Here is a 144,179-nt window from a genome sequence, read left to right as displayed (position 1 = left end):
CGGAGAAGAATTGCAAGTATAGACAGGAGAACACAGGCAGTGTAGTTGGTCGCGCCCTGTGCATAACGCCAGGAAAGATTTCGAGACTGACGAACGTAGGAGAGAGTAAGCGTCATATAGAGACCAGTGCTTTCAATCTTTGTTTTCCTATTCACCCTCGGTTTCATGATAACACGGTTAATGCTTTGGAGTATCAAACTCCTCGCTTGACAACGTAGCGGAAATTACGAGGCACGTGTTTACTACGTTCAGAAATGTCTTGTGCGGTGGCGAATAGACGGAAGAAATTCCAAGAGAGTGCATTGTTGGGCGAATTGGTCAGTAGTGTTGAATAAAGGGTACTGCGTACATACTCGCAAGGCCGAGAAGGTGTTTTACTCCTGCACTGTGGCGCAAGCCCGGATGATGCTGAAAAAAAAAAAGGCTTCGAGGAAAAGCTGTTACCAGGCGTTGCGTGAAATTGCAAATGCCTTTTTTATAAGAAAATAAGGAATGACTGCGTCAGTGACCAACTAATCAACATGCATGAAAAAGAAGGCAGGTTTCTCGACTGTGCCTGGTCACTTATATGGCGGTTTGAAGCCAGAAAATGTTTTTGAGCCAAAACCGGGGCGAGCCTGTTCTTGTGCGCCTTTCTCGTCTTTGTTTATATCTGTGCAGTACTCTTTCACTCCCTCGCAAGTAGCGCCTTCAAATGGAACGCAGCAGTGTTCTTCAGATATTTGTAGGAGCGATTGACCCAAGGGAGGAAATTCATATTAGATTCAGTTTCAACTATTTCAGCGCACCTAGCGACTGGAGGAGAACTGATGCTAAAAGTGAACGATTTTAAGCATCAGGAAACGCTATAAGGTTGTGGTGGAGACCGAATGGTCTCAGGAATCTGGATATGAAGGTGCTCTTTTTTTTCTCCAGGGGTGGTCCGAATCGTTCGCGGGGATGAAGATTTTTTTTATGCTGGATACCGTTGTCGTGGCGAACGATACGACTCACCAGTTCGCTGCCTTCTGGCCGCTGTGAGAGGAGGTTGCGCTGACGTCTGGATTTGCAGAACAGTGCTCAATATGGAAGTTTCGTACACATGACTGAACTTCGTTGGAAGCTGCTATGAACGCAGCCTTACAACTCTGTCTGCCACGCGAAAAACCACCAGATCTCTCTGGAAATATTTTAACCATCTTTCATCGTTTCTGCGATGTTTAAAACTGTGGTTGGTGCTTTATAGGTCTTAACTCACAAGTTCTTCGCTTTTCAATTAAACATGGCTAAGAGCATCAGTGACTCACGACTCCGGCAAAGCACGAGTGAAATTGCCGCTTTGGTAGCCACCAATCTTCTTTTTTTCCTTTAGATGTGGTGCAGTGAAATATTGAATACGATACCCCCCCGTTCAGCCGCCATCCGGGACATCTACTGTATTGTTAGAGCAATAAAATAAGGCAAAAAGATCACGGAAGAACGTTTCACCCCCTGAGGACAAAAATGATGAAGGAAAGTCACCTTCAGCCGATGTACAAAAAATGCAATGTGCAGACCTTTGTCGAAGACATCGATTTCCACTCTCCTGTAAGGGGCCACGCAATTTATGGGAATCCCTCTTGCACTACGATCTCGTCTCGGCATCTGACATCCGGACAGTCATGTTTCTTTTTCTTTGAAATTCACTCTCTTAATGCAACCCCATCTTTTCATGACCTGCTCAACGACTTCTGAAGGACTAAATCCTGTCCCGTGTATATTAATTTAATCCTGCCCAGCTTCAGCAGCTGCAGCGCTATCGCAACGATCACCCAAATCTCTTTCGCACACCTCATTCTGTGTTGCCGCCTGCGACGCAAGTTATTCTTTGGAACGCACCGTGTTACCCAAATCGGCCATCCGTTACCTGCTGCCCACTTTAAATGTCCTGCGCGAGGCATTTCCTTTTCAGGGACTTATATGGCAACTGAAGCGGTCTTAGAATTCCATGAGTTTAAGGTTGCCGAATGTGCAAAATGTGCACGTCAAGCCTGCAAAATTGTTTTGCATTAGCATTTGAAATGGTGGCGTAACCACCGAATAAAGTCGTCATCGGTGTTCAGGCTTCTCTAAAGTGCGCAGCGACGGGCAGAGGCCCCGATAATGGCCTCACGTATGACGGCACTACGTTTCCAGCGAAGAAAGGGTTATTTCATGGAAGACAACCGACGTTATCGAAGGTAAAGCTCACAATGCGTTGTTTGCCGCCATCTGAAGACGCACAGCTGCATGCAAGCGTAAGCAGCGGACATCTGAGGTTTCGGAGATAATGACGTCACTGCCAAGTTACCTCGCACTTCTCCAACGTAGTGAGGAGAAGCCTGAATATCGTCGCGGTTTTAATCGACGATTATGTCTACATTTTAAATGCTAGTGCAAAAATACTTTGCATGGTTTATCTAGAAGCTTGATAGATTCAAATTCTTGAATAACCTCGAATTCTGAAAAAACCGTTTCAGCTTCCCTTTAAGTAGCATATCGTTACTTCGCGTTGCTTCTCTTACTCACTCTGCTCTTCACCGGTGACCAAATGTGACCCTAACATTGTGCTTCTATACTTCTGAACACTACTGTCTATTTTATTTAAAACCTTTCTTCAAGCTCTGAGTACCCACCAAAATAGGGGGAGTACTGGCAGGATGCAATCTTACACTTTCTTTCTCAGGGCTACCTGCAATCAACTGTTCAGCATCCGAAATTACTTGCCAAAGTGATTCCAACCTATTTTCATTCATCTCTCTATTCTCGTCTTTGGTTCTGTATCTTTAGTCAGCACGTTCTCCAGATGTAGCTCAAATAAAATGAAAGTCATGTCGCATTTCATTCTTCGTCACTTACAAAAAACTCTCCGTAAGTGCGAGCCCGCTCTAAGATGACGGTAAGCACAAGCGACCCGATTCATATGCATTTCCATTGTTCACAAAGCAGTTTCAGGCGTTAACAAGCACTCGTGGCAGTGGAACCAACACGCATTGGGGCATATTTGAACCGATAAGGGCCTTGCATTTTTCTCAGTGCTTCACAAGTTTTAATTTTGTGCGGGTTAGACATTTCTAACACAGCTAAACTTTCTAAATGGAGACATAAAATATAACTCTCCGAGGCCAAAACTATGCATGTTATAAACGTTCGAACTAGATCAATGGCACAGTAACTCTTCGGGTCTCGGGAAGATGGATGATCAGACTATAGTGTACACTCGTACAGTTAAGTCCGGTTGCTTTAATCGCTTGCTAAACGATTAGTTAGTTGCACAAAATGATCGTCGTCATTCATGAAATATTCTTGGAACAAAGAATTGCCCCAGAAGGATCCGAACATTTTCTTAGAGACCAATTTCCTTGGATCAATTCTTGTAGGCCTTAAAAGTTGGAATGTAGAAACTGCCTGAAGAAAAGGCACTTCATTTACTAAACTCGAAGTATCTACTCTCCTCCAGTGAGTCAAGCTCCTGTCAGATGTATAGTACCTTCAGAAGAATGGCCTGAGGGGCGAGTTGGTGCATGATGAAATGAACGGCGGCGCAACAAGGACCCTAACAAGAGAGGTGACACCACATGCGCACACTACCAACTGTTTATGCCACCTTTCCATGCATTACCACTTTCAAGGTCCACGTTGTACGATTGCCTGAGAGCCGCTGTCCTAACCCATGACGGAGTCAGACACAGTCGCTTTTCCATAAACGATTTTGATATGACGCATTCACATCCAGTTTCTCGAGCCCCACCCCGCGAGTAGGCCGTTCATTTCTGCTTCCCCAGGAGGGCCACGGTCCAAAACTTCAATCGAAAGAATGCCCGTTAATTCCGATTTTACTATACCCTAAAAATTGTCCAAATTAATGGAATGTCTTTTTTAAGAAAAGTGAAGTTCGCGGTGCTGTACTTTGTTTTGCCGCATCTGGTTCGCGTTAGTGGAATGCCCATTACGTTCTTTCTCTTAGGCCCTCCGCACAACCACAGAGAGGGGGGGGGGGGGGGGGGAGTCAACCCAGAGGGATAAGGGGGGCGCCGGATAGCGGAGGATTACGGGAAAGGCCAAACTCCCCTCAGGGACGGATTCATTAGGTCACATCCTGTGTGCACGTACTTGCGGCGAGGCGGACCCGCGTCACAGTGCGTGGCTTTTGTCCCATGTCTGCAGCGGCGTGCGTTGACAGCTTGAAGCCCGGTCAAGAGGATATTGCCACGCTAGCTCCAGGCATGAGGAGCGACGATGCGAAACAGATGGGTTGAAGTGACTTTCCTTGAACTGAGGTCAACCGGACGTTGGGAAAGTAAGTATTCGCGAAGCTCGCAGCAGGAAAGCATAATTATCCGAAATCGTGATGGTAGAAAGTGTACATATGTGTACGGTGTCGCGATGTGTTACCTTCTTTCCCCAATCATTTATTGGTTGTGTTATCCTCTCCGAATTATTGATTGGTGATGTTTTCCTTTCCCCAATACTCTATTGGGTGGATGTTTGTGCAGTTAGGTGATTGGTTATTCTCCCCGCCGAGGGCAGGGACATAGGGCTTAAAACAAACTGTTTCGGTAGGACCGAGGGCTGGTTTCGTCCCGTAGAACTACGAGCCAGTCAAATGTAAATATGTTTTCTCCTTGCTTGTATCTTCCTTTGTGCTTTTAATTGTTATAAAAAGTTAACCTCTCGAGAAGTGTCCTTTAGCAATGGGATTGAGCAATTCAAATCTGCAAGACGTCAAGCACCCTACAACAATTACTCTGCGTTTTCAACGAATAACCTCTCCAGTTAGGATCTCAACTGGCGCAGACGACAGGATTTGCTACGTCTTTCTGCTCGAGGTATCTGACCGAGGGGCGGAAGATCAAGTCGGTGGAGAAGCTGCAGAGCGGTCCGTCCTAAAGGAGGAAAGTGAGTCAGCGTCATAGATTGACTTTGGAATCTTCGGAGACTGCTGGTCAAGGTCAAAGGGGCATAGGAGGCTCTAGTCAGCGAGGAGCTGAAAGAGCCAGGCTAACGACGTGTCGTAGAGGTGCCAAGTCCGTGAGCTGCGGAAGGAACCAAGCGTTCGCGTTGAGGTTCAAGACAAGAACCAGGCGACCAGCGAGTCAAACGAGGCAGACGTCAGCAAGCTGCTGAATGAACCGGGCTGTCACATCGCGAATGTTCAAGCTGGAAGGCGACATCATCAGGGAGGTTCAAGTCAACGATTTTCCGTGAGATCCGGGGCTCAACTCATCCGCGTGGAGGAGCCCGCTGTCGTCACTGAGGGCGACGAGATACCATGGCAGAGGAAAGCAACCAGCGAGGTAGGAGACCTTTCTGCTTTCGCCGAATTCACCATGTCGGTGTAGTGTTTTCGTACTAGAAGTGATAGTACGGAAAATGGAGATGGCTGCCGTACGGTGCAATCGGGAGCGCATTATGCGACGCGTGGAGGTTGAGCAGAAGGCAGAGCAGCGGCTTGAAATTGAAAAGTTGAATCTCGCAATTGAGCGAGAAAAGATAAAGCTTGCGCAGATAAATGAAAATTACAGCAGGGACCGAAAGTTGCTAGCGAGATCAAATTTGCTGCAGTTCAATGTTTTGATTGCATGAAATTTGGGCATTTAATGATTGACTGTCCGAAATCGATGCAAGAACACATGTTCCCGTGGTGAGAATGACTTGTGTGCCAATGGCTATAGGGGTGAAAGCTGCAGCGGTTAGGCAGCAGGGCTTAACCGTGTGTGCCGTGCCAGGAGAGGTGGCTGAGGGCATAGGGGCGTTAGTCACGCCTGTGAAGCAATGCTTGTCAGAGCAAGCTGAGATAGAGCAGACCCAGGAGGCACATGAGTGTATTGTTTGTGAACAAGAGGTGAGCACTGTACAAGATCAGGTTGGCGCTAACTCTGAGGCAGTAGTAACGCTCGACGAAGAGCAAGAGCAGGCACCAATAGCGGGAACGCCCTTTGCAGGCGAAGGTAAGCTGGCTGCCGAAGATGAATATGTTAGCCAGCCGGAGCTGATACTCGGCGCAGTGGCAGCAGATGTAGCCGAAGGTGTAAGCAAGTTGATAACACCTGGAAAACTCTCACTGTTCGAGCAGGCAGAAAGAGAGCGGCTACAGGAAGAAACAGAGAGGGCTGATTGTGAAGAGCATTTCAAAATTTCCCACGAAACTGTCTAGACAAACCTGAGGCAGATCCGGAAGCTGCAAAAGTTTTTCCAGCAGATTGTCAGCTAACACAGATTGCTGCAATGTGTTTCGCGGAAGTTTGGGAACCGGGGAATTCGGATAATGCACCTGTCCCTGTGGGTATCAGCGTGGCAGAGAGACAGTATGTTTCATTGCCAGAAGTGCGGAAGCAAGCTGGTGAAGGTAGTTGTCAGAAAAGAAGGCGTGACCGCACGATTTTCTTTGAAGCGAACGTCGATGGGCAGCTGTACGAAGAGCTAGGGCTACCTGAATCTCAATGCAAAACTGCATGTGAGGTAGCTGATGATAGGCGTAACCCTAATGTGAATTCCATAGGGACGACCGCAAACGCGACGGCAGCAGTCTGCGTAGAGCGCATGGAGCATGTGGCCTCTGTCAATCTTGAGGAAAGTGACAAGGTAGACCGAATAGCGGCGGCAGGCTTTGCAACCAGTAACAAGTAAAGGCGGGCTAGTTGGTGGTTGACAATGGAGTGCGTATTGCAACCGCGCAAAACGACGCAGGACGAAGAGAGGAAAGCACAGGACAAGACGCGGAACTTCAACTAAAGTTTACTACGGGGAAAACCACGTTTATACAGGAACCGTAATCACACCTGATAAACAGCCGAAACCATCAAATAACACAGGCAAGAGGGCGCGCGTGGCACAAGTTAGCATCTAGATAGTTTAACTTTTTCTTAGATAAAGATACTGAAGTGGAGCTGATGCAACGGTCATTTTCTTTTTTTTATGCAGTAGGCTTCGAAGATTTCCCTGCTAAGTTGGGTCGTCAATTTTTTTAAGACAATTGTGTCGCGGAACCTGGGTGTGCAATTACTACAATGGCGACAATGTTTTGCCAGTTCCCCGCCTCCCGCCAATGATTCAACAGCGGCGCGATGCTCCTCAAGTTTGACATTCAGGCATCGTCCAGTTTGCCCTATGTAGCAATTCCCACATGTGAGGGGTATTTTGTACACCACCCCCGTTTCGCAGGGAACGAACCTGTCTACGTGCTTAGTGCGGAACTCGTTCTTTTTCCCCTTGCCTGCACCATATTGAACACGCCCGAAAGCTTTTTGGGCGCCTTGAAGACCACCGGGACATCACATTTCATGGCCACTTTTTTGAGGCGATGGGAGATCTGGTGGAAGTATGGCATTGCCACGGGTCTCCGGCGTTGCGGTTCTTCACTTGGGCTGTGCTTCGGTGGGCAACGAGCTTCCTTGGCAAGGGCTTCTATCACCGAGGTGACCATCCCTCGCGGAAAACCAGGACTACTCAGACGTTGTAACTGAAATCGCACGCTATCCTGCATTTCATGCGGGCAAGATTTATCAAGAGCAGCGCGCAGGCAGTTTCTTGCTATTCCCCTTTTAATAAGCTTTGAATGAGCTGACTGGGCAAACTGGACGATACCTGAATGCCACACTTCAGGAGCATCGCGCCGCTGTTGAATTACTGGCGGGAGGCGGGGAACTGGCAAAACATTGTCGCCATTGTAGTAATTGCACACCCAGGTTCCGCGACACAATTGTCTTAAAAAAATTGACGACCCAGCTTAGCAGGGAAATCTTCGAAGCCTACTGCATAAAAAAAGAAAATGACCGTTGCATCAGCTCCACTTCAGTATCTTTATCTAAGAAAGAGTTAAACTATCTAGATGCTAACTTGTGCCACGCGCGCCCTCGTGCCTGTGTTATTTGATGGTTTCGGCTGTTTATCAGGTGTGATTACGGTCCCTGTATAAATGTGGTTTTCTCGTAGTAAACTTTAGTTGAAGTTCCGCGTCTTGTCCTGTGCTTTCCTCTCTTCGTCCTGCGTCGTTTTGCGCGGTTTCAATATGCACTCCATTGTTTGCAACCAGCGCTGTGCCGTACTATATGGAATTTTGGTCCAGTGTTCTGGACAAAGCCGAAAAGAAGTTTTGTTTCGAGATGTAGGCGGCTAGAATTTGTTTCTGCCAGTTTGGGGCACCGATCTGACATGGTGGGTTCTGGAATGTGCAGATTGGTTTCCAGCTTTGCGTGTGCGGGTTGAAATAACCGCTGTGTGCGCGCATGTGTGCGTGTTGGTTGACGGACTAGACATCCGGCGTACGTGTGTGTATGTGTATGTAGTTTTGTTGTCGGACACCGTGGCTGAACTTTAATGTACCACTGACAACAAGTGTCCGCGTGACATTCTTGGTTGGGAAGAGTGAAGTTCGCGGTGCTGTACTTTGTTTTGCCGCATCCGGTTCGCGTTAATAGAATGCCCATTACGTTCTTTCTCTTGGGCCCTCCGCACAACCACAGAGAGGGGGGGGGGGGGGGTGAGTCAACCCAGCGGGATAAGGGGGGCGCCGGATAGCGGAGGATTACAGGAAAGGTCAAACTCCCTTCTGGGACGGATTCATTAGGTCGCATCCTGTGTGCACGTGCTTGCGGCGAGGCGGACCCGCGTCACAGTGCGTGGCTTTTGTCCCATGTCTGCAGCGGCGTGCGTTGACAGCTTGAAGCGTGGTCAAGAGGATATTGCCGCGCTAGATACAGGCATGAGAAGCGACGATGCGGAACAAATGGGTTGAAGTGACTTTCCTTGAACTGGGGCCAACCGGACGTTGGGAAAGGGAGTGTTCGCGAAGCTCGCTGCAGGAAAGCATAATTATCCGAAATCGTGATTGTAGAAAGTGTACATATGTGTATGGTGTCGCGATGAGTTACCTTCTTTCCCCAATCATTGATTGGTTGTGTTACCCTTTCCGAATGGTTGATTGGTGATGTTTTCCTTTCCCCAATAATCTATTCGGTGGACGTTTGTGCAGTTAGCTGATTGGTTATTCTCCCCACTGAGGCCAGGGACATAGGGTTTAAAATTGGCTATTTCGGCAAGACCGAGGGCTGGTTTCGTCACGTAGAACTACGAGCCAGTCAAGTGTAAATATGTTTTCTCCTTGCTTGTATCTTCCTTTGTGCTTTTAATTGTTATAAAAAGCTAACCTTTCCAGAAATGTCCTTTAGCAATGTGATTGAGCAATTCGAATGTGCAAGACGTGAAGCATCCTACATCAATCTTCATCAACCCAGTTTCCCTCTACAAGATTCAGAGAGAGGGAACCTTGACTAGGAAGCACCAAAAAAACCCCTAATTGTTCTCTGTTGTAATGAAGACAACGAACATACGCGCGAGCCGCATGGCCATCACCTGGTGCACGCTCCTGGCTGGACTAGCTGACCACGGCTGTTGTTGGCCCTCCTCCCGTTAAAGAGCTTCTCCAAATAAAGCCCACGTTTCTTTTGTGCACGTGCTGGGTAATATCCTCTTGCCCTGGAACTACCGCAGCCGAACGCTACCTCGTACCGCGATGCCTTCGGATGTCAACCACCAAGGCGTACAGGTGAGCCCGACCGCCGTCGTCTGTGCTGGTTTAATCCGCCAGCGGGACCCCGCCATCTTCAGCGGCAAGGACGACCACGATGTTGGGGATTGACATCGTATGAGCGGGTGAGCGCATACAAGTGGGACGCAGAAAACAAACTGAACAATGATTTTCTAGCTGACGGACGTGACAAATCTGTGGTATCGGAACCACGAGGCGCACATTACATCATGGTCCATTTGCAAAGCAAACTTTTCGGAGGTATTCAGCCGTCCGGCTGTCAGAAATCTCCGTGCCGAACAGCGCTTGCGTGCGCGGTCGCAGCAGGTAGGAGAGAATTTCACGACTTACATCAAGGATGTCGTAGGCCTGTGCAAGAGGGTGAACGCACAGGTGTCCGAAGCGCACAAGATCAGGCATATTCTCAAGAAGAACTGCAGATTGGGCTAGTTGGTGTAGATTTATAGTGATGGTTCAACAGCGCAAACACACACACCAAGAAGGAGACAAGACACACACAGCGCTGAACTCACAACTGATTTTTTATTAGGAAGAAGGATGTCATAATATACATACACACACGAAAACAACACACACGGAAAAACAGCGCACATGCGGAATGTCAACAATCTCATAATACTAAAAAAGGTAAAACCGCTTTAAAAGCACGTGTGTATCCACAGAACCGCTATCAACTGTGTAGCATTTTAATTTCCCTAACAGATAATGTTCGAGATGGCGAAATCACGCACCATTTATCTTTCCGGATAATATGAAAGGCTACGCCTCTTGGTCCCGTTCAAGAGCCCGCTGCTTTTATTCCACCGCCTGCTCGTCTGTGAAACTCCTGGGGCACGCGTCATAATATTCGACAGCCTGCTCAACTGGGAAACTCCTGGCGCACGCCTGACAACCGCCCTATCTGCTACTTTAGCGGCTTGCCAGGTCATGCGCCGCGGCTTTGCCGTCCACGCATGAACGTCTCGCGACCACCTTCTGAAGTTTCCGGCTACTGGCCCCAGAGTCAGCACTCACCTCCTGCTGAGCCGCCCCTGAGCCATTCTCTGTCTCCTAACCGCACCGTATTCACTGGACGCCTTTCAGCTTCTCCGTGTCGGCGCTCCACCTCTTCAATGCGACAGCATCCCTCGACCACTCAAAAGGAAAACTAGGTGCCGCAGTTCGTGAGGCGAGCACTGTGCAGTCGTCGATATTTGAAAGGCGTCCTTTTTCTGCCGCTAATTTAATTGAAATCTTTGTAGAGGGCGTATCTGTGATGGCGCTTGTCGACACCGGTGCTGCAGTTTCTGTCATGGATGCAGCCCTTTGCCATTCTTTGACGAAAGTGAAGACGCCCCTTTCTGGCCTGTCGTTACGAAATGTATGTGCCCACTTCATCCAGCCGTTAGCAGCGTGTACTGCTCGACTAGTCGTAGGAGACATTTTATATTCGGTCGACTTCATTGTTCTGTCGTAATGTTCGGATTCGATCATCTTGGGCTGGGACTTCCTATCGCTCTACGACGCAGTCATTGACTGTGCTCGGGCTCAAGTAGCGCTCTCTATGCTGCCGAATCCCGTGCCAGAGACTGAAATTGGTGGTCCCCTGATTCTGCCAAAGCATTTCTCGCCGACAGTATCGATATTCCTGCGTGTTCTTCCGTGATTGTGCCTCTCTCCTGTGACTGTGTTCGCGATGCCAGTGTCATCTTCACGCCGTCTCCTACTTTTCTGCGATGCCATTGTGTGCTGCTGCCTTATTCCCTGCTCACTATATCCACCGGCCTCACCGCACTCTGTCTTCAACCCGCTTTCAAGCCCCTTCGCTCTGCGCCTCAGGAAATACGTCGGGGAATGAGCTCTTTGGTTCTGTTTTAAACCAACCCTACACTGCCGCAGAATCACCGCCTGACGCCATGGACGCCCTCAGCTCACCTATTCCTGTGCCCGCCCAGTTTTTGACCGATCTATTGACGCCACTCTTCCTCCAACACAGCGAATCCATCTTCTTGCGCTTCTTGAGAATTTTCACTCCTCCTTCGATTGCCACCAACGTGTTTTGGGGCGCACGTCGGCTGTCGAGCACTGCATTGACACCGGTGCCCATGCCCCTCTGCGATAGCGACCATATCGTGTTTCCACGACTGAACCACGAGTTATTAAAGAACAGGTAAACGCCATGCTTCAGAGCCACGCTATTCAGCTTTCTAACTGCCCATGGGCCTCCCCAATTGTCCTCGTCAAGAAGAGGAATGGCTCCGTTCGATTTTGCGTCGATTACCGCCGCAATAATATAACACACACGCAAGGACATCTACCCTCTGCCTCGTAGTGAGGACGCTCCGGTCTTTCTACAAGGCGCCGAGCTCTTTTCTTCCCTTGATTTGCGGTCCGGTTATTGGCAGGTCCCAATGGCACCGTCATGCCTTTCCGTCATGCCTTTCGCCTCCGTCATGCCTTTTACCGTCATATGACGCTTTCAGCCTTTAACACTCCTGCTACTGTCGAGCGAATGATGAATATCATTTTGCGTGGTCTCAAGAGGAAGACATTCTTGTGCTACCTGGGCAATATAGTTAACTTTTCGCCCGACTTTAAAACGAATCTGTGTCACCTGAAGCACGTCTTGACACGCCTCACAAACGCAGGCCTGCCGATGAACTTAAAAAAATGCACCGTTGCTCCCGTGACCTGACAATTTAAGTCACGCTGTGTAGATAGACGGTGTACGCCCTGACCCCGCGAAACTTCGTGCCGTGATTGAGTTTCCCAAAAATTCCACCAATAAGAAATTTCGCAGCGTCCTAGAGCTATGGTCTGATTTTAGGCGTTTCATTCTCAACTTTGCCTCAATTGCTGCCCCTTGGACTCAGCTGCTCGGCCCCATTGTCGACTTTTCGGCTTGGGCATCTGCATACAATGACGCCTACAATACCTTGCGTCGTCTCCTCACGGCACCACCCATCTTGAGCCATTTCTATCCGGCGGCCCCCACTGAAGTCCACACGGATACCAGTGGTATTGGTCTCGGTGCAGTGCTCGCCCAGCGCAAATATGGATTCAATTAATAGGTTGTTGCCTATGCCAGCCGTACACTTACCAAGGCTGAGTCTCACTACTCTGTGACTTAAAAAGAGTGGCTTGCTATTGTGTGGGCCTTAGGCAAGTTTCGCTCCTACGTGTACGGCCGTCCTTTCGACGTCTTTACGAATCATCACGCCCTTTGTTGGCTTTTGTCACTGACAGATACTTCTGGCTGTCTGGCATGGTGGGCGCTGCGTCTTCGAGAATATTTACACGTGGATTAGAGGTGGAAGAAGAAAGAGAGCGAAATCGGTATGAGTCATCATCATCATCAGCCTGAATACACCCACTGCAGGGCAAAGGCCTCTCCCATGTCTCTCCAATTAACTCTACCATTTGCCAGTCCGCTGGTCCTTAAGGGTAATCGGTAGAAGTAGACGATGCTGAAGTAGAGGTCCGTTTTGTGGTGCCTTCGTTCCCTTGTTCAGCTCTCGGTGCCCACGTTAGCCGCTGCGGTTCCTTTTCAGTGTCACAACTGTTACACATCTGGTGGAGCAGTGATGGGTATGCTTCCAGACCTGCGTACGCCTACGATATAAAAATGGACCTCACACCGGCTCATCAGCGCCCAAGCCGCCGCCTCCGCGGAGAGTCGCCTGAATTTATGCCCCTCCTCCCGCCAACAAGGACGATGCAGCCTCGGCAGCTGAGTCCAAGTGAAATGGCCGCTGACACCAGGCCCCCTGCGCCTATCCAGCCTCGACCGTCGAGTCCCACTCCCATGGTCATTGACACCAGGGCCCTGGCGGCGATCCTTTGCCACCCACCGTGAACACCGCCATCTTTTCACGGTGACGTGTTCGAAGACGCTGAGGATTGGCTGGAGACCTTCGACACAGGCTCGAGACAAAGGCTGGTGCGACAAGCGCAAGCTCAATACCGGCTACTTTGCCTTGGAAGAGTCTGCCGGCACGTGGTTTGAAAACCACGAGGCTCCCCTTCCCACCTGGGAGACGATTTGCGGGAGTCTCCTGGCCGCGTTACCCAACGCTGACCGCCGGGAGAAGGCTCAAGCTGCGCTGCACTCCCGAAGTCAGCGCACAAACGAAAGTGTGCGCATGTACACCGAAGACATGGCCCGTGTTTTCAAGCGCGCCGACCCCAACATGACAGAGGAGAAGAAGCTGCGCCACCTCTTGCATGCGTGGGGTTAAGCAGGAGCCGTTCGCGGGCCTCGTGCGCAGCCCGCCCCATACGGTGGCGGAATTTCGTACCGAGGCGACCACGATGGAGATGACGCTGCAACAATGGGCCCGCCAGTACAATCAGGACATGAACAGCATGGTGCCCGAAGGCTTTTCGTCTTGTTTCAGCGGCAGTGCCGACACCTTGCGCGAACTAATTCACTCAGTTGTCCGGGAGCAACTTCAACGAATCCATCTGCCCCAGGTTGTGCCTGCACCGCTGGCAGCGCTGACTGAAGTCGTCAGGGATGAGGTGCGACAGGTTGCGCAGGCACCTCGTGTCCCCGAAGCGCCACTCCGATTCAATTCAGACCCACGTACGCATCCGTTGTGGGTCGCACGACTAGCTACGGTCCCATTTCCCCTACGCCTGGCGTGAGCAACATCGCTACCTGTCACACAAACGCGCCTGACTACGGTATTACCCCGACGACTCCCGTGAGTAACATCGCCGCATATTCCGCAACCGCACCTGCTACAGCTGGGCCACGCCCTCGGAAGTCGGATTTGTGGCGTACACCGGACCGCAGGCCTCTCTGTTACCACAGTGCGAAGCCCGGTCATCTCTACCGAGCATGCCCGTACCGCCAGGTGGACCTTCGCGGTTTCCATCCCGACACACCTTCCGGTTAGAACGGCGAACGAGCGCATGAAATTGCGCAGCTTCTCTTGGCGCGCCAGAGCCGTGTCTACTCCGGAAGGCGCGAGTCCCGTTCGCCTTCACCTCTACGCTATCGGGCTTCCAGCCCCTGCCGCCAGAGTAGCTCTGCTGGCCGTCGCTTGCCGAGTACGCGTCGGGAAAACTAACACCAGCGACCTCTGGAGGCAAGGCCACTGCTGTCGGGAAAACTGAAGATCATCCGCCCCTGATATACCGATACGCCGATTTCTCACAGGGGCAAGGTAGCGACAGCATCCGACGCGTATTCTGATTTGTGCGTGACAATATACGGAACTGACGCGATCGCTTTACTTGATACTAGCGCGGACTATTCAGCGATGAACCACGCCCTCGCCCAGGAATTGGGCAAAGTTTTGACGCCATGGTTGGGCCCTAGCATTCGCCCAGCTGGAGGTCACCTCATTAGCTCGGCCGTAAGGTGCACAGCCCGAGTCGGCATCCGCAGTTTCGTCTACGTCGGTGAATTCGTCGTCTTGCGCCAGTGTTCGATAGATTTGATCCTGGGCCTCGACTTTCTACACGCAAACGATGCTGTGATCAACCTACACGAGGCGCTAGTCACATTTTTGACGAAGCAAGCCGTGGCGCACAGTGACACAGAAGACCCAGGAGTGAACGCTCTGCCTATTGTCGAAGACGACGTAGTGCTGCCACCATGATCCAGTGTGCTGGTGTTAGTGAGGAACGACTCGTTTCACGACTACGAAGGTATTGCGGACAGTCACCCTTCTCTGTTGCTCGAGAAGGGAGTGGCTATGGCGCGCGGTCTTCTAGAACTGAATGACGGCTGTGCGACAGTTTTTCTGACGAATTTCAGCAATGAAATTCAGCACCTCGCCAAGGGAACGGTCGTCGCCTTCCTCCGCGACGTGGATGGGTTGCCGAATCTGTGTCCCGTAGAGATGACTTCACAACGATGCCGCACCACGTAACGCCCTTCAGAAAGTAAAAATCAATCCGGTGTTGACCTCACCAGAAGAGCCTTCTGTCGTTGCTGCTACTTGATTTTAAAGATTGCTTCGCGGTGAGCTCCAAGGTCGGACGTACGGCGGTAGCCAAGCATCGCATCGTCAACGATTCGGCCACGCCACCAGTTTGTCAGCGTCCATGCCGTGTTTAGCCTAAAGAGCGGGAGGCTATTAGAACGCAAGTCGATGAAATGCTTGCAGACGTTGTTATACAGCCGTCAAGAAGTCCGTAGGCGTCGCCGGTGGTTCTAGTGAAAAACAAAGACAACACGTTGCTATTCTGCGTTGATTACAGGAAACTGAATAATGTTACTAAAAAGGACGTATGCCCACTCCCCAGGATCGATGATGCGCTTGACCGACTCCGAGATGCCATGTTTTTCTTTTCCTTAGATTTGAAAAGCGTATTTTGGCAGATCGAGGTGGACGAGGGAGACCGTGAGAAAGCGGCTTTTGTACCACCCGACGGTCTGTACGAATTTAAGGTGCTCCCGTTTCGACTTTCGGCCACGTTTCAACGCATGATGGCCACTGTTTTGGTTCGTCTGAAGTGGCAGTCGTGCCTTGTGTACCTGGACGACGTGGTCATCTTTTCGTCTAGCTTCGAACAACACTTGCAGCGATTGCGCATTGTCATTCAAGCTCTGCAGTCTGCACAGCTAACTATCAAGCCAGAGAAATGTCATTTCGCCTTCGAGGAGCTCCGTTTCTTAGGTCATGTTGTTAGCGCACAAGGTGTTCTCCCAGACCCCGACAAGACTTCTGCCGTCTCCAGTTTCCCACGCTCAACCGACAAGAAGGCACTCTGACGTTTTTTGGGCCTCTTCTCCTATTACCGTCGCTATGTTAAAGATTTTTCTCACCTAACTGAGCCATTCACAGCCTTGACTCGAGATGACGCACCCTTCGTATGGGGATGTGCCCAAGACGAAGTCTTCGAGGAACTCCGCTGCCGCCTTCAAAGTCCTCCAATACTAGCTCATTTTGACGAGAATGCAGAGACTGATGTCCACACTGACGCCAGCACTGTCGGCATCGGAGCGATCCTCATACAGTGGCAGGACGGTGCAGAACGAGTAATCACTTACGCGAGCCGCACTCTTTCTCGATCGGAACGGAACTATACGACTACAGAAAAAGAGTGTCTTGCCGTCATCTGGGCTCTGCGTATGTTTCGACCATACATCTACGGACGACCGTTTCGTTTTGTCAGCGATCATCACTCTCTATGCCGGCTAGCCAGCATTAAAGCCCCTTTTGGCCGGTTGTCCAGATGGAGCCTCCGTTTGCAGGAGTACGATGTGACGGTCGTCTATAAATCGGATCGGCAGCACCAGGACGCGGACTGTTTATCACGAGCGCCCGTGGATCCGGCTACGCAAGACATCACCGAAGATTACCCCCTTCTTTGTGCCATTAGCGTCTCCCATATTTCGCAGCTTCAACGGAGTGACTCTGAGTTGGCGCCACTCATTAAGTACCTGGAGGGTTTTAATGCTAGTGTACCTCGTGTGTTCCGTCGTGGACTACAGTCCTTCATTCTGCGGCGTGGAGTCCTATACATGCGCTACTATGGCAGCAACAAGGAGACGTTGCTGCTTGTTGTTCCATCCTAGTTACGCTCCAAAATCTTGAGCGTTGTCATGATGAACCATCCGCTGTGAACTTGGGGGTCAGGAGCACACTGGCAAAGATTCGGCTTAAGTATTACTGGCCTAGTTTACTACTATCAGTGCGTAAATACGTAAAAACATGCCGCGATTGCCAACGGCGCAAATCTCTTCCTCTGAAACCAGCTGGCTTTCTCCAGCCCATAGCACCCCCAAAGACCCCTTTTCAGCAACTTGGCATAGACCTCCTCGGCCCTTTTCCGATGTCGTCCACAGGAAAACGGTGGATTGTGGTCGCGACCGATTATTTGACACGGTACGCTGAGACCACGTCGCTTGCAAACGGTACTGCTGTTGAAGTCCCCGGATTCTTTGCCCACAACATCATACCGTGGCATGGCGCTCCTGCAGCTATCATTACTGACCGTGGAGCTGCACTTACGGCCCGCTTCACTCACTCTGTGCTCAAGCTGACGCACACCAGCCATAGACGTACAACGGCGTACCACCCGCAGACAAATGGCTCGGTGGAACGCCTCAACAGGATCTTGACCGACATGCTTTCCATGTATGTTAACATCAAGCACAGAACATGGGGTCAAATTCGTCCATACGCAACATTCGCGCATAATACCGCGCAGCAAGAAACGACGCGGTTGACAGGTTACCACCCCCCTTGGAGGCCATGCTACCCGTGGACCCCCCTGACAGTGAGAGTGAACTTGTCGTCGACGTCGCCACTTTTGTTCAGCGCGCGGAAGAAGCGCGGCAAGAGGCAAGACACCGCATTCACCCTCAGCAGCAGATCGATGCTTACTGCTACAACCTTGGACGCCGGAGCATTACCTACAATCCAGGCCACTATGTGTGGGTCTGGACGCTCGTTCGTCGCCGCTGGCTGTCCGAAAAGTTACTGCACCGCTACATCGTCTATTACCTTGTTGCCGCCGCCTCAGCGACGTAACGTACGAACTTGCACCAGCCTCGCCAGCTCGTTCATCGCACAACAGTAAGCGCAGCGACGTTGTGCATATGCTGCGAATGAAGCCAAAGTACGAGCGACCCCCCGACTGAGTTTCAGGCTGCATGTAGTCTATTCTGTGATGTCAGATTCGTGGTGTAACTCTTGACGACAAGGCAGAGTCTAAGCACTCACCAGGGAACTGAGCGACAATCCCAACGCAGCCTACACGGACGCAGCAAAGTACCGATACCAACGCAAAACAATCGTCGTTGTAACAGACGAAGGAGGGTAAGAAATAACCAGCGCAACAATGAACGACCCAAACATAAAAGCAGCTCAAGAAGCGGCCATTGCTCTGGCAGTATCGCACGGCAACGCAACAGGACACAACCTCACTGTAGTGACGGACTCCAAAGAAGCATATAGAAACTACACAAGAGGCAGGATAGACAGCATCACCAATCATATTCTACACATGACGAGAAGACACAAAAACACTAAACATAGTATAGTGTGGGTTCCTGGACATGAGGGGCAACGTGGCAGCAGACGAGTTAGCTCGAGGGTACGTCAGTCGAGCAGACTCAACACTTTGCAGCACAGGCACCTTTGACCCAGTTATCCCCACGTACTCAGATATACTCGATCATTAAAAGGGTCAGCGGAAACGCTACCCTGCCCCACACAAAAGGCTCACCAATGAGGAGGCGGTACAGTGGCGCAGACTACAGACCGGTACCTACCCACACCTGCACAATCTACACAAGATTTTCTCTACACAATATACAGACGAATATCCGTGGTGTCAGGGTAAACCTACACTAGAGCATGTCACATAGACCTGGCTTAAAGCAGAATTAGAGCCAAGAATAAACAATCCGAGTGTGATGCAGTGCGAGCAGTTGCTGGCTAGCGAGGACGAGGAAGCGCAACAATTTCTTGTGCGCCGAGCCACGATGGCAGCAGTCAAGTGCGGCATCCTGGACCAAGGATCGACCACGGTGCCCAGTGACCCGTAGGGGTCAAGAACAGTTTAAATTTATTAAGAATAGTTTTTTTCCATCCATCTATCCTAACTCTTGAACGCTTTTTCTTCCCTCTCTTCTGTCTGACGCTAGCACCGCATCGGGGGGATACTGCAAAGGAGGGGGCAGTGACACGTGGTAGAAGAAGAAAGAGAGCGCAATCGCTAGAAGTAGACGACGCTGAAGTGCAGGTCCGTTTTCTGATGCCCTCGCTCCCTTGTACAGCTCTCGATGCCCTCGTTCAGCCGCTGCAGCTCCCTTTCAGTGTAACAACAGTTATAATATAATATCCGAATTGTCTACCGGTCGGGCCGCAAGCATCAGGACACCGACACCTTGTCTCGCTCCCCGCTACCCACCGAACTTGCCAGGATCTGTGAAATCGAAGCCACTACGCCGTCTCCTTCCATCAGTGACCTGCGTTCTGAACAGTGCAAGGAACCCAGGATTCGTGCTCTTCTCGACTTTCCTTACGACCCATCGGCGGTTACACCATCCCGAACCCTGCGCCGTCAAGCTTCACATTTTGAAATCTGAGATAACCTGCTTTATCGCCAGAATTCTCACTCTGATGTACGAAAATGGCTCCTCGTCATTCCTCACCACCGCCGGTCCTATATCTGCTGATGTTTAAGCGCTGACTTGCAATGCGATAACTTCAAGACTTACACGCACCTCCGTATTCGCTACTGCTGGCGTGGCATGTACATTTAGTTTCGAGGTACGTACGCTCGTGCCTCGACTGCCAACGCCGCAAGACACCCATTAACCGTACTGCTGGCGAGTTGCAGTCGCTATCTTGTCCGGCTCGCCCTTTCGACCACGTTGGCATTGATTTATATGGGCCCCTCCCATATACTGCTTCTGGCAAACGATGGGTGACTGTTGCCGTCGATTAGCTCACGAGGCATGCTGAAACCGCCGCGCTCACTGCTGCCACGGCACAGGATGTGGCATAATTTATTTTGCGTCACTTCATTCTTGGACACGGTGCCCCTCGTAAACTCCTCAGCGAGAGGCCACGCCTTTATATCTGACGTCATCAAAGCTCTGCTCTGTGAGTGAAACGTCATCCATCGGACTTGCACTCCTTACCGCCCTCAGACAAACGGCCTCACTGAATGCTTTAACCGCACTCTCTGGGTCATGCTGCCTATGTACGTCAGTTAGAACCACTCGAAATGGGACCTGATTCGTCCGCATATTACGATCGCGTACAATACTGCTACGCAGTCTACAACAGGATTTTCTCATTTCTTTCTCCTTATTGGTCGACATCTCTCCGATCCCACTGATACTGTTCTCTTTTACAACCCTGACCACCGTTACCGAAGGCGTCAGGCACGCCGAAGATTGCCGCTAGATCGCCTGTCGCTCACGACAGCTACGCAGCCCCTTCAGAAAACCCGCCATGACGAAGATCAACCTTCCCACCATATTCCGCCCTGCACTCTTGTCTGGCTGCGGACACCTCCTCGTACTCCGGGCTTCACCCGAAAACTGCGCGCTAAATATAAAGGGCCCTGTCGCATCTTGAAGCACACATCTCCAGTGTCATGACCGTACTTCTGGCCACGTGGGCCCGATCAAGCAGCAACCGTGAACAGTCGACGAAGCCGACAACCTCGCGACGGCGGTGGTGCAGTGTAGTGCTTGTGATGCCCCCCCCCCCCCCCCCCCCCCCCTCCTAGCCTAAGTGGATTAGTGCAGCGGACTTCCTTGAGCGGAGGTAACCACGGCAGCAGCGGCGAAGGCAGGAGAAGCGCAGGAGGCATTGTCAGCGGCAACCACAGCGGAAGCGGGGGCGACGTGGCGGCGCCAGTCAGGCCAAGTGTATACCCTCGGGTCGTCGAAGGACGGAGGGGTGCTACGCACAGTCATGCTGGCTGTTAATTGAAGACGGCTGTGTCCCCGACTCGTGTTCTGGACATCCGGCTGGGAAGCACGTTCATTCACCTGCTGGTAGACTGCGGGAGAATCTTTTCCAGCCGTGTCGGATTAGTCAGCATCTACCCCTTCCAATCGACCGAGCTGCGAGAGAGAGCGGAAGAGCCCGCACCGCCCCTGCCGTGGGTGGTAACACCAGCGCCCACTTCGGTCCATCCGATTGGACAGTGCTCTTCGAACTTTATTCCCCAGCCAGGGTTCTGGGGAATCCGAACCCTATTTAACTCAGCTGTGAGTGTGGCGGAGAGAAGCCTGCTAGCTCCAGTCGACTCCGGTTGACGAAGAAGTTCCCTTCTACTGAGAGCCATTCTCAGACCCTCTTTGTAAGTAATGTAAATAAGTGTATAAATTTTTCGTTACCTTCCTCTTAAGCCAGTCTTCCATCCTCCTCATCCCATCACCGGTCTCCGGCCATGCTACCCGGGTCGCAACACCACTCAACTATATTGTTGAGCCCCTCACGTATTCACAGGATCTCAGACGCCCCATCCATGAGAGTGTCGATATACAGGGCCTCAAGACATACTACGCCCCCGCTGTCTTGTCCGCCCCTTATGTAGCCAGGATGACTCCTCTTCTGTCCGGGGATCATTGTAAGGAAGACTCCGGGCATACGCGCGAGCCGCATGGCCATCGTCTGGTGCACGCTCCTGGCTTTACTAGCTGACCTCGGACTGCTGTTGGCCCTGCTCCCGTTAAGAAGCTTCTCCGAATAAACCCCACCTTACATCCAGCAAAAAAAAAATTATTTCTGGATGAAATGTGACTTTTTATTGTTTCTAAAGACAAATTTTGAGTAGCAATAATTATTTGTTCACATTTCCACCTAATGGTGCAGTTCGTGCACAGGGATGGAAGAACTAGTTTATAAGCCTTTCGGAATACTCCGGGCATGAGCAGCCTCCCACACTCCTATCTACGCACGCAGTCAAGCAGGCGTGCGCACACCGCGAAAACAAATTACCATGCGCCAGTGCTCAAGGTGTGAAGCGAACAACTATAGCGGCCCAGACAAAAAAAAATTACCGACGATTACGTTACTTCCTAATGCGAAATTTGAGCGCAGCAAATAAGCTGTTTCACCTTTTCGATAGATTAAGGCAAAGAAATCGAGCAACACATGTATGCGCTATCACAGAATTTTTTTTCTATTTTCCACACGTATTCGCAATTTCGGCTCGGGCGGTGCACATATACAGATCCGCCGCCACCGATCTGGCTCTCTGATTGCCACCGCACAGGGGTTGCATTGGAGGAGGAGCGAAGAAAGGAATTAAGTTCGAGCCGGCGCTTTGACAACCGGAGACTCGCAGGAAGAGGGGGGAGGGGGACGGCGTGTACACCCAGCGGCAAACGATGGGGGCAGAAGCGCGCGCAGCAAGCGGACAACACGATAAAGGGAAGAGGGAAGAGATAGCAGCGACTGACCGATGGCGCTGACGCCGATAGCGCTGGGGGGATGAAAGGGGGGCGGAGCTGGTTACGAGGCCGACGACAACGCCGACGCCGACGACGACGCGAAACCCAGGAACGGACGCCAAAGAGCTGCGCTCTAAAACGCTGGCAGCGGCCAGAAGCCGGAAACAATGTAAACACGTAAGGAAATGCAAGAGCTTCGCACAAAACTAGAGGACATCATGTCGTAGCTTCTCAACTGATGGTCATAGTGATGAGTATGGCTGTTTACAGTTCGTTTGGACATCGGCGTCATTTGTGCCGATGTTTTTACCAGCGTCATCACCCCCTCGTGCTGATGCGAGCCCCACTGTCTCGCCAATTTCTTTTAAGTGCCACGAAAAGCGTTCGACTTATATAATTGAACGCCTTAAAGTAGTGCAGTCGTCCACATACCGGTCTAGATCACTTGAACGAAGCGCCAGGGAGTATACACGTGTAATTTTTGAGTGGATGAGCGCTCTAAAGAAGACGTTATCGCGCATGCACATTGCCACAAATCTGGTTTCACTCCTGATGTCTTTAAAAGCTATATCTTGCCTGTTAGGCAGTGACTGCCACAAATGCACACACAATACGCGTCGTTGGAGTGCTCTTGAGAAGAGTGTGGGTAAATATAAATACATTTAAGCTACCAAGATTTGGGGTGTGAATTCGACAATGCTCTGAATTAATGGAAGTTGAATTAACTAGATACGAAGAGCTTTATTGCCTAAGCCAGGCCCGCCGATGTTTCCCAGGTCTGCGAGTGACCCTTCTCGGAGCCTCCGCAGTTCAGAATTTAGTGTAATGAGTTCGACTGGTTTCCGCTGTATCCGTAGCGCCTTGCACCGGCATTCAGGCAAGCTGCTCGATGACAGGCAGAACACCGCACGACCCGTCAATTCCCATGTAGCTGAACCAGTCAACAGTAAACTCGTTCGCAACCCGGAGATTCTAGTCGCTAGGCTGCCTAGCGACCTCGTTGTTCACGCCTGAGACCACAATCTATCTACATCAACCTCTTGTCCTAGTAGATCCTTCCCAGGCATCAGCTTACCAGGACACGCATCAGTGGCAGATTGTCAAGTCCTAGCATCAAGTTTCAATAAAATCGTGGTTTGACCTAGTTGGTACTTCTTCAAAATTTCACCACCGCTGCGACTAGGAACAAGAACAGAGAAGGAAGGACAAGGACAAGCGCTTGTCCTTGTCCTTCCTTCTCTGTTCTTGTTCCTAGTCGCAGCGGTGGTGAAATTTTGAAGTTTCAATAATGCGACAGGCGCCATCTAAGACGCCACTTCAGATTCGGCAAGCTGATGCCTCAGTCCCTGGGCTCTTCTGTATGCAGGCAAAAACAACCTGTCAGCCTGAACACCTTCCAAAATGTGACAATGATCCAAAGAGCACCCGCACACACCTTGGACAACAGTGCTTCCCACTTTAGGCCCTCCTGAGAGAGAGAGAGAGAGAAAGACAGAGAGGCACGTTTCTTGCTGCCGACTTAACTTTCACCCACGCATTCTAAACACGTAGTTCCTGGTTCGTACATTACAGCACTGTGGCCACTCGTCGGTCACCAGAGTTCCGATTTGTGGGAACAGAATTTAATGCAAAATTTCACGGGCAGCCTCACTAGACCTGTTGCCTTACCTTACTTCATGACGTTTTTTGACCACATCATCCGTGGCAGCTCATATTTGCACGTGCAGTTGCCGCTCTACGGCAAGGAGGTCTCTAGCGCACCTTCCAACTCGGATAGGCCGGAGAACTAGGATAGAACTGGTCTGGCGTTGGGGACATGTGGCTGACGATTACCGCGATGCCAGACCACCCGTCATTAGCGGTTCAACTGAAGCTAGCAATAACAAACCGTACACTGCCAAGCTCGTTGCTCAACAGTACATCTTGCTGGGCTACTTGGTGGAGCATTGTCTAACAAAATCTAAAAGAAGCGCTAAATATAACACAAACCACAAAGAAAGACAGAAAGGACAGCGCCCGTGCTGTACGTCTTTAGGTGTGGTTTGTTTTAAATATAGCGCTGTTTTTACCTTTTGTTAGACAATTCTCGTTGTTCGCGCCAACTTATGCTACAAGTGGATGGCAAGTGAACTGCATAACTAGTACCAGTGTGCTGCCCACAGAAACATCGTGTTTCAGAGGCAACGTTTAATGCCAATATGACAAAATGGGACAAATCGTGCCGTAGAAAAGAGGGGACCACAGCAGCCGGTGACGTAACGGTTTACGCATAAATTCGTGAGGTGACTGCGTGACAGCAAACTAACGCAACCTTGTTTTTCTAACAACATCAGTAATAATAACAAAGCACATCGAGAGCTGTAGAATGTAAGAATGCACTATTGCAATATGCTGCATGCACTGAATTATCACATCACGCAGACTTACGTAGATTGCGCGCCGCACGGTCAGATTGCCGGAGAAATCCACCTGAAGTAGGTGGAATACATCTGCAGGCTCCACTGGAGTAGGCTTGGCGGAGAAAGAGAACAATATCAAGAAGTATTTCGTAGTCATCCGGATATTGCAGGTGACCAGGTCACCGTTCTTCGTGTTGCCAACCTTGAACTCCCTACTGATCTTGTGGTTAGATTGGTGGATATTCACATACACCCTGAAACAAAGGCATGCCTTGTAGACGCCGTATGATAGCAAGCATGGCGCAGCCGCCGAGAGACTCTGTTGGTTCGGTAACTGAGTAGGGATTTTGCGTTTTAGTCGAAAAATATTGCTGGACACCGAAACAACGGCTGGCGCCGTTTCATGAATGTTTTTTTAGAATGTTGTTGCATATTCGCTGACGATTGCTAACTTCATTAGGAACGCATGGCAGTTTACACGGTTGGACAAATTATAATTCTAATACGACCACTTGTTCATCTATGTTTCTTTAACATTTTGTCCCGGTTCGGCGCTACTTTTCTAAGTAATTTTTCGTCAAAATGAGGCATAAGTATGTTACTGCGCTGTAGGAAAAAGAAGCAACAAACTAAGTTTTATTAGGAAAGCCGGTAAATGCGTACTTGTCTAGGTTTATTTCGTTAAAATTTAAGCAGCGCTAACTTTTAGGACGAATACACAGAGGACATGACAGGACAGGCGCTGACTCCAACTATGTTTATTGAACACGTTTTTCGTAGAACATACAAGAAAAGACGACCGTGAGCGCATGCGCATCTGCGACAGACCACAGAAGAAAAGGCCAAGGTGACAAAGATGACAGCAAAGGTAGATTAATGTGGGCGCACGCATTTCGTCCCTTATTTTTAAGCAATCTGAATTCACTGGCATGCAGGGAGACAGAAGTGGTGCTGACACACATGTCGCCTTTTGGCTTGATGAAAAATGCTTCGGATAATTCCCGAGCTAATCTATCTTTGCTCCTGGTTAGAATTTTGATTTTGTCAAGCCGTGCCTCACAGTTCTCATCGTTTTGGTCCTTGGAAGAACGGCAATGGGCGGGTAGATTTAGGCATGAGTCTGATGCGTTTCCCAAACTTCGTTCTTGTTCCCTGGCACGTTCCTTAACATAACGCCCTGTCTGGCCAACGTACACTTTGCCACAAGAAACGGGGATCTCATAGACCACACCCGTGGAACACCGGATCCCCCTTTCTTGTGGCAAAGTGTACGTTGGCCAGACAGGGCGTTGTGATAACGAACGTGCCAGGGAACATGAACGAAGTTTGAGAAACACATCAGACTCATGCCTGAATCTACCCGCCCATTGCCGTTCTTGCAAGGACGAAAAAGATGAGAACTCTGAGCCACGGCTTGACAAAATCAAAATTCTAACCAGGAGCAAAGATAGATTAGCTCGGGAATTATCCGAAGCATTTTTCATCAAGGCAAAAGGCGACATGTGTGTCAGCACCACTTCTGTCTCCCTGCATGCCAGTGAATACAGATTGCTTAAAAATAAGGGACGAAATGCGTGCGCCCACATTAATCTACCTTTGCTGTCATCTTGGTCATCTTGGCCTTTCCTTTTGTGGTCTGTAGCTGGTGCGCATGCGCTCACGGTCGTCTTTTCTTATATTTTCTACGAAAAACGTGTTCAATAAACATAGTTGGAGTCAGCGCCCGTCCTGTCATGTCCTCTGTGTATTCGTCCTAAAAGTTAACGCTTCTTAAATTTTAACGAAAGAAAATGCATAACCAACTAGCCCCGCAACGTGTTTTACTAAATGTCTAGGTTTCGCGGGAAAAATATTCCAAAATTGGAAAATTGTAAGACACTTTAATTGGATCACTTGAAGGCAATGGTCCATTATTTTGATATGTTGGAAATTTTTTATTTTAAAGTGTTTCCATCGATCGTATCGAACAGTTATGACTGCCATACAAAAGAAATGGGCAACGCTTTTGACGATAGCAAAACCGTGAATAGAAAAACAAATGCAAGACTGCCGTTGGGTGATCTGCAGATATAATGATTGTTACAGTGAAATCTTACATTATATCAAAAATATGCGTTGATAAAAGATTTCGCCGCTGAAAAATGCTTTTGTCCAGAATTACTGCATATGAAGAGTGCGAAAATTCCAAGGAAAGCATTACTGGGTCTCCTCATCGACTTGTGATACTGTTTCAATATCTGCTTGCATTTAGGGCACTGCTCTATTTTTGGTTTATAGTTTGAATGCCTTTTATTTTTTTTTACCATAGGACACACAACGGCTCCGTGAACTTAAGCCGAACCGGGGCATTGACGTTGTGTTCTTCTGGGACATATTACAATGATCAATTAGAAGGACCTTGACATCACACCCTACAGCATCTGTTTTTTGCCTATGGATAAAAGCTGTGCTGTGCCATATGATCTATTGATGCTGCTGGGGCTATTTGGCCTCGCGAAGAGCCGCATGAGGGACCGCAACGCCGAATCACCACGCTCGTCGAAATCTTTGTTTCGTGAACAATGCGTTTTCGTGCGGGGAATATATGCTGCCCTGCAAGAGTCGCCTTGCTGGCCCCCTTATCTAGATACATGTCTGTGTTTTGTGGCGTAAGCGTGCTTACATTTTCTTTTCGGCACTATTTCTATGCAATAACGAAAAAAAGCGCCCCTGAGTTGCCGAGCAGCAGCGGTTCGAGTTCCGGCTAAACCATTGTTTATTTTACCTCAGCTGATTTCTTTTCTTCAGAGACACTGCATAAAAGTGATGGCTTGACGTTGCGGCCCTACAGAACATTGAGGAATTCTATGCTGACGTCTTCAGGGTGATATCATTGTCGGGTGTTTGAATTACCCCCGCGAGTTCATGCGGTTGTGGTCTCACGATCCTCTCGTACAATCCAGAAATATTCGACACATCGCCGATGGCCACAATTACACTGGTTTGTCACCATTAATTCTGTCGCATACAAAATGGCCGGAATCATGCCGAAGGAAATGCAGCGGTACGAAGTGGGAGGAGCTTGTGGCCGCTTCAAGAAAGAAACGCTTGGCATCTCTGGAAACTAAGCGAGAGCAGCTGTCGCGGCTTGCCGAGTAGCGCAAACCGAAGGGAGCCAAAAGATAGCTCAATATGGAAGTGTCATCCGGCAGTAAGAAAAATAAAACTAAAAATAAAAATAAAAGGGTACTGAAATTTGAAAAAAAACAACGGTTTTCATTTAAAGTATAATTGAAAAAAAAACAATAGTTTTCATTTAAAGTACGTCAGTAGATTAAGTGCCTCTGTAAGTTTTTTTTTGTGGGCGTGGCGAAAGGAATATCTCTAGGCTGCAGAACGTTGTTTTATAGTTAAAGAATGCAGCGCGAAAAGACAAGGACAAACGAAGAAGTGGACAGGCGCTGTCCTTTAGCGCCAGTCCTGTCCACTTCTTCGTTTGTCCTTGTCTTTTCGCGCTGCACTCTTTAACCATGATAACTCACCAAAAAGCCCAAACAGCCACTTTAGTTCTCTTATACGCCAGGTACAGCAGTTTTTCCTTTTTTAATACCAGTTCGCACCGCAAAGAAATGTCACAAGTGAGTGCTTAGAGGTAGATGCAGATAGTAAAGATGTACAAGCAATAATATTCTGAGATATCTCCTCAAGGGATATAATTTTTGGGGTCACAAGGGTTTCCTTCCTCACCATCATCGTCATCAGCCTGACTACGCCGACCGCAGGGTAAAGGCCTCTCCCATGTCTCTCCAATCAACCCTGTTCTTTGCCAACTCGGGCACCGTACCATCGCAAAATTCTAAACCTCATCCGCCCACCTAACTTTCTACCGCCCCCAGCTACGCTTGCCTTCTCTTGGAATCCACTCCGTTACCCTTAAGGTCTAGCGGTTATCTTGGTTTAGTGTTACATGACCTTCCGAACCACATTTCTTCCTCTTGAATTCTACTAGAATATCATTAGCTGGCGTTCGTTCTCTCCCCAACACTGCCTGCTTCCGGTCTCTTAACCTTACAGCTATCATTTTTCTTTCCATAGCCTCCATGTGTCTGCCCCACAGGAGATGAACGAGGCCTGAAGCTGACGAAGAATTTATTTCAGCAGAATGGGGTGTACATGGTGCTAGCAAAGTGTTGCCTTTTGTGGGTAGATCTCCCGAGATACCCGCGGCAGAGGGCGTCCATATGTATTCTGAAATGGCATCGTGATCTTCGCGCAAGTTGCGCGGCTGAAATCTCTAAATGTGGTTACATAACAACGTCACGATGCTAAGGCCGCACGACGTAACATCAATCCACCGAGACGGAGATAGAGAATTACTTAAAGCAAGGTGCAACAGCACAGGTGTAGTTAAAGTACCGCCATTAGTATTTTCCGCTCTTCACTTTATATTAGTGCGTAAGCAAGGTGCAACAGCACAGGTGTAGTTAAAGTACCGCCATTAGTATTTTTCCGCTCTTCATTTTATATTAGTGCGTAAGCGCTTATCCGATGGGCAGCAAACCAGAACACAATCGTTGTCTGTTCGCAGCTCGCGAAGTGCGAGCACTGCGTTCCGCGGCGCTGCACGCTCGTCATCTGCTACGCAGCACAAATCCCCTCTTTCGCAGTTATTCGAATGTAGTAAACAATCTCTGCAGTTTTTCTTATTTATGTCTGTTCATTCTAAACATCAGTGTTTCGAGAACAGCCAAATAAACACTCAAAGCTACGAGACCGAAGCGACGATAGACGAGAGCATTTGAGAAGAACGTCAGTGAGCAAGAAAAAAAGTAAAGTGGCGAGGCATGATGAGTTATCTGGCCAGCAAGGGATTGGTTTACACGCTATAGCCGATCGCCGTTTCACGCCTGGGAAACAGGTCTACCTGCAAATGAGAGCACGGTCAGGAGTCAGCGTCTACTCCACGCGCCATATCTCCTTCGAAGGCACTAGCCGACTCGATGGCATCGAATTCGCGCCGCAACGTACAGCACTGAGCAGGCTTGCATCGTAGTGCTCGATTCGTCCTGTTAATAGCAACACAAACGAAATTTTACTGCAGGTATATTGGCATTTATGGATGGTGCTTGGGCCGAAGCGGCGCTGAATAGAAATGAAAAACAATGAACGAGCAGACCGCCCTTAAAAAAGCACATGTACGTTATATTTTCCTCCGCAGCAGATCTCTCCAGCTCTCTAAAGAAGCCTGTTCACGAATCTACAAACAAGGACGTTGCTTGTTTGACTGAGTTGATGGTCATATATTAATTATTCTGGCATCCAGCTATTTAAAATGAAATTCGAGCACACGGCAATCAAAAGCGAAACTATCCCGAAGCTTTTTAGCTTTCAGTGTTCTGCAGTAATTTGGTAGCCTTGATTAACTGCAACAGTGTAGCATTAAACACGTGATGCGTGTGCATTTTTTCCCCTTGCCCCTAGTATAGGAACTCAGCGCTGGCAGTCTTGATATCGCCAAAAACGCCCTGGAAGAAGGTCAAAGATATGTTTTGAGACACAGGTCGACGAACCACAGTACGTCATCGGTTCTATGCTTTACACAAACATACAAATTGATTAGCTGAAACAAACCCCTCAACATTACTCAAAAAGGGTGACATTCTGGAACTTGCTGAGTCGCCCAGGCTGGTCAAACACGGATTCGTCTTTACGGTAGCCATCTTGGCTCAACTGCGGTGCTGGCTAGAGTTTGTGAAAATCGACAATACGCTCACTGTGAAACGGCTGATATTAATTAAGGTAACCCCCGAGAAAGTAAAAAAGGGTGCGTCACGACGACAGAACCGCACAACGACTCGGTGCATACCTTGATACCTCGTTCTCTAAGTGTCAGTGTGCAAACAAGCTTTATCTTTGTTGTTCGAATGTTTAGGGGAATCCCCCAAGGTGGAGTAGATTCGAAATAAGCGAGTAATTACTCTCTGACATCCACCCGAGCGCAGCCATACGGCTACAGAGGAAAGCTAAACAGCTTTCTCGGGAACCTCGTAAAAGAAAAATTCGTCCTGGTCTGCGGTTCGAACCCGGGACCACCGCTTCACCAGAGCAGTCGCTCTACCAATTGAGCTAACCGGGACTTATTTTTTTCTTTCATGGTATTTATTGACATGGTTTTGTACAGAAAGGATATATATTCATATCCTTTCTGTACAAAACCATGTAAGTGAATACCATGAAAGAAACAGAAAACCTTACCAGAACCCGGTTAGCTCGAAGAAATTGGTTGTAATAAGCTAACCAGGACGGCAAGGTTATATGGCAGGGCGAAAGCGAATTTATCAATAACTCGAAGTGGGAACTGTCTTCGTCAAATGTTTAGGGGAATCCCCCAAGGTGAAGTAGATGTAGATTATAGCTACTGCTGCACTGAAGCTGTGGTCCCGGGTTCGAAACCTGGACCAGGACAAATTATTCTTTAAATACCAAGTTTCTGAAAAAGCTGTTTAGCGTTCTTACGTAGCCGTAGGTTGCACTCGGGAGGATATCAATGAGTGTTTATTTCCTTATTAAGGCGAAAGCCTCATCGTTGTAAGCAGCAGTTGTCGACAGAAATGTCACGCTTTTCAATTGGTCGAAACGGTCGTGACGTCACAGTGCGCGAATTTCAAACGGGGCCAATTGTACTATGGCTAGTAACCATGCAACCAATTACAGGGATCATATAGTGATGCTCCAAGTAAGTGGGACTGAATTAGTTAATTGCTTAATTACCCAATTAGCCTAATTAACTTTATAGTCAGGCCCTATAAATAAATAAAACTGAATAAGAAATTGGTCGAGCTCGGGAATCGAACTCCGGTCTTCGGAGTGCGAGACGACCATGCTATCCACTCCGCCATGCCAGCTTTTTTTGTTTTTATTGCCTCGATGGTTTGTAATGAACAAAGGCGCGTCTAGTGAATATGGTGTCTTCGCTCACTGCCATCCTCCTCCTTTCCCTTCCGGCGAGGTTTGTGTGTCCACCGAGATGTGAGAGAGAGATGCATTTCCTTTCCTCAAAAACCAATTTACCGACGAGCGAGGCGTAGGACCGAATGGGCGATGGCGTTCTATGGACTCCCTGGCAGCGTTGCAAGACGCTGTCGCGTTCCACTCTTAGAGGCGAAGCTTAACATCTTAACCACACATCAGTGACCGCACTTTAGGTCATAAAAGTGCCCCCCCCCCCTGAATTTTTACGGGTGTCCACAGAGATATGTGAGACAGTTACTGCGTAATTTCCTTTCCTCAAATACAATTTTCATTTTCTTCATTACGGGCCATCTTTGTCTTTCTTCTTTCACTCTCACTTCCTCCCTTCCTCTACGGTGCGGTTCAGGTGTCCGCTAAGATGACAGATAATTACTGCGCCATTTCCTTTCCTCAAAAACCGTTGCGTTCAAACGGCAAGGCATTGCGCCGAACGGGTGGTGGCGTTCCGTGGACTCCCTTGCAGCGCTACAACACGCTGTCACGTTCCACTCCTAAAGGCGAAGCTTAAGCTTCATTAATTAGCATTTAATTAGTATTCAGGCATTAATCAGTAAATAACCAATAATTAGTGATTTGTCATCACTTAGTAATTAGTACTCAATTACATGTGACGCCACCAGTGCCACAGAAGCCGTCAAGGTGGTGCGGAAAACGCTTTCGCCTCTACGCACTTTAGACAGCCAAAGTGCCTCCTGAATTTTTTTCAAATCCACTTCACCTTGAGGAATTCCCCTAAACATATGACCAACAGAGTCCCCACTTCGAGTTAGTGATCAATTCGCTCTCGCCCTATCATTAGCTTGCCGTCCCGGTTAGCTCAGTTGGTAGAGCGACTGCTCCGGTGAAGCGGGGGTCACGGGCTGGAACCGCGGACCAGGTCGAGTTTTTTTAAGCATGAAATGCTTTTAGCTCCCGTTGTCGGCAGTGTGGTGACGTCACGCCGAGACCGAGAGCCATCATCCGGGCACTGAAATCCACTCATCCGGGCACTGAATTCCAGTCATCCGGGCACTGAAATCCACTCATCCGGGCATTGAATTCCAGTCATCCGGGCACTGAATTCCAGTCATCCGGGCACTGAAATCCACTCATCCGGGCTCTGAAACGAGAACATCCGGGCACCGTACGAGACTTAACGAGATTTAACGAGACTCTCTAAGCCGTCCTACGCGACCGGCATGCAAGCGCCGGTTGGTCTCCAAACGAGACAAAAAATAACTGCTGCCAGTGCCTTCTCAATGTTTATCAAGATATCAGTGGAGCTGTGGGTTTGATAATGCACGGAATTATAATTTCCGATTTCTAATAACGCGTGCAAAAAGCACATAAATGCCACGTTACACTTCGTTGTCATACGTGATCTCTTAGGGGCTTCGCGCATCGAAGCAAAGGCGCACAGGGGCCCGGGGGAGAAGCGCTGCGTTCAAAGGACAAGGCATCGCGCCGAACGGGTGGTGGCGTTCCTCCCTTCCTTTACAGTGCGGTTCGGGTGTCCACCGAGATGGCAGAGAATTACTGCGCCATTTCCTTTCATCAAAAACCTTGCGTTCAAATGGCAAGGCATCGCGCTGAACGGGTGGTGGCGTTCCTCCCTTCCTGTACGGTGCGGTTCGGGTGTCCACCGAGATGACATTAGGCCCGTAAACATTTCATGCTTACTCTACTCTCGTTTACGGGAGAGGCAGAGTTTTTTTAAGCATGAAATGCTTTTAGCTCCCGTTGTCGGCAGTGTGGTGACGTCACGCCGAGACCGAGAGCCATCATCCGGGCACTGAAATCCACTCATCCGGGCACTGAATTCCAGTCATCCGGGCACTGAATTCCAGTCATCCGGGCACTGAATTCCAGTCATCGGGCACTGAAATCCACTCATCCGGGCACTGAATTCCAGTCATCCGGGCTCTGAAACGAGAACATCCGGGCACCGTACGAGACTTAACGAGATTTAACGAGACTCTCTAAGCCCTCCTACGCGACCGGCAAGCAAGCGCCGGTTGGTCTCCAAATGAGACAAAAAATAACTGCTGCCAGTGCCTTCTCAAAGTTTATCAAGATATCAGTGGAGCTGTGGGTTTGATAATGCACAGAATAATAATTTCCGATTTCTAATAACGCGTGCAAAAAGCACATAAATGCCACGTTACACTTCGTTGTCATACGTGATCCGGGGGAAAAGCGCTGCGTTCAAAGGGCAAGGCATCGCGCCGAACGGGTGGTGGCGTTCCTCCCTTCCTTTACGGTGCGGTTCGGGTGTCCACCGAGATGGCAGAGAATTACTGCGCCATTTCCTTTCCTCAAAAAACCTTGCGTTCAAATGGCAAGGCATTGCGCTGAACGGGTGGTGGCGTTCCTCCCTTCCTGTACGGTGCGGTTCGGGTGTCCACCGAGATGACATTAGGCCCGTAAACATTTCATGCTTACTCTACTCTCGTTTACGGGAGAGGCAGAGATTTTTTTCTTTAAAGACGAAGATTCTAAGAAAGCTTTCTAGCTTTCCTTTGCAGCCGTACGGCTGCGTTCGGGTGGATGTCAATGCGTAATTACTTCCTAATTTCAAATATACTCTACCATGGGGGATTCCTTAAACCAGGGGTTCTCAAACTTTTTTGCTTGGAGGAACCCCAAAAGCCTTAAATAAATTCCAGGGAACCCCCCCCCCCCTCCCCCCCCTGCTTTCACTTACCAGCAATGTTGTCGAGTGCATTTTTGCAAAGAGAGAGTTGCAAAAGTTAAAAGTTTATTGCATAGATTAATACAAATACTAATGTGATGGGTGATACTGCTTCCTTTTTGAGAGCAAGTCAAAGCGTGGCTCAGTAGCACTCAGAGCCAGTCTCATATCAGCTGCCGGGTCAGGGCCGGTGAGGGTTCTCGCGGAACACAAGAAGACAGCCCGCGGAACCCCTGTGTTCCGCGGAACCCAGTTTGAGAACCCCTGCCTTAAACATTGGTTGGTTTATTGGGGTTTAACGTCCCAAAGCCACTCAGGCTATGAGGGACTCCGTAGTGAAAGGCTCCGGAAATTTAGACCACCTGGGGTTCTTTAACGTGCACTGACATCGCACAGTGCACGGGCTTCTAGAATTTCGCCTTCATCGGAATTCGGCCACCGCGGCCGGGATCGAACCAGCTCCCCTACACATTTGACCAACACTGTTCCCACTTCGAGTTATTGATGAATTCGCTCTCTACCATACGCTTGCCGTCCCTGTCAGCTCAATTGGTAGAGCGACTGCTCTGGTGAAGCGGTGGTCCCGGGTTCGAACCCCGAACCAGGAGGAATTTTTCTTTAACTACGAAGTTCCTGAGAAATCTGTTTAGCTATTCTTTGTAGCCGCATGGCTGCGCTCGAGTTGATGTCAATGAGTAATTACTCCCTTATTACAAGCTTTAGCTTCCCACCTGCTTCGAGGCGATCCCGCTCGCATGCGTGTCACCTGCTGTTCTGTGCACGTCATATAAAGAGGCCCTACGGCTAAAACAATGAATTAGGAAACGTCAAAACATACCTGCACGAAAAACTGCAGAAAGCGTTCCATAAGTTCCAGCCTCATCATCATCAGCAGCAGCTTGACTTCTCCCACTGCAGGCCATAGGCCTCTCCCATGTATCTCCAATTAAGCCTGTCCTTCGCCAGTTGCGGTCGCCGTATTCCTGCAAACTTAATCTCATCCGCCCAACTAACTTTCTGCCGTTCCCCGCTACGTTTGCCTTATCTTGGAGTCCACTAAGTTACCCTTAAGGACCACCGATTATCTTGCCTTCGCATTACATGCCCTGCCCAAGCCCACTTCTGCCTCTTGATTTCGACTAGGATGTCATTAACCCGCGTTTGTTACCTCACCCACTTCACCCGCTTCCATAGCTCGCTGCGTTTCCTTAAATTAAGCTGAACCCTCTTTGTTAGCCTCCACCTTTCTGCCCCATAGGTGAGTACCGGTAAAGTACAGCTGTTTTATACTTTTCTCTTGTGGGATATTGGTAAACTGTCATTCATGATCTGAGAGAACCTGCCATATGCGCTCCACCGCATTCTCATTCTTCTAGTTTTTTCCTTTTCGTGATCGGGATCAGCTGTCACCACCTGCCCAAAATAGACATATTCGCTTACTACTTCCACCCCTGCCTACCAATTGCGAACTACTGCTCTCTTGCTAGGCTTTTGAACATTACTTTCGTTTTCTGGATGTTAATTTTTAGCCCCACCGTTCTGCTCTGCCTCTCTAATTCATTCATCATGCTTTGCAGTTCATGTCCGGAGTTTTAGTCTCCGTATTTATGAGATGCGCGTTGCCCAGCCTACGTAATATTCATATCAGATTTTAAAGATTCAAAAACGTAGCAAACCTGCACGCTGTGGCGCAACTTATTTTGCCTTGCTCTCAAATTACGTGCACTTGAGTGGTTGCTTTTCCTGTAAACTTTTCGAAAAGCGCATGCAATTTGGCGCAATGTAAACAAAATTTTCAGGGGCTCAACGCCGAGAGTTAATGCCTTATCAAAATTCTAAAAACATTATGTATGCTATTTACTGTGGAATACACGGCTCTCCATATATAAGGAGACTAACAGTAATTGTTAAAACGTTAACTTTCAGTATTAGTTAGCCAGCCTACTAGTTAGCACATCATAGTTGTATTGCGATGCGCTACACCGCTGACAACCTTACGTCGAAAAAAGAGCTCCTATAACGCAGAACCTTATTTTTAAAAAGTGCAGACCTTCTTACAGGAGCCCTGAACAGCTATTTGCCAAGGATATAGCAGAAGCGCACGAGAGATCGGTATTCCATCATTTTTCACCGCGCCGCAAAAATTGTTAAGCGAAGTTCAACACCGAAGATATCGCCTATTAAAAATGATGTTCCTACTCTCCCCACTTAATGCCATCAACTCATACACGCGAGGCTCTCTCGGGGCAAAAAATAAAATGAAAAGACGGGGCGATGCTCCGCCCATGAATACGTCAAGAAATGGCGCTCGGCTTGTTTACTTCCGGTGGTCGCAGCCATTTTCCCACGCGTGAGTTTCGTCGTTCAGCCACTATCACATAGCCGCCTGTCCTAAACGCTGGGACACATGCGCGAAAAGTGAGGTCATTCACTGCGGCGCGCCGTTGCGAACGGCGTCGCAACGTCCGATCGCAGCTCGTCGCCTGCGTCCAACTTGCTAGATGTGAACGACGAGCCGCGCGCGGCAGAGGCAAACGGGAAGCGGGAGCCAATGCAAGCGCGGAGAGCGGCAGCGTGATGATGACGTAGAGCGCGCTCCTCTAGGGGCTCGGGGCCGAGCAACGCCGGGCTGGCCTGTCAGCCTTGATGTTGGCCGCCGGCGACTGAAAAACACGCTAGTATTGCATGTTCACGTTCTTAGCAAGCCCAGGGATAGATGGCTGTCAAAAATGCATAATTTCTGACGATCGTTGGCCAATAGCGAGTTGCTATAAGTGATGACTGCGATATGAGCAAATTTCATCCCCGAGCCACTTTGGTGCTGCTGCTATTTGGGGAGGTTCGCCTGCCATCTGCTAGCTGCGTTGCTGAAGGCGTCGTGGAAATCGAACATATCTTCTATTGTGGGAAGAGTTCGCAGTAAAGAGATGGGAAGAGTAGGCCTTTTATTATAGCGCAGGCGACTTCCGAAGCGCCGGCCGTTGCGGCTTCGTTACGAAACAGGCTATTGGCCTTGCGACGACCACGGCAGCCAGGCAGCAGCAGAGCTCATCGCTCGGAGAGCCCGCGAGCGGCGCCCTTGCCGAAAGCTCCCAACATAAGAAGTCATGCTTTGTCGCTGCTGGGGTATAGCTGGCAGTCTTTCTGATAAAAAGGCGATCTGGTCTTTTCTTGCGATATTTGTACACCATCCCAAGCAGCGCTCAGGCACTGCTGCCCGGCGGCGAAGTGCGACATCTTTTGTGGGCGGCGCTTGGGTAGAGCGGCGCAGCGATGCTCACCGCTCCGTGTGTCTCTGCTTGCTGTGGGGCGGCAGTTCGCAAGCGACGATTGGTGCGGCGCGTTTCGCACATGTGTCCCCTGCTTTAGCCTATCTGCTCGAACGGCGTGCATCCGGAGCTCGAAGCGCGGCGGCGTGCAGCCACCGCTAAGGTGGTCTTCGAGCCTTATCAGTGCACGCCATACCGAGATCGACAGGACGACGACAGGGACGATAGCAGCGACTCGTCGGCGCAGCTAGGAGGCTCGCAAAGGCGGGCGCAAAGATTTTACGATAGCACGTGCTTTTGTGAGCAGATGGATTTCGTTGTCCGCCGGGAGTACTACATTACTTTCATGAAAAGCTCTGAATTCTTACCTCTGTATTCTTACACACGTATATATACGTGTGTTTTAAAAACGTCTGCCTCTCCCGTAACCAAGAGTAGAGTAAGCATGAAATGTTTACGGGCATAATGCGAAGCGCACGCGGACTCGACGAGACGCAGCCTGACAAGAATGTATATGCAGCGCGTTCGAAACTGTCCGAAGTGCGTAGAGGCGAAAGCGTTTTCAGCACCACTTTGCGTATGTGACACTGGTGATGTTGCCACTGGATTACGTCACACATAATTCATGACGAAGTAATGACAAATTACTGATTAGTGTGTAATGACTGATTAATTACTAAATACTAATAAACTGCTAATTAATGACGCTTAAGCTTCGCCTTTAGGAGTGGAACACGACAGCGTGTTGTAGCGCTGCCAGGCAGTCCGTGGAACGCCACCACCCGTTCGGCGTGATGCCTCGTCCTTTGAACGCGACGCTTTTTGAGGAAAGGAAATTGCGCAGTAATTCTCTGCCATCTCGGTGGACACCCGAGCCGCACCTTACAGGAAGGTAGGAACGCCACCACCCGTTCGGCGCGATGCCTTGCCCTTTGAACGCAACGTTTTTTGATGACAGGAAATGGAGCAGTAATTCTCTGTCATCGCGGTGGACACCCGAAGCGCACCGTAAAGCATTTCATCCTTAAATATTTTGGCATGTATGTGCTTTTTGCACGCGTTATTAGAAATCGGAATTATAATTCCGTGCATTATTAAACGCCAGCTCGACTGATATCTGATAAACATTGAGAAGGTACTGGCAGCAGTTATTTTTTGTGACTCGTTTGGAGACCAACCGGCGCTTGCATGCCGGTCGCGTAGGAGGGCTTAGAGAGTCTCGTTAAATTTCGTTACGGGTGTGTCTGTTTTCGCTTCGGCGAGCGCGGCTTCGGCCGCTTATCTGTGATTTGAGCAGCGTCCGCTCCGGCGGACGCAGTTGCTGCGATGCGCGTCTTTCGTTTCCTCTCTCTCCTTCCTCTGATCTTTTAACTCTCCTCTATCTGCACGTGGCAGCGGTGGTGGCTTGGCTCGAGCCAGTAGCAGGCCCGTGCAATTTCCTTTTCATCCTTCTGTCAGTCACAACAACAACAACAACAAATCTCGTTAAGTCTCGTACGGTGCCCGGATGTTCTCGTTTCAGAGCCCGGATGAGTGGATTTCGGTCTCGGCGTGACGTCACCACACTGCCGACAACGGGAGCTAAAAGCATTTCATGCGTAAAAATAATAAGCAATCACTAAAATTGTATTTCAAGGAACATCAGTGCTAAGTTGCGGAAGAGTTGCAAAAATTGCGCGCGTCGTTAGCGGACAGAGCTAATGATAAGGGTCGCCAAGTCTATGCCCAGGCTGCCCGAGTTTACGTCACTGGGCAGGGGCGGCTAAAAACGTGCGGTGAGGTGTCGGCCTAATCGGCTGTGAGCGGCAAGATTTAAAAATTGTTTGTAAATTCTTCGTTCCACGCGCAGCTTTTTGAATTCGACTAGAATACCCGCAGAGATCACCTCTACAGAGCTGTTGCATTAGAATATGATTGAGGAAACCATTTCAGGGTCCCTGTAAGTAATACTCCTCGCATAACGCTTTCGGCAAAAACAGCCATATCCGGATTCCCGACAATCGCAGCCACGCCTACACGTAGGCCAGGGGCGTCAGCAATGAGAACAGGCGCTCTTAAACGGACTTACTTGTCGCCGCCGGTAAATTTTAGGCTGAAGATACCGTAGCTTCCTAGTGACATCCAGAAATTGTCCACATGCAGAGCGCCTTCCTGCCAAGGGAAGAAAAATAAAGGATTGTTAATAGACATAGAGCAATAAAAACTACCGCAGAAACGTCGCGTAGTCCGCGCCAGCAATAATGCGCACAATGTTTAAGTGAAAGTCTCCGAATTGAAACAGTTTCCTTAGCACGTGGTTGTCTTGCCGGCTGCATGCATTCCCCCACGCAAAAAAACGTTTGTCGACGTTTATCAAAACGCTTGCGGTAGGCATGTGTGGGCAGCCAGTGTTGTCTGCATGCTGCAATCACGCAATGAACCACAAGGGACGGATGGATGCCGTGGCGCCGATGGCTTTCTTACCAAGTTGGGGATAGCCTTTGAACCATCTTTGCCGTTGTTTCTTCCTGGCAACAACGCTATGCGTCGGCTGTCCTGAATGCGTGCAATGAGAGTTCGGCGCTGTTGCGTAAAGATATAAATAGCGCCCGTCCTGTCCATTGTATGCTATATGCGTCTATCTTACATAAGCGACAAATAATTCACCTTTAATTACTTAACGAACTAGGCCAACAGCTTGTTAAACTTTTAAAAAATCTGACTTCTGAAAAAAGCAAGAGGATAGCAAGGTTCCGGCTTTTTGAAATATGCGATTTACCTGCGATGCTTTCCCTCTGCCACTGCATTACGAAAGACTGGTTGTGCTCTTCGTTGCACTTGGCGGACGGAAAAATATACAACAGCGTATAATGTGCAGTGCATTTTATTTGCTGTTGTGCTCGTTATCTTTTTGGGATTGTATGATTTGCTTGTTTCTACTTTGCTCTTACACTTTTGGTTGATTGTACACCGCTGCACACTTCACCTTGACCTCCTCTTTCCTGTTATTTTGTGTACTTTCATATGATGTACTACTTCTGCCATAACACTGAGAGCCAATCGGCAGTATTCTCGAAATAACTAAGTAAGCAACCTAACAAACAGCATCTCCTTTGCTTTGCTCGTGACAGCGTGTGGAGAAAAAAACTGCAATCCGAGGTCGTGCAAAACTGCTCAAAATCAACGGGTCACAAAAAGTGCGGGAGGTAAGGGATGACAAGGGTCCGCATTTAAAGTAATTTCCGCAGACATTGTAGGAGTAATGCCGAACGTTATCCTTAGATTCTAATTATCACTGAAAATAGGAGCAGTTGCAAGCGACTTCAAGCGCTTGATTCCTTGGCGAAAAAATCAAAATGGTTGGAATTACTGGCGAAGGACTCAACCTGTTTCTTCATTTCTGCAGTCTTGTTGATGCCGATTCGTGACAATGCGTTTATGCAACCTGCATGAGAGTTTACCGATTTCTCACGCCACGTTGCGATTACTCGCTTTTAGGACAGCGTGTGCTTCGAGTATTGCTATTAGTCGCCCATATGACATAAAAAGTCTACGCCCCGCCAATTTGTCGTTCGAGATTTACTCGTTCTTTAACAATAAAAAAATTGCAAATTGCAATCGCAACCAGTTCAAGGCCAATGAGAGGATGCACTACACTTCAGCTAATCCAGAAGTGTTGCCGATCCGAAAACATGTGAATAGTTCCAGTCTTTGGAGCGCATCCTCCATCTTCGTGAGAAGCTTTTAAATATGTAAATAGAAAGTTCATTGCAAGTCTCTGTTGCCTAAGGCAGGCTAAGGGACCTAAAACTTTGCTCATTGTTAGGGGCACATCTCGATAAGCTTTAAATTCACTTGCACGTTACCTTCATGCATTCTTCATGCAGTGAACTTCGTCAGCCCATTTGTCGGACTATGCACTCCATCATTCCTTAGGTTACATCAATACTCGCCATTGCATCCTTAGTACCCATTTCATGGCCGCATTTTATCTTTGTTCTTTTTTATCTCTTCCACACTGCTCTCCTTCTGTCTTTATCTCCCTAATGCCCCTCCCTAGGCAGAGTAGCATACCAGCGATTTTTTAACGCCGGCTAAATTCTTTGTATTTCATTAAAGAGTCTCTCTCTCTCTCTTCTACCCATTGCGTGTGAACCTGCGCCCGGACGCAGGGGCGCTTTAAAAAAATTCTCTTTTTATTTTCGTGCTGGTTTATGACGAGATGCAGTGCAATGGATGAAAAAGTAGGTTCACTTGAAAGGGTACGTTTTATTTGGTGAACTGTGACAGCTGACCATTTTTTCAATGACAAGAACTATTGCTATCAGGAAACCGATACTGTTCTTATTTTCATTGTTTCGTTCTCATATTTTAATATACCGGCGCGTTGCGAATAACATCGTCGGGGGGGGGGGGGGGGGGGAGAGGTGGTGTTCTGACAACCAAACAACCCCCGGGCTACGCCCCTGTCTCGTGGCGACATTACGGGCGGTAGGCAGCATGCTCTCGCTTTCGATCTCATCACAGGAATAGCTGCCTGCTGGCTGGTTGGCGGCAAGCTTGCATCACGCGGCACTTCTGCCCCATTTACCAATTCAGCCATTGAGGTGGACGTCTGGACGTCGTTGCCTGGTGGACAGGCGAAGAGGCGGTGGCTCATTGAGAGGCGACACCACCGGAGTGGGGCTCCCAAGGTCGGCTGGCCTGGGCCAGGTTTGGTCAGGGGTGTCAGGTGCTGTGCTGCAAACTGGCGGCTTCGTGTCGGGGCCCTGGGGGATGTGCGATGGCACTTGGTCCGCGTGGCAATGTTGCTTGCCGTTCGCTGAGGCTACCATCACCATCCGAGCTCATTTTGTGCTTGAGACAACTCCAGCCAACACTCTGGACCAGTTCTGGACTCTTTTCGGCCATGGTGCCGTTATCTTCGCAAGAGGCATCACTCTAGCTTGCGCAGATGTCTTACATTCGCTTAATGCCTTCTCGATAGCGGCATCTAGCCCTGGCAACCAAAAAAAATGGTTCGCTCAAAGTTTTCATCGCTCCCATTCTTGAATGTTTTTGCAGGAGCTTGAGAAGACCTACAGCGGCCGCTGACGGCACGACAATTGCATGCCCCCACTAAGTGAGATCACGAATGACATCCAACTACGACGTGTTTTTTAAGAACTGCCGGAACTGCCCCTCTGTCTCTGTCAGGTAGGTCGGCTATCCATGCGGGATCCAATTCCGCACTAGCTGTAAAAGAAGGTCACGGATGGTCAGGGCCGCCAACTCTTTGGCCCTTATGGGCGCCACCTTCACAGTCGAAGCATATAATGTATATTGATGCGCGTCTTTCTGTTCCTCTTGGTGCTACTCCAGCGGAAAAGGGAGACGGATGACGGCATCGGCGTTTATGTTTTCTGACACTTTACGACACGCCAGGTTGTAGCAATAACCTCCCAACAGCGGGGCCCAGCACTGAATGCGGGCAGTGACCATCGGCGGAAGATTCTTGTCCGGGCTGAACAGGAAAGAGGATGTTCACTAATCTTTATTGAATATGGTGTTTACCGATGCACTGTAGTCTTCTTTTATTCCTCTATCCGTGTTCTTTTGCTGCCGGTTTTTTACTAGGGGGGTACGACCCTGTGTCAAGCCAGTCATAGGCTTTTTGGGTGCACCCCTAACATTTATGATGTTGAAATAAAGGTATTTGTATTTGTGTATGGTCCGTTAGCAGCTCGAAGTGGCTTTCATACAGATAATCTAAACCTTGTTACGCAAAACACGAGAGCCAGCGCCTCCTTCTCTAGCTGGTAATAAATCTCGGCATTTTTTAGCGCTCGCCACCTTAAACCCATAGGTAATCAACACCGACTACTCAAGGCGACAACACGGGTCCGGACCTATTATCGACACATCACACTCTAAACGAAGGGGCTTCTTGGGGTCGAAATGCACCACATGTTTTGCATTCTCTACTGCCGCCTTGCATGCTTTGAAAGCCATCTGCTGTCGTTTGTCCCAGAACCGCTTCATGATATTCGCCCACAAAGCGTATAAGGGCACCTGTAGTTAACACGTCTGGCAAAAACTTACAGTAGTTTAAAAGGCCTAAAAAGCGTTCATTTCACTCACCGAGCTGGGTCGTGGGGTGTCGAGCAGCGCTATGATGTTGTCACTTTTAGGACGTAGGCCATTTTTACCAATGACGTGCATGAGAAACATAACTTGCATGAGAAACATAACTTGTTACTGCGGAACTTGCATTTTTTCTGCTGTAGACGGAGGACGTGATCCATCAGACGTTGTAGCACTTCCTCCAGGATCTTGTAGTCGTTCGGCTTTTCAGCCACAGTAATGTGGTCCAGATAAACCTCCACCCCGGGAAGGAAATTAAGCGCGGGTTCCATGTGTCGCTGAAAGATTTCCTGCGCTGTGGACACCCCGAAGGCTATTCTGGTGAAAGCGATTAGGCCCTTGTCCGAGTTTAGAACAGCTAGCTTCTTCGAGTATTCGTCTGTGGGCAGCTGATTATAGGGGTTGCGAAAATCAAATGTGTTGAACAGCTCTCCGTCGCTTAGATTCGCAAAGATGTCGCCAACCCGTTCCACCGGCTATTGCTCCATAACGGTCGCAGCATTATCCTTGAGACAGAAGTAACCGCACAAGCGCAGCCGCCCATCCTTCCTGATGATGGGCACGGCGGGCGAGGCCTATTCTGGCGATGTCACCGGTGATAACACCTCTTCGTTCACTGGCGTATGTACCTCTTCTGACACCATTTGCTTCCGAGCGTACGGCACAGTCCAAACTTTACAAAACCGGGCCCAGTCATCTTCTCTGACCATCAGGTGGACCGGCTTTCCTCGCCGAAATCCATGGCCCGGAGCAAGGACGTCTGTAATCACTTCGTGCGCTTTAGCGCGCGTTCCCAGACACCCTTAGAGTGTGTGGGGGTAGTGGTCTCGGACTCGAAGGAGATGCCCTCGACTCAGCGTGGCAAGCTCAGCCGGAGACTAACTACCAAGTGACACGGGAGGCGGTCGTTTGGTGCCCAGCTTTCGTCGAAAGCACGCCAGAGAATGGGTCGGAGCCAATGGTTCTCAAAGAAAAGAAATTTTATACAACAAAGAGACGATACACAGCTTTATGAGTTGCCAAACACAGTTGACGCCCAGCACAGCTTTATGAGTTGGTAACGGACCTTCATGCAGGCATTGCGGAATCAGGGTGTAGAAGAGTGTTATGTGAAAATATTGGAAGATATTTATAACGATTGCACAGCTACTATAGTTCTCCCTAAAGTCAGCAATAAAGTTCCTATACGGAAAGGTGTCGGGCAGGGAGACACGATCTCGCCAATGCTCTTCACTGCTTGTTTACAAGAGGTATTCCGGGGACTGGAATGGGAATAGTTGGGGATAAGAGTTAATGGAGAATACCTGAGTAATTTGCGATTCGCTGATGGCATTGCCTTGCTAAGCCACTCAGGACAAGAACTGCAAAGCATGATCAATCAGTTAGACAGGCAGAGCAGAACGGTGGGGCTAAGAATTAACATGCAGAAAACCAAAGTAATGTTCAACACCCTAGCAAGGGAACAGCAGTTCGCAATTGGTAGCGAGGTGCTGGAAGTAGTAAGAGAATATGTCTACTTAGGGCAGGTAGTAACCGCAGATCCGGATCATGAGAGGGAAATAACTAGAAGAATAAGAATGGGGTGGAGCGCATATGGCAGGTTCTCTCAGATCATGAATGGTAGCTTACCAATATCCCTGAAGAGAAAAGTATACAACAGCTGTATCCTACCGGTACTCATCTATGGGTAGAAACGTGGAGGCTAACAAAGAAGGTTCACCTTAAATTAAGAACAACGCAGCGAGCTATGGAAAGGAAAATGATAGGTGTAACGTTAAGAGATCGGAAGAGGGCGGAGTGGATGAGGGAACAAATGCGGGATAATGACATTTTAGTTGAAATCAAGAGGAATAAATGGGCTTGGGCAGGGCATGTAATGCGAAGGCAAGATAACCGCTGGTCCTTAAGGGTAACGGAGTGGATTCCAAGAGAAAGCAAACGTAGCAGGGGACGGCAGAAAGTTAACTGGGCGATATGAGATTAAGAAGTTTGGGGGGATACAGTGGCGGCAACTGACAAAGGACAGGGTTAATTGGAGAGACATGGGAGAGGCCTTTGCCTGCAGTGGGTGTAGTCAGGCTGATTATGATGATGATGATGAACGGACCTTCATAATTCATTGCGCCTGTCTCATTATGTAGATGATATTTGTATTAATCTTTTAAAAGCCTTCTACCATGTACGTCATAAACGACTAGCACTGAAAATACGCAGCATCGAACTCGACGCCAAAGCAACTCGATGGTTTGAACAATTTCTAACAAATCGTTCTCAAGCGGTTAAATTAAATCATATTTCCAGCCTAACCCTTGTCAAGTCTGGCGTCCCTTAAGGCTCAGTAATGGGACCGCTTTTATTATTAATATATATTAATGATATATCACTAAATGTCAATTTGACAGTCCGCCTTTTTGCCGACGACTGTGTAATTTACACAGATATATCTAGTCCTAACGACGTCATATAGCTTTGCACTCTGACCTGAACAAGCTAACAGATTGGTGCGGCAAATGGCAGGTGCAGATAAATAAAGAAAAGACTAAACATTTGAAATTCACTTCTGTTTCAGAATCACAACCAGACACCTACATATTAAATGGTAGCATAGTACACTAGGTTTCATCGGTTAAATACCTCGGCATCCAGCTAAATTCTAGCTTAACATGGACAGACCACATCGAATATATTAAGGCGAAAGCCTTTAATGCCTCATACTGTCGTTAGCAGACGCTGTCGGCAGCCGTGTCGACAGACGCGTCGGCAGATTTGTCCGCTTTTCGGCGTCACTGCTTAAAAAGAAACGGCGCCGATGGTGGGAATCGAACCAGAGCCTTTGGCATTTTAAGCGGCGACACTACCACTCCGCCACGAATGCTCAAGGTTTGGGCATGATTAAAGGCGCATCTAGTTAATGCATGGGTTTCACAAATAAAATAAAAGGAATAAAGTGAAGGAAAGGAAAAATAAAAATAAAACTAAGGAAATAAACAAAAATAAAAACAAACATTAATAACAATGAAAATCAAAATAAAAACAATGAAAATAAGAAAAAGATCAAAAACAAATAATGAAAATAATAAATAAATAAAAACAGTGCGCCACGAAACGCTTTCGCCTTGCAGCATTTTAGAGAGCCAAAGATCCCCCTGAATTTTTACATCTAAAGCACAAAGAAAACCTGGCTTTCCGAAGCAGCACTTATATCTAGCCGGCAGGGACACCAGGCTTCAAGCATTCAATTTTCTTGTTCGCCCTTCACTGGAATATGCGTCAATCATTTGGCATCCCTGCCAAATCACCTTCACCAATATACTCGAAGCCGTCCAGAATAAAGCCACGTGATTCACCTTATCATCGTACTCGAGAATTCAAAGCGTTTCATATTTGAAGGAAGAGCTCTACATGCCGCCCCTCGCAATGCGCAGAAAATTTGCCCGATTATCTTGTTTTCATGGTCTCTTTCACAGCAGTACATCATTTGCCCGGTTGCACATCTTACCGCCACCTCATACTTCACGTCGCACAGATCATATCTACAAAGTTAACCCCATCTTCGCTCGGACGGAAAAGTACAAGAATTAGCCTTTAAGCTTCTCAATAAAAGAATGGAATGAAGCCGCCGCGGTGGCTCAGTGGCTATGGTGCTCGGCTGCTGGCCCGAAAGACGCGGGTTCGATCCCGGCCGCGGCGGTTGAATTTCTTTGGAGGAGAAATTCGAGGCCCGTGTACTGTGCGATGTCCGTGCACGTTAAAGAACCCCAGGTGGTCGAAATTTCCGGAGCCCTCCACTACGGCGTCTCTCATAGCCTTAGTCGCTTTGGGACGTTAAACCCCATAAACCAAAAGAATGGAATGAGTTGCCCTCCAGCATCGCTACTATAACCCAGTTTTCCTTATTTCAATCGGAATTGCTAACTTATCTGGAATCCCAGCGCGTTCAGTAACCAGATATTCTTTTATATCACTTACTTGCAAACCAGTATGTTCTCTTTTCTTTGTTATTTGTGCATTTTTTGTAACAGTTTTTACGTTGTTGTGTTCTTTCTCAACCTGACGTATTAACCACCTAAAGTCCTTTTTTACCTTTGAAAACTGTGATCTGATTTGTCCCCTCCTATGTAATGCCCCCGTGGGCCCTTGGGGTATTTGAATAAATAAATAAATAAAAAAATCACAATCACTCGTGCGAGCACATACAAAGTGATTTACAATGCAACTCGTGCATAGTAACACGCGACAGAGATTACAATACAAAAGAAATTTTGCACCTAAAGTGCACTAACACCGGAGAGAGCCAGTCCAACAAACACAATTTGTTCATCGGGCACTGGGACAGTCCGACGACCAGTGGTTTACGACGGAGCCGTCCCGCAGGTCGGCCCACGCTGCCTCATTGGTCTGTAGCTGGGCGAGTGGTGTTGTCCCTGGAATCCAGCGGGAGCGCTTCTCTGGAGCTTGAACGGTGGCTCGGGCTGACAGACAGTGCTCAGCGCCCTTCATATACAGGCAAGCTGCACGTCGGTTCGTTCTTCGTGCCAAGGATCGCGCGCACATGCACGCAGTATGAGCTGTGCAATTTCCTTCCCCACTCACGCCGGGCCCGCGTCCACATTGGTAGGGCGCGAAGACTGGCTTTGAGATGCTTTGAAATCTTTCTTGTGTGCGCCGCGCCCGGCACGCGAGTAAAGAGGGAGGGGGCATCACTTAGCACACTCTCCCACCGCGGTGGCTCAGTGGTTATGGTCCTCGGCTGCTGACCCAAAAGACGCTGGTTTGATCCCGGCCGCGACGGTCGAATATCGATTGAGGTGAAATTAAGGAGACCCGTATACTGAGCGATGGCAGTGGTCTACCATCAGGTGGTCGAAATTTCCGGAGCCCTTCACTGCTGCGTCCCCTATAGCCAAAGTCGCTTTTGGGACGTTAAGCCTCCATAACACATAACGCACAAACCATAAACTATTGCGTATTAATTACTTTCAATCATTTCAGATGCCTGCAGATGTCGATTTACGCCAGTGTCTTTCCTCGCGGCGGTTCATGGTCGCAATAAGCGGACCCAGTGCTCATCGCATGCGCGGGCGTAAACCACACTGCGAGGGCATATGTGGCAGCCCTGTCACCTTAAGCGGCAGCACACTTGGCTAAGCGAGCTGGTCGTTTATAAGCGGATCGTTTGGGAGCGCGCCAATCGTGGCGAGCAAGAGGACGTGTCACATGGTATCTTTTTGTACTTCACGGGCATCTGGAGTGAACGAAAGCAAGCTAATACGTAATACTAGATGGGAAGTTAGAAACTGTCGAATCGCATGTTCATTCGCCTCTCTTCGGTGTTTGCGAAGCTGGTTAATTAATATCGACTAATTATGCAATTAAGGACATTACCAAAATAGTGTGATTTGCTGCATACAACAGCCTGCAACATGCATTTGGTTGTGGCGTCTTAGAGTGCCGCGGCATATTGCCACGTATCATTGTAGTGTCCATTCGTTCGCGCAAGGCCGCAGGGAAGGGGTGTTATCATTTCTGTTCGTGACTCTAGAAGCGACCGGACTAATCTCGATTGATCACAGACATGCCGAGCTGCATCTACGTGTTTCGAGATTACTCTATACTCCGTTTCATGCATCAGGTGCAACGCTGCTAAAGCTAGCGCTCCTGTTTGCTCAACCTGCATCCGTGACACAAAATAGTGCGTTACTTCTGGTGAGCTAAACATAACAAACGCTTTGCTGGTAGGCTTCGTGAATAATACTTTTGTCATCAGCGTGACAAAAAACGCTTCTATTGCCAGCGAATCGATCGAGATCTGCGATTTTGTATTTTACGCTTGTCGTATTTTTCCATTTCACGTTTTCGCTTTCTCCGCAACCCTGGCCGTGTTTACTCTTTCCGTTTGACTCCCTTTCACTTTTGAGAAAATGGCGTCCTCCTCAGCGGCCGCGGCCAGCTCTCCTGTACGCATTTTCGCGAAGGTTCGTGAATCCAAGCTGTCAAGGCACTCCCGGACCAGGATCCGTTTTCCGGAGAAGTCTGTTCGGAAAGTACTGAGTGCTGTGAGCGAGGACACCGGAGTATCTCCCCGTACCGTTGCCAAAATCAAGGCGGAGCGTCTGTGTTGGCCTTTGGCGCCTCCGAAGAAAAGACCTCGCGACGTGAAGATTTCAAGCTCGCGAACAGTCAAGAATGACAGCTTCACAGTCCATGCCATCCGTCTGAAAGTTTGGTTTATTGGGGTTTAACGTCCCAAAGCGACTCAGGCTATGAGAGACGCCGTAGTGAAGGGCTACGGAAATTTTGACCACCTGAGGTTCTTTAACGTGCACTGACATCGCACAGTACACGGGCCTCTAGAATTTCTCCTCCAAAGAAATTCAAACGCCGCGGCCGGTATGGAACCCGCGTCTTTCGGGACAGCAGCCGAGAACCATAACCACTGAGCCACCGCGGCGGCGTCGTCTGAAAGTGCACAGTATGTACGCGAAGAGGGAAGTCCCAACACTGGACAGTGTGCTAAAGGCTGTCAATGAGGACGACGACCTGCCGAACTTCAAGAAAATGACGTTGTGGAGGTTGATGAAGGACATCGGATTCACATTTGAAAAAAGAAAACGGAACCTTGCGCTGATCGAGCGAAGTGACATCATTGCCTGGCGTCGCAAGTACCTACGGGCGATCAATGCATTCCGAAAACAGGGCAGGTACGAATTGTTCCTTGCTTATTTTCTTACGGAGCACGTTTAGACTGGCTTCACATAGAGCTTGATGTTATCGTTGCAACCTCGTAGTCGTAACAGTGATTGCTGCTTGAAAATGACACATTTAAAGGAAATCGTCTTAACCACGTTGCTGTTGCGGACCTTTTGCGCAGAGGTGACGTTTCACGGCCAGTTTTGCGCTACGTTTGGGTGGGCCACGTGCCTGCATGGGTCAGATTTAATCGCTAAATCCGAACTGGTGCGGCAAGTAAAAATAACAAAACTGCCAAAAATGTCGTAGCACCGCGATGGGCAGTGCCATCTCGCCGTCACCGTTAGGAACGAATAAACACCAACCGTACACTGCCCGTTGCTCCGGTGGTGCGAGTTGTCAATGTTGGGAATTTTTGTTCGCCGTCGCCATAAGTGAAGAGATTTGAAATGATACCGAATTAGTCAAGTAACCCATGCATGCAAACATACAGTGAATATCAGCTGGCTACCAAATGCTGCCTTGGCGCGAAATATAATCCCGAACAAGGGAACAATAAAGCCGAGATAATTCTTTTCCTAGATTTTCTTTGAGTATGTTTGTTTACTTAATAGCATTAACTCGTGCACTCGGTTGTTTCGCATTTATAGGTGCATCATCTACCTAGATGAAACCTGGGTCAACGCAGTGCACACAAAAGAATGCGTCTGGCAGGACAATTCTGTGAAGTCATCTCAGGATGCCTTCCTGAAAGGTTTAACAACGGGATTGGCTGCGCCATCGGGCAAGGGGGCCACTGGCTGTTTCCAGAATAAACCATTTCTCGCAAACACTGCGGGGTCAACATTATTTATTTTCCTGTCTCATTTATCGTATATTTTTTACTTGCGTTGTACAACTTTTTCTGCATTCTTACTTGACGCTCACACAGCTTGGAACTCTTTTTACCTGGCTGCATGAAAATCCTGCCTGAGCAGCTTCTGCTCTTCTAGGTGAGCAGGGAAATAGAGACAAGCTGGCTTGGCTCTGTATTGCCTTCATATACATTTGTGCACGACAACAAATCTGGAACTCTTGAGGCAGTACTATTTTCTGCCACTGTGTGAATCAACACTATGTTCTAAATTTAACTCAACACAGGAAACAGGCCATATCGAGGTGGTGTGTGTAAAAATATTTTGACCCATCAGTTTAAACATACTGCTCTTTTGCAGTATATAATAGCCAAGTTATAGAGCTATCTTTAATGACAAAGGAAAAGGCGCTTTGCTTAAAAACGAAAGATACCATAACAAAAACAAAAGAATTGCCGATATGCACAAGAATCTTAAGCATACACAGTGGGAAAATAGGCGATTAAGAAGTCTAGATTATGTTTTCTGCACCCCTGTATTCTAAATTCTAAACCAGCATTCTAAATTAACAGACATCTTGATTCTCAACTCTGCGATCAGAAAAAAATAACTGCTCTCGCCAAGTCCTTCGGGCTAGTCTACAGCACAGTGCCAAAGTCGGTCCCAGATTCTTTTGACGAAGACTTGATCATCCGCTAACCAGTTGCTCAGAACAATTCATAACATGCCAGATACCTTAAGAAAGCTCCACAAAAGAGTGGGTTCCTCGGCAACAGTGAAATCGAAAGTTGCCGACGGCCACTTGTTATCGGGCCACGGCGGAGCACTCACCACTATGCTGATTAATTAAACCCGACGAACGAACGTCATCTTTCGCTCAAATCTCTAGCTTGCATCTAAAAAGTGTAGTCATAATGCTGCAGAATCGGGAAGAAAACCGCCACTGCTGACCGAAAGCCGGTGCGAGCTCATTGACAACGAATTTCGGACAGGTCGCACTAACGCGGTATGCATCAAATGAACAGATGCATGCAGTTTTTTTGAGAACATGCCACAATATTCAAGCGATTCTGAACAAAACAAGATTTCTCTTTAAAGTCACGCGAAATGCAACTTGCGATGAAAAACAAAAGAACAAAAAATGTACGAAAAAAAAGTTTCACCACGCGGGATTTGAACCCATGCACCCCCATTGCCTGTCGACTGTCGGGAGCGACGCGTTAGACCACAGGGCCACAGAACTTTTTTTTTTCTTTATTACCGACTTGGCCGGGCAAACAAAACAAAAATACAATGACATGACAATAAAAGCACAGGTCAATTTCTAGCTAGTGCACGATGATAAAATGGGTTAAATGATTTTAGTTGGTCGAGGACAGGCAGCCACTCAGGCTGAGGATCTTGCTGTCCGAAAACTTCCTCAGTATACATGATGCTCTCAATGAAATACTGATGAGCCGGATTCACAACAACATGTTCATGCCTGACTAGAGATGTAAAATTTCAAGAAATTTTGAATGGCATGAAAAAAACCATTCTTTTCAGGGTTTTTTTCATGAAAAATTGGAAATTTTGCAAAACGTGTCAAAAACAGATTTATTTGCAACAGCACAACGATCAATAATAATGCTCCGAAGTTCAGTCGAATATGCAGTTATAGATGACATATTGTGAAACGAACTTGTTCTATTGCACCGAGAAGATAAATAATGATTTGCACTTCAGGCGAATATAGAGATCTAAATATCATATTTGTGGAACGAACTTCTTGTTCTATTGCACCGAGAAAGAAAACATGAAAACTGATGTATAAGTCGGACTCATAGTCACTGTCGCCGGATGCGGCACTACGCGCAGCAGCATGGATTGAAGTTGTGTCCACAGCTAGGTTCGACTGCACATACACGAGCTTTCGTACGCGTTCCCCTGAAAGCCTGTTGCGAGTCCTTGTTCGCATGTTTCCGAAACGTGACCAGTTTCGTTCGCAGCTGGCGGTTGGTGGTGGCATCTGCAGCAGTCGGCAAGCCAGTGAGTTAGCGGCTGGTTGGTGCAAAGGCCTTGCCACCAGGTAGATGGGGCCACGTGCTTCGCTTAGTCCCAGACCCCTGTCCTGGATCAAATTCCTGCGGATGTCCTGTACTCTGCTACGTTGGAAATCAAGAAGCTAGGCTTGTATTTGGCTAAAACCGCTTACGTGCACAGCAGCCTATGTTATTTATGCTGTGTGTGTCGCGCTGTAAAATTTGCAGCCATTTTGTTCTACTTCAGCCGTGAGTTCAAGTATTAGTGTGTTTTTAAATCAAGCCTGGATCTTGCATGTGACCTGGCCTTCAACCCGCGTACTCGCAGCACGAACATTTTAAAAGCACTACCTGGCACCGGCGATGACGACTGCTCTCCAATCGTTCAACGATGCACACTGTAATGGTTATCAAAGGAAAAACAAAAACCTAAACTGAAAGCAAGCAATCATAAGACCTTGAAATTGCATTGTGAAATTTTCGATGTTTCTTTCCATTTTTGCTCGTCTGAAAAAAACGAAAAAAACCGGTTTTTTTCCAAAATTGCAGTGTTTTTTTCAGGCCTTCACATCTCTATGCCTGACATCCATTCGCGTACGCCATAGGCTGTGCATGCAGAGCAACATTAGCAGGTCGCAAGGCACTTCACCTGGCTCTGCACATGGTAGGAAGCGTATTCCAAAAGGAGTCAGGGGAAAATCTTTTTTCAGTGTGCGCTTCAACACATCCCAAAGAAAAACAGCGTCATGACAGTCGAGAAAGATATGTTCTATAGTTTCCACTTTCTTGCAAATAAGACACTCTACTGACCAAGGTACAAAAAGGCCTTTGCTTTGCAACCATGGCTTCACTGGGAGGGTTCCAGTATGCAATTGAAAAAAGAAAGAACGCACTGAAGGCTTCACCGGCATTCTTTTTACTCTTTTTAGCACATCCCTTTCGGGACCCAGAAGATAAGCACTGCGATAAACAGGCACTGGCAGAAACACATCAAGCAGGTCCTTGTACATCTTTTTCCTTGTTACAATGGTTAGATACTCATCGGAAAATTTTGACCGAATACGGACTGCTGCAACAACTTCTTGCAAAAAAGCACTTAACCCACTCCGCCCTGCAGACATGGATGACACAACATAATCAGGCAGTGATTCTGACAATCGCACTTGTATAACAGTTCGCAGAAAATCATTATCTTGACGCAAGAAAAAGAATCTAGTGACTATCTGTCTCAGAAATAAATTTGACAACCCTAGCCCCCCGTTCCGCACCTTGTGGAACAGATTGCATCGGCTGGTACGTTCCCATGTTGACGCCCAAATAAATGTTGCAAACACTCTGTGCAACCTTTGCACTGAAGTCCTTGGCAAAGTTAACGCTTGCAGAACGTAAAAAATCCTCGCTACTAAAAACATGTTGCACACCGTAGCTGTTGCGAACATGGAAAAGTTGTGACCGCCCCATTTGCTTGTCTGAGCTTTGACTCGTTCGGTTTCATGGGCGCAATATTCTTTGCTTTCTCTGTAGTTGGTTAGCGGCACGCCGAGGTACTTTCCTGGCGTGTCTACCCACTTCATTCGACAGAATACTTCTGGCGTGGCCTGCCACTTTCCATGTCAAAAACCAAAACATTTCTGCCAGCTTATCGCGCAGCCACTTGCATCACAAAAATTTACGGCTTCTCTCACCACTTCTTGCACGCTTTCCTGGTCTCTGCAGAACACTGCTATATCATCTGCATATGCCAATACCTTCACTTCATTATGACAAAAGGCGTAACCTCGAATGTTTTGCGTAGTTAACAGCTTCAAACAAAAGGGCTCCAGGTAAAGTGCAAAAAGCAGTGGAGAAAGAGGGCAACCCTGCCTCACTGACGACAATACAGGAATACTATTACTCAGGCGGTTATTAATTATGAACCTTGATGTACAGTCATCATAAACCATTTTCACGCCATCAGTGATGATACATCCTACATTCACATGTTCCAAAAGCACGAACAAAATTTCATTCACAACTTTATCAAACGCCTTATGCAGGTCCAGTTGCATCATGGCGACACGACCCTCCGTTGCATCACAGCATTCAATGACACTTCTAGCTACGTGTATGTTAGGATTGGTTTAGTTTGGTTTATGGGGTTTAACGTCCCAAAGCGACTAAGGCTATGAGAGACGCCGTAGTGAAGGGCTCCGGAAATTTCGACCACCTGGGGTTCTTTAACGTGCACTGACATCGCACAGTACACGGGCCTCTAGAATTTCTCCTCCAAAGAAATTCTAGCCGCCGCGGCCGGGATCGAACCCGCGTCTTTTGGGTCAGCAGCCGAGCACCATAGCCGCTGAGCCACCGCGGCGGCTCTACGTGTATGTTAGTAAAAATGGATCTGTCTTTTATGCCGCAGGTCTGGTGTGGGCCAACAAGGGTTTTAATTACTGTTTGGAGTCGTCCGGCTAGCACTTTCATATAAATTTTGTAGTCTACGTTAGTTAAGCTTATTGGGCGGTAACACTCAACTGACTGCAACCTACTCGGGTCGTCCGATTTTGGGATCAACACCACGTGGGAAGTTCGAAAAGACGGCGGAGTTAACTTTCTTTCGTAACACTCGCTTATTACGCGCTGTAATGCTATTGCCATTTCTGTTTTCAAAGCCTTGTAAAGTGCGGCACCGAGGCCGTCCGGCCCAGGCGACTTGTTCAAGCTCAGCTGCTGTATTGCAGCTTCGATTTCTGCTGCCGTTATGGGCTCCTCAAGTACCTGCGCCAGGTCCTCCTCGACTCTTGGCATTAGCGACAGGAATGCAGTTTTGTAATGTTCAACATCAGGCGTTTTAAGGCTGAACAAGTTTTGGTAATATTCCAGAAACGCCCTTTCAATCACCTCAGATTCGGAAGTTACGTCATTGCGATAACAAATTTCCTTTATCTCTTTCGAAACTGCATACTGTTTTTCGTCGCTGAGCGCCCTTTTTGTGGGCGTCTCCCCAAGCCAAAATCTTTCGCTGCGCGCCCTTATCACAGCACCTCGATATTTCGTTTCATCTATTAGTTCAAGCTTAGTTTTGGTCTCTTTTATTTCTTGTCTGTACAACCCCGGCTTGACGCCTTCCATGCTGAGCATGAAATCAAGCTCGGTGCGAAGTTCCTTTCCTTGCTGTTTTTCTTTACGCTTTAAAACACATGCTCTTTCTATAGCGGCCACTTTCACGTCGCATTTAAATTGTTCCCATGTTTGTATAAAGTCTGTCTCTTTTTCTAACAAGCGTTTGACTGAGTCTTTTAGTTTCTTGCTAAACTCCTCATCCTCCAAATATGTGTCATTAAATTTTTATAATTCCCAACTAAACTTGAGAGTCCTTTTCCTGTCCCCAAGTGTGATCACGACTAAAGAATGGTCACTGAAGCTGACATGCACAGTCTGGTACTGGGAACACAAGGGCACAACCTCAGAAGGAACATAAATTCTGTCCAGCCTTGCGTGACTAACGCCTTGGAAATGCGTGTACTGTGTTTGTTCTGAACCTTGCATTATAATGCCAATGTCTTCCAATTCTGCTTCATTAATCATCTCAGACAGCAGCTCGGCACTCGTGTCCTGCAGGGTTTTGTTGCTTGTTCTATCTTGAGGTCTACACACGCAGTTGAAATCTCCAAGCAATAGTACACGCTTTTCTGTCAGCAGGAAAAGTTGAACACGGCGAAAAAAGGCATCTCGTTCGGGAATTCTATTAGGTGCATATACACACACAGCTCTCCACTCTACACCAGAAAAGTAAAAATCGCATGCTACAATCCGGCCAATTTCACAGGAAAATACAGTTTCCACAGCGACTTTGCCGTTTCGAGTTAAAATCAGACACCCTCCCGACTTTCCTTCTGCATGGCACACGCAAACACTGAACTGTGCACGGTAAATTTCTGCCATCGCATCTGTCAACTCTTCGCTTTCAATTTTTGTCTCTTGAACAGCCAACAGATCGATTTCGTTTTCGAACAAGAGACGTTTAAGCTGATTTTTCCTTCTTCGCGCAGAAAGACCTCTCACGTTCAGTGTGGCAATACGCAAGCTAGATGTTAGTTGAGGCGCCATCTAAATGGTTGGGATTCGCCGCTCTCAAAGTGACATCGGTTTGCAGCTCATCTCATCAAAAATCCTTCCAGATTGCAAAGTACGGCGGTGTCAGCACTGAACCCGATCGAAGACCGGGTTACCAACACGAAGACCCTGCAAGGCACCTCCGCTAAGGCGGAGGGACACCCGACGAAGTCCTACGATCAGGAGGAACGTTCGGCTTGGGCTTGTAGGCCGCACGTCGAACAGGAGGCGCTTTGGGAAGAGGCTCCTCATGGTCCGTCCCGTCGTAGTTCGTCGCCTTGTCATCAGCTTCGTCGTGCGTCCTCTTCGCTGGCAAAGTTGACGCCGCGGGCATCTCTGTGTCAATGTCCTTCTCGTCGGTTGGTTCCAAAACCGTCTCAGGTGCACCTACCGAAGCATCATCTGCTTTTCCCGCCTCCGCCTCAGTTCTGGTGGCAGGCACAGATGGTTCTGCTGAGCTGGCAGCCTCATGTTCCGTGGGAAGCACTGCTTTTTCTGAGGCTATGCTTTTCGGTACTGCTTCTTCCCGACTCTCACGGGTCGCCTCTACCGCGTCGACTTCGTCCATAATATGCTCCTCTGTAGTATCCCTACGACCAGGACCAGCCACGGTAGCATATGTTCGCACGCACTGGGCGTCGTCGTGGCCGAAGCGACGACAGAGCCCGCAACGTGGCACACGGCACTCCCGACGTATGTGTCCGGTGCCGCGGCACCGGAGGCAGAGCGGAGCTCTGCCAGGAACGAGGACGAGTGCGACGTCCTCTCCAACACGCAACTGGTGCGGTAAGTCCTCGATGGTGACGCCCACCTTCAGCTTCAATGTCACTGAGCGCGTAGTAGACGACTTGTCGACGCAGCCTTTGACTCTCCACTTGTCCCGAGTTATGTCGGTCACTTTTCCAAAAGCCGCCAGAGCTGCCTTCACGTCGTCGTCTTGCACGCCGTGTAGCAGCCAGAACAGCTTCAGCCTGACGCCCTGGTTGCGTGGGTCAATGACCACACAGCGGTGGTCCTTGACGTTGAACGCCTCCGCCTGTAGCATTTTGTTTTTTCCTTCTTCATTGCAGAATGTCACGGCCCAAACATGATTCATCTGATATGCCCCGAGGGCAACCACTTCCGGCAGCAATGACAGACGCTCAAGAGCGTCACGAAAGTTTTCAACACGGTATGGCCTGGCTTGGACGTCGCCATGCAAAAAAACAGTATGCAAAACGCTCGAACCTGTTGGCAAATGCGGCAAAATCAGCTGGTAGTCCTCGTTCGGTTTGATCGTACTCCTGATACCGCGGCCCGGCTGGGCCGCTGAATCCGCTCCTTGGGAGCCCATGATACACACGGCCGTCACGCTCGGTGGCCGGAAGTAGAATCACAGGGCCACAGAACAGCTTTTTTCTTTATTGCATTTTCACAACGGGTACAAAGAAGTAAAACTTGTAAGCAACACTTGCACTGACACGGCAGGTTAAATTTTTTTCAGTTCAACGAAGTCATGCAACACATTTAACCAAGTTGGCTGATCAGGCAGTGCCTGATACACTTCCCTCAGACGTATGACACCTTCAATGAAATGCTCGCGTGGAGATCTCACAACTACTTCTGTATTGTTGAATTGTGTCCTTGTTTTCCATAAACCATGGAGGCCAAGGAGCATAGTACTGTCATAAGGGATGTCCTGTTTTCCTACCGGTAAGAACCTGATGCCATGCGAGTGTAGCGGTAAATCTTTCTTTAAGGTTCTTTGAAGCACATCCCAGAAAAAAACCGCATCCCAACAATCTAAAAAAATGTGATCTATTTTTACAGGTTTTTTACATAGAAAGCAATCTGTTGACCAAGGGACACAGAGTCATTTGTCATGCATCCAATGTTTTGACCGACAGAGTTCCGGTATAAAGTTTGAAGAAGAAAGTTTTCAAAGATGGGTAGACTGGCATTCTTTTAACTTTTTTGAGCACATCTGCTCCTGGGCCTCCGCAGTTTGACAATCGGTATATGAGTACAGGGAGCATTGATTCAATTAAATCTTTATACAGATTTTTTCTAGTGACATTGGAGAGGTACTGCATTGAAAATCGCACTTGTAACATTCTGCACGCAAGCACAACTTCAACAGATAACCTCTCACTATACCACGCATGTTTTCAACAGACCATACTACAACTCCTGGTAGCAATCGACATAAACGGACTTGCATAACTGTGCGAAGAAAAATATCGTTCTGGGCGTGAAGAAACATAAAGCGGGACACGATTTGTCGTACAAATAAATGAACAAGACCGAGACCTCCTCTCTTCACGGGCAAGAATAAGTTTGTTCGACTAGTTCTTTCCCATGTCGACGCCCAAATAAATACAGCAAAAACCCGATGGATCCTTTGAATATTGATCCGCGAGGTGCTCAACACATTCATGACATACCATATCTTGGAGATGAGGAACAAGTTACACACAGTGGCGCGCGAGAACATTGATAGTGGTCGCCCCTGCCACCCACTGGCCTTTTCCTTTGCCATTGCCACCTGGTTCGGGGTTGATATAAGAGTTCAGCGGTACTCCAAGATACGTCGTCAGAGTTGTGGCCCACCGAAGTCGGTAGTAATAGTCTGGCGTTTCCTCCCAGTCAGCATGCCAGAATGCATAACTCTTCTCCCAATTTATTTGCGCCCCGGTGCATTTGCAAAACTTCTCAACAACAGCCGTGGCTTCACAGATACTCTGTTTACTTGAGCAGAACACGGCGATGTCGTCCGCATAAGCTACGATTTTAACATGCGCTGACAGTAACCTGAAGCCAGTTATACACTCAGAGTTTAGTATAGCCAGACAAGTGGGCTCAAGATAGATTGCGGACAAGAGTGGTGACAAAGGACATCCCTGTCTCACTGAATATCGTACGTGTAGGCTTTCAGTCAGCTCCCCATTAACAATGACCCGCGTTGTGCAGTTCGCGTACGCCTTTCGTACGCCCTCCGTTATTACACAGCCCACATTAGCCTGATCTAGCAAGCTGAACAGAACCTCATGAGATACACGGTCAAAGGCCTTTGCGAGATCTAGCTGCATCATTGCCACCCTGTCACGTAGTGCATCGCAGCATTCAAGCACACTTCGCGCTATGTGTATATTAGTGTATTAGAACAGCGCGGAGTGATACACCTCTCCTAATTTTGTTTTGCGGACTACTTCCGCAGCCTTGACAGCGTTGAACATGATGTATGAAACGGAGTATGGATGATCTCGACCTGTTATCTCGGAGTTTCCTTGACGGCTTTAAATTGAACGATGCCACGAGCAGCGGGCATTCGTAGTTCGACGACTGACGAGCACGTTTGTTGCTTACGCCGCCGCCGAGTGATTCAGTTCTTTTGCGGGCGCAAGTCAGCCCAAATAAAGAACTTCGTTTCCAAGACTGGTTGGTGTCTTCCTGACCGCTCGATGCCGTCACTACAACTTGACATCTGGTGGAGGTGCTGGGTAGCCTTCCATGTACCGGACAACCCCTGCAAGTCGTGACGCCAGCCCTTTGAGCAATTCACCGGAGGACGTGACTCCAGTCCATCGCGCAAGCCGACGTCTGCTAGGGGACGCACCTGAGTTCGGGACTCTGCCGGACCCTACTCGGAAGCGAAAACCAGTAGCAACGTCCATCATGAGCTTGCCCCACACGACGACTTCAATCGTTCTTCAGCAGCACCGGGTGCCACCAACCTTCGACGCTTCGCCTGGCGCCGACCCCGAAGAATGGCTGTAACAGTTCGACCGTGTGGCTCTCTTTAACAAGTGGGACGACGCCATGAAAATTAGGTACGTCTTATTCGCCTTGGAGGGACCAGCAAAAATCTGTTTTGAGAATGAGGAAGCTAGCCTTACGGATTGGGAAACCTTTAAGGAGCAGGTTCTCAAGACTTTCACAAACGTCGTGAGAAAGGAGAGAGCCCAGCAGCTGCTACAGTCTCGCATACAACACCCAAACGAGACCGTTGCAGTATACACTGAGGCGATGAAGCGTCTCTTCCGGCGTGCCGACTCGAGCATGAAGGAAGGAGGAAAAGGTCAAGCTGCTTATGCAAGGAGTTAAAGAGCAACTCTTTGCGGGCCTCGTACGGAACCCCCCGAAAACCGTCGCGGAATTCGTCGAAGAGGCATCCACCATGGAAAAAACTCTTGATGCCAGAGCCCGCCAGTATGACCGCCAGCAGCGCTTTTGGTCAGCAAGCTGCCTGGACACCGCTAACAGGGATAACCTGCGGGAGGTTATACGTGAAGAGCGAGAAGAGCTCCGACGATTGCTGCCAACGGGAACGCAGCCGCAGCTTTCATCGCTCACTGACGTCGTCCGGGACGAGGTTCAACAGGCCTTGGGTGTGACGCCGACACCCACGCAGCCTCTGCAGCCACCAGCCATGACTTACGCCGCAGCAGTCCGCCGTCCTGCACCTCGACGACGAGACCCAAGCCCCTATCGCCCTCATCCAGCTGCGCTGGACCGCCGCCCTCTCGCCCCAACCCGCCCGTCCTACGAGCGTCGCACACAGCCAAGGAAATGCGACGAGTGGAGAACTCCCTACCCGCGCCGCCCACTATGCTTCCACTGCGGCGAAGCCGGTCGCATTCTCCGGTACTGCCCATACAGCAGAATGGGCATCCGAGGGTTTTCTTACGACGCCCCACGACCCCGACCCGGCCAGCGACCAGCCGAAATTGAGGAGTTCGTGTGGAGGGAAGAATACTCATCGCTGAGCCGCCTATCACGTTCCCCGTCGCCATCGTCACCGCGCTTTGTACATCCTAGCCGAGGCTACGCAGTGCGTGGACGTACCCCCAGCCCCCGAAGGTTAAACTGAATAAAGCAGCCTCTGGAGGCGAGGTTGCTTCATAGCGCAAGAACTAAGATCTTCCTTCGACGAAAACACAAGACTATGCCTCAACTATGACAAGAACTACGGCGACCCTTACGATGACGACCCCTACGACGACGACCCCTACGACGACGACACTTACGACGACGACCCGTACGACGACGACCCGTACGACGACGGCCCCTACGACGACGACACGGCTAGACTTGAAGCTTTTACAGCTGCCCTCAAACCTTATTATGAACGCTAAAGGACTCGAAGTTAGCATTCTCCGTGTTTATTTTCATTTTAAAACATCGAGGCGATGCTTCTTTCAGAGGGGGGTAATGCCACGTATCATTGTAGTGTCCGTTCGTTCGCGCAAGGCCGCAGGAAAGGGGTGTTATCATTTGTGTTCGTGACGCTAGAAGCGACCGGACTAATCTCGCTTGATCACAGCCATGCTGAGCTGCATGTACGTGTTTCCAGACTACTCTAGATGATATCGACATGTTATCTCGAAGTTTCCTTGGCGGCTTTAAACTGAACGATGCCGCGAGCAGCGGTCATTTGTAGTTCGACGGCCGACGAGCACGTTTGTTGCTTACGCCACCACCGAGTGATTCAGTTTTTTTGCGGGCGCAAGTCAACCCAATTAAAGAACTCCGTTTTCAAGACTGGTTGGTGTCTTCCTGACCGCTCGACTGCCGTCACTACAACGTGACAATATTTTTAAAACTTGGACTAAAATTAGCTGAGACATCCTGTATACTTCCCCTTGCTGTATCAATTTTCCTCTTATTCTTACAGTGTAATATGACGTAACTATCGGTACTCAAGTGGTGCTAATGCAAGGTGTTCTAGCCATCTCGATGAAAGATCCCTCTGTGATTTCTCGGTCTGGTTTGCGGCAAGGTGTCTTGAGGAGCGTCTTACACAAACTATAACAGAATCAGTGTTCCTCTAAGAGCAATCCGGACTCGGTCGAAATGGGAAGTGAAGAAAAATTTAAGCTGGTCTGTTTCGATAATTTACTGTATTCTAACGACTAAGTCGGCTTTTTTAATAACAATAATCATAATAATAAAATATTAATTCAGTGTAGTTACAGTAAACGATGGACACGCAAAAGCCACAGCCGGGCTTCTTGGGCTTGGAAAAACAAAAAAAAACTTTTTTCGAATGAAAACCCAAGTGATCGATATAGAGAGCCTCGCGCGCAAACTGCGGAGGCTCGGCGCAGCTTTTTGGGCACACATCGGGGCGGAAGGGGGGGGGGGGGGATTAAGCCACACCACCAATTACTTCATAAAGCAAATCGCAGAGGCCATTTCTGGTTGGCCTTCAAAACTTTTTATCTAGTAGGGTGAAAAGTTTTATAGTGATTTTCGCGGCAATAATTTTCAGTTCCGCTGTAGTGTGAGGAGCAACGCCCCCATAAGAACCAGAGATGGGCCGAAGTTGTCCAGTCCGCTTCTAACTGAAATAATTCTCTCCCTGCATTGCTCTCCCTGCCTTCGTAGAGTCTGGTCGATGTAGCACTTCGAACACGTCGTCGAGATCCGTCCTACTTGTCCACCGGACCAACTGGCAGGAACTGCATTAATTTTGATATCGGGCCGTATAATTTATTTTAAATTCTTTCATTGTGACCACTTTCTTAAAAGCATTGGGTATTTTATTTTGCTTTGATGCCTTCGGTGGATCACTTTTCGGTGGCTTGGAATTATATGACTCATTTGTTGATAAAACGCACCGTACAAATATTATCTCCATGCAAATATTATGCAATTGAACACGAATACTCACAACACGGTCCGCCTCATACCCAGATTCGTTGGATACGTGCATTGACATAATTCTTTGCTGGTCGCCTGTGTTGTACCAAAGGCTCCATGCGTACCCTGCACAGAAGGAAAAATTACCCTAAAGTCGCCCGCTGCTGCCTAAGCTCCGAAGTCAGCGGAAGCTCCGCCTCCAAAGAAGCCTCCCTATTGCCGCTGGTAACTCACGCGCTGCGTAGGGTTGACAACAAGCACTTTAGAATCATGCAACAACTGCTGCCGAAACGGGTGAGAGAGAAAGAAAATATTTACCAATTATTTTTAAGCAGCTTCATGGTTATGGCACCGCCCATCACATTCTCTGGGGAAATCTTGCGAGGGCAGCAGCTGAGGCTGATTTTAATGCGAAAGTAATGCTAGTCCCATTGCGAGAAATGATTCTGGCATGTGTTAATGAGTGCAGTCGAAAAAAGGGCTGAAAATCCCAGCGATAGCAGCAAAAATAGGGCGACGTGTTAAAGCGGCCGTATGACGCACACCCCAACCGGAGCACCACCACTTCAACCATGACCTACATGTCGTTCGTCGACATATACTCCCAACAGACTGACCTAAATGTGACGCGAATTTCTCCGACAACATTCGTACGTAGATTGTGACGCAGCCGTTTGTCGTACAGGGTTCCGGGTGCCGTCATACGACTGCTAGCTGAAAATAGCTTACTCGTGTCAGTAGAGTCGGAGGCTGACGTGCTACAGGGTTTCCAACCGATATCATATGTACCTTGAATTGTGTGGCTCCCTATACTCTTTACCTCTTCTATTAAGGTGCGGTTGAGGTGTATGTCGAGACGTGAGACACCTACTGCGACATTTCCTTCCCACAGAAATCAATTTTTTGTAGCGAAAATATGACGCTAAGGCTCGTCAAACAACGTTCCGCGTGATACAATACGCCCGAGCGTGTGAGTGTTGTGGGGATACACATGAACCCCCTGCCCCATTGTAACGGCCGCGCGTAATTATCACGCGATGCTATGCGCGCGCCGTTCGGGAGGTTTTGCGAGGGAGGGCACTCTCGCCACCCCCGCTTCCTTTCGCTCCCCGCCGCGGAGACTTTCCCTCTTTCCCCTCTTACAACGGAGAGACCTCCTCTCCACAGCCCGGGAGGAGACGCGATTCTCCCGAGGCTCGCTCGTCTTCTGGCGGGAGCCGTGCACACGCACGGATCAGAGATCTGCCACGGAGACCGCTGCCCTTATCGCCCGGCCACCGTGTGTGACTTGACCGCCGCGGGCCGCGAGCGAGGAACCACGCGAGGTGAGCGGAACCCTCTTCCCCCACATTTTTGCGTGCGTTCTTTCCTTTGTGTTTTTCACCCCCGTACGCGAGCGGAACCCTCTCCATCGTTACGGCGGTTGTATTGTTGCTGCTGCATTGTATTGCTCGGGAGCAATAAACGCTCCTCCGAGTAGCATACTCGTGTTTGTCCCCTCTGGCCCGAACCCGCCGTGGTTGCGACTCACCGCATCGCGGGTTGGGGGTCACAGCTCTGACTGCTAGGGCTGGCACGCTGGTGCTAGAGAGCGACAACTGCTTCTAGCCCTTTGAGCGTTACTGCAAGAATAACCCCCCTTTTCTTGGCGCCCAACGTGGGGCCAGAGGTGTGACAAACCGAGTGTCTGTGTGAGCGACTGCCGACACACAGACTAGCCATGGCGGCGAGCGGGATTGACATCCAGTCCCTGCTGTGGTTGTCCAATACGGCTTCTCAGCAGCAACATCTTGGCACGGCAGTAACAACTACTGCAGGTGTGTTCCCAGAGGCTGACGCTAGCCCCTGTGATCTTATATCGTTTGAGCCGAGCGGTGCTTCACACGACACAGAGGCTCAGATGAGCGGCGACGCTAGGCACTTCTCGCCAAGCGCTATGCCGCCAGGTAGGGAGAGCATGGCGTGACACGTGCAATCTTGCTCATCCCACCTGGGCCCTCAGCCAGAACTACCTGGCCAGGCCCAAGAGGCTGTGTTGCGCAACGCCTTGCGCCTCATAGAGAGCCTCACGGGTATCGTGCAGAACAACCTGCAAACACCCGCTCCAGCGGCGAGTCCGAGGCTAAGGGTGGACCTTCCCAGCTACGGTGGCTACCATGATCTTGTCAGTGCCAACGAGTACCTTGAGCGCATGCTGACCTACCAGCAGGCGACAGGGCTTTCCGATAGCGAGATTCTGGCGCGTGTCGTGCCAATCTCACTGACTGATCAGGCTGCCCGCTGGTTCCGCCTTACTCGCTATCGGTCTCGCACAATGGAGGAGTTCCGAGCGAGGTTTCGCGAGGAGTTCTTGCCCGCAGATTACGAGCGTCGGCTGCGGCGCGAGTTGGAGCTGCGTACTCAGCATCCGGACGAATCGTTGCTTGAGTACGTGAGGGCGATGGACGAACTCTATCGTTTTGCAGACCCCTCAGCTTCGACGGCGAAAAGGTAGAGCGTGTTACGCGACAAGCGCACCCTACCTTCGCAGCCTACCTACGAGGCGTACCGTTCAGGGACTTGGACGAACTCGCCTCGGCAGCCAAGCGCATACAGGCGGACATACTCGCCTCCCGCGCGTATCGGCCACCCCCGCCAGCGTCGCAGGCACTTGAGCCGCGATGCGCCTGGAACGAAGACACTTTTCGAAACCGTTCCCGGGGATCCGAAATGGTTGCATTCAGTGACGGGCAACTGAGAAACGGTTGGGAACTGTCAGACCGAGCTCTCGAACCGTACACGTATGCTATGCGGTCAGCACACGCTGCGCGTGGCCAAGGTATGCAGAATCGGGACCGACATACCGACCCGAGGACGCTAGACAAAAGGGCAACTGCGACAGTAAGCCCGGCAGGGAGGAACGGTCAGCCGGCGCGAGGCGACAACTGCCCCGCCCGGCAATGGCCGAATACCCTCTGCTACCGGTGCAACCAACGAGGGCACTACGCCCGGGAGTGCAGTCGCCCCGTGAACCGAGAGCACGCGCTTTCGGGAAACGAACGCAGCCGCCGGTAAGCAACGCTTCGCAGCCGGCGGCGTCAACAGCGGTGCTCAGTGAGTCACACGAACTCTTAGCCCCGCTGGCTTGTCGTTTGGAACCACCCAGCGACACGCCAGTACCGCTTATTGAGCTTACAGTGGCACAACGTAAGTTCATGGCATTGCTCGGCACAGGAGCGAGCGCATCCCTGTTTGGCGACGAGGTATGTGAGCATCTCCGTCGGAACGGACTCCGACTGCGAGCGAGCAACCTCATGTTCCGATTAGCCAGCGGCACTGCGCACGCGAGCGGTGCCGCGCGGCTTGTGGTGCGGTGGGAGAAAAGAGTGAGGCGCCAGCGCTTCGCTCACCTCCCCGGCCTATCGGTTCCAATTATTCTTGGTAGAGGCTTCCTCGCCAAGACGGGCATTGTTATTGACGTCTGCAACGGAGTATATAGGGAGCGAGCATGTGGCACCCTGAAAACTTTCGTTCAACCCCAAAAAGCGTCGAAAGCACATTCGCTTTCCGATGCTTCGCGCGCAGACGTACGCAACGATCACCCGAAAAAGAGCCTCGAAACGCCTTCGGCCCGGCTGAACAACCAGCCTGTCGACCGCGCCGAGAGGAAAAGCGCGGAAGGGAACCTCTCCCCTCCCGCGCGACCCTCTGTCCCCCCTGCGGTTGCACTCTGTGCCGCGGCGGCATGCAGGCCTCCCCACCCGCTGCTGGACAACTCAGACAGCTTGTCGGGGGAGGAAAAAGCGCGTTTGTCTCTGCTCCTAAACGAGTACGACGCCGTATTCACGGAGCGGCCTGGCTGCACTACGCTGGCTAGGCACAAAATTGAGACAGGCGACGCTGTTCCATGGAAGTACAATCCTCGGCCAGTCAGCTTGGCTAAGAGGAAAGCGCTCGATAACGCACTGGACGAGCTTCTCGATACAGGCGTTGTGGAACGATCAAACAGCCCCTGGGGGTTTCCAGTGGTGCTGGTGCCCAAAAAGGATGGAACAACCCGCCTTTGTGTGGACTATCGACGCCTGAACGAGGTGACACGGAAGGACGCATACCCACTTCCGAGCATTCCCTCGATAGTGTCCAATGTTGGTGGAGCGAAGTGCTTCACTACGCTCGATGCTAGCAGAGGATACTTTCAGGTGGAGATGACCCCCAGTGATCGAGAGAAAACTGCCTTCACTTGTCACAGGGGACTTTTCCAGTTTACCTGAATGCCGTTCGGCCTGGTCGGCGCGCCCGCGACGTACCAGCGTCTGATGGACCGTGTCCTAGGCGATGCAAGGTGGCACCACGCTCTTGCTTACCTGGATGACATTGTCGTGTATTCGGAAACCTTTGATGAGCACTTACGCCATCTCAGGGATGTACTGGAAAGGCTGAGGTCTGCGGGAATCACTCTGAACCCGAACAAGACCCAGATAGCGGCGACCCGAATAACACTGTTGGGGTTTACGCTAGACAAAGGACGCCTTCTGCCGTGCGAAGACAAGCTGCGGGCTATTTTGCAGTTCCCGTCGCCGGCAGATATAGGCGGACTGAGACGCTTTCTGGGGCTGGCGAACTTTTATCGACAGTTTATCCCAGATTGCGCAGCTCTGCAAGCCCCCTTAACAGCGCTGTTAAGGAAAGGTGTGAAGTGGCATTGGGGACCCGAGCAAGAGGCGGCACTACGCCATCTCACTTGCGCGCTCGCGGAAACCACAGAGCTAAGGCTGCCTGACCTGAACAGGGAATTTGTGATCCACACGGACGCTTGTGACCTGGGCTTAGGAGCAGTCCTGCTTCAAGAGCACGGAGGTAGCCTGAGACCGGTGGCGTTCGCCAGCCGCTCATTAACTCCCGCAGAGAGAAACTATTCCGTGACAGAAAAAGAATGTCTCGCAATTATCTTCGCTCTGCGGAAGTTCGACTACTATGTCGATGGAGTCGCTTTCGTGATTGAGACTGATCACATGGCACTCACTTGGCTGAGACGCCTAGGCGAGCCGTCCGGACGCCTAGCGCGATGGGCGCTACTCCTCCAGCGTTACGACTTTACCGTGCGCAACAGGAGGGGCAAGAACAACGTGGTGGCGGACGCACTTTCGCGCGCGCCCGTTGACGGCTTGGGAAGTAACAACACTGCCCACTCCGCCGCGCCCGACAGCCAGAGCAGCGCGACTGCCGCGCAGCTCACACAACGCCCCGAGGGAAGGGACACCCCGCCTTCCCAGGGCGAAAGCGTACACCACTTTGAAGGCATCAGTTCAGTGGTGAGCGTTTTCAGCAGAAGGGAGCTGTTGGAGGCACAGCGGGAGGATCCATTTTGTCGAAAAGTGTTCGACGGGCTCAGGGAGCCGGGCGGCGCGGCCGCGGCGCACATGGAGGCAACTGGTATTGTTGTCCGTGCGGGGCGCTCGAACACAGCTGGTAATGCTGTGAGCGCGATGAATTCCTATCTGCTCGACTCCGATGGCATCCTGCTGAGATATATCCCCTCCGAGAAGGATACACACGAGTCCTTCAAGGTGGTGATTCCACGCACGTTGAGAGGAGCACTTTTACGCTACTTTCATGACACGTGCATCGCTGGGCATGCGAGTGGCCCTAAGACTTACCTCAAGTTATGCCGCCTCGCTACCTGGCCTGGCATGAAGCGGGATGCGATACGCTACGCCCGCTTGCGCGACGTGTGCCAAAGGGTCAAGCCACATGGTGGACGCCCACCTGGGCTCATGCAGCCGATCAATAGCCAGGGTCCTTGGCAAATTGCGGCTTGTGACGTCATGGGACCTTACCCCAGGACTCCGAGTGGAAACCAATATCTGCTCGTTGTCACAGACCATTTCAGCAAATGGGTGGAACTTTTCCCACTTCGAAAGCTGACGGCACGCGTAATCATGGGGAAGCTGATCGAGGTGTTCACACGATTCGGCTACCCCGGGCAGTTGATAACGGACAATGCATCGTACTTCACTGCCAAACTTTTCGTGGACTCCTGAGCGGCCCTTGGCATTAAGCACAGGAGAACAACCACGTACCACGCCCAGGCGAATCCCACGGAACGCGTGAACCGCAACATCAAGCACATGCTCGTTGCATTTGCGGAGACGCACATCGACTGGGACACCTGTCTCCCCGAGATTGGGTTTGCTCTCAGGTCGACCGTGAACCGCTCGACTGGGTACACACCTGCCGCTCTCAACCTTGGCAGGGAGCTGCCGAACCCGTTAGAACTTACTCTACAGGTTCGCAGCGACAACCCGATTGCTTGGTCGGCACGCGCCGACTATGCGACCGGGCTGCGCGCGAGGATGACGGAGGCTTTGGACAAAGCACGCCGGAATCTAAGCACTGCTCGGGCCCAGCAGAAAGCGCAGTATGACCGCTCTCACCGGGAAGTTCACTACAAACCGGGCGACCTGGTGTTGAGGCGCAGTCACGTTCTGAGCGATGCCAGTAAGCGGTTTTCTGCTTCTCTGGCGCCGAAATGGACGGGACCATATGTAGTTCGGGAGAAACTTTCCTCTCTCGTCTACAGGCTGGCGGACTTGACGCTAAGACCGACCGGCGGGCCAGTGCATGTCTGTGATCTCAAACCCTACTTTGACAGAGGGAACGAGTGGCCTGTGGAGAACACCCTCCCCCGCCAGCAGGCAGCCGCACCGAGACGCAAGGCTCGACAACAGAGCCCAGCGCCTCGTTACAACTTGCGCCCACGGGAGAAACAACTCTGACCAACGCGCAGGGAGTAATTTCTCCTGCTTAATATGGACGGAACACCCCGTCCATATTTCGCACCACGGCTTCCGGAGAAAGCACACGCTTTCTCTTCGGAAAAGACCGAGCGGGGTTAGACTAACTGAAAGAAAAAAAATTGTGTAAATCGTTAAAAGTAACTAAAAAGAAAAGACAGCTTTGAAGCCGCAGGCCAGCCTTCACAGCGTGCCCGGAGGAGAGCCAGCAGACGCCGCAACGACCGTTGCAGCTTCGAACACCGAGAGCCAGGCAGTTTGGAAGGTGGCCGCATTCCGGAGCCAAGAGCCCGCTGTCTCCACCAAGTTGCGCAGAAGAAGAACAGCTTCCGGTCGGCCGCGGGACGAGTGAACGAGAATTCGGAGAAACTAGGGCCTGTGTCTACCATGGCGAAAACTGCGGCAGAGAGGCCGCCTTGTAGTCCCCCTGTCCCCGCGGCAGCGGCTTCGCCCGCAAGAAAAGCTTGGTGCCCCGCTGGGCCCGCCTCGCAAGTCCTCTGCGGCAGAGGGAAAATGGGTCGGCGCGCCTTTGTCACCCCCCAACGAGAGGAAAAGAGGGCGAGCCAAGAGCAAGCGGTTCATCCAGCTGAGTGGGGGCCTGCCGTACGCTACGACACGGTGCGTAATTGCCTTGAGCCTGCCTGCCGCCCGCGCGTCCCGGCAAAGCTGCCCTGGCCGACTCACGGGACCTGCGGTCATCGACCCCCTTCAACTCTGGGCTCCACAGTCATCCATGGCGGTCGTCTACACTGCCTTCCTGCCCTGGCGTCCACGGCCTTCGACGACGGCACTGCTGGCTGTGAGCTGAATCTTTTCTTAATTCGTTTTAAAGTTAAACGGTGTTTCGCCGGCCCCACTCGGTACACCCTTTGTGTGAACGCGGTCACTTCTCGGCCGTAGGGTAGTTTTAAGGAGGGGGGGGATGTGGGGATACACATGAATCCCCTGCCCAATTGTAACGGCCGCGCGTAATTATCACGCGATGCTATGCGCGCGCCGTTCGGGAGGTTTTGCGAGGGAGGGCACTCTCGCCACCCCCGCTTCCTTTCGCTCCCCGCCGCGGAGACTTTCCCTCTTTCCCCTCTTACAACGGAGAGACCTCCTCTCCACAGCCCGGGAGGAGACGCGATTCTCCCGAGGCTCGCTCGTCTTCTGGCGGGAGCCGTGCACACGCACGGATCAGAGATCTGCCACGGAGACCGCTGCCCTTATCGCCCGGCCACCGTGTGTGACTTGACCGCCGCGGGCCGCGAGCGAGGAACCACGCGAGGTGAGCGGAACCCTCTTCCCCCACATTTTTGCGTGCGTTCTTTCCTTTGTGTTTTTCACCCCCGTACGCGAGCGGAACCCTCTCCATCGTTACGGCGGTTGTATTGTTGCTGCTGCATTGTATTGCTCGGGAGCAATAAACGCTCCTCCGAGTAGCATACTCGTGTTTGTCCCCTCTGGCCCGAACCCGCCGTGGTTGCGACTCACCGCACCGCGGGTTGGGGGTCACAGCTCTGACTGCTAGGGCTGGCACGCTGGTGCTAGAGAGCGACAACTGCTTCTAGCCCTTTGAGCGTTACTGCAAGAATAACCCCCCTTTTCTTGGCGCCCAACGTGGGGCCAGAGGTGTGACAAACCGAGTGTCTGTGTGAGCGACTGCCGACACACAGACTAGCCATGGCGGCGAGCGGGATTGACATCCAGTCCCTGCTGTGGTTGTCCAATACGGCTTCTCAGCAGCAACATCTTGGCACGGCAGTAACAACTACTGCAGGTGTGTTCCCAGAGGCTGACGCTAGCCCCTGTGATCTTATATCGTTTGAGCCGAGCGGTGCTTCACACGACACAGAGGCTCAGATGAGCGGCGACGCTAGGCACTTCTCGCCAAGCGCTATGCCGCCAGGTAGGGAGAGCATGGCGTGACACGTGCAATCTTGCTCATCCCACCTGGGCCCTCAGCCAGAACTACCTGGCCAGGCCCAAGAGGCTGTGTTGCGCAACGCCTTGCGCCTCATAGAGAGCCTCACGGGTATCGTGCAGAACAACCTGCAAACACCCGCTCCAGCGGCGAGTCCGAGGCTAAGGGTGGACCTTCCCAGCTACGGTGGCTACCATGATCTTGTCAGTGCCAACGAGTACCTTGAGCGCATGCTGACCTACCAGCAGGCGACAGGGCTTTCCGATAGCGAGATTCTGGCGCGTGTCGTGCCAATCTCACTGACTGATCAGGCTGCCCGCTGGTTCCGCCTTACTGGCTATCGGTCTCGCACAATGGAGGAGTTCCGAGCGAGGTTTCGCGAGGAGTTCTTGCCCGCAGATTACGAGAGTCGTCTGCGGCGCGAGTTGGAGCTGCGTACTCAGCATCCGGACGAATCGTTGCTTGAGTACGTGAGGGCGATGGACGAACTCTATCGTTTTGCAGACCCCTCAGCTTCGACGGCGAAAAGGTAGAGCGTGTTACGCGACAAGCGCACCCTACCTTCGCAGCCTACCTACGAGGCGTACCGTTCAGGGACTTGGACGAACTCGCCTCGGCAGCCAAGCGCATACAGGCGGACATACTCGCCTCCCGCGCGTATCGGCCACCCCCGCCAGCGTCGCAGGCACTTGAGCCGCGATGCGCCTGGAACGGAGACACTTTTCGAAACCGTTCCCGGGGATCCGAAATGGTTGCATTCAGTGACGGGCAACTGAGAAACGGTTGGGAACTGTCAGACCGAGCTCTCGACCCGTACACGTATGCTATGCGGTCAGCACACGCTGCGCGTTGCCAAGGTATGCAGAATCGGGACCGACATACCGACCCGAGGACGCTAGACAAAAGGGCAACTGCGACAGTAGGCCCGGCAGGGAGGAACGGTCAGCCGGCGCGAGGCGACAACTGCCCCGCCCGGCAATGGCCGAATACCCTCTGCTACCGGTGCAACCAACGAGGGCACTACGCCCGGGAGTGCAGTCGCCCCGTGAACCGAGAGCACGCGCTTTCGGGAAACGAACGCAGCCGCCGGTAAGCAACGCTTCGCAGCCGGCGGCGTCAACAGCGGTGCTCAGTGAGTCACACGAACTCTTAGCCCCGCTGGCTTGTCGTTTGGAACCACCCAGCGACACGCCAGTACCGCTTATTGAGCTTACAGTGGCACAACGTAAGTTCATGGCATTGCTAGGCACAGGAGCGAGCGCATCCCTGTTTGGCGACGAGGTATGTGAGCATCTCCGTCGGAACGGACTCCGACTGCGAGCGAGCAACCTCACGTTCCGATTAGCCAGCGGCACTGCGCACGCGAGCGGTGCCGCGCGGCTTGTGGTGCGGTGGGAGAAAAGAGTGAGGCGCCAGCGCTTCGCTCACCTCCCCGGCCTATCGGTTCCAATTATTCTTGGTAGAGGCTTCCTCGCCAAGACGGGCATTGTTATTGACGTCTGCAACGGAGTATATAGGGAGCGAGCATGTGGCACCCTGAAAACTTTCGTTCAACCCCAAAAATCGTCGAAAGCACATTCGCTTTCCGATGCTTCGCGCGCAGACGTACGCAACGATCACCCGAAAAAGAGCCTCGAAACGCCTTCGGCCCGGCTGAACAACCAGCCTGTCGACCGCGCCGAGAGGAAAAGCGCGGAAGGGAACCTCTCCCCTCCCGCGCGACCCTCTGTCCCCCCTGCGGTTGCACTCTGTGCCGCGGCGGCATGCAGGCCTCCCCACCCGCTGCTGGACAACTCAGACAGCTTGTCGGGGGAGGAAAAAGCGCGTTTGTCTCTGCTCCTAAACGAGTACGACGCCGTATTCACGGAGCGGCCTGGCTGCACTACGCTGGCTAGGCACAAAATTGAGACAGGCGACGCTGTTCCATGGAAGTACAATCCTCGGCCAGTCAGCTTGGCTAAGAGGAAAGCGCTCGATAACGCACTGGACGAGCTTCTCGATACAGGCGTTGTGGAACGATCAAACAGCCCCTGGGGGTTTCCAGTGGTGCTGGTGCCCAAAAAGGATGGAACAACCCGCCTTTGTGTGGACTATCGACGCCTGAACGAGGTGACACGGAAGGACGCATACCCACTTCCGAGCATTCCCTCGATAGTGTCCAATGTTGGTGGAGCGAAGTACTTCACTACGCTCGATGCTAGCAGAGGATACTTTCAGGTGGAGATGACCCCCAGTGATCGAGAGAAAACTGCCTTCACTTGTCACAGGGGACTTTTCCAGTTTACCTGAATGCCGTTCGGCCTGGTCGGCGCGCCCGCGACGTACCAGCGTCTGATGGACCGTGTCCTAGGCGATGCAAGGTGGCACCACGCTCTTGCTTACCTGGATGACATTGTCGTGTATTCGGAAACCTTTGATGAGCACTTACGCCATCACAGGGATGTACTGGAAAGGCTGAGGTCTGCGGGAATCACTCTGAACCCGAACAAGACCCAGATAGCGGCGACCCGAATAACACTGTTGGGGTTTACGCTAGACAAAGGACGCCTTCTGCCGTGCGAAGACAAGCTGCGGGCTATTTTGCAGTTCCCGTCGCCGGCAGATATAGGCGGACTGAGACGCTTTCTGGGGCTGGCGAACTTTTATCGACAGTTTATCCCAGATTGCGCAGCTCTGCAAGCCCCCTTAACAGCGCTGTTAAGGAAAGGTGTGAAGTGGCATTGGGGACCCGAGCAAGAGGCGGCACTACGCCATCTCACTTGCGCGCTCGCGGAAACCACAGAGCTAAGGCTGCCTGACCTGAACAGGGAATTTGTGATCCACACGGACGCTTGTGACCTGGGCTTAGGAGCAGTCCTGCTTCAAGAGCACGGAGGTAGCCTGAGACCGGTGGCGTTCGCCAGCCGCTCATTAACTCCCGCAGAGAGAAACTATTCCGTGACAGAAAAAGAATGTCTCGCGATTATCTTCGCTCTGCGGAAGTTCGACTACTATGTCGATGGAGTCGCTTTCGTGATTGAGACTGATCACATGGCACTCACTTGGCTGAGACGCCTAGGCGAGCCGTCCGGACGCCTAGCGCGATGGGCGCTACTCCTCCAGCGTTACGACTTTACCGTGCGCAACAGGAGGGGCAAGAACAACGTGGTGGCGGACGCACTTTCGCGCGCGCCCGTTGACGGCTTGGGAAGTAACAACACTGCCCACTCCGCCGCGCCCGACAGCCAGCGCAGCGCGACTGCCGCGCAGCTCACACAACGCCCCGAGGGAAGGGACACCCCGCCTTCCCAGGGCGAAAGCGTAAACCACTTTGAAGGCATCAGTTCAGTGGTGAGCGTTTTCAGCAGAAGGGAGCTGTTGGAGGCACAGCGGGAGGATCCATTTTGTCGAAAAGTGTTCGACGGGCTCAGGGAGCCGGGCGGCGCGGCCGCGGCGCACATGGAGGCAACTGGTATTGTTGTCCGTGCGGGGCGCTCGAACACAGCTGGTAATGCTGTGAGCGCGATGAATTCCTATCTGCTCGACTCCGATGGCATCCTGCTGAGATATATCCCCTCCGAGAAGGATACACACGAGTCCTTCAAGGTGGTGATTCCACGCACGTTGAGAGGAGCACTTTTACGCTACTTTCATGACACGTGCATCGCTGGGCATGCGAGTGGCCCTAAGACTTACCTCAAGTTATGCCGCCTCGCTACCTGGCCTGGCATGAAGCGGGATGCGATACGCTACGCCCGCTCGTGCGACGTGTGCCAAAGGGTCAAGCCACATGGTGGACGCCCACCTGGGCTCATGCAGCCGATCAATAGCCAGGGTCCTTGGCAAATTGCGGCTTGTGACGTCATGGGACCTTACCCCAGGACTCCGAGTGGAAACCAATATCTGCTCGTTGTCACAGACCATTTCAGCAAATGGGTGGAACTTTTCCCACTTCGAAAGCTGACGGCACGCGTAATCATGGGGAAGCTGATCGAGGTGTTCACACGATTCGGCTACCCCGGGCAGTTGATAACGGACAATGCATCGTACTTCACTGCCAAACTTTTCGTGGACTCCTGAGCGGCCCTTGGCATTAAGCACAGGAGAACAACCACGTACCACGCCCAGGCGAATCCCACGGAACGCGTGAACCGCAACATCAAGCACATGCTCGTTGCATTTGCGGAGACGCACATCGACTGGGACACCTGTCTCCCCGAGATTGGGTTTGCTCTCAGGTCGACCGTGAACCGCTCGACTGGGTACACACCTGCCGCTCTCAACCTTGGCAGGGAGCTGCCGAACCCGTTAGAACTTACTCTACAGGTTCGCAGCGACAACCCGATTGCTTGGTCGGCACGCGCCGACTATGCGACCGGGCTGCGCGCGAGGATGACGGAGGCTTTGGACAAAGCACGCCGGAATCTAAGCACTGCTCGGGCCCAGCAGAAAGCGCAGTATGACCGCTCTCACCGGGAAGTTCACTACAAACCGGGCGACCTGGTGTTGAGGCGCAGTCACGTTCTGAGCGATGCCAGTAAGCGGTTTTCTGCTTCTCTGGCGCCGAAATGGACGGGACCATATGTAGTTCGGGAGAAACTTTCCTCTCTCGTCTACAGGCTGGCGGACTTGACGCTAAGACCGACCGGCGGGCCAGTGCATGTCTGTGATCTCAAACCCTACTTTGACAGAGGGAACGAGTGGCCTGTGGAGAACACCCTCCCCCGCCAGCAGGCAGCCGCACCGAGACGCAAGGCTCGACAACAGAGCCCAGCGCCTCGTTACAACTTGCGCCCACGGGAGAAACAACTCTGACCAACGCGCAGGGAGTAATTTCTCCTGCTTAATATGGACGGAACACCCCGTCCATATTTCGCACCACGGCTTCCGGAGAAAGCACACGCTTTCTCTTCGGAAAAGACCGAGCGGGGTTAGACTAACTGAAAGAAAAAAAATTGTGTAAATCGTTAAAAGTAACTAAAAAGAAAAGACAGCTTTGAAGCCGCAGGCCAGCCTTCACAGCGTGCCCGGAGGAGAGCCAGCAGACGCCGCAACGACCGTTGCAGCTTCGAACACCGAGAGCCAGGCAGTTTGGAAGGTGGCCGCATTCCGGAGCCAAGAGCCCGCTGTCTCCACCAAGTTGCGCAGAAGAAGAACAGCTTCCGGTCGGCCGCGGGACGAGTGAACGAGAATTCGGAGAAACTAGGGCCTGTGTCTACCATGGCGAAAACTGCGGCAGAGAGGCCGCCTTGTAGTCCCCCTGTCCCCGCGGCAGCGGCTTCGCCCGCAAGAAAAGCTTGGTGCCCCGCTGGGCCCGCCTCGCAAGTCCTCTGCGGCAGAGGGAAAATGGGTCGGCGCGCCTTTGTCACCCCCCAACGAGAGGAAAAGAGGGCGAGCCAAGAGCAAGCGGTTCATCCAGCTGAGTGGGGGCCTGCCGTACGCTACGACACGGTGCGTAATTGCCTTGAGCCTGCCTGCCGCCCGCGCGTCCCGGCAAAGCTGCCCTGGCCGACTCACGGGACCTGCGGTCATCGACCCCCTTCAACTCTGGGCTCCACAGTCATCCATGGCGGTCGTCTACACTGCCTTCCTGCCCTGGCGTCCACGGCCTTCGACGACGGCACTGCTGGCTGTGAGCTGAATCTTTTCTTAATTCGTTTTAAAGTTAAACGGTGTTTCGCCGGCCCCACTCGGTACACCCTTTGTGTGAACGCGGTCACTTCTCGGCCGTAGGGTAGTTTTAAGGAGGGGGGGGATGTGGGGATACACATGAATCCCCTGCCCAATTGTAACGGCCGCGCGTAATTATCACGCGATGCTATGCGCGCGCCGTTCGGGAGGTTTTGCGAGGGAGGGCACTCTCGCCACCCCCGCTTCCTTTCGCTCCCCGCCGCGGAGACTTTCCCTCTTTCCCCTCTTACAACGGAGAGACCTCCTCTCCACAGCCCGGGAGGAGACGCGATTCTCCCGAGGCTCGCTCGTCTTCTGGCGGGAGCCGTGCACACGCACGGATCAGAGATCTGCCACGGAGACCGCTGCCCTTATCGCCCGGCCACCGTGTGTGACTTGACCGCCGCGGGCCGCGAGCGAGGAACCACGCGAGGTGAGCGGAACCCTCTTCCCCCACATTTTTGCGTGCGTTCTTTCCTTTGTGTTTTTCACCCCCGTACGCGAGCGGAACCCTCTCCATCGTTACGGCGGTTGTATTGTTGCTGCTGCATTGTATTGCTCGGGAGCAATAAACGCTCCTCCGAGTAGCATACTCGTGTTTGTCCCCTCTGGCCCGAACCCGCCGTGGTTGCGACTCACCGCACCGCGGGTTGGGGGTCACAGCTCTGACTGCTAGGGCTGGCACGCTGGTGCTAGAGAGCGACAACTGCTTCTAGCCCTTTGAGCGTTACTGCAAGAATAACCCCCCTTTTCTTGGCGCCCAACGTGGGGCCAGAGGTGTGACAAACCGAGTGTCTGTGTGAGCGACTGCCGACACACAGACTAGCCATGGCGGCGAGCGGGATTGACATCCAGTCCCTGCTGTGGTTGTCCAATACGGCTTCTCAGCAGCAACATCTTGGCACGGCAGTAACAACTACTGCAGGTGTGTTCCCAGAGGCTGACGCTAGCCCCTGTGATCTTATATCGTTTGAGCCGAGCGGTGCTTCACACGACACAGAGGCTCAGATGAGCGGCGACGCTAGGCACTTCTCGCCAAGCGCTATGCCGCCAGGTAGGGAGAGCATGGCGTGACACGTGCAATCTTGCTCATCCCACCTGGGCCCTCAGCCAGAACTACCTGGCCAGGCCCAAGAGGCTGTGTTGCGCAACGCCTTGCGCCTCATAGAGAGCCTCACGGGTATCGTGCAGAACAACCTGCAAACACCCGCTCCAGCGGCGAGTCCGAGGCTAAGGGTGGACCTTCCCAGCTACGGTGGCTACCATGATCTTGTCAGTGCCAACGAGTACCTTGAGCGCATGCTGACCTACCAGCAGGCGACAGGGCTTTCCGATAGCGAGATTCTGGCGCGTGTCGTGCCAATCTCACTGACTGATCAGGCTGCCCGCTGGTTCCGCCTTACTGGCTATCGGTCTCGCACAATGGAGGAGTTCCGAGCGAGGTTTCGCGAGGAGTTCTTGCCCGCAGATTACGAGAGTCGTCTGCGGCGCGAGTTGGAGCTGCGTACTCAGCATCCGGACGAATCGTTGCTTGAGTACGTGAGGGCGATGGACGAACTCTATCGTTTTGCAGACCCCTCAGCTTCGACGGCGAAAAGGTAGAGCGTGTTACGCGACAAGCGCACCCTACCTTCGCAGCCTACCTACGAGGCGTACCGTTCAGGGACTTGGACGAACTCGCCTCGGCAGCCAAGCGCATACAGGCGGACATACTCGCCTCCCGCGCGTATCGGCCACCCCCGCCAGCGTCGCAGGCACTTGAGCCGCGATGCGCCTGGAACGGAGACACTTTTCGAAACCGTTCCCGGGGATCCGAAATGGTTGCATTCAGTGACGGGCAACTGAGAAACGGTTGGGAACTGTCAGACCGAGCTCTCGACCCGTACACGTATGCTATGCGGTCAGCACACGCTGCGCGTTGCCAAGGTATGCAGAATCGGGACCGACATACCGACCCGAGGACGCTAGACAAAAGGGCAACTGCGACAGTAGGCCCGGCAGGGAGGAACGGTCAGCCGGCGCGAGGCGACAACTGCCCCGCCCGGCAATGGCCGAATACCCTCTGCTACCGGTGCAACCAACGAGGGCACTACGCCCGGGAGTGCAGTCGCCCCGTGAACCGAGAGCACGCGCTTTCGGGAAACGAACGCAGCCGCCGGTAAGCAACGCTTCGCAGCCGGCGGCGTCAACAGCGGTGCTCAGTGAGTCACACGAACTCTTAGCCCCGCTGGCTTGTCGTTTGGAACCACCCAGCGACACGCCAGTACCGCTTATTGAGCTTACAGTGGCACAACGTAAGTTCATGGCATTGCTAGGCACAGGAGCGAGCGCATCCCTGTTTGGCGACGAGGTATGTGAGCATCTCCGTCGGAACGGACTCCGACTGCGAGCGAGCAACCTCACGTTCCGATTAGCCAGCGGCACTGCGCACGCGAGCGGTGCCGCGCGGCTTGTGGTGCGGTGGGAGAAAAGAGTGAGGCGCCAGCGCTTCGCTCACCTCCCCGGCCTATCGGTTCCAATTATTCTTGGTAGAGGCTTCCTCGCCAAGACGGGCATTGTTATTGACGTCTGCAACGGAGTATATAGGGAGCGAGCATGTGGCACCCTGAAAACTTTCGTTCAACCCCAAAAATCGTCGAAAGCACATTCGCTTTCCGATGCTTCGCGCGCAGACGTACGCAACGATCACCCGAAAAAGAGCCTCGAAACGCCTTCGGCCCGGCTGAACAACCAGCCTGTCGACCGCGCCGAGAGGAAAAGCGCGGAAGGGAACCTCTCCCCTCCCGCGCGACCCTCTGTCCCCCCTGCGGTTGCACTCTGTGCCGCGGCGGCATGCAGGCCTCCCCACCCGCTGCTGGACAACTCAGACAGCTTGTCGGGGGAGGAAAAAGCGCGTTTGTCTCTGCTCCTAAACGAGTACGACGCCGTATTCACGGAGCGGCCTGGCTGCACTACGCTGGCTAGGCACAAAATTGAGACAGGCGACGCTGTTCCATGGAAGTACAATCCTCGGCCAGTCAGCTTGGCTAAGAGGAAAGCGCTCGATAACGCACTGGACGAGCTTCTCGATACAGGCGTTGTGGAACGATCAAACAGCCCCTGGGGGTTTCCAGTGGTGCTGGTGCCCAAAAAGGATGGAACAACCCGCCTTTGTGTGGACTATCGACGCCTGAACGAGGTGACACGGAAGGACGCATACCCACTTCCGAGCATTCCCTCGATAGTGTCCAATGTTGGTGGAGCGAAGTACTTCACTACGCTCGATGCTAGCAGAGGATACTTTCAGGTGGAGATGACCCCCAGTGATCGAGAGAAAACTGCCTTCACTTGTCACAGGGGACTTTTCCAGTTTACCTGAATGCCGTTCGGCCTGGTCGGCGCGCCCGCGACGTACCAGCGTCTGATGGACCGTGTCCTAGGCGATGCAAGGTGGCACCACGCTCTTGCTTACCTGGATGACATTGTCGTGTATTCGGAAACCTTTGATGAGCACTTACGCCATCACAGGGATGTACTGGAAAGGCTGAGGTCTGCGGGAATCACTCTGAACCCGAACAAGACCCAGATAGCGGCGACCCGAATAACACTGTTGGGGTTTACGCTAGACAAAGGACGCCTTCTGCCGTGCGAAGACAAGCTGCGGGCTATTTTGCAGTTCCCGTCGCCGGCAGATATAGGCGGACTGAGACGCTTTCTGGGGCTGGCGAACTTTTATCGACAGTTTATCCCAGATTGCGCAGCTCTGCAAGCCCCCTTAACAGCGCTGTTAAGGAAAGGTGTGAAGTGGCATTGGGGACCCGAGCAAGAGGCGGCACTACGCCATCTCACTTGCGCGCTCGCGGAAACCACAGAGCTAAGGCTGCCTGACCTGAACAGGGAATTTGTGATCCACACGGACGCTTGTGACCTGGGCTTAGGAGCAGTCCTGCTTCAAGAGCACGGAGGTAGCCTGAGACCGGTGGCGTTCGCCAGCCGCTCATTAACTCCCGCAGAGAGAAACTATTCCGTGACAGAAAAAGAATGTCTCGCGATTATCTTCGCTCTGCGGAAGTTCGACTACTATGTCGATGGAGTCGCTTTCGTGATTGAGACTGATCACATGGCACTCACTTGGCTGAGACGCCTAGGCGAGCCGTCCGGACGCCTAGCGCGATGGGCGCTACTCCTCCAGCGTTACGACTTTACCGTGCGCAACAGGAGGGGCAAGAACAACGTGGTGGCGGACGCACTTTCGCGCGCGCCCGTTGACGGCTTGGGAAGTAACAACACTGCCCACTCCGCCGCGCCCGACAGCCAGCGCAGCGCGACTGCCGCGCAGCTCACACAACGCCCCGAGGGAAGGGACACCCCGCCTTCCCAGGGCGAAAGCGTAAACCACTTTGAAGGCATCAGTTCAGTGGTGAGCGTTTTCAGCAGAAGGGAGCTGTTGGAGGCACAGCGGGAGGATCCATTTTGTCGAAAAGTGTTCGACGGGCTCAGGGAGCCGGGCGGCGCGGCCGCGGCGCACATGGAGGCAACTGGTATTGTTGTCCGTGCGGGGCGCTCGAACACAGCTGGTAATGCTGTGAGCGCGATGAATTCCTATCTGCTCGACTCCGATGGCATCCTGCTGAGATATATCCCCTCCGAGAAGGATACACACGAGTCCTTCAAGGTGGTGATTCCACGCACGTTGAGAGGAGCACTTTTACGCTACTTTCATGACACGTGCATCGCTGGGCATGCGAGTGGCCCTAAGACTTACCTCAAGTTATGCCGCCTCGCTACCTGGCCTGGCATGAAGCGGGATGCGATACGCTACGCCCGCTCGTGCGACGTGTGCCAAAGGGTCAAGCCACATGGTGGACGCCCACCTGGGCTCATGCAGCCGATCAATAGCCAGGGTCCTTGGCAAATTGCGGCTTGTGACGTCATGGGACCTTACCCCAGGACTCCGAGTGGAAACCAATATCTGCTCGTTGTCACAGACCATTTCAGCAAATGGGTGGAACTTTTCCCACTTCGAAAGCTGACGGCACGCGTAATCATGGGGAAGCTGATCGAGGTGTTCACACGATTCGGCTACCCCGGGCAGTTGATAACGGACAATGCATCGTACTTCACTGCCAAACTTTTCGTGGACTCCTGAGCGGCCCTTGGCATTAAGCACAGGAGAACAACCACGTACCACGCCCAGGCGAATCCCACGGAACGCGTGAACCGCAACATCAAGCACATGCTCGTTGCATTTGCGGAGACGCACATCGACTGGGACACCTGTCTCCCCGAGATTGGGTTTGCTCTCAGGTCGACCGTGAACCGCTCGACTGGGTACACACCTGCCGCTCTCAACCTTGGCAGGGAGCTGCCGAACCCGTTAGAACTTACTCTACAGGTTCGCAGCGACAACCCGATTGCTTGGTCGGCACGCGCCGACTATGCGACCGGGCTGCGCGCGAGGATGACGGAGGCTTTGGACAAAGCACGCCGGAATCTGAGCACTGCTCGGGGCCAGCAGAAAGCGCAGTATGACCGCTCTCACCGGGAAGTTCACTACAAACCGGGCGACCTGGTGTTGAGGCGCAGTCACGTTCTGAGCGATGCCAGTAAGCGGTTTTCTGCTTCTCTGGCGCCGAAATGGACGGGACCATATGTAGTTCGGGAGAAACTTTCCTCTCTCGTCTACAGGCTGGCGGACTTGACGCTAAGACCGACCGGCGGGCCAGTGCATGTCTGTGATCTCAAACCCTACTTTGACAGAGGGAACGAGTGGCCTGTGGAGAACACCCTCCCCCGCCAGCAGGCAGCCGCACCGAGACGCAAGGCTCGACAACAGAGCCCAGCGCCTCGTTACAACTTGCGCCCACGGGAGAAACAACTCTGACCAACGCGCAGGGAGTAATTTCTCCTGCTTAATATGGACGGAACACCCCGTCCATATTTCGCACCACGGCTTCCGGAGAAAGCACACGCTTTCTCTTCGGAAAAGACCGAGCGGGGTTAGACTAACTGAAAGAAAAAAAAATTGTGTAAATCGTTAAAAGTAACTAAAAAGAAAAGACAGCTTTGAAGCCGCAGGCTAGCCTTCACAGCGTGCCCGGAGGAGAGCCAGCAGACGCCGCAACGACCGTTGAAGCTTCGAACACCGAGAGCCAGGCAGTTTGGAAGGTGGCCGCATTCCGGAGCCAAGAGCCCGCTGTCTCCACCAAGTTGCGCAGAAGAAGAACAGCTTCCGGTCGGCCGCGGGACGAGTGAACGAGAATTCGGAGAAACTAGGGCCTGTGTCTACCATGGCGAAAACTGCGGCAGAGAGGCCGCCTTGGAGTCCCCCTGTCCCCGCGGCAGCGGCTTCGCCCGCAAGAAAAGCTTGGTGCCCCGCTGGGCCCGCCTCGCAAGTCCTCTGCGGCAGAGGGAAAATGGGTCGGCGCGCCTTTGTCACCCCCCAACGAGAGGAAAAGAGGGCGAGCCAAGAGCAAGCGGTTCATCCAGCTGAGTGGGGGCCTGCCGTACGCTACGACACGGTGCGTAATTGCCTTGAGCCTGCCTGCCGCCCGCGCGTCCCGGCAAAGCTGCCCTGGCCGACTCACGGGACCTGCGGTCATCGACCCCCTTCAACTCTGGGCTCCACAGTCATCCATGGCGGTCGTCTACACTGCCTTCCTGCCCTGGCGTCCACGGCATTCGACGACGGCACTGCTGGCTGTGAGCTGAATCTTTTCTTAATTCGTTTTAAAGTTAAACGGTGTTTCGCCGGCCCCACTCGGTACACCCTTTGTGTGAACGCGGTCACTTCTCGGCCGTAGGGTAGTTTTAAGGAGGGGGGGATGTGGGGATACACATGAATCCCCTGCCCCATTGTAACGGCCGCGCGTAATTATCACGCGATGCTATGCGCGCGCCGTTCGGGAGGTTTTGCGAGGGAGGGCACTCTCGCCACCCCCGCTTCCTTTCGCTCCCCGCCGCGGAGACTTTCCCTCTTTCCCCTCTTACAACGGAGAGACCTCCTCTCCACAGCCCGGGAGGAGACGCGATTCTCCCGCGGCTCGCTCGTCTTCTGGCGGGAGCCGTGCACACGCACGGATCAGAGATCTGCCACGGAGACCGCTGCCCTTATCGCCCGGCCACCGTGTGTGACTTGACCGCCGCGGGCCGCGAGCGAGGAACCACGCGAGGTGAGCGGAACCCTCTTCCCCCACATTTTTGCGTGCGTTCTTTCCTTTGTGTTTTTCACCCCCGTACGCGAGCGGAACCCTCTCCATCGTTACGGCGGTTGTATTGTTGCTGCTGCATTGTATTGCTCGGGAGCAATAAACGCTCCTCCGAGTAGCATACTCGTGTTTGTCCCCTCTGGCCCGAACCCGCCGTGGTTGCGACTCACCGCACCGCGGGTTGGGGGTCACAGCTCTGACTGCTAAGGCTGGCACGCTGGTGCTAGAGAGCGACAACTGCTTCTAGCCTTTTGAGCGTTACTACAAGAATAATCCCCATAGTGTGTATGGGTGGTGTCGTGTGGGTGGGTGTCAATGAGCCCAGGAATAGTAACGCTTTTTGTATTTCCTCATGTAAGCATTCTTAAGTGTCTCTGCCGATTTTTATTGCGTAAGCAATACTGCGCCAGGTTTCGAGCCGTCGCGTAGCTCTCGGCGGGGGCCGAGGTCAAACAGATGGAGCACCGTTGCCATAGCGACCGTTTCAGTCGCGCTCCACCAGGCGGCAGGAGCGCTACTACTTAAAAAAAACTGCGTCGTGACTGGGAATCGAACCAGGGCCTTTGGTATTTCAGGTGGAGACGCTACCACTCCGCCACAAAGGCTCTTTTTTTTCTTCAACATGGTATTTATTACAGTGATGTAATGTTCTATGTATATGAACTATATACAAGCCATTATGAAAACAGTGTTAAACACTACATATTGAAAAGACCATGCACTAGAAAAGGGGCAATGCAGAGCACATCACTAATAGTGAGTGCCACTCCGGTTTGTACTCAGTCTGGGCATACACGTCTCTTAGATGAACAACCATTCGACTGAAGTGATCCTTTGTAGACACAACAGGTTCACAGTGTCTGTCCATCATGCGGGTTTTCCAGAGGCTGTGCAGTCCAATCAGAAAGAACATGTCCAGGAGTTCATCAACAAATGGCAGCGCAGTGAGATAGCGAACAGAATGTGGAATCAGATGAATTCTTTTTTTAAATGTGCGTTGCAGGATAACCCAGAAGAGTACTGCATCTTTGCAACTGATGAAACAATGCTCAATTGTTTCTGGTTCATCACAAAGGCGGCAATTCACGGTAGACACAAAAATCCCCTTTTTCGCTAACCATGTTCTAACGGGCAACGTACAGGTGTGTAACTTAAAGAAAAAGGTCTTTGTACACGGCGAGACTGGCATCTTACGTACTCTTTTGAGTACGTCATGCCCCGGTAAACCAAAATACAGAGAGCGGTACATGGGCGGAGGGAAGAGCATACTAATCAAATCCTTATACAACTTTTTCCTCGACACTAAAAAAAGGAACTCAGGAGAAAAAAAATTACCGACGATTACGTTACTTCCTAATGCGAAATTTGAGCGCAGCAAATAAGCTGTTTCACCTTTTCGATAGATTGAGGCAAAGAAATCGAGCAACACATGTATGCGCTATCACAGAATTTTTTTTTTATTTTTCACACGTATTCGCAATTTCGGCTCGGGCGGTGCACATATACAGATCCGCTGCCACCGATCTGGCTCTCTGATTGCCACCGCACAGGGGTTGCATTGGAGGAGGAGCGAAGAAAGGAATTAAGTTCGAGCCGGCGCTTTGACAACCGGAGACTCGCAGGAAGAGGGGGGAGGGGGGCGGCGTGTACACCCAGCGGCAAACGATGGGGGCAGAAGCGCGCGCAGCAAGCGGACAACACGATAAAGGGAGGAGGGAAGAGATAGCAGCGACTGACTGATGCCGCTGACGCCGATAGCGCTGGGGGGATGAAAGGGGGGCGGAGCTGGTTACGAGGCCGACGCCGACGACGACGCGAAACCCAGGAACAGACGCCAAAGAGCTGCGCTCTAAAACGAACAAGTAGGAAACGGACAGCCAAATACACCTCTTGCATTATGCCCCACAAACACGGACGGTCACAAACATTGGAAGACACAATGAGGTTGGATAAAATATGAACTAAATTTGTTTGCAGGAATGAACGTACTATTGGGTGTGTAGTGTCACGGAAAAACATGAAACGTGACACTATCTGTCGGACATACTCGTGAACTAGAGCAAGGCCGCCAGCGCTTACAGGCCGAAAAAGGTTATCACGCCTCGTGGATTCAAAAGAGGAATCCCACACAAAAGTAGCGAAAACTCTGTGAAAACGCTGGATAGGAAGTCTTGCGCAATGAATAATTTGCGGTACACAATATATTTTAGTGGCGAGAAGCAGATTACAGGCGGTCGCCCTGCCAGAAATTCAGAGGCCATGGGGGACAAACGTTTGAGCATAGCGCTGAAGAGTTGACACGCGGTCTTCCCAATAATGTGCGCTATGCTTATAGGCACTCAAAGGGACGCCAAGGTACGTTGGTGACCTGCATGTCCATGTTATACCAGCATATTCAACAGGTGTCGAACCCCAGCTACCAAACCAAAGACCGCAACTCTTAGAGCGATTAATCCGACTTCCTGACACCGAACCAAAGTCCTCCGTTAAACGAATAACCTCATCGATGCTTGGCTTATCAGTACAAAACAACGCAAGGTCATCTGCATAAGCCAATACCTTCAGTTCGTGGCCCATTAATCGGAAACCATTGACAGCTCTACTGTTTATAACACTTATGCAAAGTGGCTCCAAGTATAATGCGACCAGGAGCGGAGACAGTGGGCACCCTTGTTTCACCGAAGACTGAATTGGGACTGGTTGCGAGAGACAGCCATTAACAATCAAGCGCGTCGTACAGGATTTGTAACAAAGGCGTATGCCAGTAGAAAGTATTGAACCGAGATTGACGTGATTTAAAGTGCAAAAGGAAATGAATGGCACACTCGATCAAATGCCTTTTCCAGGTCAATTTGCAGCATTGCTAATTGTTCTTGAGCGTCTCTGCAATACTGCAACACCGTACGGGCTACATGGTGGTTAGACTGTACTGATCGTCCCCGCAAGCCACATGTTTGATGAGGCCCAATCAAAGTAGACATTGCAAGCTGCAGCCGATTTGACAGTACTTTAGCACAAATTTATAATCTAGATTAGAAAGCGTGATTGGTCTGTAGCCATCTACAAATCGATGTTTTTCCTTATCCTCGGTTCTTCGTATAAAGACAATATGACTTTTCGTAAATGACTGAGGCAGGAATTCAACATCAATACTTGTCCCAAAAATTTGGAGGAGGACAGGGGATAGAACGGATTTAAAATTCTCCTGAGATGCCGTCAGGCCCCGGGGTTTTCGAAAGGGGCAATTGATCAATTGCATCTTGCAATTCACCCAAGCTTAAAGAGCCACTTATTGCCTTGCACTCATCCTCATTCAGTGGGTTAATCAAGGACACCAATCGCGCTATATGATCATCATCAGCAGTGCTAGACGTGGCAGCAAACAGAGAACTATAGTGGTTTTCAAACTCGGTAACTATGACATCTGTACTTGTGACCAGGGCACCACCACAGTAGAGCTCAGAAATTTGCTTGGCAGCCACTTGACGACGCTCATCTAGCAAGGCCTGTCTAGTAGGCTCCTCAGAGTGCAGAGCACGGTTGCTTCGGGATCGTACACGGGCCGCACGATAGCGTTCTGCATCAAACTTCTGAAGGTTGCACTTAACAGCACTAATTTCCTCTGTGTACAAGCCAGGAGCCTCACATTTAAGCGCATGCAGATTATAAAGACTGAAGTAACCGTTTCTCCTCACCATGCTTAAGATAAGACTTCACGGATCCGATCTCAATAGCTATGCTACGAACTTCTAGCTTAAACATCTCCGAAGCTGCAAATAATGGGACATCCATGACCAAGCAAGATTCCAAAGCTGTCATCAGTCGCTGTTGAAAATGCTCATCATTTAGAAGCTCGGAATTAAGCTTCCACAGTTCTCACTGCGGCTGAAATTTGGGACGGGCGCATTCTCCAATTCGCGCAAGGACCATAGCATGATCTGAGAAAGAAACAGGCTTGACATCACATGAAATGTGCCGTTTAAGGAGATATACAGAAACGTAAATGCGATCAAGGCGTGAATGTGAGGCTCCTCTGATGTATGTGAAGGCGGATGACAATCCGGCATCAATTAAACCTGCGTTTTCGATAAGAGACAATAATATACCAGAGCTCTTATCGGCGTTTTGGTTAGGACCTGTGCGATCGCGTGGGTCGCACACACAGTTGAAGTCACCCATGAAAACGACATAACGATCACATCCTAGGAGAGTTGCAATGTCATGAAAAAAAACTGCTCGTTGCACCGGATTATTTCAAGCATACACATTGATAACTGTCCACGACTCGCCATGCAGTCGAAAGTCACAACATATCAGACGCCCTTCTATGTCAACCTGGTACTGAAAGTCAGAAATAGGTCAACTCTTCTTTTAGAAAAGAAAGCAACCTGCCGAAAGACCCACTGAGTGCGACACACAGACGTTGTAATCTTGTAGGAAAGGTCGCAGGGCTGTCTCTGTATCCACTTCACTTTATATCTTAGTTTCTTGAATAGCGACAATGTCTAGCCGATTGCCCCAAAACAATCGGCGTAACTGTACCTGTTTCCGCCTTGAACGGAGTCCACATATGTTGAGTGTTGCGACAGTCAACTGCTGGTTAGACGCCACGGCGGCTAACTTGAGCTTCAATCAGGCATCCACGATGTTTGGGGGCATCACTCCGGAAGGTGAGACCTCCCTAGTGTTGACGCCCTTTCTCCTTGATCTGGAGCGCCGAGGAGGTTTCTGATTCTTTGACTTTCGACGGCGGGACTTGTGCTTGGCGGGGACACTGTCCTCCTCAGAGGAGGCAGAACTCGGAGACACACCGCACTTCGAGGCCACACTTAAAATTTGCTCATCGGCATCACAGTTGCCGTCAGGGAGTGAAGTGCCAGGTTGGCACTCTGTTCCCTGTGTGGCACATCCGGCAGGAGCCTCAGAAGATGTAGCAGTGCAGGCACTCGGCGCCGGAGCCACACCGTCGTCTTTGTCTTCCTCTGGCCCACGCACAGCACAGGCACGTGCACCAAGAGTGCCATCACTGACACTGCGTATAGCTGGAGCCTGCTCAGCCAGGCATCGACGCTCATCATCTGCAGACAGCTGCTCCATCTGTGAAGACTGGGTAGGCTGATGATGCACAGCAGGAACGGGGCCAGACAGCGGGTCAGTAGTCGCTGAGTCAATGGGCGCAATGGCTGGCGTGCCACCAGCAGCATCCAAAACTTCTGTTGCGTCCATCAAGTGCTCCTGCAATGCATCGTCCATGGCACGGGTGCCAGCACGTAGCTGATCAGCATACGGCACTACGCACTCCACTGTAGTATGGCCGAAACGCCGACAATCATCACACCGAGGAGTGCGGCAATGACGGCTTATATGGCCAACCTTGTGGCAACGAAGACACAGTGGTGGCCTTCCTGGCACTAAACCCAGACATTGTACACCGCAAATTGTCAAAATGCGAGGCACCTCGTTGACAGTGACGCCATCAGCAAGAGTCAAGGCAACGTCTCGATGCAAGGTGCGCATGCCCTCCATTTCTGGAACCCTCCAGTGCTCCACTGTGATGGACGTAATCGTTGCGCAAGCGCGAAGGGCGTCCCGAATGTAAAAATCTTCAGGATATTCTGGGAGCCAAAGTATCTTGAGTTTTACTGTCTTCGGTTCCGGGTCAATCATTAGACAACGGCGGTTTTTCACTTGTAACTCCTGAGTGCTCACAAGCTTAGCTTTTGCTAACGCTGTCTTGCATGTTATCATCCATACGTAAGACATCTGAAACTGTCCGATAGAGCTTATGTCACAGAGGTCCACGACACCCCGTAAGGCATCTCTAAAGTCCTGGGCACGATAGGGACGGCCAGCTAGGTCCGCATGCAGAAATACTGAGTTAAAAACCAGCTTACCAGCAGGCAGACGGGGAAGAACAGTACGGTAAGTATTACTGGCAGCAGAAGCCGCAACATTACCTCGGCCGAGGGCCGATTTATCCATTTCTGCGGAGAGCATCAAAAACGCGACCGTTCGGAACGCCTTCTTCGTCTTTCTCCCCCCCGCCACAAAGGCTCAGGGTTTCAGCAATGAATAAAGGCTCATCTAGTGAATGCATGGGTCTCATAAATAAAATGATAGAAATTAAAAAATGACAATAAGAAAAGAAAAAATAGCAATGAAAAGTAAAAAAACAAATGAAAAAGAAAAGAAACAGAAATAAACAATAAGGCGTCTCTCGTAGCCTTAGTTGCTTTGGGACGTTAAACCCCATAAACCAAACCAGAAATAAACAATAACATTAGAGCAAATTAAGATATGAAAAATAAAACTAAAAACAACAATACTGCGCCAGGTTTCGAGCCGTCGCGTACCTCCCGGTGGCGGCCACGGTTGACCTTTAGAAGCAGCGAGGTCAAACAGATGGACCGCCGTTGCCATAGCAACCGTTTCAGCCGCACTCCACCAGGCTCCACGCTGCTTACGCAACTTGCCCGGTTTAACCAGAGCTAAACCTCAGCTAATTTTTTTTCCACAGCGGACATCGCGCCCATCACAACGTTACGCCTTGTACAGGACGCCAAACGATTGATGGATGTAACACAGTAGCAGAATGGGACAGCAGTAGGCGCCACTATGTAGGACAGGGACTTCTCTGCGGCGATGACCACATTAATGATGCTGAGAACGGAGGCGTGCAAATTATTCTTCGTCGGTCAGAACATAACAAGTAATGCCAGGTCACGCGGTGCGTGCGAGCTCGCCTCGCCGGCTACATTGCCGGCAATGCGAAGTGAGGTGACGGGAGGCTTCTTCTCGAGAAAGGTACTCGCGAAAAAGGCAAAATCTCTTGATTCAGTAAGCGCCCTCCCAGTCATATGAACTGCTGCGTTACTAAATAAAAGAGATCTAGCAGTGATAAGCATCGCTATCAAACGAAAACATTTCCAGCGAAAGCCAATTTACTGCGCGCTATGCAGTGCTGCTTTGCATCCTTTTTGCTTACAGAGGGCACAGCAGCTACAGTACAACGCTGAGTGGCTATAGTAAACACAGCACGCTATGCTCTGACTCGCTGTGTGGAAAGATTTGTAACTGCCATCGAAGACAAAATAATTTGAAACCATGCCCACACACCAGCTTTAACTCTTTCGTTACCGCGAGAAAACGGTCGTTTTTCATAGGTCTCGGGCGATAATTTTTTGCAAGCAAAAATAACATTGCAGCTCACGTTGCAGCTCACAAAATTGCACATAATAGAAAGCTCTCCAAAAACATAAGTTAGAGGGCAAGAAATTTATAGGGAACACACAAAAATTCAAAACAATGCCATTTTGGTGGCGATTTGAAAAAAAAAATAAGATAGTAAAGGCATGATATCTACGGACGCAATATAACCAGAGAAAATTTAAGATATACATTTTCAAGGCAAATCACTCAGGAGCGCTGAGGAATAAAATAAACTATCTGTACAGTGTCGTTGTTCAGGTACACACAAAAAAAAAAATTACACGTGGAAAGAGCCTCGGTTCTCGTGCCATGCGGTGAAGCAGTTCCTGGTTTTCGTAAGGTAAAGGTGCACTCCGCACTTTTCGCAGGAAACGTTCGTCTTCTGTCAAACTTTTCGCTCCTGATAGCACATCCTGCAGTTTCGCCTTTTCGGAATTTTTTGCGGATGGTGCGGCACTTCTTTTGGGACAGGATCTACATGGGCAACTTCTTCTTCGTCAAGTTCTAGCAGCTGTTTGGTGAGCTCCATACGAAAAGAAAGTTGGTCGAAGTGGGCGCTCCTTTGAAATTCCGGTGTCGAGAGGTGTTGCCAAGCATTGATCTTGGACATGCGGCAAACGTTCAAAAATGCATCTTCGTGGAATAAAACCACCAGGACTTAGGGTCACAGCTCGCTAATGAATAGCTTGCATAATTTTCGGGTAATTATCACCACTCAACGCAGTTGGATAACAAAGCCGACAATATGATTGGATACTTGACTTACTGGAAATCTTGTGATCACAAAATTCGATGTTAATGCTGCATTACCACGAGTGCCAGGCTTTTTTTTTTCAAGCGCGGCTGCCAGGTTCCCTTTCACAACAACACATGCACAATAGTTCTCAAAATGTCCATCAAAAATCAGAGCGTCGCCAGAGTGGGACAATTTGAGCAGGTTCTACAAATGTAATGCCAAGACTAACCAATGGGTTGCACTAGATGCACGAGTAATGATTTCAGCATGTCTTAATCGACAATTTATTGCGTCGATCACCGGTGATCGATTTGAATAGGCGTGTTAACGAAAGAGTTATACTTTTACTCAGGTATTTTGGTCATACATTATTTTCTCTAGTCCCTGTGCGTCTTTGCTGATTGTATTTATTTTGTATACGTAGTTTGCAATCTGGTCACTTGCACTATCAGCAAATATGATGTTTAACACCAAATTTTATACTACCTCCTACATGAATATTTTTGCTCAACACAGATGACAAAGCATCTCCATTGCGCTGCAGTACGCATAAATAAAAATAAGTGTAAACGCACAGTAAACACAGGAAATATTTCGCAACATCTTTGGTTTCCCTTTCGCTATCGCGCATGGCAGTGGCTTCTCTGCGTGTAAGACGGCTTGAACACTGTGGAGTGCTTAGGTAGGCATAAGCTACTTCATCGGACCAAGCACTAGCAACTAAAGGTTGCGCGCCCCGTATCGGCAACACTAGTACCTCTTAGCTCTGATTTAATGACGGGAAAAGTTTTGGCGTCCTGAAAACCTGGCTTCAAGTACAGTCGAGCCCCGCTAGAACGAAATTCACGGGGTGCGCGGAAAATTTCGTTGAAGCGGAAATTTCTTTGCGGCGAAACCAGCTCCAAAAAACCAAGATCTGACTGCACTGTTCATAAATATCATTTATTTCTAAAAAATTCTGCCATCATGGCTTGCTTCCTTTTCGTGGACGGGAGCATCGTGGTGCGAGTTTCACACTCGGCCAACAACTGCATCGCGATTTCGTCGTCATGCGCAGCGATGAAAGCACGAATCGTGTCAAATGCGCCCATAACATGCGATGCAGACGGCAGGGATGGTGCATCTTCCACGTCGCTCTCATCTTCGGGCTAGGCGTCGCTGTGGCTGGCCTCATCCATTACTGCTTCATCGGGTAGCTCCTCGTGTGTTACCACGTCCGCATCAACGGCGATGCATTTATCGAGGTCGACATTCACAGGCACGTTTCCGGCGCCCCCAAAGTGCCGCCCACGTCGCAGTGGCCTCTGGGGAGGGAGGAGACGCGGTCCTCGTCCACTGAGCTGGACGTTGATTCAGGGCCATGTTTAATGCACAAAGCAGTTGTCAATTATGGTCCGCCGGGTCGCCATCCACGCTGCGGCGATCATTTTCAGGGCCATGCACAGGTCCGCAATGGTAGGCCGTTCGGCCTGAATGTCCAGCAACAGCCGCTGAATCAACCACTGCCGGTCAGCAGCTTTGACGCTGTTAATGCCTTGGTCTAACGGCTTAACCAAAGCAGTACAGTTTGCCAGGAAAAAAAACTCATTTTTCCACTTTTATGCTCAGTGTCCTCAAAATTATTAGCTGAGCAATTACCAACCAACAAACACACGTTCCTGTTTTGTAACTTCATATCACGGTCAAAATTCATGACCCAATCAGAGATGATTGCCCGCGTCACCTGATTTTTTTTTTTAGCAGGGTGTGTTGCTGAGCAAGTTGGTTTGACATCCTGAATATGCAGCGCCCTGTGTGTCTCGTCTCTCCTTCGTCCCTCGTCTGTGAGCACTGCATGTTCAGGAAGATTTTTTTGCTTGCCACGTACTTAACTGACAAGCGCTTACCGCCTGCGAAGCACCACGGCTTCACGCTCTTGCCGATGACAAGCGGGCTGCGCTTGTCGGAGCCGTCCATGTTGCTGCAGAGAAGCAGTCACACGTTTTTTGCTGTGCTTGCCTCCACTGCATGGTTGGCCCTTTATGGCCTGAGTCTTTGCGGGGAGCAGTTCTTTTTCCCACATCATATTTCGTCATATTCTACAGTCGCGACGTTTTGTCATGGCGAGAGACGCTGACAGTCTAAGCCTAACAAACGCTTCTGAAGTTATTGCGCTCATCGGCCTCACACAGGATGCATTAAGGCTGAGCTTGATCCGAGCGTCGTTTTGTGTTCTCCTACATAATCCGCTCTTACTGCAGTACTTTCCCATTTCGGGGGTGTCTGACATGAAAGCATTCCTGACATTCCTCGTGTGAATGCCAAGACGCAGTCGAGATTTCGGACGAAGGATTATCATGACGCAAAGCTGCAGGAATTCTCAGGGTGTCGGTAATCTTGAGCTCTTTGCGTAATTCTGCGGCCTGTCTAAGAACTATTAATATAAATTACAAATTTAGTATCGTTACACTCGAAAATTCACATGCTGCTACTGTTAGCGTCGGAAATTCCAGGTTAGCGTCCCCACTCAGCTTATAGTCTGGAAAGCTTCATTGTGGCCGAAAAAAATGGTTGGAGTCTAGCTCAACTATGCCTGGTTGAGCAAAATCATCCCGGCGACAACCTGCGGCCGACTCGCTCTGTCCTTAGCGAGAACTGCAATGCGAATGCCGTGAGAGCGGCGCTAGCTTCTTTTTTCCGGGAAATGGTGAGTCATGTGGTTAGCAACGTGACCACAGCTGCCGATATGGCGGCTGGCAGGGCGGATACGCTCGTATGGAGCTTCGGGTTGTGACCTGGAGTGTCAGCTGGCTGTAACACCTCCACTTGAAGGTCGAATTGCGCGCCGATGACCGTGGCTTCACTACACCAGCGAAACTTTCGCTTTAGAAAAAAAAAATCGAGATTGGCAGTACGCGGTGATATATAGCCAGCAGTAGACAGACGTGTAACGAATTCGTAAAAATCTGTGCACATGCATAAAGGAAGTGTCGCCGAACCTTCTAACGGAAAAGGTTTTCGGAATGCCCCGGCACATTCGGCGGTATCCAAAAAAAGCATAGTATACGATGCGCATCTCTGACAGTCCGCATAGCGCACACCTTCAGCTTTTACACGTGTAGAGTGTGCGGGCTGTACAGGGCAAACTACGGTATATCATTTAGTGCCTCTCTGAGGACAGTTGTTCACAGGAGTGGAAAATTAGTCTCCACTGGAGGACATATCGCAACGAACTGATAAAAAAAAACTGCCTCTCCCGTAACCGAGAGTAGAGTAAGCATGAAATGTTTACGGGCATAATGCGAAGCGCACGCGGACACGACGAGACGCAGGCCTGACAAGAATGTATATGCAGCGCGTTCGAAACTGTCCGAAGTGCCTAGAGGCGAAAGCGTTTTCAGCACCACTTTGCGTATGTGACAGTGGTGATGTTATCACTGGATTACGTCACACATAAATCATGACGAAGTAATGACAAATTACTGACTAGTGTGTAATGACTGATTAAGGACTAAATACTAACAAACTGCTAATTAATGACGCTTAAGCTTCGCCTTTAGGAATGCAACGCGACAGCGTGTTGTAGCGCTGCCAGGCAGTCCGCGGAACGCCACCACCCGTTCGGCGTGATGCCTCGTCCTTTGAACGCGAAGCTTTATGAGGAAAGGAAATTACGCAGTAATTCTCTGCCATCTCGGTGGACACCCGAGCCGCACCTTACAGGAAGGTAGGAACGCCACCACCCGTTCGACGCGATGCCTTGCCCTTTGAAGGCAACGTTTTTTTGAGGACAGGAAGTGGAGCAGTAATTCTCTGTCATCGCGGTGGACACCCGAACCGCACCGTACAGGAAGGGAGGAACGTCACCACCCGTTCGGCGCGATGCGTTGCCCTTTGAACGAAACGCTTTTTGAGGAATGGAAATGGCGCAGTAATTCTCTGTCCTCTCGGTGGACACCCGAACCGCACCATACAGGAAGGGAGGAACGCCACCACCCGTTCGGCGCGAAGCTACCGGCGCTTGTATGCCGGTCCTGTAGGAGGGCTTAGAGAGTCTCGTTAAATCTCGTACGCTGCCCGGATGTTCTCGTTTCAGTGCCCGGATGAGTGGAATTCAGTGCCCGGATGTTGGCTCTCGGTCTTGGCGTGACTATCACCACACTGCCGACAACGGGAGCTAAAAGCATTTCATGCTTAAATATTGTGGCATGTATGTGATTTTTGCACGCGTTATTAGAAATCCGAAATTATAATTCCGTGCATTATCAAACGCACAGCTCGACTGATATCTTGGTAAACATTGAGAAGGCACTGGCAGCAGTTATTTTTTCTGACTCGTTTGGAGACCAACCGGCGCTTGCATGCCCGTCGCGTAGGAGGGCTTAGAGAGTCTCGTTAAGTCTCGTACGGTGCCCGGATGTTCTCGTTTCAGAGCCCGGATGATGTCTCTCGGTCTCGGCGTGACGTCACCACACTGCCGACAACGGGAGCTAAAAGCATTTCATGCTTAAAATTGGTCAGAATGAAATGTCACGAATGCACGGGGTGAGCGGCGGGTCAATTCGAGAACAAGATTCGTGTTCACCGTATTTTGTCCTGGATTTATGCAGACTAAACTTAGTTGTGCTATAATAGCGGTACGAGAATAAATTAGAAGAATGCAAAGAAAACGCTGGGGTGTGTATGCTGCGGACCTGCTCTTTAGTTGGCTGCATTCTGATGCCTTCGCCTTTCGTACGCGCATTGTGGGGCTCTCGAGTGCGAGCGTACTTCTATCACTTCTTTCTATCACTTGACATAGAAAGAGGACCTGAGCGCAGAGTCAGCGGCAGTGGCTGACACAAAAGCAAGAGTGCTCACCTTTTGCTTTTTTCACGTAGGCCCTGTCCATCTCGTGGTTATTGAAGTACATCTGAAACGAAAACCCTCTTCTTGTAGTATCAGGATATCAAGATAGGTTTGAATATCACTGAAATGGCAGCATTTTTTGCGCCAAGTTTTCACAATTTTGACAGTGGGGGTTGCAGACTATCATCGTTCAAATATGCAATTCCGCTCCCTCTTCACCACACAGCTGTGCGCCATACACAGGCGCTTCCTGTTCTTCGTCACGCATCTTAAAGCCTTTCCTGACACCCAATCGGTACAATAGGCACCCTGGGCATCTAACTCCCGCGCGACGCGCGCGCCACTAGCGGCGGCGCGCGCGTCCCTGTCAGGAAGGCGGGGGCAATCCGACAGCTGCCGCTGTGTTGCGCGCGCTGTCGCGAAGCAGTTGTGCGCCTCTTTCCGGAGCACAAAACGGAAAATAACAACAGCAGGACACATTGCTGTGTTGTAGGATGCAATAATACATATATAAATTCGCCTCGGACAAGGTTTTATGGATTTCCAACGCGACATTGGGAGACGGCCCACCCTTCGCGACGGGCAACACTCGCGCGCTGTTTCTGGTCAAACAATGGTCAAACCCGTGGTGAAGACGCTTACTTGACTCATGCATTACCTCCTAGACAGGTTTCTGACTCATGGCAAATTCAGCAGACTCGGAGGAATGCTAATGGCTCTCTGGGAACCCTTCCCCCTTCTTGCACCACGATTTCCGGTCATTGACTTGGCTGTCAACAATATGTGGGCATAAAAAGCCACGCCGAAACTCGCCCGCAGTCATACCTTAGGAAGGAGCCCAAATTTTGTGCTGAAAAGAATCGTTTACCTTAATTCCAGCTATGCGCAGAATCCTTGCTCACTTCCACTGCGCCTTGTCATCCAGCGTCTTTTTCGACAGTAAAGACACGTTTTCAGGGGCAACGGCAACATGCTCCTGATAAATCTTTGCCTCCACGTCTCAACGACTGGGTGATAATTTAGTACGACAATGTCGTACAACAAGTGCAACAATCCTAATGTCGAAGAGTCAGGGCAGTCGTACTAAATGCGTAGAAAGCATTGCAATGAAATTCCGCTTTTTGAGCACAAGCTTTCTGCAAGAATCCTGCATGAAATAGCCGGGTTACACCTTTTTTGCAGATAGTTTAGAACTTCTTGTTGGGCGAGTTGGTGCATTGCTTTGAAGATTCACGTTGCGCTATAAAAAAGACAGCCACAGGAAAAAGCCAAGGAGACAGAAAGAGCGCAAGAGCGCAGAATCCCAGTAAAAAAGTTTTGTTTTTTGCAGGAGTTTAAGTGCGTCCAGGCGCTTCGCCGCAGCTTGCATTATCTTCTGCTCTCATTCATTGGACATCTCATATCACTAAAATACTGACGCACGTGTTGTAGCTATAATCGCCTGGCAGTTGCTTAAATAAGAGAAAATATGAGTGGCATATTACGCAATGGGCACATCATTGCAAGGCGTAGTTTGAACAGGGTATTCCACATCGAACACCGAAGGTGCGGCAAACGAGAATGTTATGAAGTCCGGTTTGCGCCGTTCGCTCAGAAACTAGAGTTTTCTGATTACCTTCAGTGTTATGCCACCTGGCCGTGTTTGAAAGTTCAGGGTAAGCCTTTCTAAATGCAAGAACACCCCTGGCTTGCGGGTGGCTCGTTTTGGAGAGCGTTTCACACCGCTCCAAAAACAAGGTAACGGCAGCAGCGTGTTTACATTTGCCTGCCTTGCAACTGCAGTTCGCGGCTACAAGCTGTCTACTGAAAGATAGCTACGTAAAAAAAAATTGAGTGAGAGTGCAGCACTGACAGGCAGTAGATAGAATTATTTCTTAGCGCTAATTTGATCGTTTTCGGTGGCGCAGTGATCTTTGTGTGCGCAATGCACCGGGCTGCTACTTCGCTCCCGTCGCACGACACAACCTCTTTCACATTGTGTATATGGCCAGCTTCAAAAAGCTTCGTTCCTTTCCTGACGTTCGCTCCTCGAAATAATTTTTCAGCCTCATGAATGAATAGGTCGAAATGCCTCATTTCTGCGAACAGCGGAAGCCGCTAGCAGACGCCATCCGTACGAAGTCGCGGGGCGAGCCTTCCTGACAGGGACGAGGAACTGGCCGCGCGGGGGAGCTGAACGCAGCCTCGACGGTGGCGGTGCCTGGCGGGTGCAGGGTGCCTATACAATCACCGCTGTTACAACGACGGCAGCGCACACGATCTCACCTCGGCTCTCATTCGGGGAGCATAAGAGCTTGTGCAGTGTGGATTAGATAAGCCAGGCTTGTAGACACGAATTCGCTTTTACCATCAACACGCCAATGTTAGACAACTGCCCAACCTTCATCTGCAAATGGCGTCAACGCGAAAAAACCTAAAAGAGTAATAATAAAAAGAGTAATAATAAAAGAGTAAAACCTGATAATAAAAACTAAAAACCTAAATAGAACAGTTCATGTCACCCATTCCACAGCGTATAATCTAGTCCAGAACTGATCCCATTCTGAAATGGTGGTATCAGCAGTGACAATGAAATGTATATGATTTGTCATCTTTTCATCCGTCCTGTCGTGAACGCGAGCAAGTGGACCGCTGCGCACAGCGCTCCGGGCGCCCCATTGTGCGCCACATACGATCATGGCTGAAAAAAATGATATTTCGGTTTTGAGGTGCTTCGCTTCATCGGGCATCAGCGCGCGGTATTCTCTCAGATCTCGACAAGACCGCTGCTGTCGCCAGTTTCCCACGCCCCACTGACAAGAATACTCTTCCACGGTTTTTGGGGGCTGTGCTCTTACTGCGATGATTTGTCCAAGATATGTACAGAATAACTAAACCCTTTACAGCGCTGACAGTTCTTGTGCGGAAGCGATGCTTTGCATACATTTGATATGCATACATTCTCGCACAACCTAAACAAGCTAGCGCAACGCTCAGACGTTCGCGTAGCCTTTTCCGCCCCGTGTAAGCTCTCCATTCTTAGTTGTATGAGTAGTCCCACGACAAAGCCAAGAGTTGCATGCAAGAATAATCATCAAAACAGGTATGTAGATTGCAATGAAGGGATAGTGTATGAAATTCCGCTATGTTGTGGAAAAATATACGTCGCACAAACAGGGCGTTGCCTCAACGACAGATTAAGGGAACACAAAAATGATTTGGCTAGCCCAAAAGACCGCAATCTGCCGCTTCACTGCTCTGAATGCACAAAGGAAAATCAGCAAGTGTGTAAACCGATGTTTGATAAGTGCCGAACTTTCAGAAGAAGCATAGACCGAACAACGAGGGAAATAATTGAAGTCCAAAGGATATCTGCGCTGGGTGACCCTTGCGTCAGCACCCCTTCTCTTGCAATATCTGAAAAAGAACGGGCTTACTTGGCAAAGTGCGCGACACGTTATTAGTTTTTTCAAAATTTTTTTGCGCATTTTACCATTTGGCCGCCTTTCGCGCATCTTACCATGTGTATATATACATGTATTTTTCATGGTTGGTTTATTGGGGTTTAACGTCCCAAAGCGACTAAGGCTATGAGAGACGCCGCAGTGGAGGGCTCCGGAAATTTCGACCACCTGGGGTTCTTTAACGTGCACTGACATCGCACAGTACACGGGCCTCTAGAATTTCTCCTCCAAAGAAATTCCAGCCGGCGCGGCCGGGATCGAACCCGCGTCTTTCGGGTCAGCAGCCGAGCACCATAACCGCTAAGCCACCGCGGCGGCGTATTTTTCATGAATAAATTTAGTTGTAAGTCAGCGCTGTGTGTGTCTTTTTTATCTTTGTCCTTGTCTTTAGCGCTGTTTTAAAGAATCATGGTTCACCAACTAGCCTGCACGTCCACCCTTGTAAGCTCTTAATGCGTCTATCCATCAGTCGGTCCTCCAGCACTTGCTGGATTTCTTGACATCTGGCCTCCCACCTCTGGGTCGAACGATCCCGCCTACTAAGTCATGTTTCATTCGCATAGTAAATAAATCCGGCTTACAGAAAGCTCCCCATTTAAATTTTACTATAGAGAGTTCTCTGATTCCGCTGGTAGAGATTGTTCTTATTCCTAGGCTTCTCCTTCATACATCAGGGACTGGCACCCCGTGGCTGACAGCCGCCCGTAATTCGTCTTACGCTACTGTAGGTTTGATTCGTAGCATAGCTACACGCTCTGGCGGCACGCGCGCTCATACAGGCCTCCAGTTTGTGCGTTCTGTCCTTCAGCCACGGATAATATATGAGGCGCAATTTCAACCTCTTACCCGCAGACACTGGGGCTCCCTTGAAGCTATCAATCGTGTGGCTATGCTCGAAAGAGCCTCTATAACCTCATCGTTTGAAGACACTCCCTCAGTGGCCATACTGTCAGCTCAACAATCGCCCCACTGTTTCCCTGTGGGTATCAGCCACGTATCTGCCTTAAGGGTGCATATTGTGCACCGATGCATCACATACGGCAGAGCTGGGAGCTGCTGCAGTGTATAGTCCCTCCCATCCGCACCTCAACTCTCGCGCGACATATATCGCGGATACGTGCACCCCCCTGGCATGGGAACTTCAAGCCATTTGCAGTGCCATTGCTTCCCTTACGCTCGTTCCCACATTCAATACAGTTCATCTTTACCCCGATTCCTTCGCCGCCATTAAACAGATTGAGGCTCCTAGACGTATATTCCAGATTGCACAATTAAATCATCTGCTCTGCGCAATGTACTAATGTTATGTGCGCTTACACTGCATTCGCGGCATTGCTCGCGATCCACATAACATTCAAGAAGATGCTATAGCTGACCTTGATACATAAGCTGACCCGCCATCTTCCCCTCTTTCCCCAGATCCGTTCCTGTCCCATGTTTCGGATTCAGAAGTTCTCCGCAAGCGAACACGCACTCTAATCATCAGTGTTTGCACCCTCTCCCCCGTAGTCATACTCAGCAGGAAGAGGTATCTGTGCACGGGATTCGGGCAGGGACGGCTCTGACCCCATCTGCCCGTCATCGGTGGCGTGCAAAAAGATGTGCCAGAAACTGACCGGTACCCTCACTGTGGGGCAGCACCGGACATTTGTGATGTACATCACTTATTGGAGACGTGTCCAGCGACGGTTCCTATTAGAGAGCGGCCCCTCAGGAGTTGACTATGTGAAGCGGGCTATGAACAATCACTCACCGGCAACCTCTGCGACTACCTTCACGAGACCGGTCTTCAGTCCTTTTCTCTTTCTGCCCCCCCCCCCCCCCTGCACTTCATTCCGCCTTTCTCAACTTATGCCTTATGAGACACTTCTGCAAGCATAAGCTGAGAAAGTCGGAATGGATTGCAGCAGACAGAACGTCAAAAAAAAAGGAGTGAAGATCAGTCTCGCTGAGGTAGTCGCAGAGGTTTTCCGTGAGTGATTGTTTATAGTTCGCTTCACATAGTCGCCTCCGCGGTTCCACCGCAGGCCCAACTCCCTGAGGAGCAGCTTTCTTATAGGAACCGTCGCTGGCCACATCCCCAATAAGTGGCGCACATCAGAAATGTACGGTGCTGCGTCACAGTGAGAGTACTCCTCAATTGCTAGCACATATTTTTTTCACGCCACCAATAACGTACAAATAGAGTCAGAGCCGTCCCTGCGCGAATCCGCCGCACAGATACCTCCTCCTGCTGAGTAGGACTGCCTCATGGCACACTTCTAGAAAAGTGCTGACCCAAAAGGCGCGAGTTTGATCCCGGCCGCGGCTATCGAATTTCGATGGAGGCCAAATTGTAGAGGTCCCTTGTACTCTACGATGTCAGCGCACGTTAAAGAACCCCAGGTGGTCGCAATTTCTGCAGCCCTTCACAAGAAATACAAACACTTCTAGAAAATTTTAGAAATATGCAGTGCGGTAAAAACAAGAGAAAGATGACAGCCGCGGTGCTCACGTCGAAGTACTTGTTCTCCTCAGAGCGTATGGAAATCGTGTACACCTCGCCCTTCTTTATCGTGTAGCCTGAGTCCCTTTTATTGAGAGAATACGTGTAGTCGCCCTCCTGCTTGCCTGTCTCTACTTTGCCGGATCCTGTGTCGATGCGGGCGTACCAGAACTTTGGGACAATGGCTGTTTTTGTATAGATGCTCATATGGCATTCTTGCCTGAAAAAAAAATTTCCAGCATTGGCACAGTGCAGAAACGGGAGAAAAAAGTATTCATAAAAAAATAATCCAGTTGATATGCACAGTCCAGGCCACTTATAAGAGTGTATGTATGGGCATGTTGGTAGTTAGTAAGTAAAGAGAAAAAATATCGCACGAAATCAAACAGGAGGACTGAGAAGACGCGGAGAATCGTTACTTCTAAAAGCGCTACTCCGAGTACTCTTGCTGGTCCTGTCTTATTTTGTGCGCGATTTTTTAATGTTCGCTTATTACAATGTGTCGTGACGCGGAGCATGTTCCTTGTGTGCAAAGTTTGTAGCAAGAGTACGCGTTATTTTGCAGATATTACAAGCATAAAATGCAAGCTTATGAACAAGTGATATGTAATCTTTTACACACAAAGCTGTTCTCGCCAATTTCTTGAAAGCACACCCTACCAAGCTACTTTAGCTTGTAGAGAATTTACGCGCCCGCAGTGGAGCAGCAGAACAAGAGGTCCAGCATGACAGGCTTTCGAACCGAACAGCCCGTGTCGTGCTCGTACACCAATCGTTCGCCGCTCAACTTTATTTTCTTCTTTTTCTGGCTATGAACGCCGATATTAGCGCATCCCCTTTACTGTGTCGCTCTGTGCTACAGGGCTGCCCGCCCAGAGGGAACGGTGAAATGTGACGGGGCAGGGATGAGGATGCCTCGGCGGCAGGCAGGTCGGCGGATAAGCCAGCAGCATCCGAGGGGACCTCGTGGGGAGGTGTCTCCATGTATGCGGGTTTGAGGCGATCCAAGGAGACTGCCTCTTTACGACCATCCAGTAGGATAGTCACCCACTTTGTCGTCTTGTTGGGGACGCGGTACGGGCCGTCGTATGAGGGGGTAAGAGGCGCCTTTACATCGTCTTGCCTTAGAAAAACATGCGTAGAGGACGCAAGGTCTGGTTGTACAATGCCCTGATGGTCAGATTATCGAGTCGGGATAGGGCGCAGGTGTTGAATGGAGCCCTGAAGGCATTGAAGGGACTGCAGTGGCTGGGTGTAGGGAGCCGGAGCAGCGAACAAGCCTCCGGGAAGCCGCAGGGGTGCACCGAAGAGGCGTGCGGCCGCCGAACAGCGAATGTCACTACGTAGAGCGGCGCGTAGGTAAAGAAGCACAATAGGAAGGTGGTAAGCCCAGTGTTCGCGACCCAGGCGTGGAGTGAGGTCAGTCTTAAGCTGAAGATGGAGCCCCTCGACCATGCCGTTGGCACAGGGATGGTAGGCCATGGTGCGGCAGTGTTTAGTGCCGAGCAGACAGGTGAGGGAAGTGAAAGGGGTTAAATTCGAACTGGCGGCCGCGATCCGTGGTAACAATGCCGGGGCAGCCGAAGCGGGAAACACATGCTGAAACGAAAGCTTTGGCAACTGTTTCCGCAGTAATGTCCGGAATGGGCACTCCTTCGGGCCAACGAGTGAAGCGGTCAATCATGATGCGAATGCACCGGCAGCCATGAGAGGGAGATAGTGGTCCAACCAAGTCCAGATGGACGCGGTCAAAGCGACAACCAGGTGGCAGGAAAGACTGGGGTGGAGTCTTTGTATGGCGGGTCACTTTGGTGGACTGGCAAGCAAGGCACAAGCATGTCCACTGGCGAACGTCGGTGTTAATGTTCTGACAGACGTACCACTGGGTCTTAGGAAAACGTAGCGCGAAAAACGAGACACAGAAAAGGTGAAGCCAGGACACGAGCGCTTTCTCACGCCTTAATTTTTATTGCAAATGTTGTCAGAATATATACTGTAGATATGGAAGAGGGGAAGGATGATGAAATACAAAACAACAACAACAAAAAAAGAACAACACGAGGAGAAAAAAGGGCTGGCGGTGAAAGCAAGCACATAGCAACATATAACACGTGCAGTGTTACTTAACAACCGATTCAAGGTACACAATCTCACTTTTCGTCAAAGCGATGGATGCGTCACTAACACACTTTTCCCCTCCTTTCGCGATATGGAAAGCTTCAATAATCTCTCTCGTATGCTGATTATGTGCTTTGCCAAATATGTGCCGACGGTGTGCCGACTAGCCCCGTTTAGCTTACTTCTGTACCACTGGGTAACGAGGCGCTGTGCGGCTGTGATGCTTGGATGACAGATGTCGTGAAGTGAACGGAAAATGGTACGTTAAAAGGCCTCCGGGATGAATGGACGCAGTAGAGCCGATGACATGTCACACCAGAGCAATCTGTGCACAAGCGGATGAGGCACGAGCTGCAGACGCAGGGTACGGGAATGGTCACGCAGGGCTTGAAGCTCAAGGTCTTCTAGCTGCGCCCAGACCACACATTCCCAGTCCACAGCAGATGTAGACACGCCGATGTAGCTAATGCGTGAAAGTGCATAGGCTGCCTCATTGTCGATGCCTTTTATGTGCCGAATATCTCCTGTGAACTCCGATATGTAGGCCAGCTGACGAAGTTCGCGGTCGACGTACTTGGAACAGTTCGTACGGAAAACATACGCAAGAGGCTTATGATCCGTTAGAACGTAAAACGGCTGGCCCTCCAAGAAGTGGCGGTAATGCTGGATGGCGGAGTATATGGCGAGCAACTCACAGCCAAATGCGCTGTAGCGAGTCTCGGCAGGTTGGAGCTTCCGAGGCAAGAAACTCGGTGGGTGTCACTCGGAGTCAATTTTTCTGCGGGACAACAGCATCAATGGCCACGCTGGGAGCATCCACCCGATACGAGTGGGCGCCGAAGTCCTAGGGTGGATGAGAAGGATCGCATCGGCGAAGACTTGTTTTGCAGCCGTGAAAGCAGCCTTAACTTCGGGAGACCAGGAAATTCGGAGGATGAGGATTTGGTTGTGCGAACAAGGTCGGTCAGGGGGTGAGGAAGCTCAGTGCAGTACGGAAATTCCCTAGGCCCAGCAACTCGTGGAGCTTGCGTAGGGTAGTGGGTACTGGGAAGTCTTTAACAACTTTGACGTGAGAAGGCGATATTCGAATTCCCTACGCCGGAACATGGTGGCCAGGAACTTGAGCTCAGAAGAGCTGAAGACACATTTCTGGGAGTTCACGACCTTGCAAATTCTTTGAGGCGTTGAAAAAGTTCCCGGAGGTGCCGCTCTTGATCCTGGAGAGTACAACTGGTGACGAGGGTGTCGTGGATGTAGGCGAATGCAGCCGGGAGTCCGCGCGTCACTCCAGCAGAGAATCTTCGCGAAGTTTGTGCTTTGTTGCATATCCCAAAGGGCATGCGCAGGTACTCAAACAGGCCGAAGGGTGTAGTGATGGCCGTCTTCGGTATATCGTATGGCACAGATTGATAAGGTCCACTTCACTAAAGACCTTGCATCCGTCCAGATGTCTAGTGAAGTCTTGGATTTGTGGAAGGAAATAGCTGTGGTGGGCAGTGTGAGTGCTGAGAGCCCAGTGGCCACAGCACGGACGCCAGTCACCCGGTTCTTTCTTGGGCACCAGATGGAGCGGTGAGGCCCAAGTGCTCAATGAAGGGCGAATAGCACCCCGCTGGAGCACATGGTCGAATTCCCGTTTAGCAGTCGCTAGACGCTCACCGAAGAGGTGGCGCGGACGAGTTGCGACGGGTGGACCACGGTCAACAATGGGGTGGGTTACACCATGCTCGGGTGGCTGCTGGAAATTACAGGCCTCGTGATCTCGGGAAAGTCTGCGAGAACTGGGCGTACGGGCATAATGGGATCAGCGTGCGGATTCTATTGGAAGCGACAGCCGATATAACGCCACTGATGGAAAGTCGCGTCATACTGTCGATGAGACGGTGGCGACGCATGCTGAGGTCCAGACGAAAAACCGTCAGGAAGTCGGATCCGAGGATGGGTTGCTGGACGTCGGGGCGAAAGAAGACCCACCCGAAACGTGCGCCACAGGCCAAGGTCCAAGGTGAGGGACCGGAGACCATACGTGGTATGGAGGTTGAGTTGGCCGCGCGGAGAGTAAGTCGAGGTGACTTGGAAGTACGCTCAGCCTTGAAGGATGGCCGTACGCTGACTTCAGCACCAAGTCTACGAGGAAACGCAGGACGGAAATGCGATCCATGACTACGAAAAGGCGTCTAGGGTGAAGGCTGAGGTTACATGCCGTCGTGAGTAATCTCGCCGCGGGTTTTCCGACCAGATACATGGTGGAATGCATTGGTGGGCGCGGTGTTGAAAAGTGCGGTGATACCAGGAAATACGCTGACTGCGAGGAATGAAAGAGCGCGAACCTCTCGGTTAAGACGAACGGCGGCGAGGACGTGAGGAGAAGCCGTGCTGGGCATATGAGGACGTCCGAAGGGCATCGAGAGAAGCGACTAGCTGGCCGATTCGGGTCTCTAACCGTGAAACGACCGAGGAGAAAACTCTTATAGACCGGTATCACCACTGTATGGAATTTACGTGGTCGCAGTGCAGCACCAGAACAAGAGGTCTAGCACGACAGGCTTCTGGTACCGAACAGCTCGTTCCGTGCGTGCGCACCGATCAGGTGCCGTTTAACTTTATTGATCTTAGCGCCTCCGCTTTACAGTATCGCTGTGCCCTACAAGCTCACCAGCGTGGTCATGCCTTTCTGGCCGAGATCTTTTATTGCGAAAGCAATACTAGTCCCAAGAACGGCCTTTCGCGTAGCGGCGGCCACTTGGCAAGTTTGAGATTTAGAATGACCACTGACGTCATACCATGTATAGTGACGTCATAGCGTGACGTCATGCCAGGAGCGAAACACGGGCTACCAACTCGGCTCGTCGGGTAACAGCGGCCGCTTGGCACGGCGCGCCGCGCTCCTCCCGCTAGAGGCGCTAGTGAAGTTATGGCGTTACGTAATACCAGAAGCAAGAGACGGGCTACCAACTTGGCTCGCCGGGTAGCGGCGGCTGCTTGGCACGGCGCGCCGCGCTCTTCCCACTAGAGGCGCTGCACATGCGGTATAAAACATATGCTTTCGCAAACTACCAGGCTTAACGAAAGCTAAGCCCCGCCAATTTTTTATGTGGATGAACCGCTTTAGGAGAATGATAATACAAAACGTTCGATGCCTTCACGGCATGGAGGTCGGTTGAAAGCCTCGTCTACGATCCTCGACAAAGTTGTAAGGATGCCGTGGTGAAGCTCCCGCAGCGTATCTCCGCGCAGACCATGTGTCACAAATTTCGGCGCATTTTTTTTTAACTAAGAAACAAAACAGCGCCGCGCGCACGGCATCTCGCAAGGGCGGTCGTAAAGTGGGGAAGAAGGAAACCCCTGAGTGTCCGTGTCCCCTCTACCACCGCTCGCCGGAATGAATGAGTCAGCCACGATGCCGATTTCTCTCGAACGTCCGAGTCGCTTCTACTGCTAACCGGGGGAAAAGGGCGCAGCCTTGCGTGCACTAAGACATGTCCCCGTCGCCCGTCGGTGACGGCGCCGGGCTAGAACCTTCGTCAAGCGTCTCCCGACTTTCACCAATGAGGCCGCGCGGCCGGCGCAGGAAGGAAAGGGGGACTGCACGGCCGACACCGCGTGTATGTGCGAGCCTACTTTGGCGCGTTGAACAAACAGACGCGGACCAAGCCTATATAATAAGGGCATTCACCGCTGTCAGATTAGTCAGAACCGCCGTTAAGCTTCGAAGAAGCGCGCCTGCTTGACTCACGGGACCACACCACTCGACCAGCAACGTACCAACGAGGCATCGTGCGTTAGACTGCGGGACTGCATCGTCGTGGACCTCTGGTCGTCGGACTGTCGCAGTGCCCGGTGAACAAATTGTGTTTTGCTTGTTTTCTTCTCTCTTGTGTTAGTGCACTTTAGGTGGAATATTGCCTTGGTATTGTATCCTCTCTCGAGATTAACTTTGCACGAGTCGCATTGTTCTGTTCATCACTTTGTACGTGTTTGTACTAGTGATTGTGAAGTCCTCTGTATCGCCTATATACTTTGTTTTGTTTGTGAACCTTTGGCTCCGACCCATTCTCTGGCTTGCGACCGGCGAAAGCTGGGCGCCAAACGACCAAAAACCTCTTGTCACTTTGCAGCTGGTCTCCACTGAGCTTGCCACGTCTTTGTCGAGGGCATCTCCTTTGAGTCCGAGACCGCTGCCCCCACACGCTCTAAGGGTGCCTGGGAGCTTCACGCCTAAAATTGCGCGAAGTTGGGTGACATATAATCTGGCGTCCGCAACAGGACGTTTGGTGTTTGTAAGCGCAGAGAACGGAGAAAGAGTTGGAAGCAGTTTACGAAGAGGTTGTAAACGAGGGTTAGCAGGTGCCGCGCCGAAGCGGTTGGTGAGGTTCACCGTGGAGAGGTATTCGTTGCCTTGAGTACAGAGTTCGGTCTCTAAATATGAGTTTAAAGGAGCTACTAGAGGCCGGCATCCAGAAGAGGTTGTCCGGAGCCGGACTGCGCAAATGGGTAGACCAGGAAAGAGAGAGGGCCGAGAAAGAAAAAGAGAGAGAACTTGAACTCAAAATGAAGCTCCTTGCCGAGAAACTGGAACTGCAACATGCTGCGAACCACTCAGCTGAAGTTCATAGCAGTAGGGAAAAAAGTAGCAGCTTCCGGATAGATGCAAGCAGGTTGCTCCCTAGATTTGATGTAAAAGGGACAATCTGGACGCATTCCTCAAGCGATTCCAAGGGATCGCGGTGAGCCAGATTTGGTCAGACAGTGAATGCTCTACCGTTCTTAGCACGTGTCTGAGCGGTGAAGCACTAAGTGTATTCGGGCGACTGTCGCCTGAAGACGCAGCAAGTTATAGCAAGGTGAAAGCCGATTTGCTTAAACGATTCCGACTCACCACCGAGGGATTTAGGGACAGGAAAGCCCACAGATGGCGAAACGGCAACCCAATATGACGCGCTATTAAGCCACTATTTCGATCTGTGGACGGAACTGTCGGAAATCACCCAGGAGTACAGTGCACTCCGCGAGCTGCTCATCAAAGAATAATTCCTGAGCAGCTGTCACCCAAACTTGTCGCTGTACCTCAAGGAGAGAAGGGTCAAGGCCCTCTCCGAAATGCTAGAACTTGCCGACCAATTTCTTGAAGCCCAAGGAGGAACGAATCTGACCAAAATTAAGAATGGCAATTCGGAAAGCGCACAAAAATCCGACAGCCGCGATACCGGATCCAGCCCAAAGCCTCCACCGAAATGCTACCTGTGCAACAAGACAGGCCACTACGCGTCTAACTGCCGCAACAGCGCTACGAACAGTGGCCAGACAGCGTGTTTCCAGTGCGGCCAAAAGGGACACAAAGCCGCGGCTTGTTCCAGCCCGGGAAAGTCCATTCCCCTTGGATCGTGCGTGCGGGCCTCCTCAGGTGATCACCTGGAGGAAGTGGACGAAAACGGCTTTGTCGAGCTGAAGAACGGCAAGAAGCTGTCATAATAAAACGAAGATTGTTGCGAGATAAGGATCTCACCGGAACGAAGAGTCTTGTGCGTCTAGTGGACGGCTCATTCCAACGCTTACCGGAAGCTAGAGTGCATGTACAGACTCCCTACTACAGCGGAAAACTGACTTCACTGTGCATGGAACGTTCCATTTACGACCTCATATTGGGTAGCATGAAGAGGACAAAATTTCCCAAGGACCTATACGATAGCCGCGAGGGAGAAAAATCCGAATCCTGCACGTCGGAGCGTCGTAGTGATCGACAGGAGAAAAAGCGGCGAAAGAAGCGCGAGCGGCCTAGCGCAAGAAAGGAAGCAAGAAAAGAATCCCTCAAGAAGAAACGGAAAAATGCAGCGCAGCAACGTTCCGCGCAAGAGAAACCCTCTTCGCAAGAAACATGCGGGAACAAAGTAAACAGCTGTGAAAAGCTGGAGGATAAGCAAATAAGTGGCCGCATCGAAGCACGAATTCCGAAGGAAGGAAGGAAAAGCCAAAGAAGGACACGCGGGAACAACGTGTCTAGAATTTCTGCTAAGTTCAGCGCAAGGCAGACTCTGGAAATGATCCTCGTACAGATCGGCACATTGCTTCGGCTGTTTTCCTGCCGCACTGCCGAATTCAGGAAGGTGAGAAGAGTGTGTTCACACCAGTCTTTATTGTGATGCAAGTGACTTGGAACCTGTCCATTGTATTTCTCGCATGTGCATGTCGCCCCGAAACCTTGTTGTATGCATCGAATACGGCGGAATCTCTCAAAGGAGAAGGCGCAGAGGGCCAACACTGCTAGAGCGAAGTAGTCGCATAAGGAAGAGAGCCACGAGTGCGGCCGAAAGCTTGAGCGAAACAGTCCTGTTCCGAACCCACTGTGTAGGCCAAACCTGGAAGTATAGGCGAAAGTATGCCTCATACTTGTGTGCTTCCTGTATGCAATTTTGTGTTAATGTACTGCCAAATCGCGGCGTGTTTTTATGTGCATTGTGAACATTGCATTTAGTTACGCATGTGGAAACATCATTGTATTGATGTATGCATTTTTACGTGCAGTTTGTGAGCGCATGCATGTGCGCGCGAATTGTACCGCCTAACTGCGGCGTGTTTTCAAGTGCATTCATGCGATTGCATTGTGTTATGGATGTGGAAACATCATTGTATTGATGTATGTGTTTCGGCATTCGCCGTAGAGTTTGTGAGCACATGCATGTGCGCGTGAATTTTGTGATTTGTGAACTATATTGCACAATATTCTAAAAAGAAGGGACAGTGTCAAAACATTTGCGCGGTCGTAAAAAGGGGGAGAAGGAAACTCCTGCGTGTGGGTGCCCCTTCCACCACCAGTCGCCGGAAGGAATCAGTCAGCCCCGACGCCGATTTCTCTCGAACCTCCTGGTCGCTTCTACCGCTAACCAGGGAAAAAGGGCGTAGCCTTGCGCGCACTAATACGAGACCCCTTCGCACGGCGGTGACGGCGCCGCGCTAGAACCCTCGCGAAGCATCTCCCCACTCTGACCAATGAGGACGCGCGGCCGGCGCGGGAAGAAAAGGGGGACTGCACGGCCGACACTGCCTGTATGTGCGCGCCTACTTTGGCGTGTAGAACAAACAGACGCGGACCAAGCCTATATAAGAAGGGCATTGACCGCTGTCAGATTAGTCAGAGCCGCCGTTAAGCTTCGAAGAAGCGCGCCTGCTTGACTCACGGGACCACACCACTCGACCAGCAACGTACCAACGAGGCATCGTGCGTTAGACTGCGGGACTGCATCGTCGTGGACCTCTGGTCGTCGGACTGTCGCAGTGCCCGGTGAACAAATTGTGTTTTGTTTGTTTTCTTCTCTCTTGTGTTAGTGCACTTTAGGTGGAATATTGCCTTGGTATTGTATCCTCTCTCGAGATTAACTTTGCACGAGTTGCATTGTTCTGTTCATCACTTTGTACGTGTTTGTACTAGTGATTGTGAAGTCCTCTGTATCGCCTATATACTTTGTTTTGTTTGTGAACCTTTGGCTCCGACCCATTCTCTGGCTTGCGACCGGCGAAAGCTGGGCGCCAAGCGACCAAAAACATCTTGTCACTTTGCAGCTGGTCTCCACTGAGCTTGCCACGTCTTTGTCGAGGGCATCTCCTTTGAGTCCGAGACCGCTGCCCCCACACGCTCTAAGTGTGTCTGGGAGCTTCACGCTAAAGTGTGGGAAGTTGGGTTACACCGTGTCTTATGTCAGCCTTGCTAAAAGGTTCTGGACTTGCATGCAACTCGAGAAGGAAGCGGCTTTTCCCTGACAAAGTACCCAATTCCCGCCAATGGCGTCAGCCGATTCTCATGAACGTGCTAGGCTGAAAATGCAGCGAGTGGCATGACCATGCATGGAGGCGACTATCTCCGAGCATGGAAAGAAGCATCTGTCTCCATTCATCTGCCACTCCTGACAATGCCTCGCAAGTAGCCGCTAGTAGCAGCTATAGCAGCTACTTTGACTACGGATAAAACAACTTGCTCCAGTGGAGCTTCCAGTTCCTTGGCGCAACCTGTCCAATAAAAAAGGAGGGACCAGAACTCTTTGCGAGGAGCATCGGTTGCTATTTGATTTCGATCTTCATTACCTGAGGCGCGCTGCGTACTTTCCGCTGTGTGCCCGCTTCCTGCTCACGACCACAGCTTTACAGGCGGTGAATCGATTGGGGCGGGAGACGCACCGCAGTTGATTGCATTGACCGCAATTCATGCCAAGCTATAGGTACTGAAACTTCCCTAGGTTCTCCCAATCCTAGATCTCCGCCCATGCACATTAGTTTCGACTACAAAACTGCTCCTGCCTCGCGCTTACGACGCATTTCGCTCCACTGTAAGGCCACTTAGCTAAGCAGCACACACGAGTTGCTTGGCGTTGTAGACTTCCGGCGCGCGCATTGCCGGTGGCCAGGTGAGGTTTCATTGCATATTTATTATTGTTGATTATTTTATCTTTCACGATGCTGTGGCCGTCTAGCTTGCTGCTAAGAAAATAATCTGTTTTTCAGGAGCAAGATAATTAACTTTATATTCCGGTGACCTGCTAGTTTTAACGGGATAGTGTTAACGTTCCGTGTCGTGGAAAAGTCGGCTTCGGCGTCCTTGGCTGTGAACAATAAATCACAACGGAAAAAACAATGAATTAAACTGAGGAACACGTCAGAATGTTCAACCTGACGTGAAACTTCTCAGTGAGGTTCGTGTAACCAGCAGGAACGTTACTGAGCTGAAAACAAAAACGGGTTAACTTGGGTCGTTGTGGGAATTGTAACCAGATGTATGGGATTGGGACAGGAGAATGCTACGCATAGGCCACGAAGGCTCGTCGGTTGAAGCTGAAAAGTGGTGGGCGTAGTGACTGCGTTGTGGTCTTACAGTCAGTAATGTAACTTAGAAATATATACTAATGCGGGCATGAGTAAGTATGAGTATGCTATTTAGGATTTAGGTAATTATTTTGATTTATTTATTACAAATACCTCAAGGGCCCTCGGGTGAGGGCTTGACATGAGGGGTTAGCTAGCAACCTGGTGTTAATAACAGATTTTTTCGATGGCTTTCTTGAAATGGTCCGGGTTTGTATGAAGGGTGGTACTTTTGGCAAGACTGTTCCAGTCACGCGCTGTTTCGATGAAGAAGGAATGATGATGGGTCACGGTGCGAGCAGGGGGTGGGTAAACGGCTTTTGGTGGCTTGTGCGGGCTGAAGAACGATGAGCAGTCTGGATAGGACAGTTATAATAAAAGTTATGATACATTTTGTGGTACAAGCACAGCCTTGCAACTGTACGACGTTGCTTGAGGTTAGGTAGGCATGCACTATTTTTGAGCGAAGTAACACTGGTGGAATATGAGTAGTTTGAGTAGATGAATCGAACGGCGCGGTTTTGGGCAAGTTCAATAAAGTTAGTTAGGTTAAGCTGAGCGGGGTCCCAGATGGCAGATGCGCATTCTAGCTTTGGCCTAATTGATGTTTTATAATCTAGTAATTTAACTGCTATGTGAAATAGAAGGCCATAACTTTATGCTCTTTAAAGGCGGGGCTGCGAGACTCGAAAACGGCGACACCACGTGACCTGTCCTTCGGCGGCCTCAGTTGAAAGAGCGCCTCTTACGTGTCAGTTTCCGGCTGAACGCGGAGGTCGCTCGGGGTTGGCTGATTATTGTTCGTTTGATATGTGGGCATCACCGCCGGCAGTGGTGTCGCAGCAAGATTACTCGCCTACGAAGTGAGTATTTTGTCCTTGTAATATACGCGCAGTTTTCCCCCCTTTTTTGAGCGGCCGCCGTGGATAAGTGGTTATGACTCTCGGCTGCTGACCCGAAAGACGCTAGTTGGATCCCGTCTGCGGCGATCGAATTCTGATTTGGGCGTAATTATAGAAGCTGGTGAAGTGCGCGATGTCAGGGTATATTACAGAACCTCAGGTGGCAGAAATTTCTAGAGCCCTTCGCTACGAAGTCCTTCATAGCCCGAGTCGGTTTGGGACGTTAAACTCCCATAAACTAAACTAAGCTAAACTATTACCTTTTAATGAAATGAACAAACTAGCACGCAAAGCGTTCTACTGTAGCCCACTCACTCGTGGCCACTTCTACGTGGCTGCTCAGAGTGGAGTCTGCGCAATGCGTGTAGCCCCTGTGCCATGGGAGACTCGGGAGCGTTGGATAAGCTGCAATAATCCGCCAAGATTGAGAGCGCTGACCAGCGTGATAAGCATCGGTAATTGCAGAATGCAGCCGTACGTAAGGTGGAACGCTAAGCCGCCTGGCATCGCTGTCGGGCAAGGCACAGCCTCCTGAAGAACGCAGCATAAATTTTAAAAAAGAAACAATAAAGCAGCAGCCCCTTTGGCGATGCCAGATTGTTGACGAAGGAGCTTCCTACTAAGTGTGTCCTAACGAATCAACATCACACATCTAAAGTGAAACAGCTGCTGGAACGCTGTGGCGGGAGAAATTTTGCGCTTGGTCGTTCCCATTAATTAGCAGCTCAGAAGTTCTAGTAGGTTCTGTCTTTACTACAGCTGAGTTTTCGAAAACCCCGAAAAAAGTGAACGACTACGCTACTTCTCCCATATTAGGCCTATCTGTAGTCTGCTTTAGCTATCTAGAATGCACAATCCACTGCTAGTCGGAAGCGGGTCAGAAACGAGCTGCTTGGTTTGTAAGAAAAAATTGTGATAAAAAATGTCGCATCTATTGAGAGCCCTTTTGGCTTATCATCAATAAGCACATCTAAACTAGATATTAAGGTTGAAAATAATTGTGTGCACCATCACCAAGCATGAAGACGGAAGGATCGTTGCTTATCGACTTGCCATTGCGTTTCACAAGGGCACCATCACTCATAGACAATTCGCGAGATCATCTTTCCCTAAAATCTTTTCGATTTCTTTCTTTTTCCAGCAACACCGTCAAAGTGTCGGAGCGATTCAAGAAATGATGACGAGACATTATCGACTGCAGGTTATGCTGTCCTACACGTTACCTGCGCACTGCTGCTTTTTCTGCTCATTCCACTCTGTACATATTGGTGCTTTCATTTAGCTACCGTGTATTTTTCCGAGTAGATAATATTCTACAAACCGCAAATCCTTTCATTTATAGTTTTTTTGTTGGCTATATCCTATTCTATATGCACTGCATATGCCTTCTAGAATAATGTCCTGTGGAGGGTGCGGGTAAAAGGTGCTCGGCTGCTGACCCGAAAAACGCGGATTCGATCCCGGCCGCGGCGGTCGAATTTCGGTGGAGGCGTAATTCTAGAGGCTCGTTTACTGTGCGATGCCAGTGCACGGTAAAGAATTTCAAGTGATCGAAATTTCCGGAGCCCTTCACTGCGGCGTACCTCATAACCGGAGTGGATTTGGGACGTTAAACCGCCATAAACGCGAAAGAGATATAGTAAAACAGAATATTTGTTATTTAACGACTGTTTGTTCTTTTTATGTGTTTAAACGTTCCAAAGCGACTCAGGCTATGAGAGACGCCGTAATGAAGGGCTCCTGAAACGGGCACTGACATCGCACAGTACACGGGCCTCTAGAATTTCGCCTCCATCGAAATTCGACTGCCGCGGCCGGAATCGAACCCGTCCCTTTCGGTTCAGCAGCCGAGCACCAAAACCACTGAGCCACCGCGGCGGCGCTGAAACGGCTATCATCAATTTGGATACAACTCAACAACAAAGCAACAAATACCCCTCCCAAGCGACCTTTCAGCCAGAGATGTGTGGTGTTTGTAACGGCCTTCTGGCTCTCACCTCCAAGCTTCGGGGCCTCTGAGAGGTGTCTCGAACCATTTGGTGCTTCTAAAAACAACGCTACTTAGCCTATGACAGCAATGATTGAACGAAGCGAGTGGGCACGCAACCCCCTCTCCCCCCTTCACTTATAGCACACCCGACCTGCACGAGACGAAAGCTGCCCGAGGCATTTGCAGAAGGTGGTCAATTGATCATATAACGGAGCCGTGCGTCGGTCCTGATAAGAAGTAGGTATCATAGATGTGGCCGAAAAGGTAATTCTGAAGGGGAATTTTTTTTGTGGGTTTCGTGCAGGGCGCGTCGACCCCATCCTTGATTTTGCACTCGAAGCGTATTACTCTTGTTCGGTTGGTTCCTTCGACCATGCTACTGCACGGGGGTTTCACCGGGATGATGTGAAAAACTGTCGAGACGGACGGTCCTTTAGAATGTGCTCAGATCAGCCGGCTGCACAGCACGGTTCCCGATCAGGAAGAAACTTTTAAGGCTTCTCAGCAGCAAAGATGTTATGTGAAGACTTAATTTACTACGTGTGGATTGTTTCGTTCCAGTGAACAAACGCCCAGATCTAGTCCCACTTTCATTGAACTAACCGCTGAAGGTAGGAGGAGTCAACTAATTTGCTTTCCCCGATCGCTACGTCTCACTCCGCCAGTGGCAGAGCTGCAAGCCTACACAGGACTGGCTGAAACGCACTCCACGCGTTGGTTGACTCCTACCGTCCGCGGTAAGTTAAAAAGAAAGGAAGGAGCCGGGACGTTTAATGCAATTTAAATTAGGGAAATCGGCCGTACAGGACAATAATTTGGGGTTTGTAAGTATGCTGGGAACGTATAGATACATGTTTCCGCGGTAGAAAAAAGGAGTTCAGATATCTGTTTGGTGCACCTTTGATGTGAACGACCTGTCAAACGCGGCTAGGGCATTTAACTTTTCGCTTGCATAGAGAAAAGAGTCGAATAAGCTCAATGATCCACAAATACATAAGCAACAAAAACAATAACTGCCAACTCGAACAAGCCGTCTACAAAACCCTACCTGGATGACTGGCTTGTTTCCTAAGCCCAGATATGTTCCTCATCGACAGTCTTGCCCGGGCAACCTACTGGGCGAATATTAGGCATCAATGATCTGCAACTAAAGGCTATTTTTTTTTTCGAATGCTGAAAAATTCGAGTAAAATTAATTTTGTTCGTCCACATTGAGTTAGCATTTACTGGTTTAACGGTATAGCGTGCCATCGTAGTCCGGCCGCAGAAGCCGACGACAGTCCCATACGCCTGCCAAGCGCGCGCAGATTTTATTTCGTGGCTGCTTAACTGCATGCCGGCAGCAGGCTGTCCCGTTCCCGCCTGGCTGAGCGCATCCTATCAAATATATTCGTGGAGACCCGACGACGACTTGCGTCTCCGATTCTTCTCCACAAATTTGGTGACCAGGACGTGATGTGGTGCCTGCGGAACAAGGCCTCGATGGTGAGGAACCGAAGTTCCCAGTACGATGACGAGAAGGCGGGGAGCTTGAGGGCGGTGACCTCGGACTCATGAGGTGGCAGCGTGAGAGGCGACGGAGACGGTACAGGAGTGGAGGGATCCATGGCCAGGGCTTACACGACGGAAGGTAAGCGGGGTCTCGAGCTCCGGGCAGTGGTGGGCCTAGTGAAGCGGCTGATGCAAGCGCAGGGCCGGAGCAGAGATCGAAGACGTGAAGTCCGGAGACACCAAATTTGTGGAGACGGATCGCAGACACCTCCTTTCAGACGCAGTCGCAGACTCAGTCCTTGGGCGTCGCCCCTGCACATGGTGCCCAAAAAGACCGGCGACTGGCGCCCATGCGGCGATTACCGGGGTCTCAACGAGGCCACAGTCCCTGACCGCTACCCGATTCCCCGCATCCAGGATTTTACATCGGCCCGACATGGCTGCACAATCTTCAGCGAAGTAGAACTTGTGAAGGCATACCATCAGATTCCTGTGGAGCCGTCGGATATCCTGAAGACCGCCATTATTACACCTTTTGGCATGTTTGAATATCTGAGGATGCCTTTCAGTCTTCGCAATGCGGCCCAGACTTTTCAGCGCTTTGTTGACCAAGTGCTACGCGGCTTGACGTGCTCCTTTGCATATCTTGACTACATTCTCGTCTTCAGCCCTACGGCGAGGCTCACAAGCTCCAGCTGCGTCAAGTGCTCGCAAGACCAAGCCGCTTTAGTCTTGTGGTCAACGGACCGAAAAGCGAGTTCGGCGTTGCAGAGTAGGACTTTCTTGGGCATCGCGTCGACGCTCATGTCATTTGCCCCTTACCGGCCCGTGTCACCGCCATCAGTCAGTTTCCCCGGCCCACCACCACCCGACAACTGCGCGAATTTCTTGGCCTCGCCAACTATTATCGCCGCTTCATTCCTCGCTGCGCCGCAATACTGCAGCCTCTCCACGACCTTCTCCTTGTTGCTTGGACCCATGCCGCTGACCGCGCATTCGGCGGCATCAAAGCAGCCATTGCCGGCGCGACGCTCCTGTTTGATCCTAAATGTGACGCGCCCACGTCCGCCATGGTAAACGCATCGGACACTGCTGTCGGCGTGGTCTTGCAACAGTTCGTCGCTGATGTTTGGCAGCGTATTGGCTTCTTTTCCAAGAAGCTTGCGCCCCCTGAACGCCGCTACAGCACCTTCGGCCGAGAGGTGCTAGCAATATATTCAGCCGTGAAGCACTTACGTCATTTTCTCGAGGGACGCACCTTTCATTTTCTCACTGACCACAAACCTCTGACGTCCGCGCTGACGTCCAGCAGCACCTCCTACGCTCCTCGCGAAATCAGGCAGCTCGCCTACATTTCCGAATTCGCCTGCGACATTCGTCACGTCAGCGGCAAGTCCAACATAGTTGCTGACGCTCTTTCTCGTCCTGCAGTCAATGCGACGGACAATGGAGGGCCAATCATCGACTTCACGGCCATGGCTGCTGCTCAGCGAGCCGATGCTGAGTTGCAATAAGTTGCAACGGTTTCGCACACGCGACACCTCTCTGGTGTTGGAGGACGTCTTGCTCCCTGACTGCGCCGTTCCTCTCGTTTGTGATACGTCAACCGGTCGCCCTCGCCCCTACGTACCTCCACCATACCGACGAACCGTCTTTGATGCCCTCCATTCTTTGGCCCATCCTGGCATTCGAGCAATACAGCGCCTTGTCACGGCTGGCTATGTCTGGCCTCGCATCAACGTTGCCGTTCGCCGCTGGTCGCGCACGTACCTGAGCTGTCAGCAAAGCAAAGTGCATCGACACACTGGGACTCCGCTTGGCACGTTCTCGTCTCCGGACGCCCGTTTCAGCCATCTACACGTTGACATTGTCGGTCCCTTTCCTCCCTGCGGGAACCACCGCTACCTGTTAACCTGCATTGACAGGTTCACGAGATGGCCTGAAGCGATGCCCCTTCTGGACATAACGGCGGAGTCAATCGCCAGAGCACTCATCACACTGTGGATCAGCCGCTACGGTGTCCTTTGCACCATTACGACTGATCGTGGTCGGCAAGTTGACTCCACCTTATTTGCCAACCTATCTCGGCCCTCGGCGGCAATCACATCAAGACAACCTCTTACCACCCGATTTCATTGAGCGTTTTCACCGGCAGTTGAAAGCTTCGCTTAAGGCGTCCGCTTTTCCTTCGCCATGGACTGAGCGCCTAACCTTCGTTCTGTTTGGTCTCCGCACCGCACTTCGCAGTGACTCTTCTATCTGTGCAGCAGAGCTAACGTTTGGCACTACTCTTCGTGTCCCTGGCGAATTCTTCGAGCCCTCGCTACCCACGCCGGCTTACGTCCCAGATTACGCCTACCGTCTACGTAGCGCTATGAGCACTGTCATTCCACCATGTCAGCGCCAGTATTCTCGTCGTGTCCATGTTCCACCCCCCCCCCCCCCCCCCGACATTCAGCGGTGCACTCACGTCTTTGTTCGCCACCACGCCGTACGCCCGCCCTTAAAGGGATACTGAGGCGGTTTTCGAATCAGCTAACCTTCTAGGGGTTTGAAGTACTGTCATTGCTGATCACGTCTGTGAAATTATTTTTTCGATTTTGGCTAAAACAGTGGCGCAATCACCAATTAAAAATGCGATGTTTAAATTTTCCGCGCCCCGCGCGAGCGCAGGAGAGGGGAACAGCGGAGAGGGAAACCTCGTTCATGTCGGCCAGCGTGACGTCATGTTGAGGAGCCGGGGATGCTTCGGCGCACCCGAGCGCGCTTTCAGCGCGCGTTGTTTCTCGTGCTGCATGCGTTGTTCCTCGTACTGCGTGCGTTGTGACGTACAAAGCGAGTCAGCCGACCTTGAGAATCAGATTCAACGGGTACTACTCTGCGTTCGTGTCCACAAACAACTACGGCCGCGACTGTGTCGTCTTCCACTGTTTTCCGCAAGATCACAAGCTCGCAGCGCAACCGCTCGCTGCTGTGACGAAGAATTCAAGCCGACTAAAGCAAGCTTACTCTGCTCGAAACACTTTCGTAAGAGCGGCTACAGGCAGAGCTTGTCCTAGTGTGATCTCTGGAGATTTCTGTCGAAAAGGCGCGGCTGAACCATGACACAGTTCCATTCATTTCCTCGCGCATAAGAGGCGTGTCACCATTCCGAAGAAGCGCCTCTTTAAAAAGTAGAAACATGCTCACTTTGCCCCTGAAGAAACCTTATAGAGGCTTAAGCATGTGTCGCTCTCCTCAGCTTAGGTGCGGCCAGACCACCTGAGACGTGCTCAGCAAGGCTCGGTTAGTGATTTTATACTCGGTTCGACGTGTCCACGCAAGCAAGCAAGCAAGAAAGCAAGCATCGAAGCTCTTCATATGCGGCATCTCGTTTAATCCTAGCTAAGCAATTAAAATGAAAGCGTTCGACGTTGATTTCGGATGCAAATTTATGAGAGAAATGAATGCCAACCGAGTTTTTGCAAAAAACACCGCAACCTTACTCGGTTTCTTTATCAAGTTGTGGCAGCGGGCGAGTTACAGCTAGCTTGGCTTTTAAACACACATATAGTTGGCAACTGCTTCACTGAACCTAAGCTGCAAATCTAGGAAAGGCGAACGTTTCCGAGGCAGCGATTAATATTTTCTGGCATCTGCTGAACGCGCCAGGAGTGAAGCGTATTTGTGCGCGTATTTGGCTTGGTTTCCAGCGCACCATGATTGCGTCACTATCTTGTGGTCACATGCCTCGCAGTGCTTGGCCACCGAGCTTCGCTAATTTTGACACCAACTTTGTGCTCCTTCATCGTTTCCTTGAAATACTTTCTTGCCCCAACCTGCAACGCCGGGTACTGAGAGCAGGATTTTTTGTACACAGTGCTTTGGGCCTTTTCTTTAGGATGGCGCTCTTCCGGGCGAGCCAGGAGGCGTCCGGTGGTGGTAATTGACTTGAGTATTGTTCGCACCCCTTCCTTTCCGAGAATACGAGCCGAGGTTGTATTGGCACCTTTTACGCATGGTCTGCATCGCGTCTTTGACGCTGGCGTATGCTTGTGCTAGGCGTAGAATTTTTTGCTTGTGTCTTTTTTGGTTTCAGGCGATACGTGGAATGAGCAAACTGTAGTATCCTTTTCTTCGGTGGTCAGTAACAAAAATACTCGCCGTATTCACTTTTACAACGACACGGAAAGCTGCGATCTGCCCTCAACGCAGCGCCGGATCCGCATCGGCCGCTTCTCCAGTCCTCAAAGTGACGTCACGACCTCACTTGACCAATCACGGGCGGCGGCGCGCCGCGCGGCGTGCCCCGCGGCACAGGCCGCATATTTCGGCTAGAAAAGTCAATTCGCGCTTGTTTTTGCCTTATTTGGATGCGATATTCCAGTATACAGCATGAAAAACTATAGGATGCCGCTGCCAGCCCGATTTTCAGGAAAAGTGCTTCAGTCTCCCTTTAAGGCCACCATACGATGGTCCCTACCAAGTGCTCCAGCGTGCTCCTGAGCACTTTCTTCTGCTCATCAACTGCCGGGAGGACACAATCTCAGTTGACCGCCTTGAACCTGCTCACCTTGACACCGACGTCATCGTAAACTGTGCCGCTGCATTCCCTCCCGACTGTGCCAGTCCTCGTCGCGTACGATTTGCACCAAGAGCATCCGCTTTTCGCCATTCACACCTTGCTCATGGCTTCATGGCTAGAGGGGGGCCCTATAGCGTGCCATCGTGGTCCGGCCGCAAAAGAGCACGACAGCCTCAGTACGCCTGCCAAGCACGCGCAGACTGGATTTCATCGATGCTTAACTGCATGCCGGTAGCACGCTATCCCATTCTCGCCTGGCTGAGCTCATCCTGTCAAATATATTTGTGGAGACCCGACAACTGCCTGTGTCTGCGATTCATCTCCCCAACGGGTATTTCTTAAAGTCGTATTTAAACATCTGGTCTTGGAATGAACTACATATTTTTGCGTGAAAAGGCAGCCGTGTGGGCTACAAGGCACCACCGTAGTGAGAGGCGCAAAATAAATTTTGATTTGTATTTGCTATGAACAGAAATTTCGTTTCAAAGTTAATTTTTAAATTTTCCTCCATCTAAATTTACCCTACGATTGCGAGCCTGCAACGCGTAGTTTTGAGGGTTATCTGTGTTTTGTGCAAGTAATGAATATACACTCGCCAACAAGTTCTTCAAAAGGAAGCAAGACCTTTCGGGGCCCGTGCAGGTCCCTTGATTACATAGAGCGCTGCATGGAACGACATGTCAAAGGGGCTGCATGCATTGCGCAGACTCCACTCTGAGCACCAATGTAGAAGTGGCCACTAGTGAGTTGGCTACAGTAGAACGTTTTGCATGCTAGTTGTTTCATTTCATTAAAAAGTACTAGTTTAGTCTAGTTTATGGGAGTTTAACGTCCGAAACCAACTAGGCTATGAGGGTCGCCGTAGTGAAGGGCGCCGGAAATTTCGACCACCTCGGGTTCTTAACGTGCCCTGACTTCGCACCGTACACGAGCCTCTAAAATTTCGGCTCAACCGAAATTCCGTCGCTGCGGCTGGGATCGAACCCGCGTCTTTCTGGTCAGCTGCCGAGTTCCATGACCACTGCGTCACAGCGGCGGCTCCTTTTTTTTTTCGCCCAACCGGTTTCCGGCTATTTCTGCTAACGCAATGGACTCGTGTCTTTTCTCTAACATGCATCGCGTTAGGCATCATGGCCCATCGGGCTCTCTCACCGGTGTACTATACATGATTACAGAGCCCCAGCAGAGCACCCCAGCGCTAAATCTAACATGGGCGCTCTCATTGTCTGTGCTGCGGTCACCGCTGACGCACACGGAGCGAAGCTCGGGAACGAGCCAAAAGCTAATGCTCTTAAACTGCGAACTCGAAATAACTGAGGAACGCCCTGGCCACTCAATCACAACGGTAGTTAATCAATCTCTGCAAGCAAATAAGCGACGTTTTGAGGAAACCAGGCATCGTTCCAAATCCAATGGCCCGCGCACCGTTCTGACAAGCAACAAAGGGGCTCTTATTTTGTTATTCAATCTTACAAAATAGCATAGGCTGTCTGGAGAGCATACCCGATTCCTAGAACGTACAAGAAGAATCGGACCACCCATCTGCCGTTCAGTGTGTCTGGCAATGTCTTCTGAGGAGCATTGCCACCGTCCAGCACCGTTCGTCTTCCTCCCTGCGAAATAGGTTACAGTTTGCACACATTATATTAGCGGTTGGATTCTCCTTGTCATCATCGCACAAAATCATGCGGTTGCAGTGTCATTCCCTTCCAAACTCCCAACCCTCGTATAAAAGAACCTCTTACGGCACTCCCAAAAGAGGCCCCGTAATGCACCTCAATACTCTTCTGTGCAACACGCTAACAAGCTAGTCAGTGAGAACAAATTTAATGCATTGAGGAAATCATGATTAGTAAGATGAGTGCTCATTCCAGGAGCCCCTTGGCTTTGCCACCTTTCTCCCTGCCTTTCCGTTCACCATTGTTTCTATCTTTCCTGCCTGGTTCACCAGCGGAGCTTGTTTTACGAATGTATGCTGAACAGCGCCGCTTCCCAGTTCTCAGTTTTTGGGTCATTGATTCTTGGAATACCTGAATTGTAATGGCATGCCCATACCATGCGGAATAAGTGAGCAACTTTACCGCAGAAGGCGCATTGCAGACCCCAAGAATTTGGAAACGTAGCTGAATTTGAGCAAGTTTATAAAAGCATTTGACTGCAATTTCGTTTGAATGACTCCTTGTTTTCTGTTCAGATTTTTTTTTTGCAATTCAGCGTACACATTCGTTGCTAACCTGAAATGGTTGGAGTAATTTCGTATAGCTTAATAACGGTTTTGAACAATTATGTTTCTCCGTATGTTGAGGAACCCGGTGTAATAACAAACACTGCTCTCTGCTAAAACTTTCTACACACCGTTGGTGTCTTTCATTCCGTGAGCCAGAAAATCTTCAATGATTGCAGAATGTTTAAAAATTACTTAGCTTGGAAGTTTGATATTTTGGACAAGTATTACGGCAAACCTACAAATTGAAAGTTTAGGAAATGCATGTTTTTATCTCAAGCTAAGATTGCACACTCGTGAAAGACATGAGAGCGCAAAACGGGGACACGGACGAGGAAGGGAACAGGACGAGCGCTGCACTTTCAACAGGATTTGTCCAGGGAAGAACGTTTAAATAGCCTTTGCCCTTATCCATGCTCTTGATCGCAGACAATCACCTCTCACAGATACGCATCAAGAAACAGCATTTCACTGTGGCGAAGAACAACTGATGTGTCGCTAATGCAACTATCGCCTCCCTTCTTGATATAGAAGGCTTCCACAAGATCACGTTCTGTCCAATCTCGGCTTTTCAATAGCACTTTGCAATCAGATAGTCGAGGCTTGCAGGCTACATGCTCCTTTTTCGAGCAGGCTTGGCAGTGGTCTGGAAGATATCCTCTCTTGTTTAATGAATTCTTGTGTTCAAGCAGGCGCTCATTAAGACAACGTCCGGTTTGTCCAACGTACACCTTGCCGCATGTAAGCTGGAATTCGTAGACTACTGCTTTCTTGCAGCCAACATGTGGCATTCGGTGTCTGATGGTGCACTCTTGTACTTTTTTTCTTCCAATGCGTGAACACATTCCGGCGAGTTTTCGCGGCGCTGAAAATACCACATCGACGCCATACTTATTGGCCACCTTTTTGAGGTTGTGAGAAGTGTGGTGTACGTAAGGTACAACTTCCGGCCTTGCCTGCTTTTTTTCTTGAGGTCGGTTGTTTTCCTTGCTGCCCTTCAGCTTTTTCAGCAAGGTCTGCCCCACGGAGAGAACCAGGGAAGCCGGGAAGCCTGCTTTCTGCAGCCTGGACACCTGGGAAGCATAGCTTGCGTGCATGGCATGGTGGCAAGACTTCTTTAGTGCGGAAGCTAAGCACTGGGAAGCGATAGCCCTCTTAACGGTCTTAGAATGGTTCGAATGGAAAGGCAACAAATCTTTTTTTGCGCGTGGACAGTACTGCCAGCAAACGTGTGAAGAGTGGAAGGTTAGGGTGAGATCTAAAAACTGTAATTTGTTATTACTGCTAGGCAGTTCGTGTGTGAAGGTGAGACTCATGCTATTCCGACCAAACGTCTCCTGGCTTGCGCAAGTCGAGTGTCTTTCCATAATTCATAACATGTCCTCACAGCGACAACGCTAGGCTCCCTTAAAGGTGACCCTGCCACATGTGTGCCCGTACCGGGGTTCACGTAGAAGCGCCAGCCACGCAGTAGCCCGTACGACCACCTGGAGAGTAGGCCCTCCGTTACTGCGATGTGCCGTCGTACAAAGCCACAGTCGACACTTTTGCGTCTTCTGCATCCACAACCCATGCAGGTGCACTTTCTTTGGCAGCTCTGAGTGGCGCAACGCTCACCGGCACACCTTCCATTAACCAAAGTTCGTCTACCAGCGACCTCTTTCCACCTGCGGCCCTGACCTCTCGCGACACCTTGCCAAAACAGGTTCTGTGCCCCCCTACAGGCGTACGCCGGGGCCCGCTGTCGAGTAGAATATAGCCGCGAACGCGCCCACATGATCCCAAAAATTAAATTCAAGAAAAAATTTATTTGGGCGGTAAACGAAGCCTCTGTCCCGCGCTAGCCACTTCCTGCAAAATTTGACATTCAATAGAGCGATATCTGAGGTATTGAACCACTTTCAAAGGATGGCGCGATAATTTTTGATATTTTGATAAGTCGCACTTATTCATTCCTATACCATCTATGCAAAAATTGCCAGCGGGCTCAAACACTCTCTGTTTCAATCATTTTATTTTTTCGTGTTGATTCAACCGTATAACGTAGCGAAAGTTTTCACCCATATGCACTTTTTTTTTCAAGTGTGCAGTTTTGTAGAAAGAAAAAAAGTAAATGAAAATGAGGCTTTCAAGCTCTATTCTTGTACCAGAAACACGGCGGCCCAAGCGTTTTGTCACCTATTCACGCAGCATTGCCCCTTACAAAACCAACTTGAATTTTATCATGGCGTGCCAAGACCTACACGTACTGCAAACTGCCTGAGTTGCAACCGGTTTGTCTATGTAAGAGTAGGGGAGAAGGTTGTTTTCCAATCCGAGAGACGGTTGGTCCACTGACGGAGTCATGGGTGTTTTGAAACGCTTATGCTAAATGAGCTAGACTTGTCCTTGCACAGGCGTTTAGAATATCGAGTTACTGAAATATTAAAAGCACTGTCACTTGTCTCTCAGAAGTGTTGCCAACAGCGCAACAGAAAGGCGATGTGCAACGCACGAAGAAAAACTAAAATTTGGAGAGAGAGAAAAAGTAGGCAAGTAGGCCACATGGTGACATCTCGACTATCTCCAGGCAAAACTCATTCGATGCTAAAAGAACACGTGGTTACGTTCAAGACAACTCGAGTACCCGCCGTGTAAGTTGTGGCAGCCACGGAAGAAGGTATCGAACAGGTCGAACCCACTGCCCCCGTAGTTCGACTTAACGCTAAAGGTACGCGAAAGCTACCTACACGTGATCCACACAAATGTGCCAAAAAAGAAAAATCAGCGTTCGGGAAACTCTAGTCGGAAGAAAACATTATCGTACCTTTAGCGGATAATAACTCTCAACCTTGGTTCTCGAACTGCAGGATCACAAACACAACTTGAAATAACTTTTCGAGGACCTAGCTTACGAGAAACTCAAACAAGACTGATTGTTGAACTCCAAGCTATAACTATAATTAAGACTTCAAGCAGAAATCTTCAAGCAGTATCCGAAACTAAAGAGCCTCCACTTTTGCTTAATCTGCCGCAGTGACTTAGCACTGGCCTCTTACTTGCATCCTTAAGTCGACAAACCTGGTGTCAGTCTTAGACCCATCATCGACTTCATCATTTCGCCTCTCCGGGCACTCTATCTCGAATTCCGCTCTTGACTGAGCGCAGCCACACCCATTTTGTAGAACGCCTTCGCCACATAGATGTGAGCACCGACAAATTCATGGTGCATTCTACCAGGTCTCCCTTTTCTTCAGCGTTCATGTGACTCTTGCCGTCCCTGCAGCAAAGCAGGCCCTTGAAGACGATGATCTCTACTCCAGCACAAGCCTGAACTCGGTAGCACTTCAGAGGCTTTAGGATTTCCGCATGACTAGTAGGTTCTCCTTCAGAGTATAATTCTGCTGGATAGCTAGAGACACTGCCATGGGCGCCACCATCTGGGAAACTCGTCAGCCTGACCAGAGGTCAGGGAACAGAATGGCTAGCGGTTCGGTCATCAGGAATCAAAACTTCCTGATGCCGATGCGCTTTATGACGTTGACTGCTTCTGCATTGGAGAACAAGAACGTAAATGAAGAATTTGGCTTATCCCAATTAGTGCTGCAGCCAACCCGTGGTAACAATGTTTTGGATTTATTATTGACTAACCAACCATCGGCAGCTTATTCTACCCTTGTAATGCCCGGTATCAGTGATCACAGTTGTATTTTAGCAGAAATGAACTTTCAGTATGTTAAACTTGAAGACTGTGGCAATCGGCGCATTTACAGTTATCGAAAAGCAAATTTCCCCGAGATAGCCCGGGCACTTGAATCCTATGTCGATGTGTACGAAACATTGTCTGATTCACTCAGCGTTGATGAGCTGTGGCGCACACTGACAGCCAAACTTTTTGATTTGCGTGAGCAATATGTGCCGTCATGGGTGATGACGAAACGTCGCACCAAAAGCAAGCCATGGTTTACAAAAGCGCTGCGCAGAGTCGTTGAAAAGAGGCAACAACTATATGCGCGCTTCAAAAGAAATCCGTCGCAAGATAACAAGGATCAGTTAAAAAAGATTACAAAAGATATGAATGCTTCGGTCAAAGAGGCTAAGTTTACCTACTTTCAGTCTTTCGACATGCGTATCCAGGATCGCCCTAAAGAATTTTGGCAGTACATAAAAAAAAAACAGAAAGGATGAATTGTCTATCCCACCACTCGATCACAACGGCAGTATCGTTCATGATAATCTGGAGAAAGCCAAGTGTTTTAACACGTTTTTCAGCTCAGTGTTTTCTGCTAAGGACAGCAATAGCCCTGCCGGTTTTCGCCTGGCCTTGAAGTGTACGGAGCCTATGGAGAACATTGAATTTGATCAGCGAGGAATTGTGTCGCTCTTAGAACGCTTAAAAGATAACAGTGCCACCGGTGCGGACGGCTTACTCACGGTCCTGCTCTCTTCTTGCGCTTTTGCTTTGTCAAGGTACCTTCAAATTCTTTTCACAAAGTCATTACAGGACGGCTCTTTGCCTGATGAATGGAGGCTTCCCAATGTTGTACCTATACATAAATCGGGACCTAGGAATGTTGTTTCGAATTATCGACCAGTGTCCTTGACTAGTGTATTATGCAAAGTTTTAGAGCCTGTGTTTTATACTAATATTATGAATCATCTTAGTATACATTCATTATTAAATACTAATCAGCATGGCTTTCGCAGTGGTTACTCGTGTGTCACCCAGCTTACCCGAATTCGTACATGACCTGTCAAGTGCTTTGGATAAGGGATATTCTGTTGACTGTATTTTTCTAGATTTTAAGAAGGCCTTTGACGTCGTATCACATTCCTTGTTAATACAAAAATTATACTGGTATAACATAAATGAGAACGTTATTAGGTGGATAAAGGAATATTTGAGCTTTAGGCGTCAATGTGTTGTCAACGGGAAACAGTCGCATGAGGTGGCTGTAACATCAGGGGCGCCCCAGGGATTCGTCTTGGGCCCATTACTGTTCATAATTTACATGAATGACATTTTTTCAGGTATATCTTCATACATGCGTCTTCTTGCGGACGATTGTGTATTGTATAGAATTATTAACGATCAAAGTGACTGTGATGCATTACAACAGGATTTGTGTAAAGTGGCCCAGTGGTGTGAGAACTGGGGAATGCATATTAACTCACAAAAATCTGTACATATGTGTTTCACTTAAAAGAAGGTTCCCCATATTTTCACTTATAACATAAATAATAGCAGACTGCTTTCAGTGTTAGAATTTAAATATCTTGGTGTATATTTAACAAGTTCAATGTCTTGGCATCGTCCCGTGGATTTCGTTACTGCCAAAGCCTGTCGTGTGTTAGGCTTCCTGCGACGTAACGCTAAACTTTTCCCCTTAAAGACTAAAGAACTGCTGTATAATACAAACGTTAGAAGCATACTTGAGTATGCTTGCACAGTCTGGGATCCGAAATCCTTTCTCGACGTTCAAAAGCTAGAAAGAGTTCAGAATTTGGCAGTTCGTTTTGTTTTCAATAACTATGGGCGATATTTTAGTGTAACGAGCGCGAAAAAATCTCTGGGTTGGGACTCCCTTCAAAAACGTAGGAAAGTTCTGCGTTTAAAATTATTTCATAACATATTTCATTCTAGAACTGGAATAGACAAAACCAAATATATAGCCAACCCTGATTACGTGTCTTTACGAAGAGATCATCCACTTAAAGTTAAAAAATACAGATGCCGGACTGACCTTTTTAAAATCTTTTTTCCCTAAAACGGTTTCGGAATGGAATAAGCTGCCTGAGGAAGTAGCGTCCATATTATCCAATGATTCATTTTCTTCCATGCTGTGACATTTTTTTATGTATAATCCTTGTTCTTTCTATTTCAGTGTTATCTTTTTTTGTTTTAGATGCTCTCAAGCGGCTAGAAGAACACCGTGCAGCCATGCGTGCCGACCTTGATCAATTGAAAACAACCCAAATCAGCCATGAAACACAACTAACTGCACTTTCAAACCGAGTACCAGTGCTCGAATTAGACGAGCGTAAAACAGTATCACCATCAAAACAGGTAGAGACTAGCCAGATTAGGCAGGACATCGCTGAACTAAAGGCCGCCAACATAGACGCGAAGAACAGAATGCGCCGAAACAACCTGCTCTTTTTCGGCTTAGATGATAGCGACAAAGAATCGTGGACTGAATCGGAGGAAAAAGTTATTGCGCTGTGCAAAAAAAAAAACTAGATTTGAATCTAGAACCAAGCGCAATAGAACGCGCCCACCGCATTGGTCAATTCTCAACAGAAAAAAAACGGCCAATAATAGTTAAAATGAATCACTACAAGGGAAAAGAACGCGTGCTTGCATGTGGTCGTAAATTGAAAGAAACACCTTACGTTATCCGAGAAGACTTCGAATTCGCCACTCGACTCGCTCGCTCCAAATTAGTTCAATTCATTAAGCCCCGAGGGTGTAGCTTTAAACTTCGATACGATAAACTTATCGTTGGCGAGAAATGTTACACCTACGATCATGCCTCTGATACCATAACAGAAACAGATACGAAAACCAAGCCCGCGGCAAAGATAAATGGAGCACAGGACAACACACAGCAGGCCTCAGAGCAAGTCAAGTGACACTCTACTGAACTGCATGAACCGATTCCACCAAGCAATCGTCATTCACCCGCACTGATTAACATCGCTTTTACTAATATACGGAGTGTTCTACCCAAACGCCATCAGGTTCACAGTTTCATTGAAGTCACAGACGCCGATATGGTCATACTCACAGAAACTTGGCTGCACCCAGAGATAGAAGACCACGAATTGTTCCCTTCAGACTTCCATTTCACCACATACCGCAAAGATCGCACTAACCGAAAAGGGGGAGGAGTTCTAATAGCCGTTCGTAACACTCTGCAGTCCTCGCTTATCCGGCATGATAATAACCTAGAAATGATCTGGGTATGCCTTCACAACGCTTCCGAAAAGCTAGTGTTCGGTGTCTGCTATAGACCTCCAGACAGTCACGTATCATTCCCCGATTCCTTACGCCATGAATTAACGATTATTAGGAATGAGTATCCTAAGGCACCCATATTTCTGTTTGGTGATTTCAATTACCCACAAATTAACTGGTCATTGCTCTCGACACTAAGTTCAACACCTGCAAACGAACAGAAACTTTTTCTAGAACTAACCCTTGACTTTAACCTTCAGCAAGTGATAACAAGTCCAACGAGAGGAGACAACATCCTTGATCTTTTGCTCACAAGTCACCCGGACGACGTAAAATCTATTACTGTCCTTCCTGGATTAAGCGACCACAACCTTGTTCACATCTCCATGACACTGCCTTTAAAAAAGAAATCGCCAACCAGCAAACTGATAAAAGACTACAAAAGGGCTGATTTTGATGCTATGAACAATGATCTTGCAAAATTTTTCGACAACTTTCGTTGCACTTATCTAAATCGCACACCTAACTCAAACTGGAATTTGTACAAAGACACACTACTACATTTGGAAAGTAAGCACGTTCAAACACTACTTATTAAATCAGATACCAAGAATCCATGGTTTAACAAACGCCTGAAGTCTCTCCTTGGCAAAAAGAAGCGCCTGTATCGAACAGCAAAACTTCAAAATAGTCACTTAGCATGGGAAAAATATCGCTTGTGCGCCCAACAGTATACCACAGAACTGACAAGTGCTAAAGATAAATTTTACTCTCAAGATTTACTATCAATCCTTCACTCTAACCCCAACAAATTCTGGCGCATGCTATCTAATAAACCACAAGATCGCCATGTACAACTCCTAGATGCTGATGGAGAACCAATCAAAAGCGATGACTGTGCGACCGCGCTCAACAATTACTTTACGTCAGTTTTTTCCGCTGCTAACATTACTGCTAATGAGCACATTCCAGAAATCTCACTCTCAGAAATGCCTAAAATCAAAATTAACCCTGATGGTGTATCAAAGCTTATTGCCTCCCTGAAAATATCTACATCTGCCGGCTGCGATCAAATTAACAGTAAGCTACTAAAAAATACCATTTCATTGTCTAGCCAGGTACTGCATCTAATTTTTGCGCAATCCTTAGATACCGGGGTTGTCCCCGACGATTGGAAAAAAGCTCAAATTACACCCATATTTAAAGCGGATGACCGCACGTGCCCTAACAACTATCGTCCCATTTCCCTCACTAGTATACCATCTAAACTACTTGAGCACATTATTTTTTCCAATCTTATGACCCACCTAGAATCAATGAACTTTTTCTATCCGAATCAACACGGCTTCCGCAAGCAGCTTTCATGTGAGACCCAGCTCGCCGAATTCACCCACGACATTCTACAATACTTAGATAACCTTGTCAAGATCGACGCTATCTTTCTCGACTTTTCAAAAGCATTTGATCGTGTTTCCCATAATCTTCTTCTTTTTAAGTTGTCATCGCTCGGCATTCCACAAACTTTGCTCTCCTGGCTAGAGCACTTCCTTAAAGGACGTAAGCAGTTCACCTGTGTTAATAACTGTCGCTCAGCTTTTACCGACGTAACATCCGGCGTACCTCAAGGTGCAGGCTTATCACCTCTTTTATTCCTCATCTACATCAATGACCTACCGATCAACATAAAATCCACGCTACGTTTATTCGCAGATGACTGCGTAATTTACAGCCCCATCCACGGCGCTAGCGCCATTGCCGCTCTTCAACAGGATCTAACCACTATCTCAGCGTGGTGTGACAAATGGCACATGCCTCTTAATCTAAATAAATGCCAATCCATATCATTCTCCCGCAAAAACACACTTATTGATAGCACTTACAACATAAAATCGGTCGCCGTCACCAGAACATCATCTTATAAATACCTAGGAGTACACATCACATCATCGCTGTCATGGACAACACACATTCAGACCATCTGTTCCAAAGCATCACGCACACTTGGTTTTCTCCGGCGCAATCTAAAATCTGCATCACCTGAAGTAAAAAAGTTGGCATATATAACATTCGTACGTCCTAAATTGGAGTACGCGTCATCTGTCTGGCATCCATCACAATCGTATCTCATCTCAGACCTTGAAGCCATTCAAAATCGCGCCGCCCGTTTCATTACATCGCAGTACTCAAGAAATACCAGCGTAACATTACTAAAACGATCCCTCGGCCTTCAAACACTAGCAACTCGCCGTGTTATTTCCCGTCTATGCCTCTTTCACTCTTGCTTTCATCGCTCACCAAAACATTTGTTGCTGCAGCCACCCCCACGTACGTCATCCCGCCTAAACCACAGTAACCCAATCGCACGCATTAAAACCCGCACCTCCGCAATGAGCAGTTCATTTTTTCCCGACTCCATAGTGCTCTGGAATGGCCTTCCCGACAACATAATAACATGCTCCGATCGCCGCCTTTTCCGCGAGAAACTGGCTAATTACTTCTCATAAACATATTCATACTGCGACACCGAAGTGCCAACTGTTCCTTGTTTTCTTTTTGTATGTTTATTTCTTGCTTTTAGTTTGTATATTATTGTACTCTTTTTGTACCCCGTGTATTTTTCCCCCTTTCTTTTTTTTGTGTGTTCTCTGCCACTACCCTCCAACCTGTATGTACGCCCCCCCTTATGTAATGCCTTCGGGCCTTTAAGGGACAAATAAATAAATAAATGAAATGTGTTTTTTACTTCCCCATCAAATACCTGCAAAAGCACACAGCTCTGCTTAGTACCACGCCCCATTCAGAATGCATATCTTAGCCCTTATATAAAGAAAGTGGAAAAAGGCACAAATGTATAATTTTCTACCTTTGTTGACATGACATTATCTGATAGCTTTTAGCCTTTGCAGCAAAATTATTCACTGCAATGAATGCCTAATATATACTGGTCTCAGTGACACTCTCCAACAACAAATAGATGTTTTCACAACCTATTCAAGGCTGCTTAATAGCTATACACCTACAATGTAGTTTTTCTAATGTACTGTATGTTTCCCTGGCAAAACAAACGTGCAAGCCAGTATGAATAATTTAAACTTTTTACATATAGTGAACTCTTCACATTGACGAAGTAATGTTTAAAGCGTGCAATGCTTCAGATATCCTTTCTTTATCGCTTTGAATTATGCATACAGCCCTAGTTACAGCAGGAATGAGGTCAAGCAGCATGATGCAATTTTGCACCAGCACTCTTGGTCTATGACAGCGTCAGGGCTGGAAAACAACATGATGTCAGACTGTACTGTCATGACATTGATATGTGTCAGACTCTACTGTCATGACAATGATATATCAGATGTCCTGCCAGTGGCACTGCTAGCCAGCCCATAAATCATCCAGTTCATTACTTTTTTGCAGGCAGAATCGGGGAAATCAAAGTACCCAACTGACACTTTCCAAGTAAGCAGATCAGATAAATTGTTTAAATTTGACATTTCATGTCTGTTCTGGTACATATAGGATTCTGAACACATTTCTCAGTAATGAGTTTATTTCTGTTGAAGGTTTTTATATACCTAATCATAGTATTTTCGCTATATTTCTATTCCAAATTGCCAAAATTAATCACGTTTCACTCACCAGCATCATGTCTGTACCAGGGTACGGCCCATCAAGCTCACATATGATGCCGTTAGCTCAGATTATCGCTTGGTACTTTACGACATGCAGCCTTTTGTGCCCAGAGAAATATATCCTCTGGTTTGTTGTCGGCGTACAAATAGGCCTGGCCGTGCCGTCCCCAAATCCCCAACAGTTGGAAAGGTGGGCACCCCTGCGATGAACAGCCTGCAACAAAACAAGCACATTCCTATTTTGGTTTTTCTTTTTATATACCGTACTTCATTTATTTCTATGTACTGAGGACATAACTTGCCCTTGCGTATAACTCATGCCCGTAACTTCGAACTCTAGGAAAAAGAAAAAAAAAACTGTCTTCAAGATAAGAAGCTGAGGAGGGCCCTTGAGCGCACTTCAAAGTTCCCACGGTTCTGGTTTCAACGGGCTCAGCAGGCGCAGGTGCTTTATTTTTTCAGGAGCATCCACGTAATCACAGCCGCGAGGCGCGGGAGGCCCGTTACCCGCACCGCTCGTTTTCTTGTTTCTCTTTCTTTATCACAGCGCCCCAGCACACAGGGGCGCACGGTTGTTGTTTTTCTCCTTTTTTTAAATCATGACACGCGCAGTCGGAAAGGACCGCAAGAGGGCAGCAGCGGTTTTAAGAATGTCAGGTCAGAATCCCTTCCGCTTCGTACAGGAACCCGTATTGCTTGATGTGCAAGTACCTCGGAAAAACGCTCCAAGTCGGCGAGCTGCAACCACTGGTGCACCCTCAGATCTAGGATGTGGCCAAATGTCGTCTCATTGTGGCCTAAAAGCTTAGACACAATGCTCGATATTGCCGAGCAGTGGCGGCCGAAAATTGGCTCCAAATCCCACCACCTATTAGGGTAGGCCAGTCGGCGGAGAGCCATTAGAAGGGCTTCTTCGCCGGAAACTCTCGACGGCTTAATGTATGAGCAACGCTGTATTCAAGTTATCGAGATGCTCCTTCTCGAAACGAAACATTCGTCGGAATGTCTCCTCTTCCAAGGCGCTGACGATGAGGAGCCCGTTACAGGAGACGTTGCGTCGGGTCGCTGGCTCCCGACACCCGAGAAAAAGGTCTTCTAAATCGCTCCAACTTAAATCCAGGTAGAGCAGCTGGTCGCAAATCAAGCTTGCTTGCGCTCGGCTTAACTTCAGCATCGTTTCCGAAGAACAAAAACTGCGCTCCGGACAGACGGCAACGCGCGAAAGCGCTCACTTCGGTACCTCGGCGCGCGTACGGTATGGTAGCGCTAATCCTGCGCTTGGATGATGATGGCCACTTTTGACTACAAAGTTGACTTAAGAAAAGAAAATTGTATTAAATATTTTTATTACGCACTGTTACATTTCTAAATTGATTGGAATGTTACTATATTACTGTTTTGTAAACAAAAACATTTTGCATAAAATATATTTTTCTACTACCTTTTCTTTTTTGCCGTCATGGCGCTGCGTGCAAACGACGCTATGCGACCGCTTCCGACGCTATTCTATACGCCGAGAAAGTGGACTCGTAACGCTGACGTATGCGCGTGCAGATAGGGTCACCCTATGCGCGCTGACGCTATAGTAAAACTCTCTATTTATACGGTACGCACATCGTGAAGGACGTGCAGGCCGGAAGCAAAAAAGTGCCTTAGAGTGTCATTCCCAGACCAGATTGTAAACAAACCTCTCACTGCTTATGCATCAATGTAAATAATTGCAGCGATTACCTATATTCTCATATTTATCAAACAGGAGACAGAAAACAAACTCACGAGCTTCGCATATCCCAACGCAACAAAAAGCACGAGTACCTACAAACGCATGAACGAACACTGCGGAGCGTTGAAGCTCGCCTCATACTTGAAAAATATTCCATGACAGCTTCGAAGACACAAGCACTGCAGACGACGTAAATTAAGGGCGAAAGACGAGACACCAATCACACCTTGGCAATTTGTCGATAAACTTGTTTCGAACAATTCTCTGCATTACGCGACCGACGGCAGCCCAGCGGGCGGGAACACACCTGTGCAGTCAGGCCGCTTTTTTCTTCATTCTGAAGTTACTGCCTGGAACGTGAAGCCCTGGAACGTGAAGAACTCATGCCCAGCCGCATAGATTCCATTTCGTTTCTGCGCTTTCATAGTTACAGACTCGCACACACAAACACGCACACAACACCGCTAGCATCGGTTGGGCGTGCAGCAGGCCTAATTCCAGACCGCTTCGTCGCTTGGTGTCATGAAGTGCGCGCCGTCATCTCCGAAGAGGTAGCCCTGAAAGATGCACTAGGCACATATTTCTTGATGACAACAACAATAATTTCCAGAGACAATGCTTCCCGAAATTAAAAAAAAACCTGAATAAGAGCATATGAAACGACACAGCCGGCAGCTACTGGCAAGATCTATGCCCGGTCATTCCCTAGCCGTGGCTATATTTCCCCCGAATACTCTGTTTTCGTCGCAGATATGCTGAGTAGGCCTTCTCTAACATGAAGAAAATACTCTCTCTCTAAAAGAATCTTCGATAAACAGCACTGGTGCGCACCGTTGCGCACTGGTGCGAAGTGTTATCTTCGATAAATTGCACCGGTGCGCACCGTACATTTTCGATAAATGGGCGCACCGTCTGGGGGCACTTTTTTTGTTCCCCAAGGCGCACCGACAAAATCGGCGGTGCAAAAGGGAGCAACCACAGCAGGCGTTGCAGCAGACAAGCGGACGACAAATGGCGTCCGCACGGAAAAGGCCCGATCTACTTGCCGCGACCGTTGATGGCGTCCTTTCAAGCTCTTCTGGCAGCTTTTGTGGCGCACAGGAAAGCTCGAACCCGGGCTCCATTTGGTAGCAGGTTGAGTCGTCGGGCTGAGGAAAGTCTGAAGCTTCGAAGGTTGGGGAAATACGAAACAAGCAGGTTTAATGGCAAGAAACTAAGACACTTATTTACATAAATGTACAAAAAGAAGAGCAAGGAATCAAAATTTAACAGTTCATGACGTCGAACGACTGGATGAGCCTTTTACCCAGGGCCCAGAGCGTTCGTGCTCACTCTGGGCGCAGGTTAAATAGCCCAAGGCTCCGCCGTTTCACCAGGCGACAATTCATCGTGAGACAAAAGATTGGCACCACACGTCACAGCCAACGAAGATACCTGTTGAGGCGGCAATTCATCGTGACACAAAAGTTAGGCACCACACGTCACAGCCAACGAAGGCACCTGTTGAGAGCCCACACGTGGGAACTGGCGAGGAGGAGCGTAAGTCCGCATCTCTGTCGCACTGCGAGGCAGCCATACTGTTGTCAGCTCGCGTCCATCGAACACAGGTGTGTGGCCTGATGACGTCGCAGCCGCAGCTGCGCCGGCTTCCTCTGATTCGTTCCAGGTTTTTTTTTTTTTTTTCAGACGAGGGGGCACCCGTTTTTCCCCGGTCGTTGGTCCTTCTAGAAGGTCGTTGGCACCGAGCCGTGGGGTCATGTTGGGGGTCAAACGACCCGTCGAAATTGCCGCTACTGTTGAATCCACCACCGTTTCATCGCGGCTCTCCAGATGGGTCGTAACACAGCGAAGATGAAAACATACTGACAGTGAATGGCCAAAAGTGGTGAAATTTCTGGACAAATAAAATTAGGATGCAAATCCTTATTTAAAAATTATAGGACTAGGCAGCTGCGACTCTGGTCTATTGGAATATCGGCCCGCAGCAACTAAAGCACGTACACGCTCGAGACGCGCGGCTCGCAGTTGCTGCAGCTCGTTAAAGCATTGTATGGTGTTGCCGTATGCAATCTGTATCATTACCCTTACATCATGAAAGCTAGGTGCACCTGCATTTATATGCTGGATAGCGGATTTCGATTGTCTTGCGACCACACATTGCGTAGCTCGAACCGGAATACGAGCGTGCCGACCTACGACGTACTGTGATTTTCTTGGACCAAAAGCGACTTACAAGCCATCAGCTCTTCTAAAAGTTCATGTCACATGGTAAGACGATGCACCTTGCAGTCAATAACGATATCAACTGTTAGCGCTGACATTTCAGAAGAAAAAGTTGCTTCGGGCTGTCGCTGTATGCAAGAGCGCCAAGAAAGCAGACGACGGTATTCGCAATTCCGGGCCAACGCTACCTACGCACGCAAGGCGGCGCTCGGAACGGGCACCGGCGCGATGCAGTTTGTATTCGATGTTGCCCCGGCTTGAAGCTCCACTACCGCGGGTCCTTGAGCACCGCAGTGGTTTTGGGGCAATTGTGTTGCGAGTTTATCGAAGATGCCGTAAGAAGCACTGACCAGCGTTCTCAAATCCAGTGGCCAAAAAGTACCTACATGTGACGCAATAGTAGCTAAAAAGTACCGAAAACGACAAAATGAACCTAGGAATACCTGAATTTTCCCCAGTGCTGTTCAAACGTGTATGTTGCGTATATGCACCGGCGCGCAGTTGCCAGAACCACCAGAGTCGTCGCCTGCGCGAGTGCCTTCTGGTGGTAGTGCTCAGCAAGTCTGTGTTTGCGGCCTGCGTTTTCGTACGTGTCGTCGTTCAAGTTCGCTGTGCCGTGGTTGTAGAGGACTGTTTAGTCCTGAAAGCGTCTTGCAACGTTACTGAGTGAGTGCTTCAGATGCTGGAAATTAATTCATGCACTTCACTTACGTTCAAAGTGTTCTCACAGCTCACTAGTGGGCTTTAGAGAAGTGCTGCGCAGGGTTGGATTCTGCTGTCCACCGCGAAGCCTCTTACCCTGAGTTCATCCAATGGCACGAGCGCCTTCGTGTATGGCGAGGAATGGAGGCTACATGCAACATTCGGGGGCCCTTGGATATGACACTGCTGCGAAATCCCGTTGCAGCTTTCTGCCCGCCAAGATATACTGAATGTCAGTAGGTTTTCTGCACACGCAGCTACGACTGTTGTTTATCGCGTTATCTGCATGAGACGCTTTGGTGTGCTTATTGCCTGGGTTATTCCTAGTCATTAGGTCGGCATGATAGAGGGAGCCGCGGCGCGGAGAAAATACGCAGTCGCTCCTGTTACGTTACGCGGATCTCCGTGCCAGGTGTGTTGCGGCACGCATGTAGTACTATCGGGCCAGAAAGAAAGCGAACACGGGAACGCGTGGCCTTCGGATAATTCTGGTACAGTGCGCGCCGTCTAGCAGCGTCCGCGATAAGCTGCTGACGCGTGCACTGGGTTTGGTGCTCTGTCCCTAGCCTCCCTATGTGCCGCCATCGCTTGACTTCCCGTAAGCTGGCAATCCCCACCTAGCGCCTGCTAGGCGCTAGCCGCGTCGTTTTGATGCCAATGCTCGCGCCCACTGCCCACGCGAGCGGGATGGCGTTGCGGTTTGCTCTTTTTGAAGACCGCGTTCAGTGCGATGACAAAGCTTCGACTGCTGAATGCGCTCGGTAACCAGTGTGCAAGAGACGGCCGTTTCGGCGTGATGTCTTTAACTGATTTTTTGTATCAATGACGTAGGCTGAATTTCGTTTTGTAAGGACATGCTTTTGCTTTTTATTGATGACAATTAGGACTGAATAAAAGCGAATAAAATTAGTGAAAGTTTTTACACCTTGAGCATCCCTCCGAATAAAAATGGCGTGTCCTGCTGTCCTGTTTAAACCATACAAAATATTTGCACGGAAAAACTGCTGCATGACTTTGTTTCACAAGTGGGGAAAGACAGAGCGCCGACACAGCATGACAGAGCAAGCTTTTCGCCGAAACGAAGCGACTGCCGGTTACTGGTTTGCCACAACAGTGCTTTCAGGAAGGGCGATGCTGCAAGGAGCACTCTTCGGGTCACTGTGACATGAACGTCGTGTGACTCAGTTTATTTTGTTTTCTGAAGTGCTGCTTTCTCTTTGCTTGTTTTCACACAGAGGGCGCAATGCCGCCCGTTAAATACGACGACAGACTGAAAATAGTGGAACTTTCACAGCAAGGCACGTCACAAAGGGAACCTTCGAAGGTGACAGGTATACATACCTCTGTCCACAATCAACAGGATCATACATGCGTATCGGGAAGACGGTGGCCGCCTCCATAACATTCAGCGCGGAAAAAGACCAAGCGCCACGAATGAAGAGCTAGATCATCTAATAGTGGCTGCAGCAGCTGACAACCAAAATTGGACGTTGAAGGAAATTCGAAATGAACTCAGCTTGCCCATCCACCCACAACTAGTAGGCGAACACCTCCATGAAGCTGGACTTTGCAGCCGCGTCCCCGCACGTAAGCCTTTGGTTTCAAGTGCCAATAGGCAGAAGAGGCTGTTGTTTGCGCAGGAACAGGTGTCGTGGACTGAAGACGACTGGAGACGGGTGATACATAACGACGAGCATACTTTCAGCACCCGGTGGGAGCAGCGTAACTGCACATGGCGAACCGTTCACACCAGGTGAGTTATTTTTCTGCATGCGAATGGTGCCTGCGCATGCTGCACTGTAATACACGCTGTAATAAGGCTCGCTGTCGGGCTAGTTGGGTCATCAAATAAAAGGCGGGAAACAGTGCAAAAATTACGAAGACGGGAAGAAGGAAGAAGCGCGTGTGCGTGTCACCTTCTTCCTGACCTCGTTCTTTTTTTTTACTGTTTCCAACATTTTAAGCTATGCACTGTATGCATACGTGACAGGAGCAGGGGACTTATTGTAAGACATACTACAGTTTGCTCACACCAGAGGAAAATAAATTAACAGAAAGGAGAGGAAGTTTAACAGAGTACACTGTGGGGCCAGTTGGCCATACATAATCTGAACGAACAAACGTAGCGTTGAAACAGGACACATAAAAATGAGGGCAGGACGGGGCTACAACTTACAACTGAATGAAATCGATAAACGAAAGACACATCCCTTCTCGAGCAAAGACACGCATGCGCAAACTTGAAAGAATGACAAAAGCAGGTAGGAAAAGTTCCAGTTACGTTCTTGGGGAATGCCTCAGTACCAAGTGGAGTTCAGCGCGTTCTGGAAAAGGGCCCCAAGTTCAGTCTGGAGGTGACTGTCCCGAAGCATGAAATGCTTGCTTCGGTTCACAGAATAGCAGAGAAGGCCAGTGGCGAGGAGAGAACACATTGCATTTCGGAGTGTCTTGACACTCTCGAAAAGACCT

The 144,179-nt window shown here is 50.1% G+C and overlaps 1 protein-coding gene and 1 pseudogene across 1 annotated transcript; one reads left to right on the top strand and one right to left on the bottom strand.

The window, feature by feature from the left end:
* The first annotated feature begins 13,837 nt into the window (after positions 1-13,837).
* On the top strand, positions 13,838-15,135 carry LOC149345029 (uncharacterized; annotated as a pseudogene).
* An 8,613-nt stretch (positions 15,136-23,748) lies between these two features.
* On the bottom strand, positions 23,749-137,078 carry LOC149345028 (uncharacterized). The gene is made up of 8 exons (XM_089547352.1): positions 137,070-137,078; positions 125,776-125,885; positions 104,367-104,577; positions 98,442-98,493; positions 64,174-64,268; positions 39,828-39,910; positions 24,837-25,062; positions 23,749-23,877 (listed from the first exon to the last, which is right to left on the bottom strand). Exons 1-8 carry the CDS (start codon positions 137,076-137,078, stop codon positions 23,749-23,751), a joined length of 915 nt encoding a protein of 304 aa, XP_089403478.1.
* Between the last annotated feature and the right edge of the window lie 7,101 nt (positions 137,079-144,179).

This window comes from Amblyomma mixtum, chromosome 5, assembly GCF_055824585.1.
Source record: "Amblyomma mixtum isolate Tamu chromosome 5, ASM5582458v1, whole genome shotgun sequence".
In the NCBI taxonomy this organism is placed as follows: domain Eukaryota; kingdom Metazoa; phylum Arthropoda; class Arachnida; order Ixodida; family Ixodidae; genus Amblyomma; species Amblyomma mixtum.
The sequence above is the reverse complement of the archived record's forward strand: the minus strand, read 5'-3'. Positions and strand labels throughout refer to the sequence as shown.

Excerpts from the sequence above, each read along its gene's own strand:
- LOC149345028 (XM_089547352.1), bottom strand. Across the intron at positions 98,494-104,366 it reads AGGAGAACAAGTACTTCGAC|ATGTACTTCAATAACCACGA; the intron begins GTGAGCACCGCG and ends TTTTCGTTTCAG. Across the intron at positions 23,878-24,836 it reads CCGTGCGGCGCGCAATCTAC|GAGGGCCTAAAGTGGGAAGC; the intron begins GTAAGTCTGCGT and ends TCTCTCTCTCAG.